The sequence below is a fragment of the Euleptes europaea genome, chromosome 2 (assembly GCF_029931775.1).
Source record: "Euleptes europaea isolate rEulEur1 chromosome 2, rEulEur1.hap1, whole genome shotgun sequence".
Lineage (NCBI taxonomy): Eukaryota > Metazoa > Chordata > Lepidosauria > Squamata > Sphaerodactylidae > Euleptes > Euleptes europaea.
The window spans coordinates 113,026,645-113,148,540 of record NC_079313.1 but is presented as its reverse complement, the minus strand read 5'-3'; the positions used below and the strand labels follow the sequence as shown (position 1 = coordinate 113,148,540).

At 43.9% G+C, this 121,896-nt stretch overlaps 1 protein-coding gene across 1 annotated transcript; it reads right to left on the bottom strand.

Moving 5' to 3' along the window:
• Window positions 1-548: 548 nt before the first annotated feature.
• On the bottom strand, window positions 549-88,284 carry TOP1 (DNA topoisomerase I). The gene is made up of 22 exons (XM_056844872.1): window positions 88,232-88,284; window positions 87,349-87,373; window positions 47,441-47,543; window positions 33,288-33,423; window positions 32,580-32,638; window positions 29,640-29,735; window positions 28,391-28,466; window positions 26,672-26,772; window positions 23,369-23,484; window positions 18,729-18,850; window positions 18,145-18,267; window positions 16,105-16,292; window positions 14,948-15,092; window positions 14,489-14,632; window positions 13,223-13,408; window positions 12,196-12,264; window positions 11,124-11,168; window positions 9,611-9,759; window positions 8,886-9,081; window positions 4,889-4,983; window positions 2,643-2,792; window positions 549-943 (listed from the first exon to the last, which is right to left on the bottom strand). Exons 1-22 carry the CDS (start codon window positions 88,262-88,264, stop codon window positions 841-843), a joined length of 2,460 nt encoding a protein of 819 aa, XP_056700850.1. The 5' UTR covers window positions 88,265-88,284; the 3' UTR covers window positions 549-840.
• Between the last annotated feature and the right edge of the window lie 33,612 nt (window positions 88,285-121,896).

Here is a 121,896-nt window from a genome sequence, read left to right as displayed (position 1 = left end):
TTGTCACCAATTTATCGGTACTCATAATCTATTAAAAACCCTCCCCAACCCCTTTCCTTCCTACCCTCTGTAAAATCTACATGATCTTTAAGATCAAGATGAAGGGGAAAAAAGTTTAAATATTTTAAAATAATTAAAAGTAGTAAAAATTCACATTAACAAAAAAAGAAAGAAAAAACAACACTCAAGTCAGGAAGGACCTTCCCATCATGCTTTGCTTTGAAGAGATGTTGCATTTTAATCAGACTTTGTATCAATACCATGATGGTGGCAGGTAAAAGCGAAAACACGACGGGGGTGTTTCCATGGCCGCCAGAGCCGATAGCGCAGAGGGGCTTCGGTTGTGTTAAATTAATGAAGGGGGAGGGGAGGCGGGAAATTAAGGAGTCCATTTTCTATTAAAATATAGAAGTTATTGCAAAACCCTAACTGTAAAAACGCACCAATATCTCATTGGATTCTGTATACAGTAGCTAATGATTTCCGAGCTCTTCAGTGTCGTGGGGAATTTGCCTGCTGGAAGGTTAACAAATCCCCCCCTACCCCAATCCTCTTGTCCTCCCGCCAGAGATAAAACACAAACCATACAGCTAGAATTTGGGTCTCTGAAACAGTTTTTAAATAAGTTGTCCATAGGACAACAGGCTCAGCTCCTCTATAATATTTCCAGGCATTATCTTTTCTCAAAGATGTTGGGTACTTGGTCGGACACTCACTTTTCCCCTCCCAATGCCCCTCCCCCCCAAATATAAAGGACAAGTAAGGCTCACAGTTTATCACTCTCCCTAAAACCAGGCTACTTCCCCTCTCTTCCATTAAAACCCAGCCATTAACATCAGGTTAAAACTCATAGTCTTCGTCTGCCATGTCAATTGCCCAGGCAAATTTCTCCCGTTGGGTTTTGTTATAGATCTTCTCTATAGGTACTCCCCATTTCTTGCACCTGATGAAGGAGAGAGAGGGAGAAGAAAGACATCAGTCACAATGCATGTGTGCCCAGAAACCCAGTTCTGCACTACCCAGTAAGTCAACTTCTTTTAAGCATGTGAGGCCTCACCGCATTACCTTCTACTTTTGTAATGTCTTGTGCATTGTGTAGCACATCATGTCTAATGCTTGAAACCCTGTTCGAGACTTCTGTAATCCTAGTTCTATTACACTGTTTATTAGATGTCTCATCCTACTGACTGCATTGACTTGTATCATGTAATCTGCCTTGACTCTCAGTAGGAAAGGTTAACTATAAAGGGGGGAAAAAGTGATATTCTTGCACGAGTCAGGAATAAGTCCTGTATACTGATATAGCTTGCCTTCTCCCACTTCTCATCTCAGCAGTGCATCTGTAATAACCACCGTTTTGATAAATGGATCCATAACACTGGGCTGTGTATGCACGCATATGCCCAAATTCAATAAAATAAGTGGGCCAGGTGTCTGTTACATACAAACATGTAAACAACCATTTTTTACTTCTAAAGCTTAATCACGGCAGGCAACCTGGCATCAAATTTTGCATTCTCACAAGCCACGCTAGCCACAGGTGAACTCAACTCAACCTCACATTGCTCTCCTGTGCAGTTCTATCAGCTTACCAAGGTTTGAGGCCTTAATTGATCATTTAGAAACGTAATCTGCACTAATAATAATAAAGTATGGCAATTTACTTTGTTCGTGTAAGGTTTGAATATATGTCTAGAATAATGGAAAATAGATTAATTTAAGATCCACTGCAAATAGTAACTGCTGGAGGTCTTGTTGCAGAAATGTTGAATGTTTTTTTTAATGTGGTTTTAAAAATAAAAATTTGATTTAAAAATTGCAAAAAATGTGATACCTTTTAGGACCAACCCAAAATATCACAAAACGGCGTGCACGCTTCTGTGTTCTCCAAAACTCTTAACCAGGCTAGATGTTCAATACAAAAAAAAAAAGAAAGAAAAAGAAAGAAAGGGGAAAAAACAGTGTGTGTGTGGGGGGGGGGCAGGTGTGTCAGCGCATGACAAAGAAACCCTGGAGTTAGATCCAAAGGTTCCAACCTTGAACAGGATGCAAGGCTCCTCTGCTAGTGGAACTGAACCTTTAGATTGGCAGCTTCTAAAATGGAACACGGGACATGTGGCAGATTCAGCTGGATTACATGGTCTCGGGTGCAAATAGGCTACTGGAACAGAGAAGCAGAGAAAGAATGGCCACACTTTCTTTCAGAATATGAAGGCCGGGCCCTAGGCATTATTCAAAACACACAGGTTCAACATAAGGCAGAGAGAAGAAGGGGGAAAAAAACCAGTCCTTGTGTTAATTTCAGACGATGCACTAGGTTTGCTCCAGAAACAGAAGATCGCTGCAAGACTTCACTAACCTATTTACGCCTGGTCTTACTCCGAAGGCTTTCCTCCTTCACTTGTCAAAAAAACCTCCACAGTGCCTGAAAAACTACGCACTGTTTCTGCCCAGGATTCAAAGCCGTGCACAGCTGATGTCCAGTGGGTGAGCAGGAGAGCCCTTATACTGCTCACTCTATTCAGACACTAAAAAGAAACCTGCTCAATGAAATTTCTACCAGCCAAGGGCAGGCAGATGGTACCAATCCCGTCCTCTCGCTGTGCTTTATGCAGATTGTGCTGCATCTGGCAGGAACTTACCAGGCAACAGAAATTCTAGGATCCAGATAATTTAGTTTGGAGGTTCCCAAGGCAATTTGCTTGTTTTCCTCTCGATCTGTAGCCTGAACCTCCAACTTCATCAACTGCTCCTCGACTCTCTGTACAGCTTTCTTTTTACTTTCCACTGTCCTGGGTGAGGAGAACAATATATTTGAATTGTAAACAGCTTCTCAGAACCTTATTTGGTTATGAGAGCTCAAAGACCACACAGGACACCAGCCCTCCTCCAAAGACACTTAGATTTTATGTAGAACACCAAGCACATAGGAAGTGCTCCCAATTAACTTCAGTGCTGAAGTAATAAGGAGATATAGGGTTGAATCCAGTTTAACATTTTCCACTTGCGCTAGAGCTCTTGATCAAGCGGAAATGCACAACATAAGATTGCAGTAACGGCATTCATCAAGTCAAACTTATTGTATCCCATTAATGTTTCCGCTTGTGCAAGATCTTGTGCAATCAATTTTGGGGCACTATAATATATAGGGATGAAAGCATTCAGCACTGCAAAAGATCTTGTGCAAGCTGAACTGCGCAAAGTCCATTTATGTTTTCATTTGCGCATTGCTGGATCTAGGACAGAATATCCTCAGGCTTTAAAGATTGAAATGCTTTTGGGTGTTTTTCTTTGTCCACGCGACAACTCTGTAGAGAGGTCGATATTTTCCCAGCAGACAGAGGAGGAGGACTACAGTTGATAGAGACTTGGACCACGGTGGCCCAGATAGACCATGGCTGAGTAGGAAATTGGAGCAATATCTATAATGGGCCGTTGTTCTTGAGGCTTCCGCAAAATACTTAAACCTCACAGAACCAGGCAGAAGAAGCTGGAATTGATGGTCTGTTCACCAAACGTCTATTGTGAAGTTCCACAGGATGGGCCCAAATGCACATACAGTAACACATGGAGTTGCCTTATGCTGTCTGACAACTGATCTATGTAGCTCAGGACTATCTGCTCTGCCAGCTAATTCCGCCTGGCCTCCAACATGTGCCGGCTTAGAAACGGTACCTCACATGCTGCTGTCAGACACACTTTCCAAAGACCAAACAGGAGGCGGCGCTACCCAGGCTGACAGCAGTGAAAAAGGCACGGCTCTTGAGCGGGCACCACCTTATTCCTTTCATTGCTCATTCAAAAAATCCCCGAACTTTCTCAGCACCAAACTCAACCCCCGCCCCCCAGGGGCTTCCCTCGATTCTGCATTGGTTAGGCTGGGGCTCTGTGTGCCAATTCAAGGGGCACATTCATGTGACCAATAGACTTGCAAACATCCAAGTTTTCATTAACGGAAAAAATTTCTAATAAGGATGAAAACGTGAAGGCACGCAGGCTCAAGATCAGAAATGTTCCTCCCCAGAAAAGGAAGAACAATTCAGACCCAAAGAACATGTGCAGATAACCACCATAACGGGGGCCGTGGCTCAGTGGTAGAGCATCTGCTTGGCATGCAGAAGGTCCCAAGTTCAATTCCCGGCATCTCCAGTTAAAGGGACTAGGCAAGTAGGTGATGTGAAAGACCCCTGCCTGAGACCCTGGAGAGTTGCTGCCAGTCTGAGCAGACAATACTGACTTTGATGGACCAAGGGTCTGATTCAGTAGGAGGTAGCTTCATGTGATCGGGTGTTCATGTGTTTTGAGGCCAGTGGTGCCAAAATAAACGTGACATGCCCAGTCAGCTCCTGTATTAGGGAAGCCACATGGCTAATCGATAGGGTCGCCAACCTCCAGGTAGTAGCTGGTGATCTCCTGGGATTACAACTGATCTCCAGCTGACAGAGATCAGTTCACCTGGAGAAAATGGCTGCTTTGGAAAATGGACTCTATGGCATTGATGTCCTTCCCCTCCCCAAACCCTGCCCACCCCAGACTCCACCCCCAACATTTCCAGGTATTTCCCAACCCGGAGCTGGCAACCCTATTAATCCATGCTGCTGAAACATGCAAGTTAATGACAGCCCTGCTATGTCATGGTCTGTTTCCCGGGTAAGCCTTGTGTGCCCTTCCCCCACTGTGCTCATCAAAGGCTACTTATCATCGAGACACTTTCTGACTAGCCCAGTCTTGGGGTTGATCTGAAGCAGGAGGAGGAAAGGGGATGAATCACAAACCTACAGAAAAGTATTCCAAGGAGACTGAAGTTCAAGGGAGATCGCCTTTTGAAAAAGGTGGCACCCTGCTGAACCGCTTCTGTGTGTGCATGGGTTGCAGCGGCCAGACTTACTTTTTAGACTTCTCGTCCCTCCGGATCTTGGCATCGGCTTTGGCGCTTTTTAGTTCTCGCTTGGCTTCAGCCAACTGGTCCTTCTTGGCATCAATCTAGGCAAGGGAAAAAAGATAAAAAAAAAATCGAACAAAGTAGATTTGGGAGGGAGTAAAGTTGACAAAGCTCCAAACATTTGATAAAAAATGTCTGATTGATACAAGCATCTTAGTGAAGGAAACCTTGCGCCCTTTCCAAAAGTCCTTTTTTCTAACCTTATTATTAATAAGTTTCATAGATGAACCGGTAAGGGCTCATATTTCTAGACAAGCATGCAAGATTCACAAGGAGTTCAATCCTGCTAGAGAACCAGAATATTGGTCTGCTGAAAGCTATACTCATTGAAAAATTGGCTGATGAAGCTTATTGGCGAAAACGTATCCGGATAAAGCGTTCCCTTTCTGATATGCGGTCCATTTCCCTGTGGCGCCGGGGGTCTCCCGGCTCCCGCCCCATCCAGCGGGGCGAATATTTCCATCAGCCTTTGGGCGTTTGCTGTGAATTCAAGACACTTCTGAGTGATCACACAGTGACTCTACCGCTCTTGCTTGTGCGTCTTATCACAGCTTCAACTTTTCACCATTTATTGGGAACTTTTAATATCTTAGTCTCTTTCGCTTTAGGTTATATAGAGCCTTTTGTATGTATGATGCACATTGTTTGCACGGTTTTGATTGTTGTAAATATATATATGTAAATATTGGTGATAGAACATAATAAGAATTATTCATTGTGATATAGATTATAGTGCTTTGTGATTTATGGTGAGCCTGTGTGCTGTTTTTTCTTTACACTCCTATCTAGTCAGGGCAGATGGTACAACAGATCATCTGAAGGAAGTTAGAACTAATGGAGTGCCCTTTCCCCTATCCATGCTGAAAGTCTGTGGATTTTAAATGTAGGCGCTCCAACAGCTATTTAGGAAAAAGGCATAGAGATTATCTTTTGTATCTGGCCAGCAGACTGGAACCAAAATTTTCAAAACAATGGGCAGAAACTTGGGAAAGATACAGGCTACACTTTAAATATATTAATGAAAAATTAAAAAATAAAACCTTGGAGCTCGGTAAGATTCAAATGTACAATTAAACAAAGCAAAGTCAGTAAACATATGAGTAATAGATTTGTGGACATTAGACTGAAGATCTGAAGGTCCCTGGTTCGATCCCGGGTTTCGGCAGATACTTTGGGGAGGGGTTGTGGCTCAGTGGTAGAGCATCTGCTTGGCATGCAGAAGGTCCCAGGCTCAATCCCCGGCATCTCCAGTTAAAGGGACTGGGCAGGTAGGTGATGGGAAAGACTTCAGCCTGAAATCCTGGAGAGCCGCTGCAGGTCTGAGTAGACAATACTGGATGGACCAGGAGTCTGATGCAGTATAAGGCAGCTTCACATGTTCATGTGACATAGTATGATTTGGCAATGCACAAAAGGTAATGCAGCCAAGTAGCTGGAACACTGTCAAGATTCAGATGTACTGTAATAGGTCATAACAGAAAATTTCTTTTGCTCATCCGGCACTGCTTTTTTTATGCTAAAGGAATGAAGAGTGAGGTTTTGCAGTCTGTGGCTGGCTAAGCGGGGCTTTGAAGCGGAGGATGGGGGAGGGGGGCACAGCTCCATTTACCACCTACGCTGTTACTGACAGACTCTTCAGCTTCTCTGAAAATAATTGTACAAACAAGAGGTGGGGAAGGGGAAGAGAAGGCAGCCAAGCCATCACTGTGTCAGAGCTGTAGGTCCCAACAACTGAAACAGCCAGGTTAGGTATTATGAAAGCCAAAACGCCACCCCGGTGATTAATAAAACCGACCGCCTTATAGAGAAGGTTAATTTCAGATTCAGGCTGGAAACCAACCTAACCACATTGACCTCATGGCTTTTGTCAGATATAACCTGAAAAGGAAAAGGGCGAGTTAGAGGAGTGAAATATAAACAAATGAAGAAGAAGAGCTGGTTTTTATATCCCGGCTTTCTCTACCTTTTTAAAGGGGAATCAAACCGGCTATCGCCTTCCCTTCCTCTCCCCACAATCGACACCTTGTGAGGTAGGTGGGGCTGAGTTTGGAGAGAACTGTGACTAGCCCAAGGTCACCCAGATGGCTTCATGTATAGGAGTGGGGAAACCAACCCGATTAACCAGATTAGAGTCTGCCGCTCATGGGGGAAAGTGGGGAATCAAACCCGGTTCTCCAGATTAGAGTCCACCGCTCTTAACCACGGCTCCACACTGAATTGCATCACCGTTTACTACTTGAGTTGGGTGAATGGGTAGAGTGAAGGGGCTAATAGCCTTGTGGCTCTCTCTCAGAAAAGGCCTCAACATCATCCTCCAGCTATCGGTGGTGAAATAGGCATCGTTCTTGGATCCCTTTTAAGGCTACAAATCAGAGAAAAAACGGGAGACAAAAGAAAATGGCAGGAAACATTTCAAAAGGATTAGAGCATGACAAAACTGTTCTTGGATTTAACCTACTTCAGGCTGCAGGGGAGGTGAGGCTGCATGTACAAATACTTTATTTTTAAAATCCTTGCATACAGCAAGCTAGCATGCCAGGGAGGGGGAAACCACTCTTCATGACATTTAGGGTTTGTTTGTTTGTTTGTTTAACCTGCAAGGAGTTTTGATATTGAGTTTCCAGGATGTTTATCCTGACTACTAGCCTCGGGTTTTTTAAGGCAGCTCACTATACTTAAAGAAAAAGAAAAGTCAGCAATAAAAATGACTGAAATAAACGCAACTCATGACAATTAACAAAAGCAACAAGAGGATCAGATGAAAAGCAGCAGTAAAAAGTCACCAGGAGCAGAAAGGGATTCAGTCCTCACTGGGATGGAGCTACCAGAATCAACATGCCAAGCGCCCAGCACCTGAAGTTTATCACATGCTGGGCATACAGAAGTGGGGAGGGAATTTTGCAGATTAAGCTGTTCTACAGGAATGGTGTCTCCGGTAGCTGTCCACCTTGCCTCCAAACATAGGGACACACAGGGCAGAGCTTCTGAACAGGATCGTAACTATCGTGCACGCTCATGTGAAACCCAAGAGAAACACTCAATCATCTGACTTCCCCCACCTACAGTTTCAAGTGGTAAAGTCCAAAAACACTTTTACTATATGAAGATAATGTGCTAGCCCTGGCTGAGGTTATCTGATCAAGTTGCATTCACACAACCACAGAGCTTTCCTGAGCAATTACAAATACAGAAACATAGAGCTGGAAGTGACCTCAAGGGTCATCAAGCCCGACCCCCTGCACAATGCACAAAATTCACAACTCCCCCCTGCTCTATGCCCAGAGGAAGACAGAAACCCTCCAGGAATCCTGGCCAATCTGGCCTGGAGCAAAATTCCTTCCTGACCCCAAAGTGGCGGTAGGCACAACCCTGGGCATGTAAGAAAGGGCCATGAGAGCCGAGCACTGCCTCATCCCTTCCTGCCCTTAACCTCATACTGCCTCCGAGAAACTACAAAAGAGCCCCCCATCTTTGCTGTTATTGATTCAGCCTGCTGTAGTCTTTAAACCATGCGACTCCTCTGCCAAGGGAACCTGCCCAAGGTCTTGAGAGAAAACTGGGAGAGAAGGCTGCAGCATAACATCAGAGAACATTCTTCTCCCCAAAGGTGTTATTCCTGCCTCTGAAATTTCTTCCGGGTTAGAAGGTACTCTGCCATGTGTATGATGCAACCTGACGGGCATATGGAAAAAAACCAGCCTCCAAACTGTTTCGGTGGGAAACAGAAGGACTGGAAGAATTCAACATTTCCTTCAGAAGAGCTTTCTGTAACAAAAAACCCCTGAAACAGGAGTCTCATTCCAGAAGTCCCAGAAACAAGCTCCGCTAGTGAAGCAAGCATCCTCGAGAAAAGAGCCTGTTAGAGGCTGATTAAAGAACAGAGATCACCAAAGTGGGTTTACTCTTCGTCTGGCTTATAAATGAAGGTGAAACAGACAGTTACCTTAGTCTGCAAATTCATCATGGATTTCTCAAAAGTCTTTGGAGGCGCCCTCTGGTGGTTGCAGAGAATAGCAACAGCTCTATTGGCACGGTTATAAGACAAGATTTTTGCTGGGATGTTCTCATCCGCTGGAAGAATTGAAAACAAACACGTGAAAATGGAATTTCTATGTGACAAGGTCAAACTCTCATGGATTCTTTTTTTTTTTCATATGTTGCATGTGTGTGAGTGAGTAAGAGAAAGAACTGAGCTGGTTTAGCATAGCAGCTAAGAGAAAGAGCTAAAAAAAAACAGTTGCACTGCTGTTCGTCAAGATGTCTTCTGTGCAGGCACACGAGGTTGGCCTGCGCAAGCAAAGTCCCAATGTGGGACTGCACAGAAGACCGCAGACGAACAGGACTGATATTTCTCAAGTTATTTCCCCAGCCTCCCATCTTCACATCTGCAGTATAAAGATAACACCACTACCTACCTTACAAGCTCATTCACACATACATGCATGCATTTCAATTTTACAGCTTCCGTTTTTTTTAAAAAAAGGATAACGGGCAGCATGATAGAGGTTTATGAAGTTATGCGGCTAGAGAACCAAACACGAAGCACAAGCAGAGGCTCTTTCTGGCAGCACAAAGGAAGGCGGGAAAGATGGTCAATCAGAAGTGGGAGAGCCCAATTATTCCCGTTCTCAGGACCAAAATGACATCAGATGGAATGTGCAATCCCACCGAAGGAAACCTATGCCTTCTGTTCCCAGGACCATTTCTCCAGCCTTTGCTTTGCCGGAGGCTCCGGGGCTGAGAGGCAGGAGCTCTGCTTTGGCATGGAAGAGGATGGCCTGGATCACTATGGTAGGCCCAGTGGGCAAAACTCCAAGCTATAGGTTTTTAACTATAGTTTACTGTGAGCTGCCCAACCTCGGTTGGGAAAGGGCGGGATAAAAATTCAATTAATAGTAACAACAACACTACTACTAGTAATAATAATGATGATAATAACAACAACAACTTTATCACCCTCTCCCATATTAGAACTCAGAGGCACTCAATAGATCGGCAATGGATTCAGGATGGACAGAAGGAAGTATTTCACTCAACAAGTAATCAAATTGTGGAATTCACTGCCAGTAGATGTAGTGATGGCCACAAACACAGCTTTAAATGGGAGATTAGATGGATTCATGGGGGATCGGTCCATGGGGGATAGGTGTAACAGAGATAAGACTAACTGCAATTCTTTTGAAAACAAGCAGTGCTTTTTGGTACTGATCCTGCTTTTCCTTGAGCCAACATATTTGCACACTACACTATTGGCCCCCGGTTCCAGATAATTTATGAACAAATTAAATAGTACCAGCCCCGATACTGATTTTTGTGGGACCCCACTGCTTGTTTCCCTCCATGGTGAGAACTGTCCAGTTGTTCCTATTCTTTGCTTCCTGTCGTTCAACCATTTCTTAGTCCGTAAGAGAACCCGTCCTCTTATCCCGTAACTGCTAAGTTTACTCAGGGGTCTTTGGTGAGGTACCTGGTCAAACGCCATTTGAAAGTACCGACAAGAAGATATACTTCTTTACACAGACAGTGATTAAAATGTGGAATTCACTGCCAGAGGCACAGACAGCTTTAAAAAGGGGATTAGATAGATTCATGGAGGAGAGGCCTACCAGTGGATACTAGCCATGGGGACTGAAGGGAACCTTCATGTTCATTTGGGGAGGGGCCGTGGCTCAGTGATAGAGCATCTGCATGGCATGCAGAAGGTCTCAGGGTCAATCCCCAGCATCTCCAGTTAAAGGGACTAGGCAAGTAGGTGATGTGAAAGACCTCAGCCTGAGACCCTGGAGAGCTGCTGCTGGTCTGAGTAGACAATACTGACTTGGATGGACCAAGGGTTTGATTCAGTATAAGGCAGCTTCATGTACTGTTCATGTTCAGAGGCAGTCAGCCTCTGAATCCCAGTGCCAGGAGGCAATGTCAGGGAAGGCCTCAGCCTTTATGCCTTGTTGTTGGCCTGCCGATGAAAAGGTGAGACAAGACTGACGACACGTAGACATAGTTATGGGTGACTTAGATGAGACTTTTTGGTTTGTTGGTGCCTTAGGGTTTTGTGTTTTAGCTCACGGGTCTTAAAGGCGAACACAAGGATGAGATGCTCTGGATTAAAGGTACTTACGGAGTGAGTGTAGCTGTAGCGGCTTCTAGCGTGTTGGCGGCATTATCGGTTCGGAATTCGGCTGACTGTCAGCCTCATAAGGTCTTGAAGATGCTTATTTAAGATACTAGTCTTAAAAGGTGGGTGAAAGAAGCAGGAGGGTGATTACTCTCACCAGTCAGCACTAGTTATCAGAATTGTTCAACTACACATTTGAACCACCCTATTTCCCGCAATTTGGGGGAGATGACATTTCTCCATGGGATCACATTTGATTCTTTCAGAATATGGGTGTGAATCTAGAAAGGTATGCCACCCGCCCTAAGAGCTCTGAAAGATGAAACACCAGCATGAGACAAAACTGGAGTGGGGACCATTAAATAGACACAGGCTTCAGGAGACATTACTACCCAACTAACAGTGCAATCCTAAGCAGAGTTACATCCTTCTAAATCCACTGCAGTGTAAGCAGAGGAAAAACCTACTGCCAGAAAGGCCGAGATATCTGAACAAAGAAAATCATTGTTCATGTTTAGTGTTCGGCACAGATATTCAAATTAAATGGGACAAATGCCTCCCAGTCAAGTGTTAGGCAAGGCAGGTTTCATTTTGCAAATGTTAGCCAATATTGCATCTCATCAGCCACTGCATATCAGTTTCTCCAAGCACAGGGTTCTAATTTCCATGCCAATCATTTCAGCAAAAATCATAGGAGATTTTTCTGATGGTAGGAGACACATGGAAAATCATCCCCTTTCCCAAACCAATTAAGGTTTTATCTGCAGCTCCACAAACTAGAAGAAGAAGAGTTGGTTTTTATATGCCGACTTTCTCTACCACTTAAGGAAGAATCAAACCGGCTTACAATCACCTTCCCTTCCCCACAATAGACTCCCTATGGGGTAGGTGGGACTGAGAGAGTGTGACTTGTCCAAGGTCACCCAGCTGGCTTCGTGTGTAGGAGTGGGGAAACAAATCCAGTTCACCAGATTAGCCTCTGCCGCTCACGTGGAGGAGTGGGGGGATCAAACCCAGTTCTCCAGATCAAAGTCCACCGCTCCAAACCACCACAACCACACTGGCTCTCCAACTAGCCAACTGATGCTGTAACAGGAACGTGTATGAAAATGTGGGGCTTCCAAACCCAGCGGGAACTTACGTTGAGCCTGTCAAAGAGGTCATCTTCTGGCTGCTTGTTCTCCATGAACAACTGAAGATTCTTAAAAACCTATAAAACGAGAGCCGGGGAAAGACAAAACTCCATTACAACATGAATATGGGTAGCATGGTGGTTTGGTAATTGTTCAAAGTATTCCTTGCCAATTTCCACATACCCAGATGGACTCCCAGCTTAAGAGTCACTGAACTCTATTAGCCTATAGGATGCATGTGTGTGGATCCTGCTAACAATGGATAGGAAGGAATACACTAGGCCATGATTCATCTCTGAGTAATGTAAAAAAAAGCCCTCTCCAGTTTCACAACATCATTTGAGAGGCAAACCACACAGTTATAACGTCTGCCCTTCAATGGAAATTTAAGGCATTTGGTAATATTTAGCTTAAGGGAAAAACAACAACAACCAGACAGTGGGTGCTGGAGTGTAGAGAGCTGACAAATTTATAAAATCATGAATGCGTGGAGAGAGAAAATTTTCACTCTTACCACTTTAGAATTTGGGGTCAACTAATGAAATTAATTGGCAGTAGATTCAGGACCCTCCCCCAAAAACTGTTTCACTCAATGCTAGATTACTTTAGGGAATTCACTGCCATAAGATGCAGCAATGGCTGCTGACTCAGATAGTTTTTTTTTAAAGGACAACAAATTTATAGAAGACATCAACCGCTAGACGTATTATCCAATGTAGCTAAATGGAACCTCCATGTTCTGTAAAAGTATATCTTCAAAGATAATGCGAGAGAGCGGTTGCCTCTGGGAAGATCACAAACAGGGAATGAAAGCATCTGGCTGGCCCTGTTGCAAACTTGAGCAATGAAACTTTGCCATAAGCCAGCAGTGCTCTTTTTATGTGGAAAAGGGCACTTTACACCCCCACCCCCCAGATAAGGCCTGTAGAGCTACCAGAAGGGGAAGGAAGTTTACAGCCTAAGGAACGTGAATCCATAAGGCTATGACATCTAGATATCAGCCCTTTCTTAAACAATACAAAAAAAAACCCTTACCCTTTTTTCAACGGGGACCTTGTTGTAGTATCGGATGGAGTCTTTTCCGAGGAAGTCGAACTCCACCACGTATTCCTGCCCGTCCAATTCTGTATGCAAATTAATATGCTCCACACGGAGGGAGCAGCAGCCCACTGTGTCGGCGGTCTCCCCTTCCTCTTTCTCATTACCAGCTCTCAGAGCGAGCTACAGATACAAAACAGCGAGAGAGAGAGAGAGAATGAATGGGGTGATGGCCTGAATAAAATCAAAACAGAAGGAAGTATTTTTAACTGCACCAGTTATCCACTGGAGGGCTTCAGAGCACGAGTCAAGATACTGCCTATTTAAATTCCAAAATATGAGGTTCAAGAGATCCACAAATTCAACCGAACTCAAAATCTTTATTATTGTGGTCGCGATTAATGGAGGGGAGTGGCTCCTACCATATATTCCTTTTTATTCACTAAGACCTGTATCAGACCATGTATTGATGATACCGGTTCACACTCAGTTTGTGGCTGTGGCCAAACAAGCATTCTCCGCTGTCACCCCCAGAGTGAGAAAACAGTTTTCAGCTTTGATCTGAGTAGTTTTAAGAAGGCCCCAAGGACTCATCTGTTCATACAGGGCTCTGAAGACAGAACTGTGAATTTGAATTACAGTCTTTAGGCTTGAAACAGAGTACTGCTTTGGTTCACGCTGCCTGACTTTTTATTGGTCATGATATGTTATTTATTTTATCGAGTATTGGATCTTTTTTTTTTTAACCTGTTACTGGTGCCTTGTTTTAGGACTATATTATCATTGATGATATATAAATCCCTTAATCAATTAAACTGCCAAGCTCAAATGCTACACCAAACTCAGCAACCAGCTACATTCAGTAAGGTGAAAGGAATCTCTCTAGAGTAGGGAGGACTTGTGGCCCATATCTACCCTGGGCACCCTGGCCAGGGACTGCTAGTATAGATATTAGAACTCTTTTAGTAATTGCTCGAGGCTAAGACTCACTGAAAATGTGGGCAGCCTGCAGACACATTGGTTTAAATCAGGTTTAAAATCACAAAGAAGTCCTTTTTTGTTTTCAGAGCAAGCTACCCAGCCCCGCTTCATGGGGAAGCGTCTTTTGGATACTTATTGAGAATTCCGTTCCAGTGGTACTGCCAACTCTCCTGGATGCTCTTCGTACATTTGACCTTTGGAATCTTGATTCTAGCCCAGATTTTGGCAGGCCAAGCTCTGTTTTTAAAAATGGCAGAAGCGGAGAAAGTGACATATCCTCACTTTGTCAATGAAATACAGCGCAACAGCCCTCTGCCGCACTCTCATCTCTTTGGACTTCCAGTCTTCCCGATATTGATTCCGAATCCTATCTACGCATTTCTTCAGTCTCCGAGCCGTCTCATATTTCTGCCAGTCTTTCTCACCCTGCAGAGACAATCATAAAAAGAATATCATGATGGCTAGCTCTGGTGTTTGAAAACTGCAGTCTAGTGATGATGCACCATTTGGAGTGCTATCAAGAAATCCTTGTGGCCATTTTACAGATATTACTCCATTCTTCCAATTGCTGCTACTTATTTGAGAAGTGCACACGAAAAAAAAAAAAGGATTGTACCAAGCAAGCGGCAAAATCACAAAGAGAAGAGAGCACTTTTTGGATCCTTCATTAAGCACCAATTCCTCCCCTAAAGCGTATTCGGCATAAAGGAACAGTCTGCACAATGTCAGACAAATCGTCACCTTGATTCTAGAGCTGGGGTTCAACATGATGTACTTAATAGAGCCTTGGATGTTCTCTGTCCACGACACCAGCCAGGTCACTTTGTTATCGTGCCGGACTTCTTTCCATCTATGTCCAGGGGGAGGGGGAGGAACTTTGGCATCCCTGCACAGGGCAAAATACAGAACTGACATCGTAACACAGTTGAAGAACTGAAAATTTTTGCTTTGATTCTTCTACAAAAATTTGAAAGCAAACAAACAAGCGGAGCCCACATCTCCCTTACCAACAAATAGTGCAGTAGATTTTTTTTTAAGATTTGGGGATAATTTTCTCACCAAACCCTCAATGTGTGTGTAACGCACCATGATTTATGAAACCAACTTGGCAAATTATATCAAGTTCCCGGTCTTTACCCTTCCTCCCAAAGCTTCCCCCCCCAGAAATCCCAACTTGCTTGTACAATGTACTACTCATCTTTTCAATAACAACAACAACAACAATAACAAATTTAATTTATAACAAGGTGGCCATGCATCATTGCCCATTGTTGATGTCACTCAGTCCAGATTGAGAGAGAAGGATGGAGACGGAAGGACACGGGGAGAGGGACCTATAAGAAGGAAGACAGGGAAAAGGGAAATAAACGGGAAGGAGATATAGGAAGGGGCCAAGAAGGGAAAGGAAAAGGAGGGAAGGGGGAAAAGGAGGCTGGGCTCTTGATGTAAAACCATCGCTGCCCTCAGCCGTAAGCCTGGCGGAACATCTCCGTCTTACAGGCCCTGCAGAATTGACTTAAATCCCGCATTAGACAGAATTCCACCAGGCTGGGGCCAGGGCTGAAAAAGTCCTGGCTCTAGTTGAGGACAGCCAGATGACTGTAGCACTGCAGCCGTCAATAATTATTCAATAAATCCACTAAACTGATACCAACACTGGCTGACCCCAACATTAGACTTTTGCAAGTGTACAGTATGCCCATTACAAAGCAATGTTATCACATGATGACTTTTGTGAACAATGCCGCATTTGGAGGTATTCGAGTCCTGCATTTCCCATTGAAGATAGAAGTCCTGGACAGAAAACATCAGACTCTCCACAACAAAGAGATTATCCAGGTTGGGGGCCTGAACCAGAAATATTTGTTAGCTAGCACTGGAAACACTCCCATGCTCACTTGCTACAATTGATGATGATGTCTTCGGGCATTATCCGTCTTTTCAGCATGCCCATTTTGGGATGGTTGCCACGCCCTCTGAAGAGACCCGGCGGTTCAATCTTAAAATTGGCAATTCGTTCCTTGTGATTATCCATGATACAATAGCCATATTCTTTTAATAACCGGTCGTTCTCCTCTTTAATTTTCTAGGGAGGGCAAAAAAAAAAAAGGGGGGGGAAATAAATACAACACACCTAAAGCCACTATATCAATTATTCAGCACCAACATTACAATGATTTCATTAAGATGCGTTCAAGTTGTGCTCTGAGACCTCAACTGCGAGAAGCATTTTATAAGTCATATGAAATTTCAGGGCAAAGAAAGCGGCTGTTCTCTCAAAAGAACGACTTTACAGGGTACGATTTGCAGAAAGGGATTGCAAACATCTACAGCATGATCAGTTGTACCTGCAGTGGTGGATGTAATAACGTGTGTACTCGGATTCAGACATTAAAATATATCCACATTCAGAGGATGAAGAATGCAAATTGAGACCATATGAATGAACTCCATTCTTCCCTCCCAATGAATTCTAGATTTCTTTGTTAGCAAGAATTCAGAAGAAGGGGAGACTCAAGTATTTTTATTAATTAATTTATTTACAAAATGTATACCCCACTTTCTGTCCTTATAAGTGGCTAACAATTTAAAACATATATGATAAAACTACATTATAAAACAAAACATATAAAAACATGAATAATTAAAATAACTTTAATAAAGAGTTAAAAACAGAGTTATACAAGACAGTTAGAATAGATAGGGAATGGCAAAATAAAAAAGTTTTCTCCTGCTGGTGGAAGAAGGGGACAGATGAATCTCCCTGGGGAGAGAGTTCCAGTGTTTTGATGCCATGATCGAGAAGGCCCTCTCCTGGGTTGCCACCCAACTAATCTCAGAAGAAGAGTTGGTTTTTATATGCCAACTTTCTCTACCACTTAAGGAAGAATCAAACCGGTTTACAATCACCTCCCCTTCCCCTCCCCACAACAGACACCCTGTGAGGTAGGTGAGGCTGAGAGAGTGTGACTAGCCCAAGGTCACCCAGCTGGCTTCAAGCGTAGGAGTGGGGAAACGAACCCAGTTTGATTATATAAAAATCAAAACGAATACATAAAAGCTGCAAGTCTATTCCTCACTCCCGCCCACCAAGTGGGAAGATTTTTTGTTCTGGCATTCCAGAGCTTAAAACAAATGATAAATGTGTTTTCCCTGCTTCGCCAAGGCTGAGCAACTCAATAATGATTACAGGAACATGCCAAATGGAGGCAAATATGATAAGCTCTTACTGAAATCTACAGTTGTTCATGTGACAGTATTGGCATAGTAAAGAGATCAACCAAGAAACACCAAGGAGCTGGGGGGGGGGGGGGAAGAGATGAAAAATATTTTATATGTAACACACTCCATGACATTTGTAAGAAATGGCAGGTTTTCAAAATTAAGGTTTCTACTGAGTATTACCTGTGACACCATAAAAAGGTACACAGCCCAAAAATAAAACAGAAACAGCTGAAGTGTATTAGCAGGGATCAAACACCTTCAACTTCTGAAGACTTAGGAGGAAGAAGAGTTGGTTTTTATACCCCACTTTTCTCTACCTTTAAGGAGTCTCAAAATAGCTAACAATCGCCTTCCTTTCCCCACAACAAACATCTTGTGAGGTAGGTGGGGCTGAGACAGTTCTGGGAGAACTGTGACTAGCCAAAGGTCACCCAGCAGGCTTTGTGTGGAAGGGCGAACAATGAACCCCGATTCTCCAGAGTCCAGCGCTCTTAACCACTACACCACACTGGCTCTCCACGGCAGAGGCAGAAACAAGCTTTTGCCAGATCAGGAGATTTCAGTTAATCTACTCAGTGAAATGGAGATGATTATTTGATCCAGTGAACTAAGAACAGGCGGCCCAGCAAGCAAACGTTCTGATCGTAACCTTTGTTTTCAGCCCGAAAAAGTCTTTATTTGGGGGGGGGGGAGTTTTTAAGTCAAGAAGATACCTGTTTCTCATCCTTGGTCATCTGTTTCCTGGCCTCTGTCTGAGCTTTGAAATACTGACTCATATGGGTGAAGTCACACTTGCTGAGGCTAGTAATGGTACTCTTTTCTTCTGAGGTCATTTCCTGAAAGGGGAAAAATATAGCTTGAAAGCATTCTTTAGGGGAAGGAGCTTATGTTCTTATAAGCTGCATTTCACCCTTATTCTCTGTAAATTAAGTTTGGAAGTTGCTGTTGTAAGGAAGAACTGGGAAGTAATAATAATAAGAAAAGTATACAGAGAAAGAATGGATGAAGCGCTTCTGAGGCTGCATCTTGGAGCCTTCCTGGCATCGATCAATACAGCATGCTTCACTGTGCAATGTAAAATGCAATGTCATGAACATCAAGCTATATTATGCGCCAAAGAAAAGCAGTCAGAAAAAGGGAATTTTAAATATATTCGTATCATCTAATGCTTTCGCCTCTCTTGCCATGCAAGCAAGGACCTAGACGAAACAGTTACTCACTACAGGCGACCAGGCAGGTGGAAAACTGGGCGCTGGAATTAACCCTAAAATAAACTTCTGCTTCTACAATGCCGTACCTTCCGCCAGTCTTTAAAGAAGTTTTTTCTGAAGATGTCCTTTGTAGTGTATTCGTGATCAAGCATTTTTGCAAAGAATGTGCCGACTTCTTCTGCTTTGGGGCTCAGCTTCATGACTTTACCTACAATGAGAAGTGCAATTGCTGAGCCAGGGGAGAGGAGAAAGCGACAGCATCCTACGGACAATCAACCCTTCAACCACTCTGCTACTCTTGCCTCAGAGTGAAAGGATCCAGGAACATCCCTACCCAGCGTTGGCCCTCTGTGAATATACAATGCACAGCTAGAATAATGACCCTGCAAACAAGTTATCGCATATCCTCGTGCTTCAAGGGAAAGGTGGGGCTCAAAAGAGCAGTGTGGTAATGGAGGCTGCCCGCACGGCTCCAAACGTTCTACTAGAGACAGGGCAATTCAAAATGTCTAACCTAATATAACATGTTGGCATTAGGTAAATTGGAGGCATAAAAACGCTGCTGGTTCCAGTTCTAAACATTTTGAAAAGCAAGTGAAGTGAGGTATTCTGGTTTTTGTTGTTGTTGTTTTTAAAAGAGAATACATCTTTTACTCCTTAAGAGGACACTGGAACATGTCAGAGCACTAAGATTAAATGTGGATCTCTGGTTTGTAAGTGGCAAATTGTGGATAGCCAGGTCAGAGATTGTCTCATCATAGGGTTTTCAAGGTAAGGGTTGGTCAGATGTGGTTTACTGTTGCCTCCTTCTGGGCAGTACTAACCAGGGTTAGCTGTAGTGGCACTGCCGTTGTCTACGAAAGATCTTCCGCCAGTGTCACTTTCCACTACTGCTGCTGTCCAGTAGCTAACCTTCAAGGATTCCTCTGCCCCCATCATCACTGGAACTGCCTGAGTCAGAAGCGACTTGACGGCACTTAACATGCACACTGGTCAGAGATGATCCACACTAAATAGGCAAGGAACAATTCTGTTTGGCAGCAAAAAGGGTCCATCTCTGCAGTTCAACTATTTCAACAGAAGCTTTCGGCTCTTTCACTGTGTGCATTTGATGTCTCATACCTTTTCCTCTGCAGATATACACTAAGGCCTTATGTGAGATACATCCCTAAGGCCTTTTTGCCCTTCTGAAGACAGTCAATAACAAAACTGCTCCAGAGACTAGAGACTTTAGGAATGTGTTTACATGTCACAAAATTAGCTAGACATGAGGCCTTTGGGATGGGGACCTCACTGCGTGTAAAAGCAGTAAGAACAGGAGAGCGGTATAGACTGGCCAGCAGATGAGTAGCTGCTCTCGCGCCTTAAAAAATTAGATGTGAACATTCCCATCGCCACTGCTCTGCACTTTCCTTTTACCAAACATTTCTCTGTTCTTGGCCATCATATCACTAGCACCAGAAGCACTCACACTGGGCCAGTTTTGTGACATGTGGCGGTAGATGGGTACCTCTAACTCAACCAGCTCAAGCAGTCGAAGGCTGCCCGAGCAATCTTGCTGAGATTCGTGTCCTCTTTCCCCTTGACTGAAGCAGCATAATGAAGGCTCAGCGTGAAACATTGAGCTGTGTGGAAAGGCAGCTGGAGGGGAAACAGCTGCCGAATCAGTGCTCTGCAGACCCAGGGCCCTTTTTCCCAGCCCAAAGGTGCCTCGCACAGGGTCAGGCTGTGCTCATGTTCCACCAGCCTTCACTCCTCAATGCAACCAGGAAAGGCCTTGGCCAGCATTTCACAGCTATAGCAAAGAGAGGCAATTATCACAGTTGCCAATGGCCTTTTAAAGAGACGGCAGTATTTCAGAATGGTGAACGCTTGTGACAAATTCCTGCCACTGCTTGTGCTGGAATGCTGATTCTGTGCTTGGCTGATTCCTGGCTTCCAATAAAAGAGAATTTCAATAACAGAGACTCTTCTTGTCCAATCTGGCGCTCCCCCCCCCTTCCTCCTCCCCCCCCCGCCCAAAAGCTTATCTGGCTCTGCCTCATCAGACCAATGAAATAACTACCTGAGCTGGCAGAAAGAAAGAAAATTCTCTTGATGTACAACTGACTCTTGAATTAAGAATGATGTGGCTGTTTATTCAGTTGATTTTCAATAAAATAGTCCGTAAAGCACAAAGTTAGACTTACTGGCCTAGATGCCGGAAAGTCCCGGCCTCATTTGCTGTTGTCCTGCTACTAGAAACTACTTTCCGTTCCTAACTAGGAGCAAAAAAGTCAAACAAGTTAGCCCATGCAGGCTTGGGCTACAGAATCTCCCAGACAAACCAGTCAACTAATTCAGATTCCCTCTAGCTTCCAACCTATGAAACCAGTCAGGATTTGGTACACTGTGACTTTGTTGCCTCTGCACCATAAGACCTAACCCCAAACTTCCTAGAATCTGACTTATAATTACCTCTGTACTTGTAATGTTGCTATAACTTCTGTTTTTGTTCTGCTCCGCATGTTCAAGTGGTGATTTCAGGGGACTGGGCGAACATATGTTCTGCAAGATGGCGGTAGGCCTCTTGGAAGAGAACTATTCTCAAAGGCGGGGTATTTTGAAGTTGTTTATGAGCTGGTCTTTGGACTGCTGAATGTCAATATGCCACATTCTGCCTAGCTCTAGATGAGTCCTTGCAGTCCCAAATGAGGATGATGGAGAGGCACCTCTATCAAAAGATGCATGCAGTCCATTCCATGGGAGCTGAATAAGCTCAGTAAGAAGCACCTGCCTGGCAGATGCCCGGTTCCATGCACAGATCCCTCCTATCTTGTCAGACCAAGTTAGACTTTGGAATGAAGAATGCTTTCGGATAAAGCATCCCTGCTGTTTCTCTCTCTCCATACGTACCGGTAAAAATGAAAGGAATGGAAACAGTGCTTCTGAAAGGGTTCCACTAATGGAACACCATCGGTGTTACAAACAGAAGGGAATTCCAGCCACTCTTCTCAAAGCTTTCTCTGAGAACCTGTAACTTTCACTTCGGCTACTGCTGTTATGTGCCTCCGTGTTAACAATTCTGGACCACTGGACTACTTATTTTTGCTTTGTCAGCCACCCTGGATTTATGGAAACGTGTCCTTAAATGAATGAGTATGCACGTGCTCAGCATGGGCAGACTGTTCCAGGCAGCTCGACACCAATGCTTTTTCCAAGCTTCCTTTTTTGCAGGTCCAGAGCCCTTGTGCCATGGTCAGGGACTTTATGGTCCCCTTTTATTTTAAAATATGAATTCCTGGAAAAGTAGCCATCTTTAGACAGGCACACTTGCCTAACTTAAAAAAGTTGCTGATTAGTTTAAGTTTTACATTCTGAGATAATGATAGAACGCATAGTTTTGGCCAGGTAGATTTAGGAAGAAGTTTGCATACCCTATTAGAAGCATACTGTTCCTCTACTTAAAGACCGATGGATCCACATTCTAGCTGTATCTGAAGAAGTGAGCTGTGGCTCACGAAAACTCATACCCTACCAGAAAATATTTTTGTTAGTCTTTAAGGTGCTACTGGACTCTTGCCCTTTTTGACTACTGCAAACAGACTAACACGGCTACCCACTGTGAATTACCTATTAGAAACTGACCTTCCTATCATAGCGTAGGCATACAGATTGGAGGTTGCATTGAAAAGTGGTAGCTAGGCCTTGTTGCGCTGACTGTGGTACATACCTCAGCATAATAGTAACTGATGTCTAGCACTTTAAGAATCATAGAGTTGGAAGGGACCATCTAGTCCAACCCCCTGCACAATGCAGGAAATTCCAAACTACCTCCCCCCATACCCCCAGTGACCCATACTTCATGCCCACAAGATGGCCAAGGTGCCCTCCCTTTCATGATCTACCTAAGAAAAAGTGATAGTTTTTATTCCCCGACTTTCTCTACCTTTAAGGAATCTCAAACTGGCTTACGATCTCCTAGCCTTCTCCTCCCCACAATAGGCACCTTGTGAGGTAGGTGAGGTAGGTGGGGCTGAGAGAGTTCGGAGAGAACACCCAGCAGGCTGCAGGTGGAGGAGTGAGGAATCAAAACTGCTTCTCCAGATTAGAGTCCACCGCTCTTAACCACTACACCACGCTGGCTCTCTTAAGTGCTGCCAGTCAAATGCACAACTGACTTTCTTGGTACTGCCAGAAGCATTAAAAGATTCAGAAATACAGGTGTGCCAATGGGAAAGACTGATAGCAAATCAGCCTGTCCATCCTCCATAACACTTGATACAAATATACCAATGTTTAATATGCTGATCCGCAAAGCTACTTTAGGAAGGTTTGCCTCCTGCCTCGAGCATCATGGGATTATGAACTCCCATTACTATCCGTCTTCCATGCTGCTATAAAGCCAAGGCACTTGCGCGCACATCGGCTAGCACTACTTCAACTTCTAGTGAGCCCTTCATTATAAACTCGAAAAAAGTAGCAAACTTAGGATTGCTGCAGCCACCAGTCTCATGGAATATTACAGACACAACTAATGAAGTAGGTTTTTGCATCTGAAAGCTCATGCCACAACACTTCCCCCACCCATTTCAAAGGCATCATCAGAATCTTTTCTGCTTTTGTTCATCATTAACCAGTGTTACACCCCTCTGAGTCCATTGAAGGCAGGAGGGTGTAACTCTGTTTACGGTCACGCCGAAAAATGCCTACTTTTCCACTAAGCAGCACTCTTTTAATAACTTACCATCATAGTAGAATTTGACATTTTCAGGCAAAGGTTCATATGGCGGTGCAAACACAGGACCTTTGTGCTCCAAGAACTTCCACTTGATTCCTTCAGGGTAGCGTTCTTCCTCCCACCTTTAAAAAGGAAATGGAAGTGCATGTCTGTTTAACTGTTGTCATGCGGACGTCAGCCCCACAAAAAATCACCCAGCGCTCTCATCTGATCTTCAAAATGAGTGAAGTTCAGCAAACACCAATGGCTTCCTATAACTGTTTTCTAAACAGAAGTTGACAGTTTATTGAAAAATTATGTAACAGTTACTGTTTGGGGGCATTCATTCCAGTTAAACTTTAATCTGGACAGCCGAGTGGTTGTGTTAATACAATTACATCCATGCCTGCTTATTATAACACACCAATACTTCTGATTAACCAAATTTCTGGCAGGGTATGAGCTTTTGTGACTCACAAAAGCCAAAAATGTTGTTAGTTTTTCAGATGCTACTAGACTCTTGCTCTTTTCTATCGCTACAGACAGATAACGGCTACCCATTGTGATCAATATTTCTGATGACCTTGCTAACACTAAAGCCAGACAAAACATGGAAGACTTCACCAGTGTGTCTTCTTTAAAAAAAAAACTTGATATTTTATATTTTCAAAACTGCATATCATCTTGGTCAATACACCCAAATCTACCGCATGATGTGGCTACAACGGGCACAACCATCTGAAAATGATATCCACAGATCCAGAGGGATAAAAGGGAATATTGGAAGCAGCCCAGAATGCCACACAAAGCCCTATTTTAGATGTGGCAAAACTGCCAGAGGATCAGTGACTCAATGGTCAAGTGCCAAACTTCAGGCCTTTCAGTAGCCTCCCAAGTGTTCTCCTTCCTCGGCTATGCCATTTCTGTCTGACAGCAGGAAGCCAGACGTCAGAGTGGTTGCTTTCTCATTTGACTCGCACAGCAGGGGCCTGGCAGCGCTCTTCTCATGTTCGGTCCTTTAATTACCCCCTCCCACCAAACTGTTTCCACACAGCCATCGTCCCTTTGTCCTGAACGCCCCCGCTGGATCTCTTGGGCTCCCACATAGTCGCTTTTGCGTGGAGGTGACATTGCCACCTGGACAGCCACATCCGCACTTGGGGAATAAATCTGGGGATGTGGCTGAGTTCCCGTAGCTTTCGTTTGAAAGCAGGGCCAGTTCATGAGAGTGGTTCCTGCATTTGGAATACAGGTGTGGGAGCTTCGGTGGCAGGAAAAAAATGGTTGAAAACACTCTCGACATGAGCGTAATGAGGTTGTGCGTGAATCACCCGAAAATTCAAATCACCAACATAAGAAACGCAAATCACTGAGACCAACTTCCATCAGATAACTGCTGGAAGATGTAGTTCCAGGCAGAGCTAGAAGCTGTGCGGGTGATGCTATAGAAGAACTGATTCTTAATAAAGAGGGGTTCAGGCATTTCTGGACTCATAATTCTATGCAGAAACTGTCCTTCACACATTTCACAGTGACAAACCCATGTGAACGGAAGCAGGGTCCAAGCCCAGCTCCCTGACTTATGTACCAATAACAGACACGCAACAGTAAATGCCCACTGCCTGCACAGATAAGGCATGAGCCAGCTAAATTTAAGCCATTCAGTCCTGTTGATCTCAGTAGGAAAGCTCAGCATATGCTTAATGCCCCATCACTAAAATTAACATTACATACATTTCTGAACCGTGCCCATTCTTGTTTTTACACGTCTCTTTAAAAAGCAAGTGTGCGCACAAGCACTGGAGAGCGAGGACTGGAATGCTATCGCTAGGAAAACCCCAGCCTTGAGAGGTGAGCCAGGAACAAGCACTTTTCATTAATAGCAGTTACAGATGGGCCCAGGAAACATCAGCAGGGAGGCAATCTAAACAACTGCAGCACTTAGCAAAAACACCCCTTCCCCGGAACGTACAGCTTTATTAGCCAGTCAGCATGGCTTTCGGGGATCTGGCACAGCTAACAGGAGCCTGGCTGCCAAACCCGGAAAGCAGCAGAGAAGAATAAGACAGAGGCTGGCTAATGCTCAAGAACGGCTATGACAAAGGGACTGAGACAATGGAATTCGAGAAAATGATTCAGATGCAAGAAAGACGGTGAAAGATTTTGGCTCAGATCTCTTCCTAACTCAAAGGTTTTTACATCCCCAAAGCCCAGTAAAAATGACAGACTGTCACGGACCCTGAGATGTGAATCTGTAGGAACACGCCTTTGCCAAAAAATTGCTCACATCTTAAAAGTGTATTTTGCATTTTTAAGTGTACACAAGAAATGTGAATATTAGAAGTCAGGGCTATACACAAAGCCAGCTTCTAGCAACAACTGTGGAGGAACAGAAAGGGAGGCAGCAGCTAAGCACCTTTCCAATGCACCTGGACTGTGGGAGGGGAGGGGCCGTGGCTCAGTGGTAGAGCATCTGCTTGGCATGCAGAAGGTCCCAGGCTCAATCCCCGGCATCTCCAGTTAAAGGGACTAGGCAAGTAGGTGATATGAAAGACCTCTGCCTGAGATCCTGGAGAGCCGCAGCCGGTCTGAGCAGACAACACTGATGGACCCAGGGACTGATTCAGTAGAAGGCAGCTTCATGTGTTCATGACCCAGCCCCATTAATGGAGATTGTGCCACTCTGCTCTTAGCAGCAGTGGCAGGAAAGCCTTATAGACTGGAGAGGAATCTGAAACATCTGTTTTTCAGTACCTCTTTGGCCACTGCAACTGCAGAGAAGGGTGCAAATCAGCAGTACAGGGGAAGAAGATCTTCCCCTTCGTAGAGCGACAGCATTCCACAGCTGATGTAAATTCAGCAAAGGTTCAAGGCAATGGTGTAGAGCTTTTCACCCCATGGCTCAAAGGAGGAATTGCAAAACAGCAGAAGCATCAGGAAGATGACGAGGGCCGGAGAGCGGGTAGCCGAACACTGACCCACTAGAGAAGCGCACGGGTATTTTTGAAGTGTCACTGCTGCCTACACTCTAACGGAAGGTGCGTTTCAGGGTGAATCAAAGAGCAATCATGGGGTATAACAGGGCAAAAAATCAAAAAAGAAGTATGAGACACAAAGCAGTGGATTCTCCCTCAACGACGAACTCTATTGAAACAGTGGAGAAACTCACAATTGGAAGCTATACCCAGATTTTTATCGATGGAGGAAGAGAGAAAATTCAGGGTGTCATTTAAGTGTGCAATTGGAAACCATTCTATATCAGCAGGTTAGATGATTCAGGTGTGGGGGGGAAACAGCTGGCCATTAGCTGAAATATCACATGGATGTTACCATTTCCATTTCTGTTCCTCTTCTTTTTTCATTTTCTTCTTCTTCATATCTCTTTCAGGAGGCTTCTTATCTTTGCTCTTTATTTTCTTGGGTTTGCTGTCCTGCAAGAGAGATAAGAGGGAGTGAATACGCAGCGGTTATACAAAGGCATCCTCGCATTCGAAACAAACGATGAGAGAGCCATTCGGCATGGCGTTGCGAGCAAACGTTCTCTAGCATTTGATCAGTTTTTCCCCCACAGCAGGACAGTGTGCTTGTCAACTGGTATGTAGAGCTTACCATGGTGTAAAATAATAATCTTTTCAAAAGAAACAGGACAGGTTTGAGTGTCTTGACAAACTGTGTAGTTGATACAGCCCAATTTTATCAACACAGCTTCGACTAAAATCTGATTCTTGCCTCTAAAATGTGGCATGTCCACCAGCTAATCAGATGGCAAGCAGTGCGTTAGAACAGGGACGTTCCTTACATGCATCAATGGGAAAGGATCACTCCAGACAACTGGACAAAGGCAAGTATAGAGCAACGGTGGCAGGGAGAAGAGCATGCAGATGAGAAATATTTGCTGGCTGCTCTCTCGCTCAGAAAGAACGGCTCGTTAAACACATCAACTCCCAAAAACATTTGTTTAAAAATAAATATCCACAATAACAGCAGGAAAATAAAACAAACTGTAAAAACAGCAGTTAAAAGATAGGGACGAAATGCAAAAAGGAAGGGAATGGAGCGAAAAAAGCTGCAGGGAAATTGAGCAAAATGCCTGGGAAAATGAAGGGGGCAGAAGCAGCTTTTACTTGGCACTTAAAGTCTAAGAAGGTTGGTGCCAGGGGAATCACTATGGGGAAAGCATTCCAAGATCAAGGTGCCACTGCAGAAGAGGCTCTGCTTTTTTTGCCACCCACCATCTCTCAAGGTGGGGTAAACTCAGACTGCGGACTCTGACCTTAATAGGCATGTTCATACAAGAGTAAGCCGAATTTCTGGGACCCAGGGATTTGAAGACAAGAACTAGCATGTGGAACTGGGCCCAGAAACCAATTGCAGCCAGGGTGCATCTAGATGAGACAGCAGGAGATCTGCAATCATGTTTCTTACGCTTTTTTGCAACTTGGTAATAGCAGTGATGGGGATTCTGATCAGAGCTGCACTATAATGAGGAGCGGAATTTACTCTTTCCTTGGTTCCTTTCTCCCAATGGCTATTTGCTCCACAGGGTAAAGCTTTACCATTATCACATGGAGACGTTGATCATTTGCCCTGTGGGCAACAGTGAAGTTGGCTAATGTACTTTCAGATACTGCAAGTCCATCAGAACTGTATATGGTGGATGCTTGAAAGAGAGAAAAAAGGTTTTCTTCTTGAAAGCATCAGCCCTGACCCAAACACTTATCTGCGTGTCTCCATGAGATTGTGCTCGCAGCATGGCTTTTACATTCTTTTTCTTGACAGCAGGGCCCTTGTGCTCTATCAGACAACTCTTCCCTTCTGAAGCTGTGTCAGGGAGCTACTGCTGAGAATCCATAAAGAATCCCTGCTATGTACATTTGTCTTGCTGGGCGTGCGTCTCCAGATGAGGGCCATCATCTGACGTGTGTCATTTTTAGGTTTTAAAATGACCCTCGGATTAGATTTCCGGTTCAAAGGAAGTGCTCTTTATACTCACATTTGCTATTATAATTGATTCGTTCCACCCATAGTACAAGAAAACATGTTCAATACCTCTTCTTCTTCTTGTTTCCTCTTCTTCGGCTTTTTGAGCTCTTCGGTTTTTATCTTCTTGGGTTTGTAGTCGACACTAAAACAAATCAAACAATTGAAAATAATCTCTTTTTGGCTCCACATTCATATTAACCTTTGAAATGTTGCTGCTACACTGTTAAGCAGATGCCACAACCCATTTGGTTTAGCAGGTCTGTGCTCTGAAAGCACCCCCACCTAACCCGATGTTCCTTTTCCCTAGCTGCAGCCTTCCTATAAACCCCGCTGCCCGCCTTGAAGATTTAATTATGGTTATTGAAGCCTTGTTGCTTCTGTTGATGAACACAGATTTTCTGCCTGCGCCACAGATGACAGAATCGGACATACTGTGCCTCTCCTTGGTCACATGAACACATGAAGCTGCCTTATACTGAATCCGACCCGTGGTCCGTCAAAATCAGTATTGTCTGCTCAGACTGGCAGCGGCTCTCCAGGGTCTCAGGCAGAGGTCTTTCACATTACCTGCTTGCCTAGTCCCTTTAACTGGAGATGCCAGGGATTGAACCTGGGACCTTTTGCATGCCAAGCAGATGCTCTACTACTGAACCACAGCCCCTCCCACCATGGTCCATGCTGAAAATGACACCAGACCAGGATAACTATCCGTAGAAGGGTTGAGTTGCCCCTTCTCGCTGATAACTAAAATGAAACTTGAATGGCTACCAAGTTTTATTTTTTTTTTTGTTTGATTTGTATCCTGCCCCTCCCCGGCAATGCTAGGCTCGGGGAGGCTCACAACATATTACACAATTTAAAAACATACAATTCCCGTTAAAATTCTTCAACATCTTAAACATTCTAATGGCGCCCTTAATTGTCCCAGTGGTGAGTGCCCGTCAAGTAGAGAAGAAATGATATTAACAGGGGAGGGATCTGGTTAGAAATAGGCATGGCTACTAATATATTTACGGTGACAGGATAGGAAAAGGGAAGAGGAGGGGGAGGGGTGAAGGGAAGAAAAGGAAAGGGAGGCCAGCTAAGATGCCCTCAACCATAGACCTGGTTTAGCTTTCTTCAAGGTTTGATTATCCTTGGGGGGGAAACTGCATTACTTGAACAGCATCAGTGATGTCACATCATCAGGTAAACATTTTAAGGGACTGAATGAAGAATGTGTATTAATCCTAAAGACGATTATTCTAACGTGGCTGCTTTCCATGGACTGAGTTCCAAGCTCCCCGCAAAGCCCACGTCCCCTAACGCCACTCACTCATCATCCTCTCGGTGTCTCTTTAGAGGCTTGTAATCTTCTTTGGGAGAAGCAAAGTAGCCATCGTTGTCTATTTCTTCCTTAATACGAGGCGGACTAAGGAGAGATGCAGTGAAGAAGTGCTTTAGTTAAAACCATGAATATCTAAAGCTTCAGCTGTAGGCCCTATCCCTACTCTCCACTTTGACTTGGGCTGGGGCCTTCTCATTCCCCTTATCTTCCATCTCTGGGTTGGCACGCATCCTGTTCAATTCATGTAATTTCAATCCAATGGAAAATATAACGCTATACAGCTTCCTGCAGCAATTTTCTCCAGACTCTCCCTTGACTCCCCTTATCCAACATTCCCTCCAGCGCCCCATAGTGCAAAGCTTTACCTTAAAATGGTTACATAGTAGACAAATTATCAGGAATAAAAACCAAATCATGATTACAAATCATGAATAAGCCTGCAGATGTTTGTACATATGAGCTTTCAAACAGATCTGTGATGGCATTTCAGTTACCATAGCAATTCAATTTTTTGTTTTATTAAATCTAGTGCTGTTGAAATACTTGTATACTGAGTACTGGGACAAGAGTATAATATATTCAGTTTTATTTACATAAAATACTGTGCTGTGGGCTTGATCCAGGCTACATTTCTGTGGGCACAAGATTTCCACCCATGGAGCACGATTTTCTGCCTCCCCACTCCTGCAACAAGCCAAAATGACCCCTTGAAATCCTGTTATGGGGGAGAGGCAAGGAACGTGATTTCAGTTGGTCACTCTGGGCTGCTGTGAGAGTGGGTAGGTGGGAAAATTATTTTCTGTGAACAGAAACTTCTAGCCTGAGTCCAAGCTTGTATTTTGGATACAACCTGGATTTAGAAACCTAATCCATGCATGTGCCTACTCTACACACACTCCCTTTTACAACTCTATGGCTGGCCAGAGGGAAAAGGAAAGCAGACTCATGAAAACTGATTTTTCAAAAAGGAAAACACACTGTGTAAATGCTGGCTTTTTACATGTGTGGAAGTGTGCACAACATACATGCACAAAAGCAATAGGTATATACAAGGTTACTCTGATATACCCATTTTTATTATTTAGACAGAACGAACTAAAAAAAGTTACATGTAGCTGTCTCAAGAGAAACAGTCCGGAGTACCAGGTGCAAAATAATTTAAGGAGAGGTGGTACTTCTATCTTCCCAGGATTTATTGTTAAAGTTATGTTAGAACGACCCCCTTCCCTCCCCCACAATTATATCTGTGGAACTCATGTAAAAGCATTCAACATAATTGCTCTCAGTTAAATTCCAGAGGAGTAGCTGGGACACTCTGTAGGAGCAAAAAACAAAATATAACTAAAAAGCTTGATGGCACCTTGATTAACTGTTACTGTTGTGGAGTTGCATACTAAGAGCCCAGTTTGTCGGATGCATTCATTTTACTTATGAAAGCCCAATATTTCATCAAAAGCTCCCTAAGTAAGCTCCTCTGGTACTATCAGTTACAAATAATCTCAGATTCCTCAACTACGCAAGCCTTCATAATTTGAAATTGGTAGCAATTGTGTTGATGAGGCAGAATAGGATGTCATTAGCTTTCTCACAGCTGGAATGCCTCGGCAGCAATGGCATGTACATCTCGGAAGTTGCAGGGAACAGATACTTGCTGTGACAAGGAGCTGTTGTGATGGAAGCTGCTTTATAAAGCTACTCACAGGGCTACTTCTCAGCCACGGAAAGCTAATTTGCTAATCTTGGGTTTCCCATCAAACCGTCTCTCCGAAGTCGGAAATTCTGCAATTAATTTGCATCATGCTGTTCCACAGAATGCACATGAAGCTGCCAGTGAGCATGAACGCTTCTTCCATCCCAGTATAGCAGCCCCACAAAAGCCAAGATGCTATAAGCTGCGAGGTCACCTTATGCTACAGTATCCCTGATCTTGCAAACACTTTGCTATGATCAAATCAGATGGCAATGCATGAGCCAATGGGAATGTGGCAGCAGAACAAGCAGAACTTCTTGCCACTTGCCATCTTCTAGTCCAGAATGGAAAACCAGGCAGGGATCCCTTGCATGACAGAAGAATGCCAATCCCTCAAAATACTAGATATAACATCTCTCAGGTAAGAAGCTACTGCAGACAGTTGATGTAAGGGTCAACAAGACAAGCCTAATGACAATTTCACCACATTATGATATGCACAGGGACTGGGAGACTCCATTGAGAAAAGAGTTTTGCATTCTTCAGACTGCAGTTCCAACAGATGCCTAAAGAGCATCTTCCCTTGACCAAGTTAAGGAGTCATGGAGAAATCGGGACGTCTGAATACAGTCTTAAGAGTACAGCCTGCGAATTAATACATTAGACTCCTCAGAAACATGTTTACTCAAACTCTTCCGTTCACTCTTCTTCAAGCCAACTGCACTCATCAGAAAGTATCCTTTACAAATAAGATGGGGTACAGAGTCCTTTCTTCACAGTGGAACAATGATCCTGTAACAACCATTAAAGCCACCTCCCCACCTTTACACTCAGTGTTTGATACTTGCAGGAGAACTGATTTTTTAAATTCTATTCTCCAGTCATTCAATATCAGAGGCAGACTGATACGTCAAAGCGTCATGGAGCCCATGTCACATGATGAGGAAACAGTGGGTGTCCCCCACATCCACAGAACTGACCTAAAGTAGCCCAGTGAGCTTCAGAGCGGAGACATGATTTGAACGTGGGTCTCCTTGGTCTAAGCCCCACGGTCTACTATAATACACTGGCTTTCTTTATCTTTCCTAGCAAGTGAACATGCCAGCCTTCTTTGACGGGGAAGAGCTCTCTGCAACTTTCAGGATTCCTAAGGGGGGGGGGAATTCAACTCTTTTCAGAACAAGTCATGCCTAATAAGCAAACTGATCCATTTTCACACATAGCTCCCATATGCATACCTGGAAAAACCATTTTCCTTTTCCTTCTTTATTTTTATTTCACCAGAAGATGATTTGCTCTGAAAGATAGAAATGATAGTCGGTCAGCATGCCATAAAAATGACTGGCAGATCTTCCTTGCGCATCCAAATTCAAGTGATAAACACTGAAGCAGGAGCAAGTGCCCTTCTGGCTACTCCTTATGAATTCCTTCAACATTATCTATTGTACCAGGCCAATCCCTTGTATTCAAAACATTACATCATTCACAACAAAACTGTATGACAATGCATTCCGACCAGATAAGACCAGATGGGGAACATACAAAACCTTAAATTATTATCTACTCATGTTCTGTCAGGCTGGCTAAGAAGGTACAAGTGCGTACATATGTTGGTGCAAGGTGCACAGCACCCAGGAGCCTAGAAGACTATACCTAGCATGGGAAACTAGTCTATTTATTGAGTCTTTCATCTTTTCCTTCAAAACATTAATCAAAACAAATTTATGACATCCATTCAGGCAGATGCATCATTACATCATCAAAAATTGCCTGATGCTGCAATTCCTTAGCCTGATGCTTGACCCAAGGCATTTCCATTGGACTCAGACATCAGAGTCGACTAGCAGGCAGCAGCTTAAAACGTCACAACCTAAAGCCGCTCTTGGGTCTCCGTGCACAACAAAGTACAGTCCAAAGCAGTCGCGTTCCCAACCACCATCCTGTACCTTTTCTTCCTTCCGTTTCTCCTTGTCTCTATCTTTGTGTTTGTCTTTGTGTTTGTCGTGTTTTTCTGAACTGCCATCTTTGTGTTTGGTTTTCTCCTTCTCTTTGTGTTTTTTCTCCGAGGAATCTTTGTGCTCACTGTAAGAGACAAGAGTCAGTTCAGAGAAGTGATGGCTGGGGTACAGCTGGTATCAGCGGCCAAGTGGAATGAAGCTCCAAGGCCTAGGAAATTCATTGCAGCAATTGCATCAATATGGAAAGGCAGGGAACACAGTGGCTAATCAGTCACACCAACAAAAATGTACAAGCTAGAAAGATTTCTCCTAGATATATTTCCTGGATATATTTCAACGATAAATGTGCAATATTTAGCATACACTGTAGGCATAATGCTATTTTATGTATTTACAACATTTTTTTTTTATCTCAGGCTCATCAGCAGTCCCCAGGAGGCTTCCAATTAACAGATAAATAACAGGGGAAAAGATAGCTCAAAAGCAAATACAAATCAACGAGAGAAATAATCACTCAGACAAGCAATAAAACCAGAGCAAAAATCTGTAGCTGGAGCAAAAACCTGTAGCTGGGGGATTTATAAGAACCTGCCTCAGAGGATCACACTGAAGAGCAGCAAACAACACACACAATAGCCGTATCAATCAAGGACCCAGGAAAATAATAATTTTTTTCATGGTGTGCCTATAGAGCATATAATCTTTACACCAAGCACACAGATTACTATAACCAAGGTACCACACTTTAACCATCTTACCTGGATGTAAAGGCACGCTGGACAGGCCATTTTAATGTGGATCTTAACCGATGGGTAGGCTCACATGAGTGAGGAGAGTTCTTCTAAGTACTCTGCACTCGGGCCAGTTCTTAGAACTGGGCCCAGAAAGGAACTAGCAGACAATGTGTATCTTCTAAAACTAGCAAAATAGGGTCTCCTCAACATACAAGAACAAGTAATCTTGCTATTGTGTCTTGTAAAAAGTGACGGCTTCTGAAGACTCTGCAAAGGCTACGCGCAGGTAACTATAGCTAAATCAGGCTTTTCATGGAAGGGCCATAGCTGGCATACTACCTGGAGCTGGCTAAAAGATGCTCCGTGAGAGAGGCAAGACCTGAATCCAAAGATCAGCCACAGCACAGCGCTCCTGAGGCCTTACTTCTTACTAAGTAAGGCTTAGAATAATCAGCTCTTAGTTGGAACTGTTAGCAGATCCCCCTTCCCCAGTTTCTTCCAGTATGAAAACACTCCATGTATTTATAAGACAACGGACCATCTTTATGACTTGTACACATATTAAATACCTTATTAAAAAGAGGCATGCGCAAAAGGGATGTGCCTCTATTTACTCAAGTCAATCACGAGTCCCTCCATATCTAACTTAATCCTCTTTCCATTTTCCACCTTCAGGATTTTTCTAGCACCTAATAAGCTTCACAGCACAGATGACTTCGGCCAAGCCTTGCTTCTCTCTCTCTCATGAGTGGCCCATGTCATTTGTGAGGGGAAGGAGAAGAAACATTTTTGAAAGTTGGTAAAAATTACCATTATATCATGACATCTCACTAATCCAGGGGGGTTTGTGTGAGCTTTCGAAAGTATCCGTTGACCTTACAGAGATGAAAGATTGAACGTCAGCATCTGGTTCATATGCAGAGGATTACATTATATTGAGGCACATGATAGAGAGAGCAGAACATAGAGAACTCAGACTCTGGATGTGAGAAGTCGACAGGAGCCTGCTAGTATTACATTCATTAGGTTTCCTAACTTCATCGTCCTGACCCCTTTTCTCCTCACTGACCCGGCAAGACACAGTACTCTGAACTCCATTTTCATTCTTGCTACTGCCTTTTCATTTATTATGGCAGGATTCTAAAAATCCCCAAAGTGCCAACATCTGACTGCATAAAGCAGTACATTGATTCTTGATCCTCTGTGCCAAAAGAGCAATACAATGAAGTCGAATGAGAAGCTACATGTAACAAGATAAAATGCTGTGCCCACAAGAAACTGTGAGAACCTGATAAGAATTCATAGCATAATTTGGATATAGGCCCTTACATCTATTCATGGGATATATGTGAACCCTCAGCCAGCACATTCCTAGGGTGGTAAAGAAGAAGAAGAGTTGTTTTTTGTATGCCGACTTTCTCTACCACTTAAGGGAGACTCAAACCGGCTTACAATCACCTTCCCTTCCCCTCCCCACAGCAGACACCCTGTGAGGTGGGTGAGGCTGAGAGAGAATGACTTGCCCAAGGTCACCCAGCTGGCTTTGTGTGTAGGAGTGGGGAAACAAATCCAGTTCACCAGATTAGGCTCCGCTGCTCATGTGGAGGAGTGGGGAATCAAACCCAGTTCTCCAGATCAGACTCCACCGCTCCAAACCACCATTCTTAACCACTACACCATGCTGGTGTAAAGTACAAAAGGGTTCATTTTATATAGTACATATATCTGGTATATAAATATAGTACTAAAGAAAGCTGTGCTCTACCTTAGCCACTCAAAACTGGCCCTAATGAAAGACACACTGGGTTGGATCCTATGAATTCTGAACAGAAATCCCTTGGGAGCAGAGTTGAATACCGCATAGGCTGCTGCCGCCTGGGTGGAAATTTACAGAAATTTCCTCTCTCCAAACTCTCGCTTGAACTCTTGCTCCATTCACGGAAAAGCTCACACAAGAAGGAAGGGACAATTTCTGTTAATTTCCCCTAACAGTGTAGCCCCTGCATTCTGCATCCGTCCTCGGGACCCCCCCCCCCCAGCAAGTCTTGGCAGAAGCCTGGGGGGTGGGGTTAAGCAGCTTCAGTGGAAAGGTGGAGAGAGCCATACCATAAACTTTATCTGTCTGTACTCTCTGTCAGCTTTCGCTGTTCCTAAGTAGGAGAAACAGATTTCAAGGAAGAAAATTGGCCGCAAATGGACAGCCAGCCAAGGTTCTTGTACGCTGGCTGATAAACAGAGTTACACCCTGCTAAGCACACTGATTTCAATGGACTTAGGTTGTAACTCTACTTGGGATTTCTCTGTTAGGGGCATCCCAAACAGTATGGCTAACATGAACAAGAAATAAAACTCATGGGGCAATTCTAAAGAGAGTTGTGTGTGTGTAACGTGCCGTCAAATCGCAGCTGACTTATGGCGACCCCTTTTTGGGGTTTTCATGGCAAGAGACTAACAGAGGTGGTTTGCCAGTGCCTTCCTCTGCATAGCAACCCTGGTATTCCTTGGTGGTCTCCCATCCAAATACTAACCAGGGCTGACCCTGCTTAGCTTCTGAGATCTGACGAGATCAGGCTAGCCTGGGCTACATCCCTCTAAATCCACTGAAGTCAATGGACTTACAAGGGTGTAACAAAGTTTAAGATTGCCCTGTCAATTGCTTAAGTCTTACAGCAAAGGTCATGCCGGCACATCTATCTTCACGAATGTTGAGCTGGATTCCAACCTGATTGACAACATTCTTTCCCGCCCCCTTGAGCTTCTCTCAGTTCTATTGATTGCCCTTCAAGTTATAGTTGCACAGTTAGATTCAAGTCCAGTAGTGCCTTAGAGACCAAAAAGATTTTTGGAGTATAAGCTTTTGAGAATCAACGCTCCCTTTGTCAGATGTCTGAGCTTTTATATCCCACTCAGAAGGTGGGAGAGGTGTTGTAAAGGAGCAGCTCAGGTTGCAAAGTTATTCAGCTTGATTAGAGCAGATGGGGAAATGCTCGGTTGCAGAAAATTAGCATCTGCAGTGAGATAAGAGTCCTGGGTCCCTATTCAGAAGGAGGGTGTCCATTGTTCTGTTCTGAACTTATAAAGTTATAGTTGTATGACTCTCATTTTAAAAGCTGTGTGGAAAGCCCTGAAACATTTTGAAAGGGTGACTGAAGTTCATAAACTGGGTTTGAGACAGGTGTATGCACTGGGTAGGTGAGAAAATAAGATGAGTTGCTGAAAGTCTTCTATTGTTGTTCTCTCAGGTTTTCCAAAAACCTACTACATTAGGCCAGGAGAGAAAACGCAAGCATCAAGAATCCCTCAGGTATTTGTACAAGTTGGGCAGATCTGCAAAATCACATTAGTTAGCTAAGGCTTTCAGCAGCAGAGCTAATGCTTTTTATCAAAAACATTTGTGCCCTAACTTTTCCCACAAAGAGGGGCACAAGACAGCTAGGGTTTTTAGAATTATATTAATTATTATGTTCTATTTAAATTTACTTGCACATTCTTTCCAAAATTGGTTACTGGGTGACAGCAACAGACATCACATGTATCAGCTGGCTTATGAGGCTCACTGGGACTTTCCAGACGTTCATTGTGCCAAATGAAAGAGAACTCCAGTGTTATCCATATTTCACTGATGTTAAAAAGGACAGAAGGAAGATTTTGTAGCTGGCTGTTAATTTTAAGAGATTCTAATATATGAAACTCAGACCCATTTCTGAACTGTTTACTAAGCCTCCCCAACCCCCCCTACTGGGACATACGCTTATGACTGTAATTAGTTTTGGCTCAGTCATAAGCCCTTAAATCTCTTGTCTCTTAATTACCATGACTTTTTAAATGAGATGTATTGATTAAAAACCACCTCAACAAGGAAAACAAATTCACTTATTACAAGATACAAAGCAAATGTACTATTCTAACATCTAATAAACTTCAACAGCTAAAAGTATTTCTTTTTATTTCACCCCCTCCCCTTTAAATAGGAGATACACTTGTATAAATGCCACATGTAGGGTTGCCAGGTCCCTCTTTGCAACTGTCAGAAGGTTTCTGGGGCAGAGCCTGAGGAGGGTGGGGTTTGGGGAGGAACTTCAATACCATAAAGTCCAATTGCCAAAGCGGCCATTTACTCCAGGTGAACTGATCTCTATCGGCTGGAGGTCAGTTGTAATAGCAGGAAATCTCCAGCTAGTACCTGGAGGTTGGCAACCCTAGCCACATGTAATATTAAATTATTTGAGAAACTCCGTAAGAAATTAAAACAAGGTTGAGAGTGCTAACTGTGTAACAAGCGGCTGTTGCAAAAACAAAACAAAAACTGCTTCTAATAAGTTAACTGCTTCTAATAAGGCATAAACAGGTCAAGAAGGAGCAATAATTTTATTTAGCAAGCAGCAGGAGAAAATTATGATGCGTTGGATTCAAATAAATGTAGAGCAACGGTTCTCAAAATGCACCAACCCAGGGATTCCCTTTTCAATTCAGTAATTTTTCAGAGCTCCCCCGCCTTCCCTTCCTACGCATCACATGCTAGATAGGCCCTTTTCAAAACCTGTGGCAAGCTGCGCATACCTTATAGGTCTCCATCCCCTGGTGTCCTGAAACCAGTGCAGAGAGCACCTCGCCAACTACACCGCAAAAGCAAATTTAAGTAAAGTGTTTTTGTTGATTCTAGAGGGTCACAACTTGGAAGACCCTGACCCAAGTTCTAACCAATCTCATCAAAGGCAGCGAGAAGCTTCCTTGGTGGTTAATTGTAGCGAGAGGCCAGCTGCATAAGGGTGAGAAGAGGCCTGAAAAACACTTGGAGCTGCTCATAGAAAAAGACTGGCACCACACAAAACCAGACTGTTATTTTATTGAAAATTGTTATTCGCTATTATTGTATATGGATGCACAGTAGCATCTCTCTACCTCTACAGTGAAATCTTCACTGCCTTGGAAAAACAGAGTGAAACCAGTTTAACTTCATACCTAAAGTAACTATGATAGTTGTATTAGGACTACTTGGGGCTACTCAGTTAACTGGGGGTGCAAACCACTGAGCTATTGGAACGGGTAACCAATCAACACATTTTCTGGCTAGGGAGGGTTCCAAGGTGATCCAGAAACTAGGGACCATGGATGGGGACAGCTCAACAAGCTTCCATTCTTCAAAAGTGGGGAAAGTCACTTCCATCCCCTTCCCCCAAGGAGGAAAGTCCCTGCTCCCATGCCTAGAAAATTGATAGGTATCAGGGTTTTTTTTTTTTATGTTGAACTGATAGACAACAATGGGGCACACCCTCTGCCATGGCAAAAAAACTCCCTTGTAGACTTTCAGGGGACCCTGGGCCCCAGTCTGATAAATGAGCCCATTGAAAATGAACGGGCTTAGACTGGCATAACTCTCTCTAGAATTGCACTGTGACTCTCAGTATTATAAGTTTTTTTGTCTGAGATTTAGTTATTCTTAAGAGATCAGTTCTGTTCAACCTATAGTGTCTGCCTGAATGCATGACATTCATTTTTGGAAATGGGGAGGAAGGATTGCTGAATAGACAGATAATTTTTTCCCCTCAGTGCAGGTGATGCTGAAAATGCTAATTTACAAAACCTTCTATCTAGTTGTCGTGTATTGCCGCTGGGTGCCTGACGTGAAGCAAACAGATGCTGACTTAAGAATGGCCACGTACCATCCGCTACTAGCTCTGCTGAAGGAGAAGGTACTTCTTCCTTCCTATTCCCCGTCTATTTGTCAAGACAGGTGCACATTCTATTGGCCCCCAATTACTACCAACCCTACAGAAAGAGGAAAGACGGACAACAAAATATATGGCCCCCAAAATTAAGAAACTATCCTGTAGCATATTAGGAGGAAAATATGGTTCCTAGGAGGAATCTGTAAGGATATTCTGGAAGATACGGAAGGTTGCAATGCTGCATTTCTTAAACAACAGTTTCAACTTGCAGGTATGCAACCATCCTTAAATCGCAGCACATATGGATTTGCCACATTTTCCCATTAGAAAAACGTCTTCTGGTTTGACATGTTACTTGCTTCTTTAACCCCGGGGCTGTTAACACAACTGACATGAATTCCTGTCGCCTGCAGCACCCCAGGTAGCTGTTCTGCTCCTTCACACACTAATACACACCCCCCACAGCTCGAAAGACTGACATCTAAAAAAGGTGGAGACATAAAGAAATCCCTTGGTGACAAAACATCTATTTAGAGAACACATATATATGAAATGTCACCATAAACAAACCTCTGCAGAAGGGGGGAAATGGTTTTGAGAGATTTAATTTCGCAAGAAAGCAAAAAAGAACAGAAAAATTGCTCTGATTAATGGGACATGTCTCCTGTAAAAAAAGGAACATTACACAGACTAGCAGAACAACTGCAAGTGAAAAGAAACATGCCTTTTAAAGCCACACTGTTTGGTTATGACAGTTAGACAAGCAACATTTGGTGTGGTATTAACCAAGAAAACTCCTGCCTGCATAGATGCCAGCTAGTTGTGAACAAGAGCAACAAACGAGATATAAATATCAGACTCTTAAATGCAAAGAAAATGAATCTATCTTGTTTAATGCACTCAAACTCTGCTTTGCCTTGCCAAATGCTGGTTTCACTGCCTTCTCTCTTTAGCCTAGGAGGGCATCACCAGAGAACAAATTAGGATTAAGCCAAAATGTCTTCATTCAGACATTGCATGAAACCTGATCCTGACAAAGACCCCGGTTTGATGGGGGCACTAACTAAACCACAGTAGGTGGAGAGGGCTGAATTCAGATGATCACTCTTTCCGTTGTTACTTTAATTAAATACTTTAATTAGCGTAGCGGTTAAGAGCAGTGGTTTGGAGCGGTGGACTCTAATCTGGAGAACCGGGTTTGATTCCCCATTCCTCCACATGAGCGGTGGATGCTAATCTGGTGAACCAGGTTGGTTTCCCCAGTTCTACACATGAAGCCAGCTAGGTGATCATGGGCTAGTCACAGCTCTCTTAGAGCTCTCTCACCCTCACCGACCTCACAGGGTGTCTGTTGTGGGGAGGGGAAGGTTTGATTCCTCCTTAAGTGGTAGAGAAAGCCGGTATATAAAAAACAACTATTCTTCTTCTTAAACCATAGTTTTGTGCCATGTCTGAACTCAGCCAAGGAGTCAATTATGAAGGTTGAACCTCTGCACAGCAATGCAGCCCGTGGTAGAGAGGCCATGGGATTAGTTTTCTGATTGCCCTGCTACTAAACAGGCCCCCTTGCTCTTAAAGCAGATTCAGAAGCATCAGAGTCGTCCTCTGCTTGTTCTGGAACTTTAGGGAAAGGATCAGGGTCTATTCTGCCAGTAGAGTGCATGAGCAGAGAGGCTTCTAGACATTAAGGAATTGCTTTGCCCTGATCTGAGGAGGTCATTGCTGCTCTCCCCTTCCGGCCAACAGGGGGGTTACCGCACCTGTATTCCCACCAATGTATTAAGAGTTTGAAAACGTTATAAAAAATACTGTTTGCATTTTGTTTGGCCCCTTTAACTGTGAAGACGTCTTCCAACCATTTATTAGCCGTGGTATCCAAAAACCCTTTTAAAGTGATGTTTTTTATAACATTTTCAAACTCTTAATACATCGCTGGGAATACAAAGTGCTGTAACCCAACAGCTCTAGCAATTATCTTATTCATAAGGGACAAAGGCTTGCTTTATTCTGGGAGTGGCCACTTGTCTTCTCGGGAGCAGCAGCTACTCCTAGAACAAGCTAGCCTCTGCTCCTTATCACTGCTAGCCTGGAGGTGGTGGTGGATACAATAGCTTCTCCTTTTCTTCAGCTGGAGGCAAAACTATTAGGAATATTAGCCCCCTCCTGTTAGCTTCTCTTCCCCTCTCTGCTCGTGCTTTGTTAAGAGCATGGGGTTGAAGCCATATGCAAACCATATGAATCAACCCCGATTCAGGGCTCAACTGAGATTAAAATTTGTGTTTCAGAGCCACCACTGTATTAATTTGCCTGCAATGGCTTCCAATTCCAAGGAAGCCATTTTTAAGACAATGCCTTCTTGGCTAAATTGCCTAGAGGTCAAGCGAACACGTGTCATTTAACAACTGAAAAAGCCAGCAAGTGTTGGAAGGCATGCACCTGTTACCAGACACTTATTCTACGACCACATGGGGAAAGCAGAAACAGAAAGTACTTCCAGAAGGACAGCAGATGCACTAAACAGATTCTCCCTTCACACCACTGTGACTCTGGAATATTTTAGCATAGCAAATTTGCCTTCCCTCCTCCTCACTGTCATTCATATTCCAACGTACCGAGGATGTTTTTTTTTAAAATCTAAAACAAACACCATCTCATTTTATTTTTTGCAGCAGCAATTAAGCCAAAAAAATTTCGACCATTAATATTTGCCCAGCAGATTCAATGACTAAACCAATCTAGATCTTTCGATGGCCAGCAAATCCCACGCAGCTGCAAGCCAAGGTATGCATGGCCACAATGGTAGCTGTGGGACTTGTCAGTAAGTTGTTGGTTGAACACACTGTACAGGCTACACATTGTACGAGATCCAATAGAGCCTAGGTGACCCGGGAGGTGTATTTTTTTGCAGAGGAGGGGCGCTATTATAACTCCTTTTAATTTCTATTAGGGTAGCTGATAAATTAAGATGCTGTACAACTTAAAACTTTAGCACATTACAGATTAAAACTGCTCACACATACTTTGATTGGACATTACAGAGTTGCTTGAGAGAGCCAGTGGCTTAGATACTATGAGTTAATACAGGGACAACTATAGGCTTTAGGAAAAGGTCAGGGAATTCCTTGAGATAGATGCCAGTTAAAAACATTTTTTTAAAAAGAACAATGTTAAAACTATGCCCTCTGTTCATTTCACAGAAAACTGTTTTGCTTTACTTTGTTTGGCGTGCACACTTTCAGAATAATCTAGGCAGATGCTCTAATGTTACAACTTCAATTGTTAGCAAAGCTGGTCCAGTTTGTCAAAAGCAAAACATAGCACTTCATCTTTGGATGTTCAGTCTCCTATTACAGAGACTCTTCAGGAGGAAGAATCCAGATTAAAACAGATCAGAGGACTGGTCTCCTACCGGAGTAGGAAAATATTAACACTAGACAGTTTCTTCATTCCACAACTATAGTCCTGGATAGGCATTACTGCTACTGAAATTGCTGGGCTGTCTTACAGCCATGTTTCTGTGAACCTCAAATTTTGAAAAAAATAATTTTGTCATCTACTCGTGTTCACGTAAGACGTTCTGATATTTTACTATGTGCTATTTTTGATGTAACTTTACTGCACATATCTAATATTTTCTGATGGCTTATTTAGGGGTTGCCATTGGTTGTATTTATGGATTCTATCTCCTAGTGGGAGTACCTCTAAGAAATATATTTTGAGCTTGTGATCTGTGAGGTAAAACGTTTGATGAAGCTGTAAATTATATTTTAAAAAATTACAAATACCAGAAAGGGAACCATACAATAAAAAAGTAGAAAACTAGGAATCCTGACTAACTGGTAGGTGTTATTTGGCTACATCTCCAGAATTCCTGCACAGAGAGAGTGCATAAGATGTGATATAGTCGAAGTGAAAATTCACACCAGAGAAGCACTGACTTTTGCATTGACTGGATGGATGGGGGAGGGGGGAGATACCCCAACTCCTTGCTTGATTCAGCACTGCAGTCTGAAAGGCTCCTTCCACCAACAATTCTGTGCACAAGAGCATATAACAGATGGCAGAGGATATTTCTTGGTACCATGAAGAGTTTTCAAGTAAGCTTTCCCTTTCTGTTAGAGAGGTATATTGTTTGCATAAAAGCTTTTTTGATTTGATTCACAGGAAGCCAAGTAGGTTGAAGATCTATTCTTAGATATTGTTCGGGGGGGGGGGGGAGCAAGAGCAAAAAGCCCTTTACTCCATAAGCAGATTGAGACAGTGCTACTCCTAAAGGGGGCATTTGGTTCAAGTGGACTTCACTGTTCTCTCTAAAAGGCTAAGGCAAGTGTGACTCTCCACTGATGGGATCACTACTTAGAGACAAGTTGTAATTTGTTAGGAGATTAATTAAACAGGAAAGCAAGTTGAGTACAACACAACCAAGCAAATGTTTCTCTCTTTTAGGGTCTCTTTTTTGTATCCTCTTGGCAGCTTCCAACCATGTTCAGACTTCCTCTCCTTGTAAAACCAAGAAGCTGAGCACAAACCTTCAAAGAAAAGTGGCTTACACTGTTCTCCATTTTATCCTCACACCAATGCCATGAGGAGGAGAAGGAGGAGAAAGAGGAGAAGAAGGAGAGTTCGTTTTTATATGCCGACTTTCTCTAACTTTTAAGGAGAATCAAACTGGGCTACAATCTCCTTCCCTTTCCATCCCCACAACAGACACCCTGTGAGGTAGGTGGGGCTGAGAGTGTTCAGGGAGAATTGTAACAAGCCCAAGGTCACCTAGCTGGCTTCATGTGTAGGAGTGGGGAAACCAACCCGGTTCACCTGATTAACGCCTGCTGCTCATGTAGAGGAGTGGGGAATCAAACCCGGTTCTCCAGATTACAGTCCACCATTCTTAACCACTACACCACGCTGGCTCCCAAGAGCATATAGGACTGGTAAGATTATCATTTATGTTGACCCAGATACCTTTCTGGAATTACTGCAACCCCTTAAAACCCAAGTGCTTTTTCAAGCACTGGTATTCAGAGGCAAAAACCAAAACAGAACCACAATCATAAGCTTTATTGCATGCTAAATTGTGTGTTTTAGCCCTGGAATTCATGCTGTTCTTTCCATTGCCACCATTTTTATGATATGTTTTATGCTTTTCTTAATGGATGTCAAGCCTGTTGGTCCTTAATGATGGAAAGGCAGAGTATGAATACCTTAAATAAAGAGAAGAAGAACAAGGAGCATAAAGTCTGTCAGACTCCAGTACCTCGTTGCATCTGCCCTCGCTGACAAAGTCACCCTTTGGGGACTGAAAGCCTGAAACATACTTAAGGCACTTTAACCGATGTAAAAGTCACCTATTCTACACTTTTCATTGTGAGGTACCAGCATAGGAAACATAGTCAGCTACATTCTGATATACAAAAAGTGCACTTAAAGGAATGGTCAAGAATCACAGTACCATATTTCTAGATTCACTGTAAGACTGCAAAATACCAAACACTATTGCTATAGTTACCAAATTGAAATACTAGGTACTGTTCTTTCTGCTCCAAGCATCTCTCCTTATTCCCTTAAGGGGTCTCTGTATTTTCCTTTAACTACTTATGCATAGTCCATAAATGTGCAATACAAGTGGTTTCATGTGGGTGTGCTGGAAGGAGGGAAGAGAGCGAGAGCGCATCTGCTTGAGCATGGCGTACAGCATGTGGTATTAGGCAAAGTCTAGCTTCTCAAAAATCTCAGCTTTCATTTTTTGTAAAACTTGTTTCTGGTCCTTGTGATCCTAAAAGATACATGTAAAAGCATGTGGGTAACAGCAGAGGGGAGGCAGAACAGGACTTCCAGCAGTCATAAAGTTGAAGGGGCTTCAGTTCCCTGCACAGCCCTTTAACTAGTCAAAACAGAATAAATTATGCAGAAGAGAAATTATGCAAATTGCCCATATGTTAGGCAGGTTCTAGGCACTCAACGTCTCTTAACACACCATCATAATAAGTGAAACAGTACACAATACTGGCCACAAGTACATTTATGGGATGAACTGGGAGAAAATTCAGTTTGTGTATCAGTTCAGTGCAGGGGGGGACACACAGTCAAATCAGAGCCTAGACTGTGTTCATCTGCTCAGAAGATCATCTTGAGTATACAGCTGGATTAGAAACATCTTTTTAAGGGGTGATGGGTGTTCAGGTGCTTAAATGCATTCATTTAAGATGCCACTGTGTCAAAAGCTGAAGGGTAACTCTCAACGTGACCATACTTAAGTAATAATGAATAAATTCCTTAGTTTGGGGGAAATGTCACTAAAGGCAAGAAATATCTGTATGGTCACAAGTAAAAATTGTCCATATCCTGGGAAAGACATTCGTTCAGAAAGGTACAGTAGTGGCACTGACCATTCTTCTTCCCAAAGTATATGAAGAGCATACACTGAAAAGGGTGAGACTGCAAGTGTTGGGAATTAACAGATCCTTCAAAGGAACAATCTGAAGGGCTATATTACTACTTGGCTTAAAGAGGGAACACACAGTTTTACAAGAATTTACAGGTGCAATGGAGAAACCACACACACCATAATAAGAAGGATGCTGCATACTTGGAAGCTAGGAATATGTTGCCAGGATTTGAGCAACCAGTAAAATACGTAACTGCTCAGCTGAGACATTCACAAGCTCTACCCCGACATCTGTGAATGTCACAAACTCTACAACAGTCTCGGCTTGCACACGCCTCTCATCATACACAAATTAAAACAAAATAAAAGTTTATGAAAATGTATTCAAGTACGCACTCCAGACCATGATATTAAGATGTTAAAATTGGCACAGATTAATTTGAGTAACTGCAGAAGCACAGCATAACATTCTGGAGATGGAGGTAGGAAAAAGCAAAATTATACACTTATGTACAGAATTCCAGGAATTTATTCACAGGTTTTAGCCATGGTAAACATTAACATAGGACCATTTTGTAAGCTAAAGAAAACGTAAACAATTGTCTACAGTTCTGTACCTTTTTATCACTTAACCGTTTGTTAAACATATACCAACAGAAATTGTCACCGACTGATATGGAAACCCTGGAAGTAGAGAAAGTCAACCACCAGGGAAACTGTCCCCACTCTCACCTAATAGGGGGAAGCACTGAAGGCTGCTAATGGATGTAAATATGGTCTGTTTATCTATAGCTGTCATGGCAGCTATGCTACAAATCACATCTTGATGGAGTGCTAAATGTGGGATACGAAACATGGACAAACCCCAGTGCAGGCACATGGTATATTTGCCTCCTTTTATTAATTTTATTTAAATATTTAAATTATTTATCTAAATTTGAATCGGAATTTCCCCCCAGAAATCTGTAGCTTACCCTGCTGGTAGCGTTAACTGGGCATGCAAACTGCACTGAGTCATAAAACACTGTATAGTTTTCTCTTCGCCAACCTTCAGAATTTCATCCTCATCAACCTACTGAATTTCAGCAAAATGTTGCTGATGAACTGGCTTCCTTATGAGGCTAGGGTTGTATTATGGTAAGCCTGCACTCACTCGTAGGGTAAGCTCTTCAGGAAATAAGCGAGAAATGAATTCAGAATTGGTTGTCAAATCCCCTTGCCCTATAGAAACAAGCTAACTTATTACTGGTAAGGCTTGCATGACCTTGAGGCATTATTAAACTCAATCAAGTTTCAGTAGGCAGCGTTTTGCATAGCCAGCTGACAATCAGCCTGCAATAACAGATGTCTCACCTGTTACTGTGCTTGGATTTTTCTCGGTCTTTCTCTTTGTCCTTCTTGTGCTCTTTGTGTCGATGTTCTCGGTCTTTGTGTTTATCTTTATGTTTGTGAGAATCTGCAAGCAGAAGGAGCAGGGAAAAGAAATGAAGTTGCGAAATGACAGCAATTTCCCACCAGCTGCTTCATATTGGTTGCAACATATACCCCAGCGCCAATACTGAATAACACTTCAATGCAGCAGTATTTATACAAGTGGCACCTTTAATCAGGCAGACCCATGAATATTGCCTAGTCCTGGATCCAGAACCTTATAAGGAAGAGACTAGATTCAATCCCCCATCCTCTCTATGAACGGGTGAGTAGCTTTGGCAATGCTAGCACCCCACTGAGTAGCAAGGCACTGGACAATACGGTACATAGCAGTGCTGAGATGGTTCTATTTGGATTGGAGTCAAGGCTTTTGCATTATGGCGTAAGGTGTTTGATGGTAGATCTGTTTTACGCTGGGAGTGGACAAGCTAGTTTTCCAGTTGTACAGAGATCACCACAGAAATGGTTTATCTACCAGTCCACTGCAAAGCCAGCAACAAAGCATCAGCAAAGTAACAGGCATCTTACCACTCCACTGAGCAAAGCTTTCCCCATAGGAGTTGTCCTCCAGCTTAAATCTCTCTTCCTCACACAGACTTCCTCCAGCCCTAAGGTAGGATACATGACAGGATTCTGGATCGTAGTTGAAAAAAATTCAAAAGAATTCTTGTGCCCTGCCTTCCTCCACAGATTTGGTTAGCTCCAGCCAGCTTTTCCACTGGTGAAAAGGGGAGGAGGAGGAGGAGGTCCCTTTGACCACCAAAAAGACTACACTATAGATCCTAGAATGGGCCTGAATAAAAGCCATGTGGGACAGAGGCTGTAGTAAGGAGGGGAACTGGGCAAGGTTGAGTGAGACAGTTGGCTGGATCCAACCCAACATTGACAGAGCATTGTAGAATAGTGCATCTCTGTCTGAGCAGGTTAAAAGGTAATGCTTTTCTAGTGTAAAAAGGAGAAACACAGACAGATACAGCCAACGTGGAAACAAGCCAACATCTCTTAGGCGGTCTCCAAAAGATACCAGTATTGCACCAGTCCTGGAATCTCACCAAATACTTTAGCTAGAGTTAGTCTCATGAAAGACAGGACAACACCCCCTGCTAGAAGCCTCACTTCTGCCCTAACAAATGACACTGTAATGATAAAAACGTAAGCTGCTCTCCACACAGTAGTATCCTTAGCTTCATGAAATGTGTGACAATATTTGGCCGTAAGGTACCTGCCCAACTAAGAAGATCAGACAAGTCAATGGACCAGCATGCCAACCCAGAGTCAAAATAGTGTACCTTTTACACAATGAACTCAACAGCAAATTGACAAATGGGCCCGTAGTAATTTCAACAGCAATATCTGGGCATACAATCTCTAGAAGACTCAAGCACGATCAGATCAACCCACATGAAAGAGATGCTTTCCACAGCCATTTAGAAAGCATCTACCTCTACCAGATTGTTTCCCATTAATCTCAGGAGTATTCTTCAAACTACTACAGCCTTACTACCAGTACTTTAATCTGCACTTTCCTCTTCCAAGCTCCTCCCACCCAATCTAGAAATCTAATATGGCACAAAACATCTGGTTTTAACTCAAAACTATACCACCATATCCAACGCTGAGATTATCAAGGGTGGCAGATATGAAAAAGGAACTTTGCAAAGTTAACAACAGAGAAAATCTCACGCATGAACCTACAAGTGTTTACAGGTCAAATAGCTCTCTTTGCATCTCTGCTAACTGAACTCTAAAGTGCAAGAATTTCAGAAATAATAATGTTAAGATCATAGCTCAAACTCTCTATTAAGATCACAGCTCAAACTCTCTATCCACTATTACCACTGGCAGAAGTGTGAGAAGAGAAATTTACTAGGAGGTAATGCTGTATTCTGGAAGTATCATATCACATTTGCGTGCAGGTCTCCAGGGTCAATGAATGATACAACAGTAAGAATCAACATACAGGTCTGAGGTGGAGCGGCTGATGCTAAGGACAGAGGTACTATATGATCAGATTACTATAACATGTTTTATCAGACTCGTTTCGCAATGCAGTCCAAGAGACTGTGTTATTGTAATGTCAACAGTACCTATAATCCGAAATTTAGCACTGTTTGGTAAAATACAGTCTTCGTTTAAACCAGCCCATTTCACACACGAGTACTTTTAACATCTCTTAACATCTGACAGGCAGCTCAGGCACAAAGTACATGGCTGATTATCAATGCTAGCTTGCAACACTACACAGTTGTGGCTACTTTGAATTCACTGTAAAAGAACAGTGTATGGGCATCATGCTTGGGATTCTCCGGATCAACTGAGTTCCACAGCCATAAAAATCAATAGCTGCTACCATTTGAAAGGACTTTAGTGAAACAAAAATGGCTTGCCGGGAATGAGGGCAGGATATAAATCCAACAAATAAATAAAATAAATAAGACACCTGAATCTGAAAAGCTCAAATATATCTCCAAATTGACCCTTTGCATTGGGTCTTTGCGCCTTCCAAACAAAGATCTCACCAGCACCGAGTTTGGGTCTACAGTCTCTCATACCACTAGGCACAACTGGATACATTTTACATTCCAGGAATATCCAATTTTCATTTTTAAGAAACACTGGAAACCAGTTTCAAATAGTGATTGCAAATCCTGGCTGAGATGGAACCTTGGTTAGCATTAATGATGGGTAGGGTTGCCAGGTCCCTCTTCGCCACCGGTGGCTGGTTTTGGGGGTGGAGCCTGAGGAGGGCAAGGTTTGGGGAGGGGAGGGACTTCAATACCATAAACTGCCAAAGCGGCCATTTTCTCCAGGGGAACTGATTTCTATCGGCTGGAGATCAGTTGTAATAGCAGGAGATCTCCAGCTAGAACCTGGAAGCTGGCAACCTTAATAATGGGTAAGGTTGGTGCTAGACAAAACCTAAACCATGATTAGGGCTGACAGGGAAAGAAGAGGGTTTGTGTTCCAAGAGGGAAGAATCTTGGGGAAAGAAGCAAGTAATCCAGCAGCCCACCCTCCCCCACTCCAGTGCTTTAGAGAGGGGAACAGCCATATTATGGGTTGGATTAAATAAACTATGAGAAGAAGGCTTTGACTCTTAAAGATCTTCCCTCTCCACCAAGCAGCCATTTTCAATCCTAGGAAAATTCATCCCTAGGCTCACAGGACCACATGGAATTATAGCCAAATGGGCTGGGAGGCTGCAGTGGAGAGGGTGAAGGCAATGAAATCACCCTTTCTGCCTCTTCCAGCAGTGGAGCTCTGCAGATCGAATACTGCGTGCCCGTCGTGTGACCCCAGGAATAAATTTCCTTAGGGTTGGAAATGGGTCCTGGTGGTAGGAAATCAGGAAAGATTTGCACTCCTTGCGCTGGACGCAACCCACCGTTTGAACCAGCAGTTTGCAAAAATCGCATATCAGGCTAGATGAACGACGATCCACACAGCAGCCTTGGAAAAGCACGTTCACAGTGATGCAATGTGATTTTCCAATGCACAGAAAAGGACACTAATGCATAGCTAGCTCCATGATCTAATATCTTACCAAAGCAGTAGTAAAGCACATCATTTTGATTTATCCACAGCAAGAGCCTTACGAACATGCATGTTGCTGCTGCAGCCATTACAGTGAAGTAACCTTTCAAACCAGCCTGGCAACTACACAAACTACTTTTGCCTTAATAGACTTCATATTAAATGGGCTTACTGCCACAAAAAAGTTATATAAAAACACAGATTGTATCAAGAATGAAACCTAGAACATAACAGTTAGCAGCCACTTAAGATCTTTAAAGCCACTTGCTTCAGGGAAAGAGATTATCTATGAGCTCAGCTATAAAAATGTTGTTTAGCGGGGGCTTTATAAACAAATCATTATTAGAGGAAGTTATTTAGACAGTTGTCTATACAAGTATAATGAAAAAAGTCAGGCTGGCAGCAGCAAGGTTGAAAGGAACAGGAAAAGAATGGGGCGGGGGGAATGGAATAAAGTGTGCAGTGTTCAGATTTCCACGCAAAAAAGGTACATTTTATAGTACATACAGACATATTCTGTATTTTTAGAAAGTAATACTATTATCTAGATAGCATCCAGGGATTGCAAATATATTTTGACACACAAAACTGACCCCTTCATGAGTGGATAAAAAAGGGTCCGTACCATGTTGCAGTCAACACTTCAGAGTTATGGAATACATTTGCTCAAACATAGCACAGAAACTGATACATATGCACATAAGTTACATACAAGACATGACAGATTGTATACTCCACTTAGTTGCCAGGCCCCTCTTCACCAATGGCAGGAGGTTTTTGGGGCAGAGCTTGAGGAGGGTGATGTTTGGGGAGGGGAGGGACTTCAATGCCATAGAGTTTAATGGCCAAAGCGGCCATTTTCTCCAGGGGAACTGATCTCTATCAGCCAGAGATCAGTTGTAATAGCAGGAGATCTCCAGCTACTACCTGGAGGTTGGCAACTCTAACTCCAGGGTTCCATTTCTCTGTCTTTTAGAACTTTAACACATTTCCCCTCCTGTCCCAGTGAGGGAAATTCTGGGCATTTTGCCACACCTGAATTGAATTTCACAGGGTTGCCATGGGCCAAAAAAGTATTGCTTAGGCACTGGGGACTGCTTGTAGGCTTCCAGTGGGCCATATCTGTTTTTACAACATCTTAACACAACAGAAGACATGTGGGAAAACTCCATGATCTTGCATCTGTGGATCACTACACTCAATGCTGTCCTACAGCTTTCAGATGCCAGGAAAATTCACTCTGAAGGCTGAGGGATGAGCCTGTTCTAATAGTTCTGTGCACCAAGAGGCTGAAGTGGGGAAGGGGTGAAATTGCCCTCTCTTCCTTCCTCAGTCCAGTCCACAGAATCAGGAGCCCATCACTTTTCTTCTTCCAACTCTCCCCGGAAAACAAACTTAACACCATTTGGACAAGAAGATATGCTGGCATTTTTTAGGCACTAGTTTTGCATTCAGACCAAAAGCCTCTTGTCTGATTTAACTGAAGAAAATAAAGTAAGCAGAGTACTGTGTACATGAAGTGCCCTCAAGGGGCAGCCCATTTATGGTGAACCTGGAGACTAACCCTGGCCCTTCTTGGTGATCTCCCATTCAAGTATTAACCAGGTCTGACCTTGCTTAGCTTCTGAGATCAGCAGAGATAAGGCTAGCCCATACCACCCAGGTCAGGGCAAGCAGCATACTATCCCCTTTGAATTACACACAATACTGTACTGTAGTGTTTTGTGACTATGTAGCTACTTCCTTAGAACACTAGATTCTCTTTTGCTAGCTAGTGCATTCTGAAAAGTGCTTAACCTTTTGCAATTTCACTTCACTGTTCCAGGGATCCAAACTGCTAACCACTTGCCATGGCACCTAGAAATTATAACTACAGTGCCTAGTATTTTCAGCAATGATTTTAGTGTTGCATCTCTCAGCAATTCCCAAAGAAGTTCAAAAGGTTGAACTCAACCAGTTTTTTAACTGGTGAAAAAGAGAGTAAGGGGGTCCTCCCAGTTTGACTATCACAAAGGCTATGCTCTGGGTCCTGGGACTGCTGTGAACAAATGCCATATGGAATGAGGGGAATTGGCCAAGAAAATGCTGGTTGGAACCAAACCAAAACTTGTCAGTTGACATCAGAATGCTTTGCTGTAAGCCAAAAACAAGCATGTACGGAGTTTTTGGAATCATAGAATCATGGAGTTAGAAGGGACCACCAGGATCATCTAGTCCAACCCCCTGCCCAATGCAGGAAATTCACAACTCCCTACCCCCCACACCCCCAGTGACCCCCTACTCCATGCCCAGAAGATGGCCAAGATGCCCTCCCTCTCATGATCTGCCTAAAGTCATAGAATAGGCATTGCTGACAGATGGCCATCTAGCCCGTTTAAAAACTAGCCATTTCATAACATTGTTGAAGGCTTTCACGGTCAGAGTTCATCGGTTCTTGTAGGTTATCCGGGCTGTGTGACCGTGGTCTTGGTATTTTGTTTCCTAACGTTTCGCCAGCAGCTGTGGCAGACATCTTCAGAGGAGTAACACTGAAGGACAGATTGCACAGAGAAGCCATTGAAATTCATAAACATCAGCACAACTTTAACAGAAAATAAGAGAGTTTAAGGGGGTTACCACACTTTGTATTCCCAGCGATGTATTAAGAGTTTGAAAATGTGGTAAAAAACATCACTTTGAAAGGGTTTTTGGATACCACGGCTTATAAATGGTTGGAAGACGTCTTCACAGCTAAAGGGGCCAAACAAAGTACGAACAGTATTTTTTATAACGTTTTCGAACTCTTAATACATCGGTGGGAATACACAGAAAGTGCAAACAGTATTTTTTATAACATTTTCAAACTCTTAATACACCGCTGGGAATACAAGCGGGGTAACAGCCGATGTTTTTTACAACACTTTCAAACTCTTAATACATTGCTGGGAATACAAAGTGTGGTAACCCCCACTGTCCTTCAGTGTTACTCCTCTGGAGACGCCTGCCACAGCTGCTGGCGAAACGTCAGGAAAGAAAATACCAAGACCACGGTCACACAGCCCGGATAACCTACAAGAACCGATAGCCATTTCAGGTTTACATCGAAACTTAATGGTTAAGAAATGAATTAAACCACCAGTTTTACTTTCTATACAGACTCCAAAATTCATTTAAATTGACCTTTAGATGCAACACTAAGCCACAGTTGACGCTAACCAGGAAAGGGAAGAGGGCACTTGTGTGGGCCGGAGGAGGACTGAGAAAGAGCAAAACTCCTGATCATGAGACTATAGTTTGGTGATCGCTCCAGGTCTGAGTCACAGACTTCCATGGTGAAAGTGGGAAATTTCACGCATGCTTTAGATGCCATCACAACACAGACGTCTTACTTAGGTTTTACAGCCCAGAAATGCATTACGTTCTAAAGAGTTCCTCATTTAAGTGCTACGAACATTAAGTACGCTAAGTTAAAAGAACAAGAAAATATGCGATTAAGAGCACAAATAGCAAGCCTGGGGAAAATGGGAAGGTGTTGTTCTTGAAGAAAACGAGGGAGAGAAGAAGGCCTGTAAGAAAAAGAAGCAGAAAGCTGAAGGAAACTGTCCTAGGAGCACCAGAAAAGCTGAGGTAAATGATGGTTTAGGATCTCCTCAGCCCAATCCTTGCAGACAACAGCCACTGAAGGAGGAGGAGGGTGTCTCATGCTGGAGGTCACAAGACTGTCTCCAGTCCCAATAAGATGGCTTACCCATTAGTCAAGAATACTCATCTCCTCTGAGGGAGAACCTTCTGTTCCAAAGAGAGATGTAAAATTTCTGGAGGCCGTGGAAGAAAATCCACATTTTTTTCCAGAAAAAAATGGTAATTTGTGGGGTGGGGGAAACTGAAATATATACAATACTCACTAATTTTACCGATTTCACAACAAAAATGCATCATTTATAATTTGGTTAACAGATAAAATATTACTATTTGGCATAATTATGGAATTTAAAAGTATAAATATCCTCATTTCCTAGAAGAACAATGGCAAAAGCATTGCAAATTGCTGCACCCTATGCTACCACAGAACATATATCTTTCATTTCTGCCATATGAGAGGTAGGAAAAAATATAAGTTGAAATTAGAAAAAACAATCTGTAGTAAAAAAAAACATAAAGGATTATTTGGACAGAAAGTCTCTCATACAATCACAAAAGGCAAACAACTGTAATAATTAGTTTTCCTCTCGCTAGATCCCTAGATCTAGCATAGCTACTATATCCCAGCTCTGCAAGGCAGCACAAAAAAGGAAGAAAATGACAAAGTTATTCTAGGGATAGGTAAAAGGTAATGCATACGAGTTCTTCCAAGTATCATCTCCAAGGTCTTACACACAATGCGACAAAAGCAATTATGACACTGAACCACTTTAAACAGGTAAGAATAGCTTACGGAGCTGTGTCGATTCATATCAATTGTCGACAGACACTGGCAACTTGTCTGTTACAAAAGAACAGCAGTTGGCAAACAGTATCTTCATAAAAGGAAGAAGTGACATGTTCAACGCTTTCCATCAATCCTTGACACACAGTCTGAACACTGCACTAATGTGTTTCAAACAGATATTTATTTCAAACAATTCCAAAGGAGTCGCTTGTTGCACTTTAAAGATGAACAGATGCATTATGACAAACTTCCATGGTCGAGAGCGCACTTCATCAAATGTACTATGTTCTCAGTTGGAAGATGCGCATGCGCGCCATGCACACAAAAGGAAGAGTGGAAAAATTGTGAACAGTGTGGTCAAAGGGCAATAAAAAGCAAGACGTACTGTCAGACATTTTTATGCAAAGTCGGTATTGCAAAGTGGTTCTTTTCCACTAAGGGACTGAAAGGCAATAAAGCACACTAGCAGTGGTGAAGGAAAATAATTTTACTGAAAACTCTATAATTATGAGATAACAATTCACAAGAATAAACAAAGAATAAAACAGAATACCCTTGCCCCTTCTGCTACAGGAACCTTATTCTTGTGACTGGTTAATATCATCATTATAGAGTGTTCAATAAAACTGTTTTCCTTCACCACTGCTGGTGTGCTTATTGCCTTCAAATCCCTTAGTGGAAAAGAACCCCTTTGCCTCTTGGCAATACAAACTCCAAACACATATAAGATAAACAACAGCGACCATTCACAAAAAAAGTAATAAACCCAAATCCCGCTTCACTAACTTAATGCCGGCAGAGTAAGAACCCATAAAACCTGCATTCTGTGGTTTTATCTCCATCTAGTGTTAGATTATCATTAATGGAATGATTTGCAAACTCTTTAGAAGTGAGACAGAAGTGAGCCTCCCATGGCCTTTTCTTCTAGGGCGCCCTATTCTGTCTCCTCTCTCCTAGCCTCAAGACCCACAATTGCAAGACAGCTGAGACCCACTGTTCGACAACCACTGCATTCATGTTTTAATCTAAATCAGCTACTGAGCAATAAAAAACAAGCCACCTAATACAACTAGAAGTTGGGCCCTGTAATAAACAGGCACCAATTATGTCATCATTAATTAAGTCTGCTTTTGGCAACTGCGAAGATTCTCCAACCCATCAGGAGGAAACTATAGATTCAATGCTTTCTAGTGCTAACCATAGTTCATTGTGATATCCCAACTGGAAAACTACAGTTAGTTCTCACTCTCCCAGCAGGAAATGGAGAGGAAAACATCATATCAGCAGAGGGGAAGGAGAAAGCATGAATCTGTGGCTCATTCGCAGTCCTCCGATCCATAGCTTGGAGGATTGTCTGAGCTGAATCACAGTAAGTTTCCCCAGTATTTCACACACTCATTCGCTCTCATGGGGACAACTGCAAGAAAGATTTGCATGCACTTTAATTTGCACGAGGACAACTGAAAGAGTTGTACGCACTTTAATTTGCAAGAGTAGCAGTAATAGCAACAGGGATCCCAAACCTTTCATATTTCTAGATAGATATACTGGATACCATTTAAGCAGCAATTAACAATAGGCAAAATCAGTGGCACTGGATACCCTAAATTTAAAACTGAACTAATGTAAATCCTCAAGCAGACTGGCAAGTTAAGAAGCTGTCAATACCAGCTAAGAGATTTACAAATAACGTGCAGGAAAAAAAAAAAAAAAAAAGAACAGCCCATTCTAAATGGATACACTGGTAGTTAAGACTCATGAGATTCCAAAGGAAGGCATGTCCGTGCTAGCACACCAAGGAATTATAACATGGGATTCAATCAGATTGGTCTCATTTAGCTGGGAGGCCACCTAAGGTGCTGCTGGATTTCTTGTAGTGCTTTAAATAAGAAGTTCTTTCGTTTCAATACTGGTATTTCCTATCATGCCATTATTTTCACTGATTTCCTATGTCCCTGCTCAAGTAAGAGAAGAGACCCTTCAGCTGGGGAGCACCGAACATTTGGTTACAGACGTTCCACCACTGCCAGTGTGCTGTGCTAATATGAACTTTGCATTTGTTACAGAATGTTCAATCTAAGGTTCTATCTTACAGGTTAGACCAGTGATCTGCAAAGTGGTCGGTGCCATGGCTCCCGACAATATGTTTCCTGGCGCCCACTTGCTTCTGGAGTCTAAAATCTAAAGGGTCTTGAATGGAACAGGATCAAAAAAATATGGAGGTACTCCCTATCAGGTGACTGATTAGCAATGTCCTGAGTTCATCCCAGGCAGGGGCGTCAAAGCCCTGTACCCTCAGCTTGGCCGCAGAAAACAACTTTCTTAAGCCTCTGTGCTTGGAAGATTCCCTCAATACAGGTGAGCACACCTTCCCCTTTCTTTGGAAACTGAAACCAAACCACAGAAATGAAGAACCCAATTTCCTCCTGCATCCGTGGTTCACGAGATAATTTGGTGGGGGAAGTGTCAAGTTGCAGGCAACTTATGGCGACCCCTCAGGGGGTTTTCAAGGCAAGAGACATTCAGCGGTGGTTTGCCATTGCCTGCACCTGCATAGCGACCCTGGGCTTCCTTGGTGGTCTCCCATCAAAATACTAACTGGGCCCAACCCTGCTCAGCTTCCAAGATCTGATGAGATCGGGCTAGCCTGGGCCATCCAGGTCAGGAATAGTTTAGGAGTGCCCAAAACCTTTATGTCTGCACAGAGCACATCTATAAGCAGCTGCCCCTGTTATAGTAGGATTCTTACTAGGTGCCAAGCCAAGCATCCTACTATAACAGGGGCAGCTGCGCAGGCATAAAAGCAATTAGTTTTGGGCACTCCAAAACTATTCCCGAGCTGGATGGCCCAGGCTAGCCCGATCTTACCAGATCTTGGAAGCTGAGCATTTTGTGACTATATCCCCGCAGTATCCATTTTATGTTGGAACCCACTACACTTTTTCAAACTTCTAAAATGGTCAACAAGATTGAGGATCCTGGGGCAAGATATTCCTTCAGAAGCTGAAGTCACTGTGACGATATACAAAAACACGCATTCTTGTTCATCAAGCTTCAGTCATATGTATCAACCAAAATGTGAATAATGAAACAGTATAATTATTCAGAAGCCCTCTTTCTATCTCTTTGGGAGGGTGTTGTTCCAGCTGCTTTGAAAGGAGACTGTGGCACTCCTCTTGAAGAAGGCATCCCTAGGCCCAACCTACAATAAATACTACCCAGTGGCAAACATTCCAGTATTGGGTAAAGAGCTTGATTGAGTGAAAAGTCAACGAGATTTTTCAGGGACCAAATCCTGCATGAGTTAGCTTATTTAAAATTAAAAAACAACATATCACAGGCTTTTGAGCGACTGAGAGACTTTAGAAACACACAAGAAGTAAATCTGCAGATATGTTTTTTTACAAGTAGCCTAACTGGAGTTTGCAAACTAGTCTTTGTCAGGATATTTCAGCCACAAATAGTGAATGGGAGTTATTATACTATAGCTTTTGGAAACAAGCCTGTAAAGAATGAATGACTGGGCATGGTTCAATTAGATTTGACAATTTATCTGCCCTTTTGATATTTTAACTCTTTATGTATTGTGTTCATGGTATTTAAAATATCTTTGATAAAGGAACAGTTGTAGTTATAAAATCAAGGCAAACCTATCTGTATTATTTTATAGATTTTCATCTATTTTAACTGTTCTATTTTTAATCATATATTGACTTGTTGCTGCTCGCCCTGAGCCCTGCTGTAGTGGGGGATGGGCAGGATATATATCAAAAATATAAATATAATAAATAAAGTGTCACCCTCAGGACAAATGAGGTTAGAGTTGCCAGGTCTTTTTGCCACTGGTGGGAGGTTTTTGGGGCGGAGCCTGAGGAGGGCGGGGTTTGAGGAGGGGAGGAACTTCAATGCCATAGATTCTAACTGCCAAAGCGGCCATTTTCTCCAGGCGAACTGATCTCTATCAGCTGGCGATCAGTTGTAATAGCAGATCACCAGCTAGTACCTGGAGGTTGGCAATCTAAGTGAGGTAGGGCTCCTGGTGCAATCCTGCTCTAAGATGTGGTACCTGGGAATTGACACAGCACAACAATGCTAGTGTTTAAGCAAGATTTTGCAGCAAATTTCTTAAATCACTAATGTTTCTGGATGTAACAGAAAGAGCTTTCATCAGGACTTGCTGTTCCTGCAGAATTGTACCACTATTTTTATATGCCCATGGAACATTTAGGGAGTTGCCTGGTATACACAATTTCCCTATGGAGATCTAGTTCTAGGCTTCATTTTCCCAAACAAGACCTGCAGTGAGCACACTAGGATTATTGCAACATCCAGTGGACCAAGAGCAACCACCAATTCTAATGGGATGCAACTCTCAAGTGTAATTAATATTTGCCAACATTGTTCTCGGGGGGGGGGGGGCACTGTACTAGAATTAGAACTGTATTAGAGCAGGCTTTATTTAACAACACAGCCTTACATCATTTTCCAGTGTGTGCTAAAGTGTTATATAAATACTAAGTAGTATTCATCTGATGATAGAATAATCTGTCCAGCAACCAGTGATAAGGGTGGAAACTTTTCTACTTCTAAACATGCACTGTTTTGTAAAATTAGAATGAATGCGATAAGTCAAATCTGGTAGTTGCCAAGTTGTAATTAGGACACCACCCCTAAGACAATCTCTGCATCATAATACACACCACATCAGCACATCTAGTGATGAGGATGAAACATGTTAAATTGTCCAAAGACCAACAGGGAGAATTCAATTTTGAAGCAGCTTCACCTCAATCTGAACTGGAACTAATAACTAAAGCTTCTACAGACAGTGGCTTGATTCAGACATAATGGCAAGCTATGGTTTGCTACTATGTGAAAGAGCCTGAGGAATATTCTAGCAAAAGACCACATGCTCACTCCGCCATTTATATGTGGCGAAAGAGTCTGTTATTCCTGAGTTCATAGCATTACGCCTGAACTTACGGACTACGGTTTGCACATGTCCTACAAACCAGGATTCCAAATAGGGAGCAAACCACGGTTTGGGAACCTTGTTTAAAGGGTAAATGCTAACCACAGTCTGCTAACTCAGATATGGACAAGTTAAGAAAGTTGGGGGAAGCACCCCCCAAAAACCTAAAAAACATTATTTGAAATTTGTGAAATGGTTTTAAATATAAAATTTTACTCATTCAAAATGTTCATCATGAAAGTCTGAAGGCTTCCCCCCCCAAAAAATGTTTTCCAATGGAAATTTTGGCAAGCACTTGGGGAAAAAACTCCCATGAATACCCCCCCTCTTTTGGAATGACTAAAATGTGCTAAGATAGCACATGGTAACAGCATTTTGGACCTCTCTCATTCTAGTATTGGGTATATATGCAATATTTGCTTGTAGGCATTTATACTTTTAAATTCCATAAACATGCCAATTAATACAATTTCATATGCTAACTATAATTCACAGTGGGTAGCCTTGTTAGTCTGTCTGCAGTAGTAGAAAAGAGCAAGAGTCCAGTAGCACCTTAAAGACTAACAAAAATATTTTCTGGCAGGGTATGAGCTTTCGTGAGCCACAGCTCACGAAGTGAAGAAGTGAGCTGTGGCTCACGAAAGCTCATACCCTGCCAGAAAATATTTTTGTTTAAGGTGCTACTGAACTCTCGCTCTTTTCTACATATGCTAATTATGTTAAACATGATGTATTCTGTGGTGTTTAAGCAGCATAGTGGGTTTAGGTTTGATAGGGAAGTTAAGCATTGCATAGATTTCAATCTTGCCCAGGTTTCCCTCCCTTACCTCCCCATAAGGAAAAAAAATAAACCTTTTTCCACCATGGCTTCAGAGTTGATGGAAATTTCACATATCTACTGACCACAATGGGAGACTTAACCCTGATTACAGGGGTAAAACAGCTCCATTTCCTGTGCTTAGGATGGAGAGGTGGGTAGTATTAAACATTCACTCCCTCTGACTCAACTCTAGACTAGGGAACAGGAACTAGGAAAAAGAAACTTGGTTTCTGAGATTATTTATCAACATCAAAGGATTCCCAGAATTACAGTGCAAATTTAAATGGTCAACCGGGAAATGCAAATTGGATCAAGTTGGTTGCCTCACCTCCTGAATCAGCTGTACAGATGGAAGAAGTCTGAAGCAAGATATTGTCTGGTCATCCATAGCCTCCCTTTTTAAACACATATTTCTTCAAGTGAGGCTTTTACTGTTTTAGCAGCCTCGCTTTAGATACCACCTTACAATCTATTCTGCATCTTTCCTCATTCCCTTCACTTAGAGTGAGTGCAGGGGTCAGATAGTTCAAATCTTCTGGGTTTTGAAGATTTGTGTCCTACATTCACACGCAGTTACACTCCATTTTCAATGCTCAGGAAAAGACGCTGCAGTACATCTTTTTGTTCCACACCTTTCCTTGCTCCCCTTTGAAAATGAATAGGGGATCAAGCTGGGGCTCAAACCGGAATCACAGAGAGGTTTTCTGAACACGCACAGCAGCTTTCACTCCAGTGTCTCAATCTTCGAGATATCGCACTGCACCGGATTTTATTTTTTCCCCTCCCCTCTTTGAAACCAGGCATGGGATAGAGCAGATATTCAGACTTTTAAAAGTAGAATTTAATCCTGCACGTACGTACCAAATCACATCCTGGTATCTGAATGTTCAGCTGAGCTATCACGTAACAGACACATGGAATACCAAGCTGTTTACTCATATAGTGCTTCTATTCATGCTCCCCATTCGAGAAGAAAAAAAAGAAAGTAAGCAAAAGCTGAGATTGGCAATAGAAAGCATTTCTGCTATCAGACGCCGAGACACAGCACCCATCACATGGAAAACCCATTTTACTGACTAATGTGGCCATTTCACATGTTATGTATGTATACTCCACAGGGAGCTGCAGCAACCATGGCTCCCTGATAAATGTACCCACATGGCACAGCTGTTTTGCAATATTTGTTTATTACAGTATCTCTTTATATTTTTAGCATGGATTTTAAAATGAAGCATGAGGAATGGCACTATACATCCCGTTAACAGCCTTTGGTCAACGGAGTAACATGCTGCCGAGGGCTTGTTTTGTCTGAACTTGAAGGTTTGGGTCCAAAGTACTATTAGCAGAGATCCACACGGAATTGTTCCTGTTGCTACCCACCATGCCCCCCCCCGAAATAGTGCCCTGAGGAGGCCCCAGGCATAGGGTTGCTAACCACCAGGTACTGGGAGGAAAACCATAAACAAAAACAACCTATGCTGTAATGAATATTGTCAATTACAAAAGACAGCACTAGGGCTCTTGATATTCAATGTATTCGAAAGCCAGTATAAGTTAAAACTTATATTGGCTTATGAATACATTGAATATCAAGAGCCCTCATGCTGTCTTTTGTAATTGACAACCACCAGGTACTAGCTCGAGATCTCCTGCTATTACAGCTGATCTCCAGCCGATATAAATCAGTTCACCTGGAGAAAATGGACGCTTTGGCAATCGAACTCTATGGCACTGAAGTCCCTCCTCTCCTTAAACCCCGCCCTCCTCAAGCTCCGCTCCAAAAACCTCCCACCAGTTACGAAGAGGAACCTTGCAACCCTACCCGGGCATGATATAGGAATCTGCAGAGGCAGGGGAGGACTGCACTCCCTCTGCTAGCAGAAGTGCTCTTATGTAGGTGGCAAACAAAATCTGGACCTGTCCCTCAATGAGCCAAGCTATCCTACTGAACTGACAGTGTAATCTTATGCTGAGTTACTCCAGTCAAAGCCTATTGATTCAGATCCAGCGTACGCATGCACCACAACGCACACAGTTTAACTCTGCACACGCTACACAAGCTCTCTTGTGGTGGTTCAACCAACGCTTTTAAATGCCGCTGTAATGAAGGCAAATCAGCAAGTCTGCAGCCAGGCGGATGGTAAAGCAAATGCAAGGAGCCCCACTTCTTCTGCAGCATTGGAAATTGAAACCTTGAAGGGCTTCCCAGTAGTCATTTCCAGGGTGTTGATCAAATAGCAAGGTGAGTGCAGGAAGAAAAATGCTCTGACATTAGACACAAGATAAGTAAAAAAGGGGGGAATCGTGCCAAGTAACAAGATTGTAGAAAAAAACAGTGGCACTGATGACTGCTTTATGATATGACTGTATATATGCAGTTTTGATTATTGTATCCATTTAGTCATCAGTGCCACTATTTTTTCTACTGACATTAGACACAGCTGTAGTCATTGAGCCTTCTCAATACTGCTAAACGTGTTAGTCACACCACAACATACCACCTGAAGCTCCTTCACTTTCACCTTTGCTTCGGAATAAATAATGGGGGGTCTAGGAGAGAAGATCAGCCCCTCTTCTGCAGGAATGTTTGCACACACTGAGGTTTGATCTCTGAGACGCTCTGGAATCCACAGTTTCGAGGGAGACAGTGGCGAGTGGACAGAAAGAGAGGGAAATAGATTGCATTGATCTGTGCAGATCTCATTCATTTTAACTGGGACCGAGCAAGAAAAACATCCACCGGAGTGCGCATTTTTTAAAAAAGAGCAACTACTAGAACAAGGCATAGGAAATACAAATAAAACAGTGCCAGAGTTCTTTCATGTGGCCTTAAAAGGTCATGGAATGATTACAAAAAGGTGCTCCGTCAAAAACCACTAGCCCTCAAACTATATACCGCAGAAATACCCTTTTTCAGGCACCACTGAGTATTTCCACTCAATGATCACAAACCTGCCAAGCGGATTGCCCTCTGCTGCTTTCAAATTCACGCAAGACAAGCCCTGGCCTATTTTTCACGACACGTCCCCTAAACAATGGATAAGAAACGCTTCCTTCCTTAATTAAAAGCTAAACACCTCCTTTTCTTATACTCAATTTGCTGTCTCTCTGCGCCTAGAGTAACATAGAGGATCCTTTCACACCAGTGCAGGGATGCAACAGGACTGCCACCCTCCTGCCGAGACTAGTGGGAAGGAGGCAGAACAGCTAATCATAAACAGATGCATCAGGGAGCCTCCTCCATGGGGGTCCTTTGAACTCACAGGAGCTGTGAGTTACTCAGTTATCCTCAGGCCACACTAACAGCTCTCCCATGGCACGCACAAAGTCTGCAAAACACATTATTGCTACCACCATGATCACAGAGAGAAGAAGCAGCCTGTATTTGACAGACTACACAAACAAATCCACTGCTGAGCTAGAAGCCTACAGACATCTTTGATAAGGACCTAGAAGTTTAAAAAGCAAAGTTCTAACATTTGCACTGCATAGCAAACATCACTTATCAAGTCTCACCACAGTAGACATCTGTTGCCTACTGATTGCAGGCTGCATGGCCTTACAAATATCTCTTATTAAAATGTAATAATAAAAAACAGAATAACATCGGATAGGTAACCTAAGAAGATTTTTGATGTCTCCCTCTACTTGTGGGTCATCAGCATTTGCTAGACACAGACAGCTTATTAAAAACAAACCTCTTCATTTTACTGAGCATTTATATAGCAGTTTAGAGTGTTTAAACACTTCACAGAAGTTCTCAGAAATCCTTACAATAACACCATAAAAGCCAGGTATGTCAGTATTTCCCGGCAGCTTTGGAGGCTGAGAAATAGCATCTTGACTAAAGCTATCCTAAACACAGATACAAATATATATCTAACAAACCTCAGATGGTCCCTTTTTAAGGTAGGGGTCGGGAACTGATGTTGTAGAGTGAGCCAAGGGACAAAAAGCGATGCCATTAGGACAGTTTGTTCTAAAGCAGGGGTGTCGAACTCATTTGTTAGGAGGGCTGGATATGACATCAATGTCACTTGGTCAGGCCGGGACATTTGTACCAAATAAATAAATGAATACCATAAAATGTTATGCCAGATACTGGAGATACAAACTTTATAAAAGACACAGGCAAAGTCAATTAATGATATTGTTTTTTACTTAGAACACAAACAAGGTTACAACAATAACGTTCTTACAGTATTTTCTTTTATTTAACAGTCTAATTATTATTGTTTTAAGTAGGTTTGTATTTTAAGTAAAAAAATAATATCAATAATGGACTTTGCATGTGTCTTCTATAAAGTTTGTATCTCTAGTCCTTGGCATTATTATTTTTTAATTTTAAATTGGGGAGGGGGTGGCTGCCTTGGTTACGAGCCCTCAGCAGACTTACCAGCCCAGATCTGGACTGTGTGTGTGAGTGTGTGTGCCTTGGCTGGTGAGCTCCCAGCCCTCCCCCAGTCCAGAAATACAGGGAGAAAGAGAGAAGAGAAAGAGAAAGAGAGACACAGAAAGAGTGAAACAGATAGGAGAGAAAGAGGGAGGGAGAGAAGGAGAGAGAGAGAGAGAGAGAGAGAGAGAGAGAGAGAGAGAGAGAGAGAGAGGGAGAGAGAGAGAGAGAGAGGGAGAGAGAGAGAGGGAGAGAGAGAGAGAGAGAGAGAGAGAGAGAGAGAGAGAGAGAGAGAGAAAGTGAGGGGAGAGAAAGAAAAAGAATAAAGGAGCAGGCGAGAGAGAAAGACAAAGAGGGATGAGGGAGGGCTGCTGGCTGGGCTCACGGGAAGCCCAGAAAGACATGAGGGAGGGTTGCTGACTGGGCTTGCGGGGCCCGAGCGGCCCTGGGAAGCCCAGAAAGGGAGGTGGAAGGCTGCTGGCTGGACTCGCGGGGCCCGAGCATCCCCGGAAAACCCAGAAAGAGACGGGGGAGGGGGAGCTGGCTGCCTCGGCTCCGCAGGCTGCATGTTTGACACCCCTGTTCTAAAGTAACCTGCCCCTGTAGGCCAACAATTTAAGGTCATACAGAGATATTGTCGAAGGCTTTCATGGTCAGAGTTCATCAGTTCTTGTAGGTTATCCGGGCTGTGTGACCGTGGTCTTGGTATTTTCTTTCCTGACGTTTCGTCAGCAGCTGTGGCAGGCATCTTCGGAGGAGTAACACAGAACGAGAGACAACCTACAAGAACTGTCATACAGAGAATTCCTACAAACCTTGCCAGGCCCCACTGCAATAAACGAAGGAGTAGGTTTGCAGTTTCTCCAGTGCAACACTATTCCTTCAGTTTCAGGAGTGGAAGACTGCCCAACTCTCCAGCACTGAGAAAGCATGAAAGCTTCAGTCTTCACTATGGCTGGATGCCTTAAGAATACAGGTAGAAATACGTAATTCTTTCAAGTAAATGCTTTGGATTTTAAGAGTTTTGGGGGATGCATGGAATACAGGCCGATGTGATTTATTACAGAAAAAAGACATAACATTAAGTTTAAAATGGTAACTGGTTATTTTAAAATATATAACTGTCATAAAAGAATAATCACAGCAATATGCTTTTTTTCCAATTTAAAAGAATAAGTGGGACCGCGAGGACAGCGGCAGGATGAATCAGAAGACAGATTAACTTTCCCAATCAAGAATGAGAAAGATGTTGTGGAAAAGATGGGCAAGTTCTTGGAATCCATTCAGCAGCAAGGCTGCTTTGTCTTGGCCTGCAGATTTGCCCCGCGCTTTAAAAGTTTCAAGACACTGGGAGTGGGTGCCACTCATTCTCTGCCCCTTTATTGACACCCTTCGCTGCCTGCTATACGGTAGACAAAGGAGGGTGTAGAGCAGGGGTCCTCAAACTAAGGCCCGAGGGCCGGATCCGGCCCCCGGAGGGCTTTTGTCCGGCCCGGGGACCAAGGAAGCCAGTCCCCCCTTACCCCCCTCCCCAGAGCTTTTCTGGGCTTCCTGGCTGTGTACGCACAACTGGAAGCCTCCCTCCTGCCCCAGTCGCCCCCTTCCCTGTTCCCTCTCCAGCCCAAAACCCCTTTCCTGGGCACACAAGGCATCTTGCTGCTTCGCGTGCCGCCCGGTCGCCCCCTTCCCCCTCTCCCTCCCAGGCCCAAAACCTCCTTTCCTGGGTGCGCGAGGCGTCTTGCTGCCTCACATGCTGCCCAGTCGCCCCCTTCCTGTCCTGGCGTTCCTGTTTTGGCCACAGTTGGCAGCGTTCTCACGGCTCGGGGCTCTCTCTCCTCCTGGGGGTATCCTTGTGGCCTGAAGGTAATTGTAGGGGCCCCTTGGGGGGGGCTGGGCATATCTCCAGGGAGAAGAAAAAGACTTGTGGCCATTTATGCACAGGAGGTTTTGCCTTGGATTTGCCGCTCTCCAGATGCACATTTTCCCCATCCGAATTCTCAGAACTCAAAAGTAAATTCCCCCCCCCCCACCCCAGGGGAGAGTTTGGAGAATTCGGATGGGGAAAATGTGCATCTGGAGAGCGGCAAATCCAAGGCAAACCCTTCCATGAATAAATGGCCTTGGTTTTTACATGCCAACTTTCTCTACCACTAAAGGGAGACTCAAATTGCCTTACAATCCCCTTCCCATACCCTCCCACAACAGACTCCCTGTGAGGCAGGTGGGGCTGAGAGAGCGCTAACAGAGCTGTAACTTGCCCAAGGTCAGCCAGCTGGCTTCGTGAGTAGGGGTGGGGAAACCAACCAGGTTCACCAGATTAGCCTCCGCTTCTCACGTGGAGGAGTGGGGAATCAAACCCGGTTCTCTAGAGTCCCCGCTCCCAACCACCACTCTTAACCACTACAGGGGGAATGACCGGGCTTGTAAGGAGGATGCTTTTCCGGAGAGCCCCCTTGCGCCGCCGCCTCCTCCCCCGAAACAGTCCGGCCCCCAACAGTGTTTGAGGGACAGTGAACTGGCCCCCTGTTTAAAAAGTTTGAGGACCCCTGGTGTAGAGGGAGGTGAAGTGGCCATCTTCACTCCTTGCTGCCTCCTGTCCTTCCGAGGGACAGCTAGGCTCCCCCAGAAAGCATCTAGAAACTCTTTTCAACACTGGATTCTTAACACACAGCACACAAGATAATAGGCTTCAAACCAATTCAGTTGCTGATACAGGGAATTTGCCCACAGGCATTAAGAGAGATCATGTGTGAGGACCCATATTCATAAAGTCTCTTGCAACATTTGTAGACTTATGCTCTCCCCCACTGCCAGAGGTTACTTCCACACTATTAGTCATTAACACTTCACCCATGATTTATTAGAAAAATTATACGAGATCTACTCCAGGTGGCTCACAAAGGGAAAATAATACAATAAAATCATAAGAAACATCCACCATAAAAAGCCAAGAGCCCGTCAGGAGCATGAAAAGAAGATTAAGCAGCCTAAACAAGATATCCATGGAACAGCCTTCAGGCTAGAAGCCAACCTTAAAAACAGGTCTTAAAAGCTGAAATGCTTCAGTTAAAAGTCTGGGTTAAAACAACAAATGTTTTGGCCTGGTACCTAAAGGAAAGGAAAATAGATTCCAGGCAAGCCTCAACAGCAAGGGCATTCCAAAGAAAAAGGTGCCACCAATGAAAAAGCCCAGCCTCTGGTTCCCACCTGTCTCTATTAGGGTTGCCAAGTGCCAGGTGGTGGCGGGCAAACTGGGAGTTCAAGTGGTAAATGGCCCCTTGCAAAGCGTTTTACACCCAGAAGTGCTGCATTGCAATGGGCCTTTTACCACTCAAACTGCCAGTTTGAGTGGTAAAGGCCCCTTGTGATATGGCACTTCCAGGTGTAAACCGGAAGTGATGCAATCATGCCAGCGCAGCCACACCCACGATCTCACCTCACCCCCACCTCCAAAACCTCCCACCGGAGGAGAGGGGGGAGCTGGTAAGCCTAGTCTCTGTGCCTCATCTGGAGGCACAGAAAACAGTTCTTGTGAAGAGGGTCTTGGGCTGCACAGTATGCTTCAAGTACCCCGGCCCTAATTTCTGTAGCACCTTATAAGGTAAGAACCAGCTCTTTTAATGAGGCTTGTAAAAGGCAGGGGGCAGCCAGTGAAGAGCTTTCAGCACAGGAGTGAGATGATTCCAATATCTAGCCTCCAACAATAGTCTGGCCACCACATTTTGGACCAGCTGAAGTTTCCTAACAATTTTCAAGGGCAGATCCTACACAAGACTCATTTAAATAGATGTGATGAGAGCACAGATTATCATGGCCAGATCAATTTTTGACAAAAGGATGAAGCCAAAGTAGATAAAAAGCACTACGTGTCACAGAGATCTGTGTTTCCAACTGTAGGCCAGGATCCAGCAGCATGCCAAAGCTACAATCCTTCTACTTCTGGGGGAGTACAGAAGGATACCATGGTCAAAGTACCACAAGTCACTGAGGTGTTTAGGAGAATCAATTTGGGTGCACTCCCCTGGTGAAGATTGTTGGTCATGGTGACCAAGGCTATTTCTTTCCCACACCCAGGCCTGAATCTGGATTAAAACAATTCTAGATAATCAGTCCCATCCCAGACTGCATGATGCTGTGTAGCTACAATCCACTTGAACACCTTAGCCAAGAATGAAATGTTGGCTACTAAGTGATAGTAGTAACCAGATATGTACACAAAGGCAGAATGATGTCTTTCCGAGTTTTGCAGTTTAGAAAGAACAAAGTCCATACCTCTCTTCTGTCCCCTCCACAAACCTGCTCACTTGTGCGCTCCTCTTCCTATAAGGTTCTCGCTTGATCTTCTGTTGGGGGGGATCATGGCTACCTCTCAGGTTCACTGAACTCACATTTGGCTCTCCTCTATCCAGTCCACTTTCCCCTTTTCAGTTACACAGCTGCACACTGCCAAGTAGTTTCCCTTCTTCTTGGCAGGTGTTGCCAGACATCTCAGAGGAGGTCCTACAAAACGTTCTGTGGTAAACCCTGGCCTAATCTGGGCCTCATGCCTGGTGGAGTCACAGAGATCCCAACGTGGTCAAGTGTCTCCATCTCATCACTTTTAACTGCATGCTTTGAAAGTCACCATGTGCCAACAGGTTAGGGAGTGTTTCACTCAAACCCTCAACCATGACATCACCCAGGCAAGTCACAATGCACCCAGCTTTTCTTTCCCCACCATTGCAAATTAGGGTTACCAATGCTGGTCTATCTTAGTGGGATGTCATAATGCTTGAGATCAAACATGCAATTGGTTCAAAGTATCAAATCACACCTTTATTTGGCATTTAAAAAGTACATAATGAGGTTAAAAGGAGATTTTGACGATCTTCCTTACAACATTAAAAGTTAAATCTTTAATATAAATCCCAGGAAGCTGGCAACCCCAGTAGTAACCTGGGGATAAATATCACTTAAACGAAATCGAACTAGCTCCTTATCAGTGCCACCAGGGCAATCTGTCAGTAGGAGTTCGAAGACCTATTCCCATAAAAGTGAGCCATGCCTGCAATGTAGTAGTACATGGGCCATGGTTTCAACCTGTCCAGCGGCACAACAACACATCCTTTTCTCATAGGGGACTCTGGCATATCTGCCTGTGGTCCAGGCCGTGGGGAGAAAATTAAGACGAGTTTGCATAAAGAGACGTCTTAGGAAAGGGGAGGTCAGAGTGCAAAAGTAGCTGGGTAGCGAGCCCTGGGCCGGATAGATACCAAGAGCTAAGGGTGAGCAAGAATTAGTAGCTCTAGCAAGGAGCGTTTGTTTTTCAATATCAGTAATCCTTAGTTCTAGAGTTCTAAAGGCTTGTGCCTCATTTAGGGAGAGTAGCGCCTCGAAGGATACCCCCATGGATCTGATTGTCTCACTGATATTCTTGCTCCAGGGTGAAACAAAGTGAACCGATAGCATATGCCACGTCAAACTCAAAGGGGTGGCTCTGAAATGAAGCCTCAACCAGAACTTAAAATTAAGTAGCCAGGCTGTAGTTTCTAGTAGACCTAGCCCTGTCTCTAAACAAAGAGGGGGGTAAGGGACACAGTTGGGAATGCCCAATATTCGCCGCAGAAAAATAGACTGGGCTGACTCTAACTTCTGGTTGTGAGTTACCCCCCAAATAAGAATTCCATAGAATAACAAGGGGAGAATGCATGCAAATGGTTATGAATGCTTTAAACTGTTATTACAATAAATCATAAACATCCCTGTTAGCATTTTTTAAAAGCTGTGTAGATAAGATGACAGCTCCCATACCTGGTGGCCATTAATCCTAGGGTTCAAATGCCACAGCACCCACCTCGGGTCAACGGTTTACATTAGAACGAATTGTACCACTAACACAAGAAAATGCCCAGAGTGTGAATACTTAAAGCCTCCCAGAATTACTAAAACAGAGAACACTCATCAAACTTGTAAAAAAAAAAAAATTAGGCATGTTAAAACTGGTCCATGCCCATCCCAGTTTTGCTACTGTACTCATTTAATGAGTTTCATATATGCTGTATAGACACTAATCATATTAAGTATTATAAAGCCATTCTCATTGAGAATCAAGGCGGATACTTTAAGACCTAAGGATAGTAAACTTTGCCACTGACAAGCTTCCTACTCTTGCCATAGGCATCCTTTTGCTGCTATGTGAATAAGCCTGGGAAATCCTCAGGTTGATGTGCTCTTGCCTCCCCATGCGCACAACCAACCAATTACTTATTTCCACTCTTCCAGAGTACCACACTGTGCCATTACCTTTGAACAGGTCAACATGAAGGGGTATTCATGGCCACTAGTTAAAATGGATACTAGTCATGATGCATACCTGTTCTCTCCAGGATCAGAGGAGTATGCCTATTATCTTGGGTGCTGAGGAACACAGGCAGGGTGGTGCTGCTGCAGTCATCTTGTTTGGGGGCTTCCTAGAGGCACCTGGTTGGCCACTGTGTGAACAGACTGCTGGACTTGATGGGCCTTGAGCTGATCCAGCAGGGCTTTTCTTATGTTCTTATGTAACTACGATTGGCCTTGCAAACCAGAAAAGCTAAACGTCATAACTTGGTCTGCTTGGATGCAACAGCAAACTCTAGTTTGCTGCATTAGCAGAAAGAGCTGATTGGCTGGCTGAGTGCAAGGAAGGGAGGAGCACGCGAGCCTGAGGATCTCCGTGCTCATTCACATAGCAGTGAGCCATGATTTGCTGTTATGCTGGAACAGTGCCTCAGTCATTACGCTGTAGGGATAGGGTTTCAGATTTTGTTTTTGGAATGGAGCCAGATTCTCAGCGAAGGCCCACTCTTTCATACAGTCAAAATTAAATTGCCAAAAAGCCATTTATTCTAAGAGGATTTGATGTAGTGACTTCTTTTACATGTCTCATAATAACCTACAATCTAGGTGTTCCCGAAAAATAATCCCATGTGATGTGAAATACTTGGGAGGAGAAATGACCCAGATCTAATGTGCCTTGTTTCTGTACTACAAGGCTAAGTCTGACCGACAAGCATAGCAAGTACTGTCCTGTGCTGCAATCCTGCTCAGTGTCAGACCATTTAAATCCCCACTGGCTTCAATGGTATGTAGGCAGCCTAAGTGTGTGCAGAGCAGGAGCCCTTAAAATTGGAGCATTTAGACTACAAAAGCATGCTGCTTTTGCCAATGTTCTAGAAGGATTTTTCTCCAAAGTAATTGGCCCTTGTTTCCACAAGAGAGAGGGTGGGTACTAGAAGTTGCAATTCTGGTGCAGTGCAGGAAGGAAGAATGGAAATCTACCATTATACCACTAGTTAATGCTTCACTTAGTAGCATAGCATCTGATCTGAAACTGAGCTCTTGTTCCCACCCAGCCCAAACGGATCTGCAGCTTCTTCACTGATAAGATTCCACTGACAGCTCCACTGACAGTTCGTGTTAACTGACAGGAGGGGCGTTCCACAACCCAGGAACGCAGATCCAGCCCTCACCACAACACCTGGGACTGAGCTCTGCTTGGAGCCTAGCCCACTCCATCCTTTAGCATTTACCATCTTGCATTTACCAGGGTGGAAAGCATGGCTTTTTGATGGATGCTTGGCTTTTTTTTAAGAAGGCAGATTTTGCTTCTACAAAATGTCAGTTGGCTTCTTTTATACTACAAATTAATTATTTTGATGGCGGGCCCTTTTGAAACAGAAATGTTTGCATATGCAAAGACTGATATAAACTGCCCTGAGCACAAAATACATCACCTATCAAAGAAAGAAAGAAAAACCACCAGGAATTCCAGCCTTGCAACAAGTTTACTATAGTGTCTTCTATCATTTACTCAGCAAATTCGACCTACCTAAGCAAGTGGGTATTTACAATATAATTTGGTTGCATTGTGTTATTATGTTCCGTAATAATCGAGTTTGTGTATTAAAAGCGAAGAAATGAAGAGAAGAAAAGAAGATTGAAGAAACATTGAAAATATCTGATACTATTTTTAATAGGTAGTTTTTACTGTATTAGTGAGTCTACTATAATATATTTTGGGTGCCATGGAAGAAAAAGAAAAGAATGTATTGTAGATTATTTCTCAAATGTTCCCCTCCCCATTTCTTTCTCTTTCCTATCTGTAATATTTTAAAAATAAAAAAATTACTCAGCAAATTCTACCCGCAAATTAACGTTACCCATGCAGCAATAAAATACATTGAGTCCTAAAATGCAAGAAGTAGTCACCTATTTCTTTAGTTCTGTTTAAAGGGGTGGACCTCTGAAACTATACCAGCAACAAATGTATCCTCACACCAACCTAGGTTTTCATATCCCTTCTGAACAGCATCTCAACAGAACCAGGAACTGCAACTCCAAGGAAACCAAACAGCTGTTCCAACAAGCTCTGGCCCTTGATCAAATACCGTAACATAAGCCCGTAACAGGAACACAGATCCCTCAAGGAAGAGCCCAGTTTAAGCCATGCTAATTACTTTCAGGGGTCAGAGGGAGAACAAAGCTTAAGGCGAAATGTACAATGAAATGGAAGTAATACTGCTCCCTAGTACAGAGAGGTATAGAAGAAAGTGCAACTTCTCACATTAAACTTGTGAGAGAATTGGAGTTCTCCCACGAGTCACTTTGGGATGGGGTTCACACCCCTGTTCACTTGCATGACACACACATGACGAAAGCCTCAGAGGGCTTTGCCTTTCTTGGGAAAGATGCAAAAAACCCCAGACCTGCTATGGGCAATTTCTTGATGCAACTGGGATAATCTATTCAAACTGGCACAGAGATTGCATCGCTGACAAATAGGGAGAGCTCAAAAACATGCAGGGTTTCATCACAGAAACCAAATTAACATCACTGTTTTTTGAAACTGTTGTTTACTGTATAACAACATAACAGGCTTTGTGCTTTTAATTGCTTTTATAAGCAGAGAACACAAATAATAGGTGTTAAAAATATAGTACAAACGAAGCCAATGCTCATTTTTCTATAGTTTGCTTTTAAAAGAAAAAAAAATGAAGTATTGCTGTAACGTTAGGCCTTCCTGTTCTTTATAAGGAGGCACATACAGAAGTTTAACAATGACCTGTAAAGGCACCTCCATGTCTTTCTACCATAAAGTGAGAATCTGGCACAGATTCCCTGCAATGTCTTAAGTGTTGGGAAAGCATTGCCCATACGTCGAAAGCATTGCCCATACGTCGATAGTAAATGGCCAATACAAGCTCACAAACTCAAGGAAAATGTGTGTTAACACCAAAGGTGGCTCACAATAAATCCAACTCATTTTTAAGACCTCTATGGTGTAAGAGCCAGCTGCCTAAAGAGAGAAAAACAATGCAGCAGCTGATGAAATGAAAAGCTTTTACACAGAGCTGCTTTATACAGCCTACGACAGGCACAAAGGGAAGGGCAGCCTGGACCTCCAACGGCAGTCTGTTGCATAGACCCAGAGCAACCACTGATGGCCTGGAATGGGCCAATACACGCCTCACCCTCCTATAGACAGAGATGGAAAGGAAGACTTGGCACGAAGGTTGTAACTGGCATAAAGGGAAAGGTGCTCCTTTAAGTAGGTGGGTCTCAGCCAGGCTTACAGGTTAAAATCAGCACCCTAAACTGAGCCCAGAAACAGCTGTTGCAACCACTCCAGAGCTGCTTAACCATGCTGGCAGTGCTGGGTCTAGTAAAAAAAAAAAAATGGCTGCCAGGTACTGTCCTACCTAAAATGTCCGGGCAGTCTTCAAGAGTAGCTCCGCATGTGGCACACGGCAGCAATTCAGCCTCAAGGTTACAGCAACATGGATCAGAGTGACTGGGTCACTCTGAGCTGGGTCTAGATAGTCAGTTTGTGAACCAGGTGCCAATTAGCTGCACCAATCTGTTTCGCCATCACCAGAGAAAGAGTCCATAGTACCTGCAGACTTTTTACCTGGTCTATCAGCAATAAAGTTGCAAGGGTCTATCGGCATCCCCAAGAAGCACTGCCTACATCTTGTACGCCTCTGCTACCCATCCTTTAAATGACTTTGATTGCTTTTCTGTTGTAATAGGAGACACCAAGGCTTTAACAGAGTTCTTTGTATACTCTGAAGTGCATGCAAGTGCCGTTAGAAAGAAACATGCCTCCAGATTGAGCCACTCTACTGAAATAAAAGGCAAGTCGCTGCAAAAAGCTGTGGTCACACAAGCATTTTCACATCCAGTAAATTGTGGGGCCAGGCACAGGTTTTTCACCAAACAAATTAACAGCCAAATATTCTGGATGGAGGAAAATGGATTATAATTTTTCCTTTCACACTCTTATGTTGAAGTTTAGTGGGAACAATTTAAGAATTTAAGGATTATTAGACGAACATTTAAAAAATTTAATGGCCATTTTTTATGCTTATAGTTTTTTATCCAATGGTATATTTTCATCACGTGTCTTTGTAAATTTTGATAACCATAATAAAAACAAGTACAAGTTAGTGGCAAAAAAATCTTTAATGCTTTGTTAATAAAGGATACATATATGAACATCGACGCAGAGAGCCAGAATGGTGTAGCGGTTAAGGTGTCAGACTAGGACCTGGGAAACCCAGGTTCAAATCCCCACTCTGCTATGGAAGCTTGCTGGGTGCCCTTGGGCCAGTCACACACTCTCAGCCCTGTCCCTGGCTAGTATTTGTATGGGAGACCTCCAAGTAATACCAGGGTTATGACACAGAGACAGGCAATGGCAAAACACAGGCAGGATGGTGCTGCTGCAGTCCTTGTTTGGGGGCTTCCTAGAGGCACCTGGTTGGCCACTGTGTGAACAGACTACTGGACTTGATGGGGCTTGGTGTGATCCAGCAGGGCTTTTCTTATGTTCTTATGTTCACCTCCGAAAGTCTCTTGCCTTGAAAACCTATGGGGTTGCCATAAGTCAGCTGTGACCAGACTGGGGGGTGGGTGGGGGAACAATGTGGAGACTTTAAGCCAAATTAATATACTGAGACTGTAAGTAGGGTTGCCAGCATCCAGGTAGTAGCTGGAGATCTCCTGCTATTACAAGTGAATTCCAGCTGATAGAGATCAGTTCCCCTGGAGAAAATCGAAGCTCTGGCAATTGGACTCTATGGCATGATAGTCCCTCCCCTCCCCAAACCCTACTGTCCTCAGGCTCTGCCCCCAAAAACCTCCCGCCGGTAGTGAAGAGGGACCTGGCAACCCTAACTGTAAGTATCTGTATAGCTGTTGCCATTGACTGCTGTTGCCATATGAGGCCAATCAACAGGAAAACTAACATTTCAGCCAGAACTCATTTCAGCCAGAAATGGCATAACTGGCTTTCAACAATTTTATTCTATAATAAATAAGCAGCCTAATATTTGCTGCTTCTCACATGTTATTTCCTATCTGAAGTTGCATAATCTTCTGATGAGACCACAAAGTGCTGTTATGAAAATTAGTTAAGATGCTGGATTATCAAAGCTTTTAGAAGGTGAAGCAACGCAAGAGGTTGTGAAGATGCAAAACTAGTGCCCGCTGAAATCCCAGCAAAATCATATTGCTTTGAAATGCATTTGATGACAATGCAAGCAGCATTTTCAAATGTATTATACGAAAAGAAGTGAATTACAGGAGATGCATACAGCCTGAGAATAACTTCATTTGACAATTAAGCTTTTCTTGAAAGCTTGCTGATTCTTTAAGAGCCTAAGTTACAATAGATATGTGAAAACCACATTCCTTTAGCAAAGGCAATTCAAGCACACAGGCACTTCTTTGGAAGGGGAGATCAGGTGTGATCTAGCAAGACATGCGATATACCTAAGTGAGAAGCTCTGAGTGAGGCTGCAAGGGCACTCTCTTTTCCTTGAGGCAGGAACGGGTCTATATTTAGTCATCTAGTCACTCAAATCTGTGCAACCTCGCAGATCACTGGCAAACAATTCTAACAGCTTTGCATCCTTAGCAAGCATTCGTCATTATGATGGTTTAAAAAACAACAAGAGGCACTCAGTTCAGTAAAGCACCACAAACTTCTTCTTTCTTAGGGGGCTGCTATTTAAAGAAAAATGGCTGGCTTTATTTTCTGAGTTATCCGTCCCCTTGAAACAAAACTGAATCTTGTCCTCAAGAGAACGACATGGCCAAGACAAGAACAGAGTAACACTGTAATTCAGGTTGAGCTGAGATCACCCAGTGACCTTCACAGGAGAGTAGGAATTTGAATCCAGGTCTCCTGTGTCTATCACTCTAAGCAGTATGCTACACAGGCTCTCAGCCAAAGGAGACACTCACACATGCACATGTTCTGAAACACAAGTTTCCCCAAATAGTTTAAAAGGGGGGGGGGAGTATAACACAACAGCCGAAAAGCTAACACTAGCCAGAGTTCATTCTCTAGCACAAAATAACTTGGCCATTATCTGAGGTACATTTTGAGGGACATAAAGTATTTTCAATACATGTTTGTGATAAAGCTTTCAGAAGTTCCAAACAGACTGCTGGCTGCCCCTCTGACCAGCCTTTCCTACCCTCACATTTGCTCTTTCATTTCTAAGCACCAGGAATTAGTGGCAATCCAACCTTTAACCAAAAAAAGTATGAACTCATGTTCATTTGTTCCTCTGGTGTATTAAAATTAGGGGTGGGACTATAATCTGCAAAAGATCTGGCTTTGGGCAAAAAGTCAAGACCACAAAATTATCTGAATGTACACCAAGATATTTTAAAGAGTACACACCAAGATATTTTAAAGAGTACACACACAAAACATTATAAAGCGTGAAATGGCATGCATCTTACAAGTACTGCAGCATATTCTTGGTAGCAAAAATTGGTTTATTGTTGTATAATGTGTGAAATAGCCCTTAGGGTAACAGATTATAGACCCCTCCCTGTGTGTGGTTCTCTCTCTCTTTGCCAAGTCAATTTGACTCCTTACAGACTTGCATTATGAATCTATTGATACCATAAGGTTTGGAGCCTACACACATATACTGGAGAACCAAACAGAAGATCACAAGCTGCAGGGAGCGCCAAGTGACCCAGAAGCATGTTACGCTTGTGAAATTTTCAAAAGAACAAAAACATTCCTCACATGTATGCAGTTCCATTATGATTTCAGTGAGTTTATAAGTGAGTCCATAATATTGGTAACTTGCCAATCATGAAAATAGCACAATCAAGCCAACGAAGTAAAGGGGGGGGGGATTTCTGTATACTCCCCAGGTAAACAAATATTACTTTGTAAATTAAGAAAAATGATGGGGGGCTGCCTGAGGACCGAATGCACTCCAAGAGGCACAGAAGGTTGAGAGTCAGTTAAAGAAGAGAGGGGGGAAAAGAGGAAAAAAGAGAAATCTGGTCTCTTGGAATGTTTCTGCAGACATATTTCTACCCCTAGAACACAACTTTCTTGCCTCTTTATTCCTGCTACTGTCAGGGCTGCGGGCTGCAGTGTGAAAGGGGGTAGGGAATAATCCATGGACCAAAATCCTGCTATCTGAAGAAAAACTCTGCTGGATCCCTGCCAGTATCACCTAATTCAGGCACTATGTTCTACATTACATGCCTGAGGCAGACTCCTGATCTCACAACATTTGGAAGTTCCAGGGACTGGTAGGTTCATACCATATGAATCAGATTCAGCTACCAATGATAATATACCAACCAGTCCTTGGAATTTTTAAGTGCAGTGAGATCAGGAGTCTGCCTCAAGCTTTAATGTAGATGTAAGTGAAACCAAATTAAGGGTGTTTTTTTTTTAACTTACCCTACTTTTCTCCCACAATGAGGTTCAACGCAGCTTACAACAGGATCACACATTTAAAAATACAATTTAAAAGGGGAAAAAATCCAACCCAATGGGGCCTCAGATGTTTCAACCACCCTGACAGGGGGAAAAAATCCCATCCCAAAGACACACGCTCCCACTTCTTACCATTCACCAAAAATTATGTGCAAATATAAGGCTGAACAACACATATTGGTCTCATCCTCCGAGTTTGTCACAGGCACCAGAGAAAGGATGGGCGATCTTGGCTTACTCCCCTAATCGCAGCCCATCATCCCACACAGGTTTTTGCCCCCAAGAGTATCCTGATTCTTGGTGCAGGTTTATTGGGGCCAAGAGGGGCTTCTGGAAGAAGGCAACAGTTTGCTTTCCCCAACAGAAAGCTGGTGGAAATCCAAACCAACTAAGTCTAAAGAGAGGTCTTTCCTAGAGTACTGCATGTATCTTAATGGGACAGCCTCGCTGCTATGATTATATAGCTTAATATCAGGACTGATCATTACACTAAAAAAAACATGGTTATATAAACATTATGTTGCTCTTCCTGCCAAATTGAGTCTAATTAAAGTGTCATTGGCTGAATATTGAATAATTATGCATAGCAGTGCCATAAAGATGGGAGTAAAAATTGAATGAAGATATACAGTTAGCTGATTCAGTTCTCACGAAAGACTGTGGGGTACAAGTATTTCTAAAACCTACTTTAAATAATAGTAATTACAAATTATTCTGCCCCTCTGTGCTGAGGTAGAGCAAGACTTCCTTTTTAGAGATACAAAATAACCTCCCTCTCAGGTCAAGCCTACTGTATTATTAGAACAAACAGAAGAGTGACTGAGATGCCAATAAATGTACAGTAATTAACTAGGTCTTGTGCAATCATCCTACAATGTATGTCAATAACAGAAAAATTGCAATGCATGTTGAGGACTTATAATTTCCACATGTTGTGATGATAACACAGCGAAAACAGAACAGAAAGAAATGCAGTAGGCTAACCAGCAAATGTTTGCAGATACAAATGTATTCTTTGCTCCCGTGCAAAAACTTGTGTTTGTGGGCAGCTCTGTTTGAATTGAAGACGGCTCTTGTAAACTGAGAGCTACGCTGTTAGAAAGCTGGTTTCGCATTTACAGAAAGAAATCTCACTCGTGGAATAAGCAGGGCTGAGGGCCACAGTCTGCATAGCTGTTCACATGCTCATCACCGCACTTCTCAAATTCATGAGGTGAACAGAGAAAGAAGCTTTAATAATCCTGAAAGGCAAGCTCTTCACTGTTATGGTCTTAAAAGAAGGTGGCGAACCCTGCAAATAACTTCATCAAAGTGGGGTACATGCCTTCACCAAATTCATGCGGTGAACAGAAAACCAAGCTTTAAAAATCCTGAAAGGCAAGCTCTTCACTGTTATGATCTTAAAGAAGGTGGCGAACCCCTCAAATAACTTCACCAAAGTGGGGCACATACATCCATATAATTGTATGCCCATACAAACATTACACAAACATTGCTTATTTCAGAATTTGCCCTGTAGCAGTATTTAAGGGAGGTCTTGATTTTGACAGCTATGATAGATAGGTACATGAGGGCTTTTATGCAGCTGCTACTGTGCCAAACACAGTATGTTTTAAGACAATGATAACAGAAATTCAAGTTGTGTGTAAGTGTTATAAGAGGGTAGAAAATTATTGCTGTTGTAAGCGGAGCCATTCATATTTTGGCTGACTCGGGCTTGCTACAAACACTGCTACTCAATGGGCCCTATGCTAAGAGGGCAGGTCATATCTGACATCACTTGAACTTTGAAGAGCAGGAAAAAGTTCTGCCCTGTGAAGCTTGTCTGCTTTCTGGGGGGCACGGTCACTTGACCACGAGAGAGCAAATCTGTGGGCACCAGTCTAGTGCGCAACATGTAGGAACATATGAACACAGTGCATATACAAGGGGGCCTTATACCAAGGTCTGTCTTGCTCAGTATTATTGACTTTAGCTAGAGTATCATCAGTCCCAGAAAGGTCTTCTCCAGTACCTGATATCAAAGATCCATTGCCCAGCGATACCAGGGACTGGAGACCTTCCGCATGCAAAGCCTGCATTCTACCTCTGAACCACAGCCTCTCCTCAACAAAGTCCCACAGGTGATGTGGTGTAACCCTAGCATCCCATGACACAGTGAGCACATAGATTTTACCCAGTGTGTGACTATGGCTTCTTTTTGTTGCTATGAAAAGAGGCAAAGACCAACTTTAGATGATGCTGAGTTGTTTCCCGTGGTGTAAACCAGCCACAATATTGACTGAGGAGAACTTTCTCTTACCCTCCTAAGAGGCATCCAAGCTTACATTTAAAATTTGTCCCAAAGTTTGCTGGTATACTGTTAGTAAGACAATTCACAGTTAACAGCTGGTAGGCAATCCTCAAAGGTACTAGCTTTAAACAGCAGATCCCCAAAACATATTTCTGTGCCACACTGTAGTGTTCCCAGTTCATAAAAGAAATGCCTTTGTTTGCAACACAGAGTAGCATTTTCCTTATAAAGCTGATATATTCTATTCCATGGTAGTAGCTCGAACTACTGCAGTGCATCTGATCAATAGTGTCCTTTTCTTTAGCCTCTTTTTAAGGAAAGAAAAAATTAGAATCATAGGATCATATAGTTGGAAGGGGCTATAAGGCCATCTAGCCCAACACCACACTCAATACAGGATCAGCCTGCATGGTCCAGCCGCTGCCTCAAGATTGCCAGTGCGGGGAGGACGACACTCACCCCCTCCCTAGGCATCCGATTCCACTGCTGAACTACTCTTACTGCAAAAAAAATTTCGCCAATATCCAGCCGGTACCTTTCAGCCCATAACTTAAACCCATTATTGCAAGTCCTATCCTCTGCTGCCAACAGGAACAGCTTCCTGCCCTCTTCTAAGTGACAGCCCTTCAAATATTTAAAGAGAGCAATCATGTCCTCCCTCAACTTCCTCTTCTTTTGATGGAACATTCCATATGATGTATGCTGTAACAAGATGACAATGTAGACTCCTACATCCCTCTTTTAAAAGGTACCCTTGTGTCTTTCTTGATGGAAAATGTGAACTCAAGACTACCACACTAGCTAGCATTATAATTCAAATATCGCAAAAAAAGCCTTTAATCACACCAATTCCAGTGGATGATCTTCAATATTTTCACAAGCTTAAGGCTGCAGATGCTGCTCAGCCACAACTGAGTCTCAAAAAACTGAGGTAAAGAATGTAAAAAGCTTCCCAAAGGTCCCACACTAATTCACATGCAAATTTAGCTTAAAAGGAAGGGGACCATGCCTGGAGAAAAGGGAATAGAAGTGCATTTCACCATCCTGGAATTTGTATTCAGTTTACCACATCTGCCATTCAGAAGAAGAAAAGAAGAGTTGGTTTTTATATGCCGACTTTCTCTACCACTTAAGGGAGAATCAAATGGCTTACAATCACCTTCTCTTCCTCACAACAGACACCCTGTGAGGTAGGTGGGGCTGAGAGCGCTCTAAGAGAGCTGTGACTAGCCCAAGGTCACCCAGCAGGCTTCATGCGGAGGAGTGGGGAAACAAACCCGGTTCACCAGATTAGAATCCGCCGCTCATGTGGAGGAGGGGGGAATCAAACCCGGTTCTCCAGATTCAAGTCTGCCACTCCAAACCACCACTCTTAACCACTATACCACACTGGCTCAAAAGCCTCAGAAGGTAAAAGGTTTCCTCATGGTCTGATATAGGAAAGCAAAAGCCAAGTGACATTTCCCCCAAATTATTCATTTCCTAGCAAGGCCAGAAGTAAACACTTCCTACCACGACCATAGGTTATGGAGTTTAATTGATTAAAATAATCCAGTCTTACAGTATTTAAGGTTTTCAACTCTCTATTTAATTACTGTTTACAGATGCACAGGTTAATCATTTTAAAAAGTTACATTTCATGCACCTAAAAGTCAAATTTGTAATTTATTCAGGTCAAATATCATTTACATTAAGAACATCAATTAGGTGCAATCCTATACATCCTAGGGAGTCATTGCTTCTGAACTTAATGGGACTTGAGTAAATATGCTTTGAATTAGCTGTAAACATTCAGTGAGAAGTAGAGCTTCCAAAAAGCCAAAGGGTTTAAATGATGCGTTAAAGCCTAAGTATACAGAATGTGTGTCCCTGGATTTCTACCAATTTTTTCCACTTCTGTCTTAGTATCAATAATGAATAAAAGAAAAATTCACAAAGACCTATATTACTTGTGAATTTTAGGGAGGCCTCCCAGTGAGCTCTACAATGTTCTCAACACCAAGGAAAGACAAAATGTGGCTTGCACACGGCACAAAATGATATTATAAGGTGTCCAATGGTGCTGCCTCTTAGCAGTTTGACATCAGAGCTGAAAATTGTCTTTCTTTGAAAAATGAGAAAACAGCCATGATTTGCAAACAATGTAGGAACTGAAGGACAAGATGGATTCTAGCAGACACACTGTTGTCAGGGGAGGAAAATGCACCCTGCTGAAACAGATTTCAAGACTTTGGATTAGATACAATGTTGCACACACAATTTTCCTTGGCTTGACATATTAATTCATTAGGAGAAAATTATAGCCAGTGAACTGTTTGAGTAAATATGAACATCCTCATAAATCCAAGGGTCACTTGTTTTCAGATACAAGCCACATGATCATTTCAATACCAGAACAGCATTACACGAGCTCAACTCTCTAAGCAATCCAGTTCTAGGAGACTAGAGCAACCTCTGGGGTTGCCTGCCACAAACGGAAAAATCTAGGGTTTAAAGAAGAGCTCAGCATTTTAAAGAAGTGCACACTGTGACTATAAATTTTAAAGGACACAACTAAATATATTGTTATAAAAGCAGATAAAGAAATACAAATTTGCTGGCCCACATTTCCCCAATATCTTGGGAAATGATTTTCCAGTATGTTCAACCAGATTCTAGCATTCAGAAAAAATACAAAGTCACAGTCCTTCTCAAGACTATAGCATTACAAGATGACAGCAAGAGAAACTGCATGTTCGAATGCACCACTTGCATAAAGCAACCTAAGATCACACAGAGAAATGTGTTAATCTTACCATACCAGCTTTCTATATGCAGAAAATGTCTAATATAGGAAAGTATCAAGCAACCAGAATTCTGAAATGGCACAATTATGCGAGGGCTTACCATGTATTCTGGATATTTTGAGTGGTTCTGAAAATTAGCCAAGTTAAGCAGTAAACATAATACAAGGTAGTAATTTTGCAAACTTCTAAGCAGCCACCAAAGCATATCTATAGAAAGGCTATGGAGAGAATAAAATATAGTCTCTCTTACTCAGTATCCAAATAGAAATATTGTAGAATTACACTCTACATACCCCACTGTCTAGTTAAGCTGGCCAAGACAATTTGATTATGTGAGGTATTGACACTTAATGGCCCGTGACAGGCCCAGCTTTTGCTTGACAGCATCTTTAACACTATTCCCCCCCCCAAGCCACATTAATGTATGCGGTTAAACCTATTCAGAGGCCACAATGCCATGCAATAAATCAAGAATGTTCACTGGGTACCCCAAACACTTCAGAATTTCTAGCTATACTTTCCATAGCTTCTGTGATCTAGAACAGAACAAAGTAGCGCAGTTATTATATTGCCTAAAATGTGCTGCCGTCATCAAATGCCTATAGATTTTGTCATTACATACTCAGTAACTAGTAAGTCACAAAAGCTGTATTTTTCATCAGTGGTCTTAAATGAATGTGACTGAATAAAATCCCACAGCTTGCTACTTTTTGTGTTTAAACATTTTTCTTCACCTTCTTAAAAACTGAAGGGTTGACGCCTTGCGAAAGGAAGACAGGGAGGGCAGGGGGGAGAGGCAACTCCATAGCAAAAACACAGTGGCTGCTGATTTTGTGTACGCAATATAATTTTTATGACATTAATTCAGCCTCCCCCACCGGTTTGCCTGGAATGGGAACAGATATTTAAGACACTAACTTCAGCCTGCCATAGTCTCTGACTCAGAAGTCAAAGGCACTTTGGTACAGTGGAAGACAAAAGAGCCTTCAAAGACAGAAAACCAAGGTCAGCTTTGGTGGCAAGGTCAAAAAGGACATGACTACCAGTACCACCTATTCTTTGAACAACTCAAACATTAAACAGCCTGGGGTTCTATTATAATGACATTTCAGGACAGCTAAAAAAAAATGGGACCAGCAACAGGAGGCAAAAAAAGCATCATTTAAAGGAAAGGCTCCTACTTTACTTCATAGAATATTTATATTTGTTTGAAATGCCCCTTAACAGGGCTAAAATAAATATCTCCAGTTCCCAAGACCCAAGTTTTAAGTACCAGTTGTATGCCTAACAACTGAACAGCTAGATTTCAGGCGCCCTGGCAACCAGGCTCCTGAGAAAGTCCAGCCCAGTGCACGTTTTGTGTAGCTGGATGGGTACAATTCCCTACAGGTAAAAATATCTTGTATGTATATATCATGTATGTATAGGGTCGCCATGAGTCTGAAGCGACTTGACAGCACTTAACACACACACACACATATATCAGTTAGTAGATGGTGTCCCCCTTAATAGATTGTCTTCAACGTATGCATTCTATGAACTTCACTGTTGGACTGGGAAGGCTTTCACTTTTTAAAAAATTCCTCAAAAACATAAAATCAAAATTTTTAAACAGAGCGATTTGAGGGTACAGGGAGAAAGGATGTCGACATGCTACTATGCAGAGAGATTCAAACTACATCAAATCTGCTGTCAAGCCGGCAATGCAAATGCAGAGTACTGCAATGTTGGTGGAAAGCAAGGCAGGCAGTCTCATAAAAGACCTCCAGGTCTTGAGAGCTAAAGTGAAATCACTCTTTCAAAAACAAAAAAAAGGTGCAGGAAGCAATTTTGACAGTGAAGTCTCTCTCCCCCCTTCTCCCAGACCCCACTTCCTCCCTTCAAAGGGCAGGGAACGCTCCCCTTGAAGGAATGACAAAGGCATAGTCGCAGAGCCGACCCCCGCACACACACTCAACAAATGTGAAAAATACACTTCCAAGATATTCATCCCATATTGCTTTGACAGTCTGACCCCCACCCCCAACAGAGAAACTTCCAGAGCAGTACCGACCATCACTTTGCTGAACTGCCCACAATGTTTTATTTTTTTCGGACGCAAGGACAAAAACCCCACCCAAGAAACTAAAAGTTTCTGCGTCCAGATCTTAATATGTCAGGAATTCAAACGGATGCAGAATGCGTTAAAGAGCAACATGTTGCAACCACCTTTCCTGGGGGGGGGGAAGAGAAAGAGGAGGGATTGATGGAAAGAAACAGCGCTGGGGGAGGAGAAAAGGGTACGAGGCAGGAATAAAAGGCAGCTAAGCGACGAAGTCAAGCATTATTCTTTTTTTAATATAAAAGCGAGAGATTTTCCTTTTCGGAAAGGATATTTCGAAGAGGGTGGGGGGGCGGTTCTTTCGCATGTTTTCGCTGCAGGAGGCTCCTTGCGGGCAGCTCGAGGGAGGAGGAGGAGAAGGAGAAAAAGCGAGACACACAGGGAAGAGAAGAGAGAAAAAGAAAATGGCGCAGAGACTAAGTCCCGACCGTCGACAAGGCGACTTTCCAGGGGGCAATCGGGGCCCAAAAGGGACCCCCCAAAGGCAAAGGAGGATGGATCCGGGGTCTCTACTGTCCTCTCTCCCGAGAAATTCGGTCAGGTGGGCGGAGGGCCGCGCGGTTTCGGAGCATTAGGGAGCTGGATGGGAACAATGGGGCCGGTAAGCGAGGAGACGGGACTTAGTCTCTGGGACGCCATGTCTGTCTTTTGCTATCCCCAGCAATACAAGGGGGAAGGGGGGGGGGAGAGAGAGAAAAGGAAAGCTTTCCTACCCTTCCAGCCTAATTTAGAGGGTGACTCACCATTCGCTCGGAAATCTGGATCGATCTATTGGGGGGAAGGAAGGAAAACAAAATAAAAAAAAAATTTTTTTTTTAAAAGGCTCCCTCGACCTGAATACAGGAATGGCTTCAGACACAGAAATCCACCCCCCCAACAAGGAAACCACAGTGCAAAGCGTAGGCAGCAACCGATCAAGACATCTCTAAATCCAAGGATAGAGACCCAAATTTAGGGGTCCCCCCCTTCCCTGCCTCCACCCCCCTCCCACAAGTTTTGCCTTCTGGTTTTAATTGCCTTCTTCCTCGTGGGTGTCTACATATCCCCAGAGGCCCCGTCGCCCCCCAACTCCTCCCCCCCCCCATTCATGTTCCCTACTTGTCCTCTAAGAAGAGGGAGGGGATCGACCAAAAGGAACCGGGGGGGGGGGAGGAAACATTCCTCTCCCCCGAGGACCCCCCCTCTTTGCCAAAAGGGCTGCGAAGATGTACCTACCACGTTTAAGGGGAGGCGATTTAAAGGGCGTCCATAAGCAATAATAGACAAGGAGCCCCTAAGGAGAGGCAAGGGGTGAGGATCTTTAGAAAGGGGGGGATTTAGGGGTTGGGGGGGGGGAGGATGAGGAGAGACTAATAGGGTACTAAAGGCCCATGATCATTTTGCCCTGGGAAGATAGGAAAGCAATGGGGCTCTCTCAGAGCTCAAAGCACCCCCAAAATCCTCTGGGGAAAACAGGGGCAGATTCTTCCTTATACTATATCGGGCCCCACACTTTAAGGAAACTGAGGCAGAGAAGGTGTCCCTCCCCTCCCCCTCCCCCCATAATTCTCTGAAAGGCAACTGCAGGCCTTTCGTGCCCATGGACTTTCCTTCCCTCTGCCCCTAGAGAAGTTGGAGGCCCCTTACCTGGGAGTCGTTGTGCAGCTGGCCCCCACTCATGCCTATAGCAATGTATGTGGGGGGGGGGACAACGAAAAGCCTGCCGAGCAGGAGGGTCTGAGGCCGAAGGAAGAACGCGGCCCCCTCGACACAGCACAGCCAGTTGTGTAACAGACTAAGTCCCGATTTCCTCCCACTGCGCAAGCGCCGCGACTTTTAAACCGCAGGGCGGAGCCAGGAGGGAAGACGGGGGAGGGACCGTCGGTTGGGAGAAGCCGCCGCCTCGTTTGCATGTCTCCGCCCACCCCCTCCGTTTCCTCCAATGAGCGACGCCTGTGACGTCTGATTTCCATCCTAGCCGACGCCCACCAGGCCCTTGTGGGCCCCGCCTCCCCTCTACGACTGTGCCGTTTCAGCCACGCCTCTTCCTTCTCCGCCATTTGCGAAAAATGCCGGTTGCTTTTTTTCCCCTCCCCCTGCTTTGGCGTGACTTCCTCCGGCCTCAGCACGCCGGGTGCTATTTGCATATCCGGTCACACCCCTTATTTTTTTCCCCCACCAATGAGCAGCGAGAGGTGGGCTTTCCGAATTTGCATCTCCTGCAGCAGAGAAGGTCCTTTTCTGCAGCACATTGTGCAAGACTTGCGCATGCGCACCGTCTCCGACTGACTTGTACGTATTTTAGAGTTCTTTGTAAGCATGCGCGGAAATCCTTGTGGGTGACAGTCTGCAAGTAACGAAGGCGTTACAGTAGCAATCGGGGCTGCAACGCCTCTGCGTTTATTGCAACTCTATGCCGGTGGGCAATGCTTCATCTATCACATTATGGACGCTTTTTTCCTGTTTTATGTCTATGCTTGCTCGGAACACTGGACGTTATTTAATAAGTGCAGGCGTATCAGAGGAAGCTTGATGGAATTGCATTGCAAGCCGCGTGAGAAGACCCTCCTCTTCGAAATGCACAGGAAGCAAGCAGGTCGAAGGTCTTCTTCTGGATCGGTATGAAAGTTGACTCGCCAAGCAATTTTGCAACTTGCAAGGGATGTGCCTGAACCTAACAGAACGCCGCCGGTACGTGTATGCGGTGGCTGTCTCGACAAGGCAGTTTTATTTAAACCAGTGGTTCCCAACCTTTCTTTTGACCAGGGACCACTAGGACTTTTTTGTTCGGTGCAGGGACCCCAAGGTTCAAAATAAAAATTCCGGGAATTTGCAAATAAACTTTAATCATAACTGTTAGTTAAACATTAAACTTAGAATAATATTTGAATATATATTTTATAATAGAGAACTTTTAATTGAAAATATTAATTTATTATAGGTTTATAACTTTGTTTTGCGGACCTTAATTTAGTTCTCGCGGACCCCTGGGGGTCCACGGACCCCCGGTTGGGAACCAGTGATTTAAATGGAACAGAACAAGTCCAGGAGCCCCTTTTAACTAACAAAATGCATTCTGGCGGAAATTTGCCTGAGTCAGGACTCCTTTCGTCCAATGCTTGGAACGCATCTCCTTAGTAGTTAATTATGGCAAGCAAAAGAGGAGTGGCGGGTTGGAGGTGTTAGGCAAAGAGGCCAGTTTGAAACCATTTCCAATCAAAGAGAAATCCGTCTGTACAGAATGGGTGAGAAGCATTCCTATCTGTAGAAGATGGGCAGGGCAAGATAAACCTGAGATCTCATTAAGGGAGGTGCCCTGTAAAAACAGATAAGCATACTGATTAACACCATGCTCAGCAGTTAACACCTCTAGTGTTAACCTTCTCTAGTGAGAACCTTCTGGGTTCACCTATATAGGTGTGTTTATGGTATAAACATATGATACAGAGATCCAGTGTATTCATTCAGTGAGACCTTTGTTTCTGATGAGTTCCTAAACATCAGCTTTGATCCCTGTTTGTTCGGCCACACTTTTTTTTAAGGCTTAGGGACAGAGGTCTAGGTGCTAGGGTTGTATGTTCAAGCTGGAATGGTCAGTATAAAGGAAATTTCCCTCCGCTGGTTGTCAGAAGCCATGGCAAGTGGGGAGGAGGGGCTGCCTAAAGTCCCAAACGCGCCTACGCTCTGAATGCTCTACCCCCACTTGTAGATCACCGCCTGTGGAGTTGTCCTTGACCCCCATGAAGTATCAGTGACTCTCAGCAACAAGTTCCAGTGCAACTTATGGGCCGTTTTCATTCCAGGTTCAGTAGCCATAGGATTTTGAGCAAGCCCCACGAAAACCAGGGAGACGTACTCATTACCATACAGTGGGACTTGCTTTTGATTAAATGTGCTTAAGGTCAGGCTGTATCACACCCACTCTGTCTTGCACTATTCAAGTGAAGGTATTGTATCTTATATTAATTTTGGCACAAACTTTGGAAGGAAAGGGTCCCCCCCATAATTCTATTAGAAGAATAATTGGCTTTTATACCCTGCTTTTCTCTACTGAAAGGAGTCTCATAGTGGCTTACAATCACCTTCCCCTCCCCTGCCCCCACAACAGACAACTTGTGAGGTAGGTGGGGCTGAAAGAGTTCTGAGAATTATGATTAGTCCAAGTTCTGAGAATTGCGCCTAGTCACCCAGCGCGCTGCATGTGGAGCAGTGGGGAATCTAATCTGGTTCTCCAGATTAGAGTCCGCAGCTCTTAACCATTACACCAAGACTCTTAGTGCTGCAACAGTCCTGCACACCTACCCATATAGAATTTAATACTTGACATGTAATTTGTTCATAGCTATTCATGTTTCATTGTTAAGTTCTCATTAATACAGCAATTAAATGCGGAATTCTGTTTGGGATTCATCAGCATTTTGGCACTATCCAGGGGAAAATAACAAAATTGTGCATGTGCTCAGTCTAAGTACCCACATATTTTACAAACCACTGAGCCTGACCTTTGGCTGGGGAGGGCGGGGTAGAAATGTAATGAAATAAATTACATTTATAAATAATACATAAATAAGCATGTGATATTATGCACAGTGTGGTTTTTTTGGACTTGGAAGAAGGTCCTACTGTATTCTCTGGCCTATTCTTAGTTAAAGGACCCTTGGATTGTAGCCCCGATGTATTTTAACAAACATTTCACCATTACTATTTAGTAATCATTTGAGAAAGCTGTATTGTTTACATAGCATGAATCAAATGTTCCAAGCACTTCTTGTATAGTTGAGTGGCCTTTACAATGATAGTCCTGTGTGAGTTAGACCAGCATTCTGTCTATATTACAGATAAGGGATGAGGGTTTCCATAGACCACTCCGTCAGTTCATGGCTGAGTTTAGAATGATATCAGCTCATGCTTTTAACCACTTTGCCGTACTACATGAGGAACGTGCTAGTACTAGACCAGTTAATGAGCCAATGGCTGTATAACCAGCGGTATCTGAGAAAGATCAATGTTTTACTGGCAAACTCTACCACTTTTAGAAGCTTCTTGAAGGTAAGAATCACACAGCTGGCTATATCTTGGTTACCTCCATAGGTTTTCGGTTGCTGTTCCATTCTTGTGCAAGGTGTTCAAGCTTCATTTCTGGGATCTGTTGAAATGTAATCTCTGAGCAGGCTGTGAATGTATTTAGTGCAAATGCAGATAAGGTAACGTGGGGGTACAGCCTGCTGTTTCACACACTGATGAAGCACATTTTGAACCTCTGAGGATAAGCCTGCTTAAGCCTTTCCTTAACATACAAGTAGGTTGTATTTCCACCTGTGAAATGTGGGAACTGGGAAGGTAGGACATTCTGAACACAGTTTGCTGCTACTCTTCTGCCCAGCCTTCTTCCAGAAGAGAGATTCCAGGCCCGCAGCCTAAATAGAAACGGTCTTTGAGACCTCCAGAGTGGAGATTTGAACCAGGGTCACCCAGATGCAAGTCTGACACTAGTATCCAGTATGCTACACTGGATCTGACCCTCTGTGATGATTAATAAACCCACTCTTACTGAGCTTGTGGGACCTTGAGGGCAGGAACTGGCTGCCACCACAAAATGGCAGCCATGGAGTTCTGAGGCCAATCATGAAGTGCTGAAAGGTGGCAAGCCAAGCATCCTTCTGTTATACAAGCCGTGTGTTTCTGAAAGGGTTTGTGAGGCAGAAGAAAGCCAAGGTTATTTGCTTTGGAGGAGAAGCAAATGGGTGCCAGGAATCCCATCAGTGGGCACCATGGTGCCAAATTTGGGAATCAGGGCTCTAAACTGGGACTTGATATGGTTAGTTTCCTTTCCCTGTTTCCTCCCCCACCCTCTTTAAACCATGTTCTTGCCCTCAAGATTCTGTGCATACCCCCTTTTTTTTTGTTTCCTTCATTTTATAAAGCAGCCCGAATAACCCAGCTTAGCCTGAGTTCATGAGAGCTTGGGAGCTAAGCAGGGTCAGCCACAGTCAGTACTTGAATGGGAGACCATCAAGGGAAACTGTGGTTGCTGTGTGGAGGAAGGCAATGGCAAACCACGTCAGCTTGTCTCTTGCTCGGAGCACCTCACTGCACTGCAGCAGCACCATCCTGCCTGTGTTCCACCGCACCCAAAACAATAGGCATGCTCCTCTGATACTAGAGAGAATAGGTATGCAGCATGACTAGTATCCATTCTAACTAATAGCCATGAATACCCCTCTCCTCCATGAATATGTCCACTCCCCTCTTAAAGTCCTCCGAGCTGGCAGCCATCACCACATCCTGGGGCAGGGAGTTGCACAATTTAACTATGCGTTGTGTGAAAATGCAAAATATTGCTGACAATCCAGCCCAAAACTCCAGATTACCTCACTCAGCAATTTAATGTAGATGTTAGAGCATAGGGGACAAGATGGATGCTTATGGGGTCCCATAGGCCAAAGGCCAAGGGACTGAGTAGGAGTCTACCCTCCAGGTAGGGCCAGAACCACTGCAGTATGGTGACTCCCAGTTGCAGGCTGGAAAGGCAGTTCAGAAGGATACCAGGATCAGTGGTATCAAATGCAGCTGAGGGGTCCAGGAGAATAAACAAAATTGCACTCCCTCTCTCTGTCTCCCAACACGGGTTATCCAAGGCTGTTTCAGTCAGATAACTAGGCCTGAAACCAGATGGGAAAGGATCCAAACAATCTTGAGGGAATGAAATTCAGTAGTCTTGTAGGGGCCTGATTTAAATCAGGAACACAACTAGGGGAGAGGGGCTCCAGCTTCCCACCACACTGTTTTCCCGTAACCCAAAACAGTACTGGGAGGGGCATTATTTGCCTCATTGCAGGGCTACACTTGAATAAACTATTTTGGAAAAATAAATATATTCCGATCATGACTCCCTGCAAATAGGTGGGCCCAGTTACCTTAATAGCAATTACTGTTCCCAATGATTTCTGGGTGTATCTCCTGAAGATCTGATAGAAAAACCTTGGGCAGATTAAATATATTAATAAGTATGCTAAACTTTTCAAATGCTATCAGAACAAGTTTTATTCTAAAATGGGGTGGGTGCCCCAGAATCCTATGGCCAAATGATATCATTTTGTACCAAGATTTAGAAGAATATTAACCCATACCAATTATCATTATAAGCCAATCCAGGGGTATATCTGATTCTCTAGGGTACAAAAAAAGTTAATGTTATTACCGTGAAGCAGCCAGAGAGATTGATGTTCCAGCAAAATTGGCTACTTCAATTACAGAGATCAGCAGAGATGATAATGTTAAAGCATGTTTATGATCACTTGCATGCCAAGACTGCTAATATCCCATTAAGGCAAAAGAAGACAATCCACACACCATATTTCTATAGTTTTTCTGTCTTTGCTGACTCAACATGACAACAGCAATGGCATGGTTATAGTTTAATCAAGTCAGGCTTATAACTTAAGAAAGAAACGAGTAAGAAAGACAAACGTAGATGAAATTATCAATTCTGAAGGCACTTTAAAAAACTTAAAAAAAAAATCAACAGCAGTCTTCAGATATAGATGATTTCTCTTGTTTTGGCCCTTCACTAAGATTTTGGATATTCTTCTCTCAAAATTCCACTGCATCTTTCCATGTTCATTCTAAGTGAAAAACAGATGTTGGGAAACTCCAGGGCCACCTTGTTCTCTGATATGCTACTGAAGGGCTTTGTGTGTGTGTGTGTGTGTAAAATGCCGTCAAGTCACAGCCGACTTATGGCGACCCCTTTTTGGGGTTTTCATGGCAAGAGTCTAACAGAGGTGGTCTGCCAGTGCCTTCCTCTGCACAGCAACCCTGGTATTCCTTGGTGGTCCCCCATCCAAATACTAACCAGGGCTGACCCTGTTTAGCTTCTGAGATCTGACGAGATCAGGCTAGCCTGGGCCATCCAGGTCAGGGCAGAAGGGCTTTTTAGAGGGCTGTTTAAAAAGTCAGTAATGGCTACTGCACTATAGCACAATAACATTATACCAATCTGTGGCCATTAATTACTAGTTCCTTTGAATTCAAGCCTTCATTAAAGAAAATAAGTCTCTGGCCCTTTATGTTGTAGAGACTAACTTTTTTAAAAAATGCTGGGAATTTAGAGGAACTGGTAGATTGTGGGGAAAGGGTACTGTAATATATACTGAGCTGCATTGTCATAACAATTACTAATCTTTTATAAAGCCTTTTGGTGGTGCAGCGGCAGAAAAATCCAGGGGAAATGGTGGCTGGTGAATAACAGTGCTCCCAAAACTCCCATGTGGATGCTCTGTTCTCAGTATGAAAGCCACTGTATTCACAGAGGCAGTGAAAAGGAAACAGAGAATCCTTGTAGTGCAGATGCAACCTTAAACAACAACAGATGCAAAGAAATTAAGTACTTCTTAGGTGGGAGGTCACATGACCATGAGAAGCTGCTCCAGACAATAGTCCTACTACTTGATCCTTTTAACTGGGAATGCCAAGTATTGAACCTGGGACCTTCTGCATGGCAAGTATGGGGGAAGGGACATAGCCCAGTGGTAGAGCATCTGCTTGGCCTGCAGAAGGTCCCAGGTTCCCTCCCTGGTGTCTCCAGTTAATGGGACTACGCAAATAGGCGATGTGAAAGACCTCTGCCCGAGACCCTGGAGAGCCGCTGCTGGTCTGCGTAGACAATACTGACTTTGATGGGCCAAGGGACGGATTCAGTAGTAGGCAGTTTCATATGTTCATATAAGTTCAAGCAGATCCTCCAGCACTGAACCACAGCTCCTCCCAGTCAAGAGATTGCTTCAGAGCAATTTACTTGAGGATGACATCAATATCAACATGGTGCCAATTATACCAAGCACACATTACCCATCACCTGCATCAGGCAGCAGTGTGGATAAGTCTTTTCATGGTGCCACAGCCCATCTTTAATTACTGAGGTTGCAGAAGAATCATAAGTACCGGTAATTACAAGTTTGGGTTTAATGGCTAATATTAGCTGGACTATACAAAAACTTGAGTTTTCTTCCAGAGAATGTGATCATTCCTTCTGTGGGGATGAGTCAGAAAGAAGAAATGGTAGATAATAATGGAGGGATGAAAAACAAGAGGTTCTGAATAATTCTAATTGAGTTAAATAGGACTTTTTACAAGTTGTACAATATTGCATGGTCTATATGTGCAAATTTAACTGGGGCTGTTTTATTTTATAATTGGTTAGTTAGCGCATACACCGAGTTAGCACATTTACCCTTGAACAGATGTGACCAGAAAATTACTCAAAGTGCCGTCTTTCAGGAAAACTTCTTAGGACAAAGAATTTCAAAGGCAGAATTGTTTTTAGAAAGAACAAGAGGAATGGTCATTCAATAAAACCTAAGAGACTGGAAGACCAGTATTTGCGGATTAGTTCAAACTGATATGTGAAATTAAGATTCCTTCCCTGATCACCTCTCAGTCCTCCATAATTTATAGTCCTCTCCCGTTCTCCCAGCCTCTCCACTTCCTTCCTACCGATAGCACTCGCCCCAAGGTCTTAGGTAAAATCGGCCCCAGGTCTGTCCTTTAGAGTCCTTCCTTCTTGAATCCCATGTTCACCCATTATCCTCTGCCTTGCTCCTTTCATTCGCCCTCTCAGCCCTCTTCCTGCTGTGATGTCATGGAATCTTCACACACTTTCAGATTCCTCGAGGATAAATGTGAGCAGTGTGATTGGGGAAAATCTCACATGGAAAGTAGAGTTAGCGGGCCTAATTGCATGCTATGTGACCACCACGGGAACTTACAGTCAGACAGATTCCCCAAGGAGCTCAGTTCTCAAGTGCATATGGGCCCAGTTTGGATCAGGACCATGGCACATGAGGAGAAGCAGCTGCTGCTTTCCACACATGCCGTTTTCCTGACCCAAAATGGCCCAGGGCAGCGATATTTACCCCCTTGGAAGCTGCATGTACACTGATGGGGTACATTTGCAACGGCCAATGGGCCGTGTAGTACCCCACTGGGTACTACACGGAAATTGCTCAAGAGGATGCAGGAGGATGCAAGAGTTGAGGAAATTGCTCAAGAGGATGCAGGAGCCCCTTTCTGCTGACTGCTACAGTCCAAAACTGAATCAGGGCCACACACACATTTGAGAACTGAGTTCCCATAGAAAACTCACAGCTGATGTCTCCTTGTGGTGGTCTTGTCAAATGAGATCACACGGACATGTGACAGCCCCACTCACAGAGGAAGGCTGGCAGGTGGCCCTGCTCTTAGCGTAGCACAAGAGAGCAAATTATTCGTAGGCTCCTCTCTGAATCAAAGGCAATTGTGCCTATTTAAATGTGTGTGTTTTGTTTTCACCTAGCTGCATTTGGTAACAGATATTCTCTTGAAAATGGGCTGTGTGACTTGAAATGGACCAGGGGTAAGGATGTGTCACTGGCCACCAAGATTAGGTTAATTCATGCCATCGTGTTCCCTATTACTATGTATGGGTGTGAAAGCTGGACAATGAAGAAAGCTGACAGGAAGAAAGTTGACTCCTTTGAAATGTGGTGTTGGAGGAAAGTGTTACGCATACCATGGACTGCCAAAAAAAACAAATCAGTGGGTTATAGATCAAATCAAGCCTGAACTGACCCTAGAAGCTAAAATGACTAAACTGAGGCTGTCGTTTTTTGGTCACGTCATGAGATGACAAGAGTCACTGGAAAAGACAGTCATGCTAGGAAAAGTTGAGGGCAGCAGGAAAAGAGGAAGACCCGACAAGAGATGGATTGACTCAATTAAGGAACCACAGCCTTCAATTTGCAAGATCTGAGCAAGGCTGTCAAAGAAAGGACATTTTGGAGGACTTTCATTGATAGGGTTGCCATGAGTCGGAAGCGACTTGACAGCACTTAATACGCACGCACACACAACTTGAATTACCCAAAGCTTGATGTCCAGTGCTGGAATTACACATTTTCCAAGCATGGCATACTTTCATCAGTGTCAGGTATCTTTGGCATCACCCTCGTGATGTCTTCACAAACCGGGTCCCTTCTCTCACAGCTTTAGCGGCGCACAAAACGGGACATGCTTAATGAAAGAAGTACTCCCTATCACCAGGGTTTAGAGCAGGGGTGTCGAATTCATTTGTTACGAGGGCCGGATATGACATAAATGTCACTTGGTAGGGGCCGACCCATGCCTCGCCAGCCCAGATTGTGAGGGGGGGGAATGGCTGCCTCGCTTGCCTCGCGGGCCGGTTAAGAGCTCTCAAGGGGCCGGATCCGCCCCCTAGGTCCTATGTTTGACACCCCTGGTTCAGAGCTATTGTTGCTGCTCAGGCAGAAAGGTGGTTTTTGCTTCTTTTGTTGCTCTTACTAGACTATCAGTGCAATCCTCAGCATTTGTACTCAGAAGTTAATCCCACTGAGTTCAGTGGGACTTTCTCCCTAGTAAGTGTGCTTAGGATGGCAACCTATGTAGACTAGTGATAATCAGCAAAGTGGTTGTTCCGCATAGTATGTGGATTGTAGGTGATTCACATTGGCATCCTAAGCAGAGTTAAAGCTTTCTAAGCCCAATCTTCTTAGAATGGTGCAACTCAGCTTGGTATCCCACAGACAGAAGAAACCAAAGGCTTCTTGGACCCACCAGTTCGAATGTTCCTGTAGGAGGAACACATGAAAGCAAAAAGCCCATATAAATATGGAGTGAGGCTTTAATATTATCAGTCAAGTACACAAGAGGAGTTGTGTAGCCTCCATTTTCTGGCCAGAAGCAACAGGTACATGCTTATAGAACTAGAAGGATCAGGGAAGATCTGTCATCCCATTGCAACTTCCCGAGTCTTCTGAGGGACGCCTTTCTTCCATTGTGAGAACCATGGCTGCTTTTATGAGATCTGAGCCATCATCTGAATTGCTGAGAGGCTCCGAAACAGCAACTGTCATTTTCACTTCTCGTTTCTGCTGAGTTTCATCTTTGTGCCTCTGTGATGGTCTAGTTGCTTCACTAACAATGCAGTCCTAATTCACAGATTGGCTTAGAAGGGTGTAACCAGAACAAGGGAGTTCCAGGATTTCAACCAAATAATTATTTTACTACCCTCACTTGAAACTACTGATGGGGAGGGGATGTGGCTCAGTGGTAGAGCATCTGCTTGGCATGCAGAAGGTCCCAGGTTCAATCCCCGGCATCTCCAGTAAAAGGGGCTAGGCAAGCCTACCATGCTGCGTCAGAATCCCAAAAATGGGGGTCACAGAATTCCCCTGGGGTCACTGGGGGAGTGGGGGGAAAGTTATTGTGAATTTTGTGTGTTGTGCAGGGGATTGGACTAGATGGCACTTGAAGTCCCTTCCAGCTCTATGTTTCTATGACCCCTGTGTTAGATTGTAAATTACCTTTTTTTTTTAAAAAAATGACTTTAGGTGGTGCTTGTGGAAATAATGGTCCATGGGGGGTTGGGTAAGGCAAAGAAAGTGCAGTAAACATCCTTGAAGATGCTCTGTTGCAAATGTGAACGCCTCTGCATTCCTAGCAGTGTATACTACAAGGCCTGGAAAGCTCCGGGAATTATAACTGATATCCAGGCGACAGAGATGAGTTCCTCTGAGAAAACTGCTTCGGAGGGAGGACTCTATGGCATTATACCCCCCCTCCACAAATCCTGCCCTCCCCAGGCTCCACCCCCAAAATGTCCAGGAGTTTCCCAAACCAGAATTGGCAACCCTAGAGTGATTTGTCAAAGAGAAGCCCTAGTTTGAATACAGATGTGAGGAAGGACAAGGAGACGAACTTACTTGCTGTCGTTAAAATTTATACCGTCCCCCTTGTATCTTAAATAAACCTTGGGAGGGTTGTTGATTTTAAAAATATATATTTGTACATCGCCTCTTCAAAGTCCTGCTGGAGGTGGATTACAATTCGAAACGGTATAAAAATACCCCCCTCCTTTTAATGGCTTTAGGTTATTCCTGTGGTAAACCACCAAAACAGTGGGGTATTTTCTTTGCTGCGAAAGCCTGAGATTTGCCCTCATGTCCGGCTGTGGGCTTTAGTGACTCCGACCAGCTCCCAGACTCCTCTCTTCAGAGCCCCCCTCCGGTCCCTTGTGCCTTTCCTTGGGTCAACAGCATCCCCACCCCCTCTTCTTTCAACCAATTCCAAACACAACCCTTCAGACTGGGTGGTGGGCACCAGGAAAATGACCCTAACCTTTGTGCCTGGGAGGGGAGGGGAGCTGGAGAGGGCCTCGAGCACCCGTCGGCTTGGTGCATGAATGTGTGGCAGGTGATTAATATTCATCAAGCCTGGAAACTGGCTGGTGGAAGAAGCCGGGGATAAATCGGGGCATTTATGTGAAGGCCAGCCTGCCGGTCTTGTGGGAACCCCAAGGATTGGTTAGCGCATTTAAATCAATCCCCACGGCCTGCCAATGAAAATCAAGAGTTCTCTAAAAAAAATCTTAAAGCATTAAACATGATTTGTAGCCATTTGCAAATATTAATATTTTTAACCAGTTTAAACCTAAAGATGCAATCCGACACACAGGTTTTATGTCACTGGATCTCTCACTGTTTTCCTGTACAAGGGGCCTGGCTTTAAGCAGCCGCATCGGGATAAGAGGGAGTCGGAATAAATCAGCCTCCCACACAGCTTCTTTCCAGGCCCCTTGATGGCAACCAACACATTCCTGAGAGCCTGGCGGTGTGGGTTTAACTCTGACCGGAGTTCTGGGGAATCGTCCCCACGCTTGGGGCCAAGGAAACCCTCATGTCTAAACAGGCAGGCTCTGCTTAGATCCTGTGAAAATTAGTGGGGCTAAGCCGAATTCTGGTTCCCCGACTAATGCAGTCTGTCATTTGGCACAGAGAGCACTCAGAAAACCAGCCTGCATCCCCTGATTCTTGCAAATGCAGTTAGTGTGACTGATGTGAAAGCCCCTAGATCTGGCCCAATCCTACCTGTCATTCTGCATGCGTTTTGCCTCACAGAAATGAGCTCTCAAATTTCCTTCCTCGTTTTCTGGCAGTTTAATCTGACACATATTTATTTAGTGGTAGGTCCTACTGTAGTTAATGGGGCTTACTCCCCAGAACCTGTGTGTAGGATTGCCGCTTTAGGTTTAAACTGGTTAAAAATATTAATATTTGCAAATGGCTACAAATCATGTTTAATGCTTTAAGATTTTTTTTTTAAGAACTCTGTGAAGCTGATGGCTAGGGGAGGAAATCCACGCCAAGTATTTCTCAAGGGATGGGTAGCATTTCAGAGATGTTAGCAATAATTTTAAAAAATCACCTGCCAACTTAGAGTTGGCTTAGTGTAAGCTTTAAGAGTTAGACTACATGTTTTATGTCATTGGATCTCTCACTGTTTTTCTGTACCTTAAAAAGTAGCCATGGGGGTCAGTTTGGATCATAGAGGAGAAGGGTTTCCTTTCCCCTGCATTCTTTTCACAATGGAAATTGAGAGAAATTGGCAGAGCCAGTGGTTAAAATGTCAGACGAGGATCTGGGAGTCCCAAGTTCGAATCCACCACACTCATCTATGGAAGCATGCTGGGTGAGCTTGGCCACTCAATGTCTCTTTGTCTAACCTACCTCACAGAGTTGTTGTGAGGAGAGGAGGAGGAGAGGAGAACGATGAAAGACACTTTGAGTCTCCACTGAGAAGAAAGGCAGAGTATAAATGAAGTAAATAAATACATCACCCTTTGGAGATGCTATTAGTGGCAATGGGGGAATGTTATTTATATTGTATCTGTCTTTTTGCTATTGCAGCTTTAGCTACTCCGGGTGGTGATTTTGATCAGGAATCCGCCCCCCAACCATATTGCATCTTTAGTCCAAGTTGCTCCCTTGTAGCTATTTTTAAGGTGAATAAAAAACAAGGGATGATTGCTGCAACAGATCTCCCTTGTAACGTGCAGTTTAGTCTTAAGACAAGTCTGAGCATCCCAACCATGTGGTTGCTAGGTAGCAAGTCATTGTTCTTTCCATCCCAGTCCCGTCTGCAACATGTGGGAGAAACAATACTAGGCCGCCCACCTTACAGGTAGGGAAGCCAACTAAGCCGGAGGAAAGAAATGTTCTGTCCTGTTAACAGGCAGAATTTTAAAAGTACTTACTTTTCATAGTCTGTAATGGATGCTTCCCCTCACTAAAGAATTGTGGGAAAACTCCATTTCCCATGAATGCTTGCGATGGGCTATTGTGCAGGTCCATTGCAAGCATTCATGGGAAACTGTTTTCCCACGATTCTTTAGTGAGGGGAAAGTGGCCATTACAGACTGTGAAAAGTAAGTACTTTTAAAATTCTCCCAGGGGGAATTATTTGAGGTAGAGTCACCAAATTCACAGCGTAACTGCAAGGGACTCTCCATACATGTACCCCAAAGTTTGGTGAAGATTGGGTCAGGGGGTCCAGCTTTATGGTGTCCCAAAGGGGTCAACCCCCTCCTCCATAGAAAAACATTATAGACTTTACTAAGCATTTCTATGGTAAACCCTATAAAATTGGTCCCCTGACTCAGTCTTCGCCAAACTTCGGGGTTCATGCAAGGAGAATCTCTTGAAGCTACCCTGAAAATTTGGGAACTCTGCCTCCCAAAATGCCCCCACAGGAGCTTTGGAAAAAAAATTCCATAGACTAAAATGGACCCGATTTTTTTCAGGAAACCCGGAAATAAAGCCGAATGCCCATATTTGCCGGTAATTTCAGGTTTACAAAAAAAAAATTGGGCCCAATAAACCCGAACCCGAAATTTACAGTTTTTTTTTTTTTGGGTGCCCAACCCTAGTGGCAATTGTAGGTTTTTGAGACACTCCATGATCTGATGAAATGAGCTCTGGCTCACGGAAGCTTTTGCTGGATTAAATTTGGGCAGTCTTCAAAGCGCTGCTGGACTCCTGCTTAATTTTGCTATCGCAACACCGGTGCCTTATTGGTTGAGGGGAAAGAGTCCTCTAGTGGGCAAATCGGTTAACTGCAGTGAAACCAAACATTGCTGTTAACGCCGTCCTGGCTCTGAAGCTGTGCTTTAAGCCTTGCTGCTGCTGTTCCGTTTCCAAAGAGTTGTAGAAAACAAAATATCAGAGAATGTATGACAAATGCCACAAATGTGAAATAAGCCCCTTCGCTCTTTCCTGATTTGCCATCTGGTTGCCAGCTTGGCCTGGAGGGAAAACAATCTCCTGACCCTTAAGCCTCTATTAAAGGGACAGGACACTGTTTCCAGGAGGGTTGGCAACCCTAATTTGGACCCTGCAAGTACGTTGCCCTGACCTGGATGTCCCAGGCTAGCTTGATCTTGTCAGGTCTCGGAAGTTAAGCAGGGTGGGCTCTGGTTAGTACTTGGATGGGAGACCACCAAGGAAGTCCAGGGTCACTACACAGAGGCAGACAATGGCAAGCCACCTCTCAGCATGTCTTGCCTTGAAAGCCCTACGGGGTCACCATGACTCCCCACCACCACTACCAAGCAAGTTGCTGGCTCGGTCGATTGGCGAGATTTTCTCAGTTCTGAGGGCTACTTCCAGTGTTCGGTCTCCACACCTGCTTCGTTGCAGTACATGGGAGAACATGTCCAAGTGATGACTTGCAAGAGGGACAACTTCTTAACGTCCTAGGTCTGTGGTCTGCATCCGTGATGCAGCAACCTTGAGGAAGTGAAGCAAGTCTGGATTGGATCCCTATCCAGGTCGGAGACTTCCTGTGCGTCCTGTTTGTGCTATAGGGTTGCCAACCTCCAGGTAGTAGCTGGAGATCTCCTGCTGTTACAACTGATCTCCAGCCGATAGAGATCACTTCACCTGGAGAAAATGGCCGCTTTGGCCATTGGACTCTATGGCATTGAAGTCCCTCCCCTCCTTAAACCCTCCTCAGGCTCTGCCCCAAAAACCTCCCGCCGATGGTGAAGAGGGACCTGGCAACCCTAGTGTGGTACCTTGAGCTTCTTGAAAGAGCAGTGCTCAAGAGTTTGTTTATATAGGAGAGGGCTGTAGTCTATTGCAGTGTTTACTGTATTTATCACCCTCCATTTTTATAAAGGGATTGGAACAGCTCTGAAAGTCAATTTTATAAGGGATAGGATTGTGGTCTATTGCAATGGTTATTGTATGTATCACCTTTTTACTGCACTATCTTCTACTTTTATAATTTACTTTCTGCATTATGGTCTGTCATACCTTAATGTTTTTGTTTATTGGTTTACACTGTTTTCCAGTTTTGCAGACCTACTCCTACTGCATGGTTAATTGGGTGACTTTGCTGTCTGAATTGTTTTCCATATTTTGTAAAAGAACCAGTGTGGTATAGTGGTTAAAGCACCAAACTAGGATGTGGGAGACCCAGGTTCGAATCCTCACTCTGATATGGAAGCTTGCATTGTGAGCATGGGCCCGTCACCTTTTTCTCGGCCTAACCTACCCTGCAGGGTTGTTGTGAGGATACAATGAAGAGGAGGAGAACAATATAAGCCACTTTGAGTCCCTGTCGGAGAGAAAGGTGGGGCATAAATGAAGTAAATAATTGAATCTGTCTTGAGTCTCAGAGAAAAAGGTGGGCTAGAAATGAAGTGAGTCGGTCAACACATCTAAACAAAATGGTATGGAGGACTCTTACACAGAAAGGATTTGCCAGCTGTGAGTATCTTGGACTTGCTGCTACCTGCTAATGGAAGTGTGGAATTGCAACCTCCCCCAAAGCTATTGATCAGTGCAATTAATTAGCTAAAGATTAAATTGCAGATTTCAATTTGTCCCCTAATTCAGAGGTTCCCAAACTTTCTGAGTCATGGAGCACTTTTCAGGAGAGAAATTCACGGAGCACTAATTTTCACCTAGCACCTATATACTAAACTGAATTACAGTAGTATTTTTCTTTCTCTTCATGGAGCACTAGGAGATGTTTCGTGGAGCACCAAGTGCTCCTGGAGCACAGTTTGGGAACCTCTGCCCTAATTAATCACCGGAGGCTGGTGACAAGCAGAGTCTTTGGGAACCGGAACTTGAGAAGCGCTTGTTAGCGGTGCATCGAGGAAAGATGTTCCTTCTTACAAGGAGTAACATTTTCTTAAGCCCCAACGAAACTGATCCATTTTCTTCTGCCACAATAAGTGGTACACAGTTTTGCACGATTTTTAATATCAGCACAGGTTACCCTTTCCTGTGGATTTTGATCTGTGAAGGTTGCCAGTTTTTCAGCTGGCCCTTCTAGCGGTCCCTTTAATATCAGTCTGGTCTAGGGATGCCAGCCTCCAGGTGGGACCTGGGGATCTCCTGGAATTACAGCTCATCTCCAGACTACAGAGATCAGTTGCCCTGGAGGAAATGGATGCTTTGGAGGCAGGGCTCTATGGCATTGTACCCCACTAAGGTCCTGTCCTCCCCAGGCTCCATCCCCAAATCTCCAGGAGTTTCCCAACCTGGATCTGGCAGTCCTACTCCCCCATCCCCTGCTGGAGACCAATTGCTGCAGCAATTACCAAGTGATGTTATTTGCCTCCATGCCACGAAAACTTCAACTGCCTATTTCTACTTATTAAACCTTTATTAAAGGGACAGGACACACACACACCCTGCCAGCTGGCAACATTAGGTTCAACTCATATGGGAGGGGGGAAATATGACAGTGATTGGGATATGAACACATGCACAAAGTCGGTTTCCCCACATAATGAAAGACTGCATGAAAGATCTCATTCTTTAGCAAGGTTACTGTATAGGGTTGCCAGCACCAGGTTGGAAAATACCTGGAGATTTTTGGGGTGGAGTCTGAGGAAGGTGGGGTTTGGAGAGGGGAGGGACTTCAATGCCATAGAGTCCAGTTGCCAAAGTGATTATTTTCTCCAGGGGAACTGAATTTCTATAACCTGGAGATCAGTTGTAATAGTGGGAGATGTCCAGCCACCACCTGGAGGTTGGTAGCCCTATTACTGCATCATGTCTGCAGACCACAGACCTGGGATACTCTCTTCCCATCATTGCATAGATATTTAAAATCTACTATTTAAGGTTATTTTTTCAGCTGAAATGGCAGTAAGAGTTTTAAATCTTGAGCAGGGCCGGGAATTGCCCCAAGGGCAAATGCTGCAGGTTGAAAATCTTTGCTAATCTTTAGTTCCATGACCTTTGAGGCCTTAACTTTACTCATTGGAATCTAGAAGATGATCTTAATTCTGCTTTGGTTCTTGTAGGTTATCCGGGCTGTGTAACCGTGGTCTTGGAATTTTCTTTCCTGACGTTTCGCCAGCAGCTGTGGCAGGCATCTTCAGAGTAGTAACACTGAAGGACAGTGTCTCTCAGTGTCAAGGGTGTAGGAAGAGTAATATATATATTTTCTGACTATATATTACTCTTCCTACACCCTTGACACTGAGAGACACTGTCCTTCAGTGTTACTACTCTGAAGATGCCTGCCACAGTTGCTGGCGAAACGTCAGGAAAGAAAATTCCAAGACCACGGTTACACAGCCCGGATAACCTACAAGAACCAATGAACTCTGACCGTGAAAGCCTTCGACAATATTTTAATTCTGCTTGTTTTTACTGAGAATTGAGCATTTGCAAAGCCCAGTGTTGGACTGCCTGTTTAGTAGGGTTGCCAGGTCCCTCTTTGCCACCAGCAGGAGGATTTTGGAGCAGAGCCTGAGGAGGGTGGGGTTTGGGGAGGGAAGGAACTTTAGTGCCATAGAGTCGAATTGCCAAAGCAGCCATTTTCTCCAGGTGAACTGATCTCTATCGGCAGGTGTAATAGCAGGGTATCTCCAGCTACTACCTGGAGGTTGGCAACCCTACTGTTTGGACATTGATGTCTGCAGAAGAGAGAGGACAGCTCATCCTCCAAGCTTGACCAGGTGCCTCCTCTGACCTGGTTGTTATTTATGTTGATGCACTGAGATGTGGGAGAGTCAGGATTGAAGTGCTGTTGACCCCCCCTCTGCCCTATCAGGCAAAGCTCTGATTGTAGATGGCAGGCCTGATGGGACCATGATGCAGTCGGAGAAGAACTCACCCATGTGGTGTCCTGCATTTTACATTTAAGCCAGGCCCTCAGTCGCTGTGCTTGCAATGATAACACCCTCGTGTGGTGCCAGCCTTAGCGGTAGATCCTTGCAGTGTAGGGTTGCCAACCTCCAGGTGGTGAACTGGCTGCTTTGGCAATTGAACTCTATGGCATTGAAGTCCCTCCCCTTCCCAAACACCAGCCTCCTCAGGCTCTACCCCCAAAATCTCCTGCCGGTGGCGAAGAGGGACCTGGCAACCCTATGCATTAGACATATATATCCTTGCTACATGAGTTCCTTCAAGAATACATGTCAGTTGAAAAAGTGCCTTCTTGCACCTGAGCATCTCTGCTAGTGTGGACATGGGTTTACACAACATACAAAATGACTTTATGCGTAACTGCTGGTGAACACATGAACACCTGTGTGCCATGAATTAGGCGCCAGCTGGATTTTAGATTTAAAAATTATATTTTTAATGTACACCTTTGTATGTTAATGTAGCATTGACTGTTTTATATTAAATGGTGTTTTAATGGTGTGAGCTGCTCTGAGCCCGGCCTTGGGTGGGATAGAGTGGGATATAAATTCAAAAATAAATAAATAAATGGAGCTACTCTATGAGAATCATTGCCATATGGTATGTGAACATGCATAACGTTTACAGTAAACTAGCAGCAGTGATGTGTATAATGGCAATGGCATATAATATACATTTGTATATTATATATTATATTTGTACAATTGTGTAATATACGATGGCACTGATGTGTATAAGTCAGCTGTGCTGATTATTGCTCTCTACTGGTTGCCTGAATTCATTCTTGACCCTTTGCTTCCCAGCCTTCAAAGCATGGCCGTATTTTGCCCTTTCCCCTGACTGTAATATTTGATGGTTGCTAGGCATGCAAATAGGTCTGAGAGGAGGGTGGAGATTGGGTCAATGGCTATTGATGTCTTCTGATGACTTTCAGAATGAGGGTAAATTGGTGACATTTCTTCATGCAGTTCCTAGGGAGAAGAAAAGACCTCTGGAGGGTGAGTAGAAAAGAGCAAGAGTCCAGTAGCACCTTAAAGACTAACAAAAATATTTTCTGGCAGGGTATGAGCTTTCGTGAGCCACAGCTCACTTAAGCTCATACCCTGCCAGAAAATATTTTTGTTAGTCTTTAAGGTGCTACTGGACTCTTGCTCTTTTCTACTACTGCAGACAGACTAACACGGCTACCCACTGTGAATTATCTCTGGAGGGTTGTCTGTCTGAAAGAAGTAAAAAGTTGGTGACAGGTTCCCCAAATGTGGTCTGCTAACTTCCCTTCCTTGTCACTTTTTCAGTGGTCTCTCTGGCCTGTGCCTACAAAATGGTTCAAGTGGAGCTAGAACTGCGGGTGTATGGAACGTTGTTACAGAAGGATCTCTATTAAGAGCATTTGCCCTTCTGCCACACCCACTGAAGATCTACCTCCCTCCTCCTCCACCTACCTATCCAGCTCACAAGAATCCCCCTGTCTCTCTCTCTCTCTCCACTAAATAACTTGTAGATTAAACTCCTCCTGGGCAACGCTGCCCCACACCCTTTCCATCATCCCAATGTTCTTTGACAACACTATCATTCTCCTTAAGTGTGTATTATAGATGCTATATAAAAATAAAATGTGTCTTTACCGATGATACAAAATCCCAGCCTTAAAACGTAATTGATGACAATACCATAAATCGCAAACAGCCAGCAATGCTTTTTTTTGCTAACTCATGAGAAAAATCCATGGTTCAGAAATCTTGCCGATGGGGTTATTAGCTGCAATCATTCTCCTGAAAACGGTGTGACAAATTTTTCTTAAGTTGCTTGTAGTCATTGCTTTATCAATTATTTCCCCAGCCATCTGTATGGTATTTCCATCTGGATTGGGTGGGTGGGGGGAGGATCTGTAATCATAAAAGGCTCCCATTTCCTGTCTCAAAGCGATGCCCTCTCTCTTTTTTTTTTGTTATTGATCTTAAAATTATGCCAGACCAGTAGTTTTTAAACTTCCTAGCTTCAGGGATCCTTTCCTGCATTGACTTATATTCCGAGAAACTTCTGCATCTTGGCCGCGGAATCCCTGCTTGTTGCCAAGGATACTGGGAAGGGATCTAAAGTGCGCTTTCATTTCACACAGGATGCTGACTAGGCATCTTGTGTCCCGGTTCTGCGTAATCTGTGAGCATGCCCTCGAGTACACCCAACACACCTCTCGGAGCTATGATGCCAACCGGCACAAATAGCTTCCGAAAAGGATTGTACAAAGGCCTAGATCACAGGACTATTGCAGGATACTCAGGACATAGCTACACCCAATCTTAGAAGCTTTGTGAACAGAGTTCTCATCTAGCAGAGGCTAGATGGCCATCTATCACCAATGCTGGCTCTGTGACCTTAGGCAGATCATGAGAAGGAGGGTATCTTGGCCACCTTCTGGGCATGGAGGTATGTGGAGGGGGGAGGTAGTTGTGAATTCCCTGCATTGTGCAGGGGGTTGGACTAGATGACCCTGGTGGTCCCTTCCAACTCTATGATTCTACTTGCCCAGGGTTGTGCTGATCACCACTTTGGGGTCAGAAAGCAATTTCCCTCCAGGCCAGATTGGCCAGGCATCCTGGAGGGTTTTGTGTTTTGTTTTGTTTTTTTGCCATCTTCTGGGCGTGGAGTAGGGGTCACTGGGGATTTTGGGGGGAGGTACTTGTGAATTTCCTGCATTGTGCAGGGGGTTGGACTAGATGACCCTGGTGCTCCCTTCCAACTCTATCATTCTTTGTTTGAACCCCAGTCTGGTATTGTCCCACCTGAACATCAAGAATAAAAAGTAAAAATGTCTTCCCTGAATTGCAGCTCTGAAATTGTAACGAAAAATTTCTCAGAACGCATCCCTCCTCTGTCTTGGAAGGTGACTTTGGGCCAATCATTCTCTGTCACCCTAACTTACCTCAGGACCCTAGATGGTGATGTGAATGAGCCATAATGTCAAATGAAAATCTTTAGGGCCTCTTAAGCAACAATTTCAGCCCGTGGGCTGTGCAAATTTTCAGTTGTGCCCGTCTGGCATGTCTAGGATCTGTGGCTGTATCACGCTTCATTAAAGTAAATGTGGGTGAATGAGGTGATTCGTCAAAAGCTTAACCCTACTCATCCCAGTGGATGAATCTGACTTCCTTGCTACTAGGATTACCAAGTGACTGGGGCGGGGTGGGGGAGGTCTATTTACCCTATTTCTGTGCCTTTAAAAGGTAAAGGCCCCGTGTGCAAGCACTGGGTCATTCCTGACCCATGGGGTGATGTCACATCCCGACGTTTACTAGGCAGACTGTGTTTATGAGGTGGTTTGCCAGCGCCTTCCCCAGTCGTTTTCCCTTTACCCCAGCAAGCTGGGTCCTCATTTTACCTACTTCGGAAGGATGGAAGGCTGAGTCAACCTCGAGACGGCTACCTGAAACCAACTTCCGTTGGGATCGAACTCAGGTCGTGAGCAGAGCTTGGACTGCAGTACTGCAGCTTACCACTCTGCACCACGGGGCTCCTGTCTGTGCCTTTAGCAGGAGCCTAAGTTATAAAAATTCACAGGATTTTCATGGCATAGAGACATTATTTATCTGCTAAAATCTGCAGCTTGAGCTGATGTTAAATGCACAGGAGCAGGGGTCAGTACAAAAGCTGACAACCCCAGTTGCCCCTGCCAGAGCTCTATGAGGAATCATGTGCAAGTCCCCCCCCCCCAATGTACCGAATCAGTCATTCAAAAGGATCTCTTGCTTTTGAAATATACAAGCTGCACAGAGGAAATCAACAGATATTGTAGGCATCCAGAATTTTCTTATTCACAAAACAGTTCTTCCCTCCCTCCCTCCCTCCCTCCCTCCCTTCCTTCCTTCCTTCCTTCCTTCCTTCCTTCCTTCCTTCCTTCCTTCCTTCCTTCCTTCCTTCCTTCCTTCCTTCCTTCCTTCCTTCCTTCGCAGTGATGCAGATTTACTGGCAGGAACTTTTGGGGGCATAAAGGGATGAAGAAACATCATGAAGAAGAGGTTTTAGCACCATCTTGTGGCAAAACAATGAACCAACCAATTGTACACGTTTGGCGTAGGAGTCTTCCTGTATTTGTCCCACACATTAGATTAGTGCAAGGTTGACGTTGTTTTTTAAATGGGGCAGTGGAGGTTTCTCAGTTTTGTGGAGCACTTGTGCGCATTCTCAGAGGCTAGATCTTGAACTTGTTTGCAGGCTTGCATCTGAGAAATTATTTGAATTAAAATTACCATGTTACCTTTCTCTTAAATAGCTGTGCTTGAGTAACTTCTAACACATGCATTGCTTTGGGCTGCATATTAAAACATCAGGTACAAACACATCAGCTAATGAGATGGCAGCTTACCCCATTAACAAGCATGAAACCACATCTACAGCATGTTGGCAATGCATTATTAGCCAAGAGGTCAATGCCTTAATTTTTTCTGCATTTAACAAGAGCATACCTTTGTAGCTCTCTCTAAATTGTTGTTTTCCTTTAGCAGAGGCTGAAAGGTACACATGAACACATGAAGCTGCCTTCTGCTGAATCAGACCCTGGGTCCATCAAAGTCAGTATTGTCTATCCAGACTGGCAGCAGCTCTCCAGGGTCTCAGGTAGAGGTCTTTCACATCACCTACTTGCCTAGTCCCTGTAACTGGAGATGCCGGGGATTGAACCTGGGACCCAGGTTCAATCCCAATTATATCCCAATTATATCTGGATTGGCAGCAGTTTACACCTGCATGTTTTTGCACAGCTTCATGGGAGCTGTAGTTTGCCACCATTATCTGACCCAACCATAAGCCAGGGCTGGGGGGAATTAACATACTGCAGAAGTACAAAAGCGTGCACAAGGAAGAAGGAAATTAAGCTCTACCACCACAGCAACTGTGCAGCTGGAAAGCTGCTTGGCGTGGTTCTCATGCTTGGGGCTGTGGGGAGGGCTTTGGCTCAGGGGGCAAGCATCTGCTTGGCATGCAGAAGGTCCCAAGTTCAATCACTGGCATCTCCAGTTGAAAGGATCAAGTATTAGGTGATGTGAAAGACCTCTACCTGAGACCCTGGAGAGCTGCTGCCAGCCTGTGTAGGTAATACTGACCCTGATGGATCAAATAATCCGACTCAGTGTAAGGCATGTTCATATGACAAAACAGCGAAGTGAGAGGAGCTGATCTGAGATTCAGCTCACAAGTTATTGTGGCTGTCAAAAATGGAATGTTTGCCCAACAAACTTGTTTGCTAAGTCCCTCATTTTTGTTACCCAGATGTAGAACTCAGCACTTATCCGTGGTGAATTGCGTCTTGTTCAAATCCACCCATTTTTCCAGTGTGTTCAGATCTCATTGGATTCTATCGCTGTCTTCTGGTGCGTTCATGGGTCCTCCCAATTTGGTGTCATCTGCAAATTTATTGAGTACCACCACACCCTCATCCAAATCATTTATAAAAATATTGAAAAGTACCGGGCCCAGAACCAAACCCTGTGGCACCCCACTAGACACCTCCCTCCATTCAGATGAAATGCCATTGACAACTATTCTTTGAGTGCGGTTCTCCAACCAGTTCCCTACCCACCTAACTGTCCTAGGGACCAGTCCACAGTCCTGCAGTTTACCCACTAGAACATCCTGGGGAATCCTGTCAAAAGCCTTATTGAAATCTAGGTAAACAACATCAACCGCATTCCCTCTATCCAGTAAGCTCGTCACTATCAAAGAAGGAAACGAGGTTGGTCTGGCAGAACCTGTTGGGGACAAATCCATGTTGATTTCCCCAGATCACCAAGTTGTCTTTCGGATGATCACACATTGATCTCTTTAATATCTGCTCCAGTATCTTCCCTGGGACAGAGGTTAAACTGACTGGCCTGTAGTTTCCTGGGTCATCCCGCCTCCCTCTTTTGAAAATTGGGATAACGTTTGCCCTCCTCCACTTGTGAATTGCTGGATCGGAGCCAGGATTTCGGTCAGGAAAATAGTGTGGGGGAAGGAAGTGTTGTACTCCCTCTGCCATAGCCTGTCCCAAATGAAGCCCCACTTCATGGCTGCTTGTTAAGGTTTTTAAAAACGTGGGGAAATCCAGCTAGAGATTTTCTGCATATTGTGCACATTGATTTTTATGTGTTTGCTGTGTAACTTCCACCAGTACCAGTGTAACTTCAGCAGTCCTGACCCAACTGAAAGTTAGTCCTTACTGAGGAGAAAAGGAGGGCTTAAGTAGCTAAATAAAACATAAAACTAGGGCTGGACTCCAAAGGGCCATGTTAATGCCCTGGGTTTTTCCAGGCCCTTTGCTGAACACTTTGTGTCCCTGAAAAGACACTGTAGTAGGGTTGTCAGGTCCCATGTTGCCACTGGCAGGATATTTTTGGGGTGGAGCTGAGAAGGGCGGGGTTTGGGGAGGGGAGGGACTTCAATGCCATAGAGTCCAATTGCCAAAGCGGCCATTTACTCCAGGTTAACTGATCCCTATCGGCTGGAGCTCAGTTGTAATAGCAGGAGATCTCCAGCTAATACCTGGAGGTTGACAATCCTGCACTGTAGAAGGACGGGGATCCTCCAGATGTGGCACGAGCACTGTGTTTGTGCAGCTGGAGGGATATGCACAAATGTTTTGTGCACAAGTTCATGGGCTTTCGAGCCATAATCTCCTGTTAAGATAACCCAGCTATCACTTTAAAATTAAAGATCTATAGACTTTGTGGTTGCAACATATTATATGGGGTAAAGTGGCCCCTGCCCTGCCCTGGATGGCCCAGGCTAGCCTGATCTCGTCAGATCTCAGAAGCTAAGCAGGGTCAGCCCTGGTTAGTATTTGGATGGGGGACCACCAAGGAAGACCAGGGTTGCTGTGCAGAGGAAGGCACTGGAAAACCACCCCAAAAAAGGGGTCGCCATAAGTCAGCTGCGACTTGACGGCACTTTACACACACACACACACACACACAGTGGCCCCTATCCATGTCCTGCAAGCATGTTGAAGTTTAGAGACAAAAATGCTATGAATAATACGTTGCGACAATCACTTCTACAATCGCCTTTCCCCTGAGACAGAGAAATAAGTACCATTTCTTTCCTTCAGTCTGCAGTTGACGCAGCGACCCATTCAGGTGGAGAATCAAAAGGTTGATGGATATGGTGATGGTCACATCACTCCCTTGTGTCGTGCAAACTATAAATGGACATTCTTTATGCAGAATTACCAACTTGATGGGGTGGGGATATAATCTACTGCCAGCAAAAGTGTGTGTGTGTGTGGGGGAGTTCAGAACATTCTTCCAGCAGGTGGTGATGTTGTTCTTCAAAAGCAGCTTTCCCTCCTCTCTTCAAGGATAGCCTCTTCTGAGCGTAGTGATGATAAATAGCCTCAGGTTCAGTCAGGACCTGTGATTTAGGTCTCCCAAATAGTGAAACTGGGGGAAATTTCTGAAAACTTTATGAAATGAGAAAAAGACGAAGCTGGCCGTTTTCTTTTCTGTCTCTGACAATCTCTTTGTTTGGGATTAGTCCATCTTGAACCTGTTTGCTGCTGTTTCACGTTAGGAACTTGCATTCAGAAAATAACTAATCCCAACCCGATCTGTGTGCAGCCAGTTTGTTAACCTAGGAAGGGTAACTAATCAGAATGAAAATTCCTCCTATTTTTGGAGACTCAAACTAACTAGGACAGCTGAAGCCATGGGGGGGGGGAGTGTTGGAGCGGCACCGTGATTTCTTTGGTTGCACTGTGCATTTTCACTTCCCCGTTCTGCCTTTATGTTTCAGGTTCTCTGAGCCACCGAGGGATAAGGTAGTGGCAGGAAGAAGAGAAGCTCAGTAGATATGTACCCAGGGTTGCCAGCCTCCAGGTACTAGCTGGAGATCTCCTGCTATTACAACTAATCCACAGCTAACACAAATCAGTTCATCTGGAGAAAATGGCCACGGGCAATTGGACTCTATGGCATTGAAGTCCCTCCTCTCCCTAAACCCTGCCCTCCTCAGGCTCTGCCCCCAAAATCTCCAGGTATTTCCCAACCCGGAGCTGGCAACCCTACTGATAGGGATAGTGGCCAGCCAGAATACATAGCCATAGCACCACACTGGATGGTTCCTGATCCAGGGTTTGTCCGTTCTCTTTGCTGAGTTACTGGCTTGAGCAGAGCTCTCATTCTAGATAACAAGGGGTGCTATTTGGCCAAGCCGTCCCAGTGTTTGTTTTCCAGCCTGATGCTGGAAGTGGGCAAATGCCTTCCTTTCTGCCAGTGTCAGCATGGCAGGCTAGATAAAGGTCTTTTGTTGAAATCTAATTCCTCCCTGACAAATTCTACTGTGTGCTTATTGCCTCTGGGGAAAGAGGAAAAGGCTTTGCTTATATTCTGTGTAAAAGTGGAAGGGATGCCATGTCCTTGGGTGGGGGGGGGGGGAGGGAGGGAGCCAAAGGCCAGTCTTCCTGTGTACCATTTGGTCCCTCTCCCAAACGGCGGTCTGCTTGCTTTGCAGAGTGAAAGCTATGGAGGTTCTGCCTTCAGATGGTAAAGACGGAAAGAAAGCATGTTTGCTCATGCACATGCAGGCAGGGTTTCCATCATTTCAATAAGGAAACCTTTCCAGCTGCAGCATTTACTGCCCAGTCTGGATGCAATTCAGGGACTGTTGCTCTCATCTAAGGGAATTCTCCATTTATAGACCATTCATATCCTCACTTTGCAGAGCTGGCAGAGGCAACCCAACAAATTCAGTAGCGGTGGGCACAAAATAATATCTGAGAGATAGAGTTTCCATCCTCTAGGTGGCTGGAGATCTCCCACTATTACAACTGATCTCTAGGCAATAGAGATCAGTTCCCCTGGAGAAAATGGCCGCTTTGGCAATTGGACTCTATGGCATTGAAGTCCCTCCCCTCTTCAACCCCCCTTCTCAAAATCCACCCCCAAAATCTCCAGGTATTTCTCAACCCAGAGATGGAAGCCCTATTGGGAGAACCTTACGTGTGAGTTTGCCCATTTGTGTCTAATAGTATCAGAGTCTGATTGGGAGATAAGACAAGCAAGGGGGCAGAAAGAAGCAGGATTTGCCTCTCCTTGGGTTGCAACCAGCTTTTTCTTGGTGAAAAAGAGAGGGAAGTGTCCTCTGTCATAGCCAAAAAGGCTGTGGTGGTGCCATGCCACCTGCCTAGATAAAAGCCACATGAGGTGGAGCAGGGGTGGATTGGCCATTTGACTTAACAGGGAAATTTCCCAGTGAGCCACTGCCCTAGAGGGCCAGGAGCAAGCCCTGCCAAGCCTCAGCAACTCTGCCTGGCCCAGACCCCTCCTCGGCAGTGTCAGATGGTGTCGGCTCCCCAACTGTCCCCTCCTACATTGCTTCCAATTTAGGGGATGATGCAGCGGGTGAAAGCAAATATCCATTGTCAGCCCCGATGAGCTGGATGGCCCTGCATGGTTGGCTTGTAGCCCAGTAGGGGCCACTCTGCTTGATTTGCTCCAGGACCATTCCTGGGACAGAGATGGTAGTGCAGAGGGGAACGAGTGAGGTTGAGTGAAAACCCAAATGGGGTGGACGTGGGTTCCCAGAAGGTCTCCTACCCGGGCACTGGGCAGCCCCAGCTTCAACCAACTGCTGTTGTCGTAAGCCTGCAAAGCATATCTGCACTCTTTGTTGTTGCGGTATGATGCTGCTTCCTCTACAATTTGGAATGCTTGTTGGACATAGACTTGTCTTAAATATTGGACATTGACTAAGGGTTGCCAGGTCCCTCCTCTCCTCCGGCGGGAGTTTTTTTTGGGCGGGGGAACTGAAGCAGGGATCGCACGTGCATGTGGCTACGCCGACGCGATCTGTCACTTCTGGTTTACACCCAGAAGTCCCGCATTGCAAGGGGCTTTTTCCACTCAGACTGGGAGTTCGAGTGGTAAAAGGCCCGTTGCAATGCTGCACTTCTGGGTGTAAACCGGAAGTGACATGGCACGGTGTGCAGGCGCGCGTACACGTTTGCCCACTGGCCTTCAGCTGGTCAGCGGGCAGCCCGGTGGATTGGCGGGGTTTTGCCCGCCACCACCGGGCCCTTGGTGACCCTAACATCGACTGATCTCAAACACCATTTCAAACAGCTTTCTGTTATCAGTTGGTATAGAAATTCCCTTTCCTTAACTTTTTAAAATTTTCTTCTTCAGCTGTGCCACAATGGGGCACTTTTGAGGTCTGCAGAATACTCTAGTTGACCCCAGAAAGGCTGTTTGATTTACAACCTATTCCTGAGCTGGGCGGGCAAAAGTCCTCAGGAGGCGCACAAGTGGTCACACCAGCGTCCAGGCCACTTGCGCCAGCACCTGGGCCACTTGCGCCGCCAAGAGTGGCAAGGACTCCGGCTTTGGGGCACTCATGGCTTCCCTGGACTGCTGTGGCAGTGTGGCCCTGGGATACCGGTACAGCCTCCTGTTGTTGGCCCCACAGTGCAAGTCCGCTCGCTGTAGTCCGGGGGGCGTTCCAGAGTGAGGAGCTGCCAGTAAGCAGCTTCCTGACCCCTTTCAGGCCAGGAATGCCCCCTCACACCTCAGCAGTGCTGCGCCAGGATTTTGCTGGCGCAGCCTCGCTTTTCTCTATGGGGCTATTTCCCACATTTTCTATTTTTTTCTTTTAAAAAGGCTTTTTAAAACCTTGCGGCAGCCATGGAACCTCTTTGGAGGTGCCACAGTGGCACATCAGCTATGCTGTCCCCAGCTGCCACAAGGCTTAGGAATGGGTTGCCTGACATCCAAAGGTAGTTATACTCTTTTCTAGAAAATCTACTTATGAAGCATATCTACATGGAGTATATTACATTTTTTTTGCTTTACAGTAAAGAGAACTGAGCAAATGGATAAATAGTGGTGTTACACTTCGTTGTTCCAGTAGCGAACAATGCCCCTTCCCAGGCAGACAGCTGCTGTGGTATAATGGCATGATAAGACTAGGGGGGCTTGGGTTCAAACTGGGGGGACCTACCAGGAAGTTCAGTGGGTGACCTTGGCCAGTAACCTTTTCCTAACCTACCTTGCAGAGCTGCTGTGAGGATAATACATAGGCAGGGAGAACATGCGTGCAGGTCTGAGCTTCTTGGAAGGGTGGATTAAAAATGTGGTAGGTTCTCAACAAATTTGTCTGTTAGTTGGTAAACTCCTGCTTTAATTTAGTTATGCTTAACATTTTCAGCTATTGGCTAGGCTTTTATAAGTCAGAGACCTTGGGAATTTTAATATGAAATGCTTTAAAGGGCATTTAACCATCTTTCCTGACTTTCCAGGCGAGAAATGAGTTCCCTATAAACTACAGAAGGAGCTTAGCATGATATTGATGTATTAGCATGTTATGTGCATGCATTCCAGCCTGCCTGTGAAACACAGCTATTTTAATATCTTCAGATCCTGATAGATCAGGAAATATGTTCTACAGCTATGATTTCCAAAACACACAAGTGATGTTGTGTAATTTTAAAAGCAATCTTAGTCGTCACCTGTAGAAACAGATCTACATCCTGTTGTAACATTCTGGAAGAAAATTAATACCATTTTTGAGAGGATCATAGACTTAAGATTACACTGAGATTCATTAATCGTCTTGTTAAGTTATTACAAGGGATATACCAGTTAGCGGGAATGAATTAATTTCATACATGGTTACTCTGCAAGAGTGTTTGGCACAAAATATTGGGGAATATTGCCGATCTCATTGTTAATTGAATGGATGAACAACTTGTATGACTATGCTGTCATTATGACAAAACACACAATTTGCATTGGAAAAAAAGAGGAAATTATTTTGGACTTACGGTATTTTATCAATAACTAGTCAAACAGGGCTTCTAGCTCTATGAATCTGGGATCAGTGTTAACTTTAGCAGCGTTGGTATACATGCTGTCTGTATATAAACTATGCAATGTGTATCATTTCTTTTCATATCAGTTCTTAATTAAATATAAATTTTTTTAAAAAAAGCACCCTAGGTCCTTAGATCAGTCCTGTTGTGCTCTATAGCTGGTTGCTAGTCATTCTGATCCTGTTCCATGTTAGAATCAGGTTGGTTCTTACATTTGTCTGATGTAGTTTATTTGTCTATGTGTTTTAATGGTTGTTTTTAATTGTTTTGTACATATTTATTTGTAAAAGCTTGTTTTAGTGGTTTTGATTGCACCCTACCTTAGGAATCCTAATTTTGGTGGAAAGGCACATTGAAATGTTTTAAATAAATACATAAATAAATAAATTGGTTGCTTTGTACCTCTATTGTTGCATAATAGGTCTTCAGTATTATAAAAGCGTTGCATCTCCAATGACATATTTAATTAAGTAGTGTGCGATGGTGAATGCCTGGCCATTTTCTCTCCATGGTACTGGGGTGGAACAACTTTCATGGCTCAAAATTAGTCAGTTTGAATTAGGGTTGCCAGGTCCCCCTTAGTGAATGGCAAGGGATGGGAGGTAGAGTTGCCGAATCCAGGCTGGGAAACTCCTGGAGATTTGGGGATGGAGCCCGGAGAAGACAAGGACCTCAGTGGGACATCATGGAGTCCACCCTCCAAAGCATCCATTCTCTCCAGGGGAACTGATCTCTGTAGTCTGGAGATGAGCTGTAATTCCGGGAGATCCCCAGGTCCCACCTGGAGGCTGGTATCTCTAGTTTGAATAAAGTGGGAAATAACTTGATTGGGACAGCCAGAGGGACATAGATGGTGCTTGGGGACATCTCAGAAGAAACAGTCCTTTATTTACGTCATCATGCAAATAAGATCCGGTGTAGGAGAATTTTTCTCTCTTCTTTACTTGGGATCTTTGGGAGGAATCTGGAAAGGAAACCAGAGATATATTTGTTAGGTTGTTACCCAGCTAAACAATTTGTATTGCTTAGTCAATGCTATGCCTGGGACAAACTTGCAATTGTGTTTCCCCTGGGAATTGGCATTGGAACAGATAGAAAGATCAGTTGTGGACCCTTGAAGGTACTGTGGTTGAAATTCTAGATACTCAGACTACTACAGCTCAGAAGGTACTGTTCAATAAAAATATCTTGCCCCCCCCCCCCTATAATTCAATAGGCATTCACATTTAGGCTGCAGGCCTACAGGACCGTAAGCTGAAATGGTTTCATTCTGTGTGGTTTGCTGGTATCTGGCTTTTCAACATGGGCGGACTGGCCATTAAGGCATTCAGGAAAAGTCCGGTGGGGTGGGGGGGCACTTACCTTGCCAAAGCCACACCGGCCAGGGCACCCCCAGCCCAAAGAGAGGAGTGGACCCGATCTGCCTGAAGGCCCTTGTCTGAGGTGCCGTAAAGGTTGGGTTGCCAGATCCAGGTTGGGAAATGACCTGGGGATTTTTGGGGTGGAGCATGAGCAGGGCAGGGTTTAGGGAGGGGAGGGACTTCAGTACTATAGAGTCCAATTGCCAAAGCAGCCATTTTCTCCATGTGAACAGATCTCTATCAGTTAGAGATCAGTTGTAATAGCAGGAGATCTCCAGCTAGTACCTGGAGGTTGGCAAGCCTAGTCAGAGCATGCCTGGCTTGGATTGTCCTGCTCACTGAAGTGAAGGATATGCCTGGCCTGGCCTTGCTGTGCCTGATGAAAGACATGCTTGCCCCTGCTTGATGTATAGGGTTGCCAACCTCCATGTACTAGTTGGAGATTTCCTGCTATTACAACTGATTTCCAGCCTATAGAGATCAGTTCCCCTGGAGAAAATGGCCGCTTTGGCAATTGGACTCTATGGCATTGAAGTCCCTCCCTCCCCAAACCCCACCTTCCTCAGGCTCCATCCCAAAAACCTCCCACGGGTGGCGAAGAGGGACCTGGCAACTCTATCAATGTGTTGAGGGGCACACCTGGCTTGTTCTTCTCTGGCCCTGACATAGGCTTGCTCGGCACAGTGAGGGTCAGCTCTGCCCAGCCCAGCCTTGCCGTATATGGTTCAGTATCATGAGGGTGGACCCTGGCACGACCTCATCCCACCCATCTGCATAACTTGGCTGAGCCCCACTTGCTTGGGGCTGGCCAGGCAGGGTCTCCCTCCCAGTGTCTTCTATATGGGTTCATACTGCCTTTTCCCATGAAAATGCCTCTTCCATAGCAGAAGGCAAGAAAATACTAATGCAAAGGGAAGGAACAATCATTAATCATGCTACAGATCAATCCTGCGTGATGTCTTAAGGAAGCTCATTTTATCAAGAGTACTTAACCCTACTTTAGTGCACTTGACGCAAGGATCTTCTGGTACTCAAAAAGCATTTGTGCACTAGGGGTTCTTTTTACTCTCCCAACAAAATAGAAGTAGTGCCTAACTAACTGTATCAGATGGATGGAGCAAGCTCCCTCACATGCCTGTAAGGAAAGCGTTCCCTTCATCTGGATTTCTGATCAGTCATGGGCTGTATACGTTAAAGTAAAATATGGCAGACGAGATACAATTTTAACCTGAGAAACCAAACAGTAAGCCCTGAAAATATGGCTGCACAATTAAAATAAATTGGTGGACCTGCATTTTCCTTCCAGAAGCCACCTGTCAAACATCTATCAAGCGCTGGCATTTTGGGCACTGAGAAACAAAAGACTCCCCCTTCCCACCACAGGAAATGGCAAAAATATCTGTCTGTCTGTCATACATTTTCCTAATTATCATAGGTCAGACACAGTTCTGAGGATTTTTTTTTTTTGAAAGGACAAATGAAAATTGATGCCCAAATCACAGCAGCCCTCTGCATGCCAAAGGAAAGTAACAGAGGGAAAAAGTGAAAGAGGCGTGATCTAAGCAACCTCAAAAATAGTTCCACTAATTTTTAATACCTGATGCTCGTTATTTTGCCATTTTGATTTTGGCCTATTTTGAATATTCAGCCAAGAAACGGAAGCAACAGTAATCACCACAATGATTAATAATTTTTTAAAAATCGTAACAGAAAGATAGCCCAACTAAGGTTTTTAGAGGTAGGAGAAAGTAATTGCAATTCATTAGGGGAACCCTTGAAATTTGGACATGAACAACATTATTAAAAAATGTAACCTAATCAACGTGAAAGGAACGAAAAGACCGACTGCACCTTGCCTGAGGTTGTCGCTGCCACCATGGTCAACAAATGAGCACCTGGGGTGTTATCAGCTGTGATTTATCACCTGTGCCACCGGGAATGGACATTTGCATCACTCCCTATTAATACCTGCTTGGTCTGATCTTGTGCTTGGGAAGGGTGAAATAACCTCCCTCCCCGGTTCTCATCTGCATTATTTCTTGCCATGACAATCTCACCTTTGGGAGGATAGATGGAATCTCCTTTAGCTTTTCCTTTGACGGAATCTAT

Coding starts and splice junctions, on each gene's coding strand:
- TOP1 (XM_056844872.1), bottom strand. CDS start 88,264: ATGAGTGGGGGCCAGCTGCACAACGACTCCCAG. Junction 33,424..47,440: donor AAATCCAAGCACAGTAACAG/GTGAGACATCTG, acceptor TGTCTCTTACAG/TGAGCACAAAGATTCCTCGG. Junction 15,093..16,104: donor ATCATCATCAATTGTAGCAA/GTGAGCATGGGA, acceptor TGCCCTGTGCAG/GGATGCCAAAGTTCCTCCCC.